General features: G+C 47.0%; 8 protein-coding genes across 21 annotated transcripts; 3 read left to right on the forward strand and 5 right to left on the reverse strand.

The window, feature by feature from the left end:
• Positions 1 to 22,919: 22,919 nt before the first annotated feature.
• Positions 22,920 to 31,778, reverse strand: Psmd4 (proteasome 26S subunit, non-ATPase 4). 2 transcript variants are annotated; one of them, XM_028857398.2, is made up of 10 exons: positions 31,678 to 31,778; positions 27,262 to 27,402; positions 25,752 to 25,866; positions 25,116 to 25,202; positions 24,831 to 24,899; positions 24,481 to 24,696; positions 24,147 to 24,255; positions 23,872 to 24,003; positions 23,721 to 23,788; positions 22,920 to 23,209 (listed from the first exon to the last, which is right to left on the reverse strand). In XM_028857398.2, the coding sequence occupies exons 1-10, from the start codon at positions 31,701 to 31,703 to the stop codon at positions 23,039 to 23,041; spliced, it is 1,134 nt and encodes a 377-aa protein (XP_028713231.1). In that variant the 5' UTR covers positions 31,704 to 31,778; the 3' UTR covers positions 22,920 to 23,038. The 2 variants fall into 2 exon arrangements, with proteins under 2 accessions (XP_028713231.1, XP_028713229.1); XM_028857396.2 differs by having other exon boundaries at positions 24,138 to 24,255.
• A 6,483-nt stretch (positions 31,779 to 38,261) lies between these two features.
• Positions 38,262 to 39,919, reverse strand: LOC114683198 (mRNA-decapping enzyme 1A-like). Its single transcript, XM_037206875.1, is given in 2 exon segments — positions 38,262 to 38,899; positions 38,902 to 39,919. Coding segments are annotated over 2 exon segments (1,632 nt in total). The 5' UTR covers positions 39,905 to 39,919; the 3' UTR covers positions 38,262 to 38,270.
• A 9,160-nt stretch (positions 39,920 to 49,079) lies between these two features.
• Positions 49,080 to 93,396, reverse strand: Pip5k1a (phosphatidylinositol-4-phosphate 5-kinase type 1 alpha). Of its 6 annotated transcripts, none has more exons than XM_028857391.2 (16): positions 92,864 to 93,360; positions 79,410 to 79,448; positions 72,887 to 72,924; positions 71,109 to 71,189; positions 67,892 to 68,022; positions 66,844 to 66,961; positions 66,516 to 66,668; positions 65,638 to 65,937; positions 61,663 to 61,868; positions 60,807 to 60,890; positions 59,023 to 59,071; positions 58,741 to 58,825; positions 57,696 to 57,842; positions 57,034 to 57,163; positions 51,276 to 51,321; positions 49,080 to 50,562 (listed from the first exon to the last, which is right to left on the reverse strand). In XM_028857391.2, exons 1-16 carry the CDS (start codon positions 92,937 to 92,939, stop codon positions 50,560 to 50,562), a joined length of 1,686 nt encoding a protein of 561 aa, XP_028713224.1. In that variant the 5' UTR covers positions 92,940 to 93,360; the 3' UTR covers positions 49,080 to 50,559. The 6 variants fall into 6 exon arrangements, with proteins under 6 accessions (XP_028713224.1, XP_028713226.1, XP_028713228.1 ...); XM_028857393.2 differs by having other exon boundaries at positions 72,887 to 72,921; positions 92,864 to 93,359; XM_028857395.1 differs by lacking the exon at positions 79,410 to 79,448 and having other exon boundaries at positions 72,887 to 72,921; positions 92,864 to 93,396.
• Positions 93,397 to 98,590: 5,194 nt separating this feature from the next.
• On the forward strand, positions 98,591 to 109,405 carry Vps72 (vacuolar protein sorting 72 homolog). Its single transcript, XM_028857434.2, has 6 exons — positions 98,591 to 98,793; positions 105,249 to 105,401; positions 105,680 to 105,794; positions 107,149 to 107,325; positions 108,063 to 108,207; positions 108,859 to 109,405. The coding sequence occupies exons 1-6, from the start codon at positions 98,677 to 98,679 to the stop codon at positions 109,244 to 109,246; spliced, it is 1,095 nt and encodes a 364-aa protein (XP_028713267.1). The 5' UTR covers positions 98,591 to 98,676; the 3' UTR covers positions 109,247 to 109,405.
• Positions 109,406 to 111,284: 1,879 nt separating this feature from the next.
• Tmod4 (tropomodulin 4) lies at positions 111,285 to 116,700 on the forward strand. 6 transcript variants are annotated; one of them, XM_037206876.1, is made up of 11 exons: positions 111,285 to 111,939; positions 112,046 to 112,105; positions 113,038 to 113,200; positions 113,603 to 113,759; positions 114,177 to 114,293; positions 114,783 to 114,872; positions 115,044 to 115,174; positions 115,256 to 115,363; positions 115,725 to 115,868; positions 116,070 to 116,214; positions 116,584 to 116,700. In XM_037206876.1, the coding sequence occupies exons 3-11, from the start codon at positions 113,078 to 113,080 to the stop codon at positions 116,604 to 116,606; spliced, it is 1,038 nt and encodes a 345-aa protein (XP_037062771.1). In that variant the 5' UTR covers positions 111,285 to 111,939; positions 112,046 to 112,105; positions 113,038 to 113,077; the 3' UTR covers positions 116,607 to 116,700. The 6 variants fall into 6 exon arrangements, with proteins under 6 accessions (XP_037062771.1, XP_028713244.1, XP_028713245.1 ...); XM_028857411.2 differs by having other exon boundaries at positions 111,288 to 111,939; positions 112,046 to 112,128; XM_028857412.2 differs by lacking the exon at positions 111,285 to 111,939 and having other exon boundaries at positions 111,959 to 112,105.
• Positions 116,701 to 117,200: 500 nt separating this feature from the next.
• On the reverse strand, positions 117,201 to 120,209 carry LOC114683206 (sodium channel modifier 1). 2 transcript variants are annotated; one of them, XM_028857415.1, is made up of 7 exons: positions 120,041 to 120,209; positions 119,598 to 119,668; positions 119,258 to 119,346; positions 119,059 to 119,153; positions 118,850 to 118,938; positions 117,648 to 117,842; positions 117,201 to 117,371 (listed from the first exon to the last, which is right to left on the reverse strand). In XM_028857415.1, exons 1-7 carry the CDS (start codon positions 120,089 to 120,091, stop codon positions 117,272 to 117,274), a joined length of 690 nt encoding a protein of 229 aa, XP_028713248.1. In that variant the 5' UTR covers positions 120,092 to 120,209; the 3' UTR covers positions 117,201 to 117,271. The 2 variants fall into 2 exon arrangements, with proteins under 2 accessions (XP_028713248.1, XP_028713249.1); XM_028857416.2 differs by having other exon boundaries at positions 118,850 to 118,902; positions 120,041 to 120,197.
• Positions 120,210 to 120,321: 112 nt separating this feature from the next.
• On the forward strand, positions 120,322 to 126,209 carry Lysmd1 (LysM domain containing 1). Its single transcript, XM_028857417.2, has 3 exons — positions 120,322 to 121,186; positions 124,304 to 124,668; positions 125,039 to 126,209. The coding sequence occupies exons 1-3, from the start codon at positions 121,007 to 121,009 to the stop codon at positions 125,175 to 125,177; spliced, it is 684 nt and encodes a 227-aa protein (XP_028713250.1). The 5' UTR covers positions 120,322 to 121,006; the 3' UTR covers positions 125,178 to 126,209.
• On the reverse strand, positions 126,208 to 129,218 carry Tnfaip8l2 (TNF alpha induced protein 8 like 2). 2 transcript variants are annotated; one of them, XM_028857427.2, is made up of 2 exons: positions 129,124 to 129,218; positions 126,208 to 127,274 (listed from the first exon to the last, which is right to left on the reverse strand). In XM_028857427.2, exon 2 carries the CDS (start codon positions 127,224 to 127,226, stop codon positions 126,672 to 126,674), a length of 555 nt encoding a protein of 184 aa, XP_028713260.1. In that variant the 5' UTR covers positions 127,227 to 127,274; positions 129,124 to 129,218; the 3' UTR covers positions 126,208 to 126,671. The 2 variants fall into 2 exon arrangements, with proteins under 2 accessions (XP_028713260.1, XP_037062773.1); XM_037206878.1 differs by lacking the exon at positions 129,124 to 129,218 and adding an exon at positions 128,333 to 129,112.
• Positions 129,219 to 139,654: the final 10,436 nt, after the last annotated feature.

The following is a 139,654-nucleotide window of genomic DNA, read 5'->3' on the forward strand; positions in this document are numbered from 1 at the left end:
GGGACGCCGCGAGGGGCGACTGGCCCCGAAGCGTGGCCGTCCCCCCGCTCTATTGGTCGCTCGGAGCTGGACGCCCGCTGCGCCTCATGCATGCAAACTTAGGAACTCCAGCCGCGTGCCAGCGCGCCGAAGGGAATCTCGTCGGCTTCGCGTGGAACCTGGGAGTTTTTAAGTGCTCGTGTCGCTTCCTCAGGCCGAGCCGCGAGCTCAGGGATGCGGTGCGGGGGGGGGGGGTCACAGAACGGGGCGCCACCCCCAAACATTACGTCATCGGGGGGACCGTCCCCCCTCGCCTTCCTCGCCGTGTCTCGGTGGCTTTAGAGTCCGGGTGGATGCGGTCCTCGCGTGGGCCAGCCTCTGGGCGCACGCGGCACGCGCAGCTCCTCCCTCTGCGCGGGAGAGCCGGACCGGCCGTGGGGTTCAGAAGGAGGAAGAAACCGGAACCCGGGACCCGGGACCTGGGACGCGCTGCCGACCGGAAGTGGGGGAGGTGACGTTGGGAGTGCTGGCGTGGCCTGGGCCACATCCAGGGAGCCTGAGGTAGTGTGCTGATAGGGCCTCCCCGCGAGAGGAGGAGGAGGGAGCCCACGTCCCTTCCCCGCCCCCGGCACGAGCTGGCGGGCCTGGTCAGCTTGAGCTTTCCCGCGCTTTGCGGCTCCGCCCCCTGGGGGCGGGGAAGGGGGTGGAGTCGCTGGGGAGATGAAGCGCCTTGACACTCGCCCATCTGCACGCTTTCGCGGGATCCATCTGCAAGCCCGGTGTGCCACCTGGCGCACACTCCGCAGCCTGGCTGCGCGCCGCCGCCGCCCACCGCGGACACAGCCGCTCCCAGCAAGGGTGGTGGTGGTTTTTTTAAGATTGTGTGTTATTTTCACTTTTTGCGGTGTTGGGAGTGGAACCCGGGGCTTCACTCGTTCCAAGCAAGCTGCCCACCCACTGAGCACCGTGTCGAGTTTTTTTGTTTGAGCGATACCGAGGAATGAACCTAGAGAGTCACACATGCCAGGCAAGTGCCCTAACGCTGAATCTGTACCCCGTCTCTCACTTTTTGAGTCAGGGTTTTCAGCAAGGTTGTCCTGCCCGCCTAGTAACTGGGGCTACATGGCGGCGCCACCAGGCCCAGAGTTTGGTAAAGCTTTTTAAAAGGAGACTGTTACCGGCCCTTGGGCACCATAGCATTAGTCCCAGAAACCTCAGGCGCCTCCTGGGAGCTATTTGTGATTATTAAAGCTGCAACGCCAAAGTGTGACTTCGAGCTTCTGGATGGGAATCTTGGAACCACCACATTCCACAGGATGGCATCAGGCAAGTCGTTCTACGTCCCTGAACCTATTGTCTCATGAATAAAATGGTAATTATGATATCCACCTGCCAAGATTATTTTTGCAAGAATGAAAATCTTAGAATGCAGAAGTACTATTTGTAAAATGATAACAAGCGGATGCACGCGGCCTCCACCTCCCGCCATCCTCCTCTGCGGGTGCCACAGCTCACAGCACTCTTCTCTCTAAATAACTAATTGAGAGTTCTCTACTGGAGAGCCAAAGATGTGGCTCAGTTGGTATTTTAGAAACCTGGGATGGTGGCTCATGCTTATAATCCCAGCACTCGGGCAGTGGAGGCAGGATTATCAAATTCAAAGGTAGGGAGTCTGATGCCAGCCTGGAATACATGAGACTCTTGAGTCCAACAGGAAAAAAAAACAGTCTCTGCTGGATGTAACCAACCTGCATTCTATTTCCACGTCCTCTTCTGGGTCTCTCTATAGGTTTAATAATTACTATTCACATACATATATTATAATTAGAATTTTGTGTCAACTCATTTAATCCTTACCACGACTCTAGAGGGAAGTATGATTATGTCCATTTTATTGAGAGGGAGCAAGCACGGGCAGGCTAGATTAACTGACTTACACAAAGTCAAAACAGTGGAATTAAAATTTTGAGAGTCCAGAAGGTAGATGCTGCACTGCAGATTCCTTTCACCAAGAGAGTTCTGGGTAGACGTTTGTTCTTCAATTAGGTGTACTAGTCATGTGTTTAGGGAATATTTTCCAAACTATGTGAATGGTAGAAATCTTGTAATCCCAACACCTGGGAGGTGAAGGCAGGAGGAGCAAGAGTTCAAGGCCAACCTCAGCTACCTAGCGAGTTCCAGAGTGTATTGGTTACTTTCCGTTGCTGTGGTGAAACCCCACGATCACCACAGAGTTAGCGTATGACAGCAGCGAGTGGCAGGCACAGTGCTGGAACAGGAACTGAGAGCTCACATCTTGAACTGCAGGCCGGAGGTAGAGAGGGAACTGGGAATGGTGTGAGTCTTTAAACCCTCAAAGCCTTCCCCCAGTGACATACTTTGTCCAGCAAGACCACACTTCCTAAACCTCTAAAACATCTCCACCAACTGGGGATCAACTATTGAAGTGCCTGAGACTTACATGAGACCCCATGACCAAATAAGAGAGAGGAGAAAAATGTCTTAATTCAGCTAATACTTCATACGCACCATCTGTGAGTTACACACTGTTTAGGGCACTAGAGATACAGCAGTGAACACGGTAGACAAGGGTCCCTGCTGTGTTGGGGCTAGAGAGATGACTCAGCCAGCAGTTGAGAGCACTGGCCACCTTTGCACAAGACCAAGTTCAGTTCCCAGCACCCACGTGGAGGCTCACAACTGTCTGCAAGTCCAATCCCAGAGGTTCTGACACCCTCTTCTGGCCTCCATAGGCACTGCACGTGTGGTACACAGATACACACGCAGAGAGAACATCCATAAACACAAAGTCAAAGAAAAAAATAGAGCCCTGGTGTGACCTGCACATTCTTACAAATCTGAGGTCCAAATACTGAGACAAGCAGGCTCACCTGAACCCAGTTGTCCTGTCCAGCCTGGTCAAGATAGTGAGATCCTGTCACTAAAATAATAGGTAAAATATATAGAAGCATATTAGAAATGATATTTGCTCCGGACAGTGGTGGTGCACGCCTTTAATCCCAGCCCTCAGGAGGCAGAGGCAGGCAGAGCTCTGTGAGTTCGAGGCCAGAGTGAGATCCAGGAAAGGCGCAAAGCTACACAGGGAAAAAAGAAAGAAATATTTGCCAGAAGAGAGAGGGGGTGGGTGACAAAGCAGGGACATTCATGAGTTTCTTTAAATGCCTATTATCATCCATAATTAAAAGAACATTCTGAGAAGTCTGCTGACTGTATAGTCCAGCTCTATGAGATTCTAGACAGGAAGGGACAATAGACCAGTGGTCCCCAAGGGCTCAGATGGAGGGAAAGATGATGAGGTCGTGCACAGAGGACTTGATGGCATTGAACTTCTGTAAGACACTGTACTAATAGACACATGACATTCTGCATTTGTCAAAATCCATAGATTGGACACAAAGGGTGAAGCTTAATGTAAATTCATTAGTTAATTCTAGTTAATAACAACGCATTGATATGTGGGGCAGGAGAAATGGTGCACTGGCTGCTCTTCCAGAGGACCCAGGTTCAATTCCCAGCACCCACATGACGGCTCACAACTGTCTAGTTGTGCCAGTTTAAGGGGATCTGACACCCTCACACAGACATTCATGCAGGTAAAACACCAATGCACATAATATAATAAATCATTATAATAATGCATCAATATGATTGATCAGTTGAAAGAAATGTACAATGATTCAAGATAAGGGAAATTGATGAGAGGGGATGTATGGATACTACCTGCACTTTTTTTTTTTTTTTTTTTTTTTTGGATTACCTGCATTTTTTGCCCATTTTTCTCTATAAACTTAAACATTGATAAAAAACAAAATTTCAGCCGGGCAGTGGTGGTGCACACCTTTGATCCCAGAAGCAGAGGCAGATGAAGGGTTCTCTGCGTTTGAAACCAGCTGGCCTATAGAGCAAGTTCCAGGGTGGCCAGGGCTATACAGAGAAACCCTGTCTCAATAAACCATTGGAAAAAAAAATTTCAAAAACCAAGAACGTCTTCAAATTCAAAAACAAAATTTCAGAGCATGAGAGGAAGGCAGGAAGTGTGCTGGGGATGCAGTTTTAGATGGGTTACATGAGTGCAGGCTTTTCTAATAAGACTGCAATTCAGTGGTCCCAGAGGAACCCACTGACTGTGCAGTATCTGGGTCAAGAACATTCTAGGAGGGAGGTATGAAAGGTTCTTAGGTGGGAGTATGAAACAGGGATCAGCAGATGGGAGGGGTGCGTCAGGTCAGGGGGTCACCTGAAGGCTATTTAAAACGTCTTTTTTCTGCTTGTCGCACTGGTGCCTGGGGTGGCTGCAACCACACCTTTAGATGCCTAGGCATCTTTTTTGGAAGAGGCTATTCTGACGAACAAGTGGTGCACATACGTTCACTCAGGCACATGCACACATACATAAAATAAATTTAATATGCCAGGCGGTGATGGTGAATGCCTTTAATCCCAGCACTTGGGAGGCAGAGGCAGGTGGAATTCTGTAAGTTCAAGGCCAGCCTGGTCTACAGAGCAAATTCCAGGACAGCCAAGGCTATACAGAGAAATCTATCTCAAAAAACCAAACGAAGAAAGATGACTGTGTGGTGGAACACACCTGTAAAGCTCCGCACTGGGAGGGCTGAGGCAGGAAGAGCACAAGTTTTATTCTAGCCTGAGCTATCTAGTGAGACCCTGTCTCTAAGTTTAAAAAAGATCTGGAGAGATAGCTCAGTGGTTAAGAGCACTTGCTGCTTTTGTAGAGGACACAGGTTGGCTTCCCAGCACCCACATGGTAGCTTACAACTGTCTGTAATTCCAGGTCCAAGGGATCCAGCACCCTCTTCTGGCCTCCTCATGTACCAGATGCACACAGTGCACATGCATACAGTCAGACAAAACACTCAAAAATAAGTTTTAAAAAGAGACAGACAGATTGACCTGGGAATGTGGCTCAGCAGTGGAGCTTTCCTGAGCATGTTTGAGGCCCTGGCCTCCATTCTCCTGCACAGCAAAAAGTGGGAACTGACTGCAGTAATAGATGTCTATTTTCCCAGTACATGGAAGGAGGCCGCAGGAGGATCAGAAGTGAGTTCAGGACAGCCTGGCTTACATGAGACCTTGTCTCAGCAGATGAGGACAATAATGAAGAGGATCTAGGGTGTGTGTGTGAGGACTGAAAGGAGGGAAAAGTCCATGCATCATCCAGGGGAACGCCAAGCTTTCAAGGAGACTGAAGCAAGAGAGCAACAAAAGCAAGGAGGAAACAAGAATTCTGAAACTTGAAAACCAGAGTCCTGGGGCTGCAGAGAGGACTCACTGGCTGCTCTTGCAGAGGGCCCAGGTTCTATTCCCAGCACCCACATGTGGTAGCTCATAACCCCTTGTAACTCCAGCCCCAGGGACTCTGACACCCTCTTCTGGCCTCTGTGGGTGCCTATATATAAGTAAGCATATGGCACCTGTATACATTCATAAATAAATCTCTGTGTGTGTGTGTGTGTGTGTGTGTATGTGTGTGTATGTGTGTGTGTGTGTATGAATGAAGTCCCTATTCGTAGGGAGGGGAGGAGAGAGGTACACTGACAGGTAGCACTCACATTAATAGGATGGGAATTGACCCTATGGATTAAAGCAAGATAGAGGTCATCAGTGATCTTGATGAGAACAGACATGGTACCTTAGCAGGGTATATATGAATTCATAAGAATGGAAGAGGGGCCAGGCGGTGAGGGCGCACACCTTTAATCCCAGCACTCTGGAGGCAGAGGCAGGTGGATCTCTGAGTTACAAGGCCAACCTAGTCTACAAAGGAGTTCCAGGATAGCCAGGGCTACACACACACACACACACACACACACACACACACACACACACACACACACGCGCACGCACGCACGCACGCACGACTCGGCCTCCTGAGTTCTGGGATTAAAGCATGTGCCTCTATGCCCAGCTTTTCCAGGACCTTTCTGCTGTAATCTCAGTTTTTCCTTTACAGGATCTTTGCCTGGAGTGTACTAATAACATACTTTATTGACATTCTACTATTATTTTATTTGTTTTGAGACAGGGTCTAAATAGCAGAGATGGATGAGTTTAACTTCTGCTCTTCTTGTCTCGACCTCTGAAGTACTGGGCTTACATACTTGAGCCTCCAAGCTTTTATAGTGTTCTGGGGCTTCATGCAAACATGAAGAAGAGGAGGGAAAAAAGAAACAAGATCATCCCCTAAGAGTGAGAATGAAGGAAAATCTAGGCACTAGAGGAGAGAAAACCTAGAAAAATTCAGGAGAGGAATGAACTAAGAGGAAACCAAAGGGCTGAGATACCAGCAGATAGGAATGGAATGCTCATTTGCAAGGACATTGGGATCATTGAGGATTATAAAGGCTGGGGATTCAGCTCAGCTAGTAGAGTGAGTACTTCTCTGGCATTCCCAAAGATGTGGGTTCAATCACCAGTGCCAGAATAAATCAATAAATATGCAACATAACCCCTGTATATAAGTATACTACATCTCCCCCTTTTGTCTAAACAAAGTTCTAACATAAAACAATACACAATAGGAATGATTATCTAGTATTGTCCAGGAGAGGGGAAAGGCAATAACCTAGACAAAATAGAAATACAACCAGCAAGAACAACATCAAACGAGACACTAAAATCCAGAGATGTCCAGACCAGAGGTAAATGGCATGTTACAGAGATTACTCCAATAGCTGTCCTATCCTAAAGAATCTAACTTTATTATTTGAAATGTTCTTAGCTAGGATATGAGAGGATTATAACTGTAACTATCTAGTCTTCAACCCCATCAAAGACCTGAGAAGGAAATAATATTACCTGAGAAAACAGGAAGTGCAAGCAATTTCTGAAAAATTGTGAGAATAGACAGAGACAGCTGGCAGCCTGGACAGTCACCTAAAGTTTTCAGCACCGTTGGGGCATCCATTTTTGTCTATAAGCCTAGAATATCTGACAGACCATTTTCAGAAGCAGGAATTTTGAAAGACCATCTTACCCTGTCTTGGCAAGGTTCAGTAGTCGCTTTTCCTTGTGTCCTGCTCGTCCAGAAAGGACAGCGTTCATACTGTCAGCAGTTGAAGCAAGGGCAGTTCTTTGCCTGGCAGGCCATTCTGTGCTGAGAAGAAGACAAACTTCCAGATGGAAATGTCTAGAAGCCCAACATTCTCTCGGGATCAGATTGGTGCTGCCAGGAGCAATCGTGTCTCATGTCAACAGAATTCTAAGTTATCAAAACATTTAAATGTCATATTCTCTAGGTCTGTGGAGTGTTTGAAGATTACCTATCCATCTGACATAAGTTTTTGTAAATCTGGAAAACCTAACATAACTATAGATATGACATGCATGGGTGACTATTAATCTGTAAGTCTTACCTACCTAAATAACCTAAGGATTAAGGCTTCACATTAACAAGGTAAACAATCTGTAAATAGATGCACAGTAAAAGGACAATGACCTCAAAATTGTGACAATACACAAAATAACTTAATCAGAGGTAGAAATGTATAGTGCAATATGACAACAATATCCTTAATATGTATCAATATACAAAACTATCCTAAACAGAGGTAGAACATACATACAGTATGACAAATATAATTTTACAATTGTATCAATATATAAAATATTTCAAATAGGAGTAGAAACATGTGTACAATATGACAATTATAATTTTGAGTTTGGGAGCTGGAGAGATGGCTCAGAGGTTAAGAGCACCGACTGCTCTTCCAGAGGTCCTGAGTTCAATTCCCAGCAACCACATGGTGGCTCACAACCATCTGTAATGAGATCTGGTGCCCTCTTCTGTATACATAATAAATAAATAAATCTTTTTAAAAAATAATAATTTCGAGTTTGTATCAATGTACAAATTATCTTAAATAGGAATAGAAAAAATAGTTTACATGTGTATCAATATACAAGAATCTATATAAATTGGTTTATTAGTTGATACAAAAACCTACCTTAATATCCTATACCTATCTATTCCCCTTTTTGGGGGTGCCAGGTATAGCAAGAAATCTCTGGAATCTGCTTAAAGGGTAAAGGAATTTATTAGGAAAGAAAACTCACTAAACAGGAAAATCGTCGCAGGGTCTTGGAAGGCTGAGGTACTGCCCTCTGCTGCTCTGGCCGCCTGAGTCAGTCCGTCTTGTATAATATTAGAGGGTCCAGCCTTAATATTATACATCCCAGGGGCTCAGGAGAGAGAACTACTAATAGCGAGGACTATTTTCAGGAAATAGAATCTCAGCACACCGAGCTCTATTATCCACTTGCTTTAATTCCTCTGGCATAACATCCTTTATACACAGCTTCAGTTCTGTTCTCATGCCTAGCTCCTTTCTTGCCTGATTTCTCTCTATATTTATCTACTGCTCCGTCTAAGTTCTATCTTAATTCTCTCGTCTTAATTCTGCCTCATCTAGATCCTTTTTATCTTGTTCTTAGCCAGCTAGGGCTTTCCCATCTGACTCTTTCTCATCTTCCATCTCATCCACATGGACTCTCTTCTAGTTCAATCTAGTTCTTCCCCGCTCATTTGTCCTCTCAGTTCTCCATCTGTTCTTCCATTCTCCTGGTTCTCTATATATACACTTACAAGTAGTAATCCCTTTGGTATATATACACTTACAAGTAGTAATCCCTTGGCAGTGCAAAGCCAGGCTTCCAGGGTCAAACGGAGGGGTGATAAGAATCACACAGAGGGGCAGTTAATTATCATTTGCAACCCAAAAGGGAAGTGACCAATGGGGAAATAAATTAACTAAAGGCTAAATTCGGGTAATATCTAAGAAGAGGGATCTTATGTGCTCAACTATAGTTTTAAACATGATTGGTAGAAAATGTTAAGAATCTATAAGTTGCTAGGTCAATGGGAGAAAATAAAACTGCCTTCTTTTTTCCTGTGGCTCCTATCTGTCCAAGCTATCTGCCATTTTTCTGCAGGGTGGGGGAAAGTGTGCTCGGTTGCTAGGCAACCTATGTACAGCTAGATACCTCTGGTGATAGTTAAAGGGAGATCTGGAACTAGAGGTAAGGATTGGGAAAGGAGGAAGTAAAGCTTAATTGGCACATCTGCCAGGCCTTCTCAAACAGGTAGCCTGGATGCTTAAGTCTGTTCTTAGAGAGTACAGAGGTATCTCTGATAAGGTACTTCCTCCGTCTGGGGATGCACCTGGCCGGATGCTACCAATAATGATAATTACAGGGAGACTTTAACTGGGGTTCTGGCTGAGCATAGCTGTCAGCGCAGAAGGTTATCTAAATATTCCTAGAAGTGGTTAGGTAAGGAGTTAGAGGTCTATAAATTTAGTAAGGCTGTAAGAAAGGAGAGTCCGAGCTAAACTGTGTAAAGATATTCCTTAACATCCACCTGACCTAGGCGGTGTCTCCTTGTGAATTTACCTTAAATCAGGAGACTTTCATGTGGACTGTTTTTACTGCTAGTCCTTGAAAGTGGCTAAGGGAGATATCTGATTCCAGAGAAAGCCTTTCCTGAGGCTGTTCTCCAAATACCTGGAATGTGTATGTCCAGAGAGTGATCAGTCCACACTGTTAGCCCTTCTTAGGGAAAAGTCAATTGGGAAAACTATGAAGGCACACATGATTTTCATAACAGAAGACAGCTGATATATAACAAGCCAAATAACACCAAAAGCTCCTTGGAATTTGGCTTCCTCTGGAGGAAATCCTTGATCCCTCCAGGTAGACTTTGCTATAACCAGCTGAGTTCTTATGATATATTCCTGTGGCCCGCAGCAAGTCCGCACCATCCAGGCCCACATAGAAGAGAAGAGAGGGCATACATGGGTCTCAGGTCTTAAGAGTAACCCCCAGGCCACACCCCAGGGGCAGGTACTTCAAGGTCATAGGTAGGTAGAACAGGTATCTACTACACACAAGCTCAAGGAGCATCTCAGAAGAGGGGCAGAAGGATTGGGAAAGCCAGGGGAAAGCAGGAAGATTGTCTTCTAGAAGCTGAGCAGTGGTGGCGTGCATGCCTTTAATCCCAGCACTCAGGAGGCAGAAGCAGGCAAATCTCTGTGAGTTCGAGGCCAGTGTGGTGCACTTCAGGAACAATCTCCAAAGCTACACAAAAATCTTGAAAAAACAAATTGTCTTCTAGATACAACAGGAAAGTTGCACCCATGAAATCTCAACAGTATGGCTGCTTAAACAAGACCTGAACAAACCACCTGTTGATAGACAACAGGCGTGGGGGAAATGACATTGGACCTTACCCTTGTGTGGAGAGTTACAAGCAATTAAATCATGCTGAGGAAGGGAGAATTAGACTTCCCCAGAGATGAGCCCCCTAAAAATAGTTACCCAATCCCAGTGTCCAGCCCTAAAAAGTATTCATACAAGCAACACTACCCAGACCCAACTGATTGTATTTATAAATTTATTTTCATATGTGTGTGTAACAATAACAAAGAATAAGAGGCCATGAATTTAAAAGAGGGTTATGGGAAGGGTTAGAGGAAGAAAGAGGAGGAAATAATATAATTAAATTTTAATTATTTTTTTATTTTTATTTTTTTGGGGGGCGTGTGGTTTTTGAGACAGGGTTTCTCTGTGTAGCTTTGGTGCCTTTCTTGGAACTCACTCTGTAGCCCAGGCTGGCCTCAAACTCACAGAGATCCGCCTACCTCCTCCCAAGTGCTGGGATTAAAGGCATATGCCACCACCAACTGGCTATTTTTTTTCACTTTAAGAAGGAAAGAAATCTGGGGCTGGAGAGATGGCTCAGCGGTCAAGAGCACTGACTGCTCTTCCAGAGGACCCTGGTTCAATTCCCAGCACCCACATGGTGGCTCACAATGGTCTGTAACTCCAGTTCCTGGAGACTCAACACCCGTGGCAAAACACCAATGTACATGAAATACAAATAAATAAATTAGGCCGGGCGTTGGTGGCGCATGCCTTTAATCCCAGCACTCGGGAGGCAGAGCCAGGCGGATCTCTGTGAGTTCGAGGCCAGCCTGGACTACCAAGTGAGCTCCAGGAAAGGCGCAAAGCTACACAGAGAAACCCTGTCTCAAAAAACCAAAAAAATAAATAAAAATTAAAAAAAAAAAAAAAAAAGAAGGAAAGAAATCATTGGGCATGGTGGCTTGTGCTGTAATTCCAGCACTTAAGAAACTGAGGCAGGAGGATCACTAAGAATTTCAGGCAAGACTGTGTCTCAAAAAAAAAAAAAAAAAAAAAAAAAAAAAAAAAAAAAAAAAAAAAACACAAAAAAGATGGTGATCTGGGACAGGCGAGAAGACAGGAACACTTTTCTACTCTTTGTTGTGAAGATGTTCGCACTCCATGTTGTAAAGGATCTGCTCCGTCACATTACTAACAGCTAAGCAGGAACACACTACTGAGGTTTGTGCTCTCGGTTAACCCCTCCCACCCCTGGAGGGGTGCCATGTTGATACCAGCAGAAACTAGTAAGACCTGGCACTTCACCTGAGCCCCGACAGCCGCAAGAGGAGAGGGCTGGGAATGGCGATCGTGAGCCAGATAGCACAAGCCTTGCGAATGTGCCCACACCTGACAGCGACAAGGCGGGACCCAGGATGACCCTGCCTCAGTCCCCATTTCTCCTCTCCGCTTATCTGCTGGCGGGAGCTGGGACAGAAGGCACGTCTTTAGGGTGTTAATCCACTGCCTTCTCGGATTGCCAGCTCTCAGAAGAAAGTGCTCCTGAAAAATTCTGTTCCTGCCTCGGCATGTGTGCGGCGGGCAGTATTCCAGTTACCACAGGACTCAGGTTGGAGAGAATGACAGGGTCGGCAGAGGCAAGTGAGCAACCACAGCAAGGAGAAGTGAGGGATGAGTCACACGTGTGTGTGTCTGTGTGTCTGTGTGTCTGTCTGTCCCTCTTCCTCCTCTCGGGCGGCAGCTGCCACTCTTCCCTCCCCACTGTTTACGTTGTCATTTTGAGCTTCCTATGAAGAATCTTACAGAGTAAGATTTCTGTGTCTCTAGCCTCTTTCACCGTTTTGTTTGTGAGAGCTAACAGTCCCTTGACAAGGACTTGTTGTTGCTGTGGGATGTCTAATTTTATGAGTAGGCAACAACAGACACCTATATGCTGATAGAAACACGCATTCATGGTGGCGCACGCCTTTAATCCCAGCACTCGGAGCAGAGCCAGCGATCTCTGTGAGTTCGAGGCAGCCTGGCTACAAGTGATCAGGAAGGCGCAAAGCTGCACAGAGAAACCCTGTCTCACAAAAAAAAAAGAAAAAGAAAGAAACACGCATTCACTGTATTGGGGTAGAGAGCGGAGGCATCGTGAGTGAAGAGCGTTAGCTTTAGCCCTCCGGTGAACACGTTAGCCCTCCGGTGCACACGTTAGCCCTCTGGTGGACACGTTAGCCCTCCGGTGGACACGTTAGCCTCCGGTGGACACGTTAGCCCTCTGGTGGACACACCACTGCTGTCCTGTATGCATTCCAGGACACACCAGCACTGGCGACTTTCACCTGCGACCTTAGCTTGAGATCTTCCAGTGGATATTTGGGGGACCTCGTTGTGGTTTTTTAGATTTCCTTGACTAGAAAATTAAGGGCCAGAGAGCTGGCTCAGCCAGTAAAGGGGCTTGCGGCCAAGCCTGACAGCCTGAGCTTGATCCCCAGAACCCACATAATGGAGAGAGAGAACTGACTCCAAGTTGGCCACTGACCTCCACATGTGCCACTAGAAAACACACACACACACACACACACACACACACACACACACACACACACACACACACACACCAATGAACCAATAAATGGAATTTTATTTTTGAGTCAGAGTTTCTCTGTCCTGGAACTCTCTCTGTAAACCAGGCTGGCCTCAAACTCAGAGATCCTCCTGCCTCTGCCTCCAGAGTGCTGGGATTAAAGCCCAGTGCCGCCACTGCCCAGCTATAAATGTAAATTTTAATGTTATGTGAATCTTCTTTTTTTTTTTTTTTTTAAGATTTATTTATTTATTATGTATACAGTGTTTTATCTATCTGCACATATCCCTGCAGGCCAGAAGAGGGCACCAGATCTCATTACGGATGGTTGTGAGCCACCATGTGGTTGCTGGGAATTGAACTCAGGACCCTTGGAAGAGCAAGCAGTGCTCTTAACCTCTCCAGCCCTGTGAATCATCTTTTCATTTTTCTTTTTTATTAATTAACTATGCCTGTCTTTCATTATACAGACTATTTGGATCTCCTCTTTTCCAAAGTGTTTATGAAGTCTTTTTCCCATGATTTTATTGTTCTTTTCTTACTGGTTTATGAGTGGTTTGGTTTGGATTTCATTTTCAGATAGGGTCTCATATACAGAAAAGATTAGCCTGAACTTCTGATGCTCTTGCCTCCCAAGATGTGCTTCCCAGCAGGGTTTAACAATGTATTCTGAATGAAAGTCCTTTGTAAAGTTTGTTAGTTACAGGCACTTTCTTCCAATCTGTGTGTATTGCCTTCCCACTCTTTTAGGGGAATATTTTTGGTCATTATTTGTCTGTACGTGTGTGTGTGTGTGTGTGTGTGTGTGTGTGTGTGTGATTATGGATGTGCAAGTGTATATGTGTGTGCATGCATGCCAGGGTCAGCGGAGGGTGTTGAGTCCTGCTCTCTCACTCTCTGCTCTGAGAGCCAGTGTGGTGGTACATGCCTGCACTTCCCGCAGTGAGAAGGGGGAGGCAGCATGATGTCCACAGCAAATCTGAGGCCATCCTGGGCTACGGAGACCCTCTCTAAGTAAGTAAATAAATGGATAAACAAATGAGCATGGTGGCTTACCCCTGCAATCCAGCACTTGGGAAGATAGGCGAGAGGATCAGAAATTCAGGTTAAAGCTCAACTACATAGCAAGTTCAAGGCCATCCTAGGCTAAATATAATCCTGACTCAAACAGTAAACATCTCCCTTTAAATAAGTAAATAATAAAGCGAACAACTGAGTGGTATTTAGTATATTCACAATGTGTGTAACTGCTACATCCAGTTTTCATCACCCCAAAAGGAAATCCTACATGCATGAGACTGTAAAGATGTGTCTCTGCCTAAGGGGCCTTCTGATTGGCTTAAAAAAGAGCTGAAGCTGGGCGTGGTGGCCAACACTTTAATCCCAGCTCTTGGGAAGCAGAGCCTGGTGGATCTCTGTGAGTTTGAGGCTAGCCTGGGCTACAGAGTGAGTTCCAGGACAGGCTCCAAAAGCTACAGAGAAACCCTGTCTCAAAAAACCAAAAACCAGGCCAGGTGGCGGCGGTGGCGCACGCCTTTAATCCTAGCACTCGGGAGGCAGAGGCAGGCGGATCTTTGTATCTTTGTTCGAGGCCAGCCTGGTCAACAGAGCAAAATCCAGGAAAGGCGCAAAGCTACACAGAGAAACCCTGTCTCAAAAAACAAAACAAAACAAACAAAAAACCAAAAGTAAATAAATAAATAAAGAGCTGAATGCAGCCGGGCTGTGGTGGTACACTCCTTCAAACCCAGCACTCAGGAGGCAGAGCCAGGAGGATCTCTGTGAGTTCAAGGCCAGCTTGGTCTACAGAGTGAGATCCAGGACAGGCACCAAAACTATACAGAGAAACCCTGTCTTGAAAAACCAAAAAAAAAAAAAAAAAAGAAAGAAATGGGATTGGTCATTGGTGATGTTTGATTTTTGTGGTGTCTATGGCAGTATCTCTAGGGTTGAGGGGTGTAATAAGAAAACAAGTTAAGTCAGGCCTGGTGGCACACACCTGTAACCCCCAGGGAACCATCAGAAGTTCAAGGCCAGCCTGAGCTACATAGTGAGACCCGTCTCTTTTTGTTTGCGACAAAGTTTCACTTTGTAATCCATGTTAGCTTCAAACTCACTGTGTGGGCTAGGCTGGTTTGGATATCCTCCTGCCTCACTCATCCTCTGAGGTACTAAGATTACAGATCTATGACACTATGACTAGCTAAGAAGTGATTGAAAACTTATAATTGATTACATCTGATTGGAATGTGGGTGTGGGTGTCGTGCTCATGTGGAGTTCAGAGGGCAAGTTTCTTTCTTGTACCCTGTCCTCCTGGGGCTTGAACTCAGGTCATCAGGCTTGGCTCCAGGTAGCTTTACCTGCTGAGCTGTCTCACTGATTTGTTACATATCACCAGCTTTCTTGGCCTCTGCCTCTAGGTGGGATCATGAACATTTGTCCACGGCACAATTCTGGCTACGACATAAAAGGTCCTCCACCAGATGCATCGGCCCACAGGTTTAATCCCAGCACTCCAGAGGCTGGGGCAGGTGGATCTCTCTTGAGTCTGAAGCCAGCCTGGCTTATGTAGGAAGGTCCAGGTCAACTAGTAATACACAGTTAGACCCTGTCTCAAAACATAAAAAACAAAGCAAAGGGGGTCCTTCTTTCAAGGGCTTTGGGAAAGCGAACACTGCAGTGTGTTCATGTTAGTGGCGTCCGTTTGCAGAGTTCAGCATCAGGAGCAGCTTGTTGGGATGCAGATGCCAGTGGCTCCGCCCCTTGCCATTCCTTTGCAGTATCGTGGCAAAGTGTTCATTTCACTTGCCTGGCTGGTTGGTTCTGCTTTTTGTTTGTTGAGACAGGGTTCCTCTAAGTAGTTCTGGCTGTCCTGGAACTCGCTTTGTAGACCAGGCTGGCCCGCACCACCACGCCCACAAATGTTCATTTTATGTAAGCTCAATCCCAGAGTTCCTCCCCCGATCCTGTGGGAGGGCACAGCTGTTGCTGACACTCACGGCCCTGCAGAGTCATCCTGCCAGGCCCCATTCCTTGCTGTCTCCTGTCAGGGAGTTTCCCTTGCATCCTCTCTGCTGCTGCTGTACATCTCGGCTTCTTTCTGTCTGGGCTTGTCTTTCATTTTTGTGTCTCCTCCATTGTGGTCCATTGCTCTCCTAAGATTTTATTATTTTTATTATTACTAACCACTAAGTCTAGGAAGGGGTCTTAACAAAGCAGCAATCTTATTTGTACTTTCTTCTCCCTGCAAGCTTAAGAAACTGCAAGCCAACACTTCCTGATCTCAGCCCAGGGGATCCTATCGATGCCTTCAGGCCTCTGCAGGCACCAGGCATGCACACTGCGCACAGACATACATGCAACCAAAACACCCATACACATAAATTTTTTAAAGACACCAACAGTAGATCCCAGAAATGATTCCACCCAAGTCTAGCTGAGAGCTAATGACTTCATTGGAGTTACTGACAGAGGCAGGGAAAGCTACCTCACAAAAGCTGCAGCCCTGGGCTAGCTCTCTACAGCCTGCACGCAGCTCCATAGGCCACAGTTCTCCTTATCCAACAACTGCTTATTGTTTGGAGAATCTTGGGGAGGATCTTGTGAATCTCTGATTTTCTTCAGTGATTTTTATTATCTCATGTGTCTGTTTAGTCTGCATGTATTTTTATATACCACATGCATGCCTGGGGCTGACAGAACGAAGCATCAGATCCCCTCACATTGGAGTTGCAGACATAAACTCCGGTCCTGTGAAAGAGCAGTCAATTCTCTTAACATCTGAGCAGTCCTGGTTCTTGCATACGTGTGGTACACAAAAACTCATTCAGGCACACATACTTAACTAAGCAAATCTAAAAAGAGAAAGAAATCTACACTAAACACATTTTATGAAAAGAACAAACTCAGAAAATAAACGCAAAAGAGATACACACACATACACACACACACACCCAGGCTAGGTGCCATGCAACTTTAATCCTAGCACTCAGGAGGTAGAGAGTAGTGGGTCTCTGAGTTCGAGGCCAGCCTGGTCTACAGAGTGAGTTCCAGGACAGCCAGGGCTATACCGAGAAACCCTGTCTCCAAACAACAAAAAACCATTCATATATATATGTTTTGCCCTATATGTACACCCCCTGTGTGCCTACGGATGGTTGTGAACTGCCATATGGGTGTTAGGAACTGAACTCAGGTCCCTGTAAGAATATCAAATGTTCCTATTGTAAAAGGGCCCCAGAACTCTACTGACTCCCTGGTAGAAATACCATTCAGGCTGTAAAAATCAGCATGCAGACAGCATCATCTTCCATCCATCAAGTCCATAGTTCTGGAAAATGTACTAACCTTGTTTTTTAGCTTCTGAGGTTGTACTTCTGGCTAACTGAAGTATGTCAACTCAGGATGTGGTTTTTGTGCTTAAAAGCTCACCCTGGGAAAGGCTTGAGGCTACACTGGGATCCCAAACATCTAGTGTATTTGCCAGCTGGCTAGTAATGACTTTCTATTGGCTTAAACCCATGTGCAAGCAGTGTTCTCTGGTACATACCCCACAACACTATTGCTGAGCCATCTCTCAAGCCAGATTGATTTTTTTTCTCAAAGATGGGGTCTCTAGCTAAATGTAGTAGCACGTTTTTAAACACAGCACTTGGGAGGCAGAGGCAGGCAGATTTCTGTAAGTTCAAGGCCTGTCTCACAAGAAAAAAGACAGGTTATCACTGTGTAGCCCTGACTGGCCTGGAACACAATTCACAGACCAGGCTAGCCTTGAGCTCAGAGATCTGCCTGCTTCTGGTTCTGTAGTACTGAGATGAAAGACTGTATCACCACTACCTACTCAAATGTAGTTTTGGTTGTTTTTGTTTTGTTTTTTCAAGGCGGTTTCTCTGTGTAGTCCTGGCTGTCCTGGAACTCTATCTGTAGACCAGGTTGGCCTTGAACTCAGAGATCACCTGCCTCTGCCTCGCAAATGCTGGGATTAAAGACCTATGCTACCACCGCCTGCCTTGAATGTAGTTCTTAAGAAGCCAGTTTTGGGGGCTGGAGAAATGGCTCAGCACTAAAAGCACCTGCTGCTCTCCCAACAGACCTGAGTTCAGTTCCCTCCCAGCTCACAACTGCCTGTGAATCCAGCTGCGAGGGATTCCATCCCTTCTTTGGAAGCCAGGCATCCATTTAAGTGGTGTACATGCATACATACACACAAGCAGAACACTTAAACCTGTACAATAAAAAAAATCTCAAAAAAAATTTGAAGAAAAAGTAAAGAGAGTGGGTGTGGAATGCTTAACCCGTAAGTAGCTAAGCCAGACTCCCACTGGGGGTGTCTGACTTCCCAGTAGTGACAGTGTGGCTGCTGATGCAGTGGAGACCCAGCTTGGTCTCTAAGACCAGACACAATCTGCATGGGGAAAAGGGACTTGGCCAGCAGGCCTTCCTCCTCCTCTGAGATGAAAGCGGAGTCTCAGCGCCACAGTCCCCATGAGCCACACTCACCAGGGGAATCACTTGTACCAGTACCAGGCGTGGACTAGAGTAGGCACGGATGGAGTGTGCTACGTACGGTATACACACCCATCTCCCTTCAGGAAAGCAGCGCTGCCAACCAGCCAGCCCTCTCCCACAGCACTGCCTCCGCTGGAGACCTCACCAGATCACACACCCTCCCTGAGCTGCAGCCAGCCACTGTCTGCCACTGTCCTATAAAAGGCCCACTCCCCTAGCCTCAACCCACAATATGGCCATTCAGATAGCAGACCCCAGGCCAGGAGTGCAGACAGGTGGTAGAGCATTTGCCAGGCACACACAAGGCCCTGGGCACCAGTCAGTCAATGGACGGCTTCATAACCATATCCCTGGTGTACCAAACTGGGATGTCACAAAGAAGTGATGGTATACTAAATTCTTAGCATATTAATGAAATACATTTGAAAATAAACCCTGGATTACTGTTTCCAATTACAATCATTTACTTATCCCACATTGACTTTGTTCTCTCGGATAGGAGGCTATGTCTCTCTCATCGCTCCTAGGTGCTAAAAAGGATTATTTCTAGGATTTCAAGAGTCAGATGGCTCACACTCATAATCCCAGCACTTGGAAGGCTAAAGCAGGGGTAATGAGTTCAAGGCCAGCCTGGGCCAGAGACCTAATCTCAAATGACTCAGCTATGGTGAGAAATTGAGGAGAATTCATCTTTGCAGGGCCAGGTGATGAAATGACTCACTAGTAAAGGTACCTGCTCCCAAGTCCAACAACCTGAGTTCATTTCCTGGGACCCACACAGTAGGAGAGCACCAATATTCACAAACTGTTCTCCGAGCTCCAGATCTGCGCCACTGCCATGAAAGTGTACACATTCACACACACATAATATGTAAGATCTTTTCCTTCCAGGTCATCTCCTGTAATTCTTCAGGAAGTTAACAACAGATAAGGATTCCAAAACTTGCAGTGAGCTTGAGGCTGGTTTTACAGCTTAGTCTGTATTTCCTTAGTGTAGACCATTCTATAGCCTTCCCTTAGTAAGCATTTCCTATCACATGGAAAGAAAATCATTAATCCCAGCAATTGTTAGAGGCACAGACAATAGTATCTCCTTAAAATTGGAGGCCAGCTCGTTCTGTACAACAACTCCCAGGTGTAAGGGTTGCAAAGGAAAAACCTGTCAAAAACTAACCAAGGGGGGCTGGAGACATGGCTCAGTAGTTAAGAGCACCGGCTGCTCTAGCAGAGGACTCAGGGTCAAGTGCTTGCCATGAAAGAAGAGTTTGGGCCCTAACACCCATGTAGAAGCAGGCTAGGACACTGCCTGTAATCCTAGCACCAGGGAGACAGAGGGTCTCTGGGGCTTGCTATGCAGCCAGTCTGTCTAAACTGGCAAGGTTCAGATTCTGTGAGATGTGCTCATCTCAAAAAATAAGGTGTTGGGTAGTGGTGGCGCACGCCTTTAATCCCAGCACTTGGGAGGCAGAGGCAGGCGGATCTCTGTGAGTTCCAGGGCAGCCTGATCTATAGAGCGAGATTAAGGACAGCCAAGACCACACAGAAAAACCCTGTCTTGAAAAACCAAAACCGCCGGGCAGTGGTGGCGCACGCCTTCAATCCCAGCACTCGGGAGGCAGAGCCAGGCGGATCTCTGTGAGTTTGAGGCCAGCCTGGGCTACCAAGTGAGTTCCAGGAAAGGCGCAAAGCTACACAGAGAAACCCTGTCTCTAACAAACCAAAAAAAAAAAAGAAAAGAAAAGAAAAACCAAAACCAAGGTGAAGAGGGACTGAGAAAGATACCCAGTGTTTTTTGTTTTTGTTTGTTTGTTTTTTTGTTGTTGTTGCCACATAAGCACACTTGGGTGTGTGAACCTGAACATGCACACACATGACCATCAAAGCAACTGAACGCATTCTGGAATATGAGATTCTAATAGTAGGTGTCTAGCTGCTATTAATATACATGTATAAAACTGTTCTGAAAAAGGGCTGGTAGGAGCTGGAAGAAGGCTCAACAGTTTAGAAGCACTTACTGCTTTTGCAGAGGCCCTGGGTTTGGCTCCCAACACCCATATGGACCATGTGTAATGCCAGATCTAGGATTCTGATCCCTTCTCTGGCCTCCCTGGGCACCAGGCAGGCAAATGGTACAGACTTACATGTAGGCAATACACTCATACACATACAACTTAAAAATAAAATAAAAATCTTTGGGCTGGAAAGATGGGTCAGTGGTTAACAGCACTGACTGCTCGCTCTTCCAGAGGACCCAGGTTCAGTTCCCAGCACCCACATGGTGGCCCACAACTGTCTGTAACTCCAGTCCCAGAGGATCTGGTGCCCTCTGCTGGCCTCCATAGGCACAAAGCACAGCACACAAGCAGTAGACACATGCAGCCAAACACCCATGCACATAAAAACAAACGATTAAAACAAAAACAAATACAAAGGGCTAGCAAGCCGGGTGGTGGTGGCGGCGCACGCCTTCAATCCCAGCACTTGGGAGGCAGAGCCAGGCGGATCTCTGAGTTCAAGGCCAGCCTGGTCTACAAAGCAAGTTCAAGGAAAGGCACAAAGCTACATAGAGAAACCCTGTCTCAAAAAAACAAAAAAAAAAAAAAAAAAAAAAAAAAAAAAACAAAAAAAAACCAAACAAACAAAAAACAACAAAGGGCTAGCAAGATCGATCGGGAGGCAAAGGGACTTGCTACTGTGACAACTTAAACACATCCCTAGAACTCACAAGGTAGAAAGGGGACAGACTCCTACAAACTGTCCCAACCTTCACATGTGGTTTGTTTGTACATCCACAAACTCCACAAACTCAAGTGCCAAAGCTGTTTCCTGGGTTGAGAAGGCACACATAATCACTGAGCATGGAAGCACGGCCTATAGTCCTTGCTCTTGGGAGGCTGATGATCTCTGTGAGTTGAAGTCAATTTAGTATACTTAATGAGTTACGGCTCAGCTTGGGCTAGACCATCTCAAGAGCCACAGAAACGCAAAAAGCAACTTGTCTATACACACAAGGAGTCAAGCATTCCAGCTCCCAATTGGTTTCCTGTGTTTGTCTTGTTGTATTTTATGACAAACATAGGTTCAGTATTGCCTATTTGTCAGGTAATAATCACACTTTCAATACACAGAGACAGTGCACTAGGGAGGCTGAGGCAGGAGAATCTTCACTAGTTTGAGACCAGCCTAGGGTACACAGACCATCTCTCAAAAATTCAAGGGAAGCCGGGAGATGGTGGCGCACGCCTTTAATCCCAGCACTCGGGAGGCAGAGCAGGCGGATCTCTGTGAGTTGGAGGCCAGTCTGGTCTACAGAGTGAGTTCCAGGACAGGCTCCAAAACTATACAGAGAAACCCTGTCTCGAATAAACAAAAAACAAAAAAATTCAAGGGAGTTACATGAGTTCTCTATTCTATACCATAACTTACCAGAAAAGCTACCTCAGAATTTGACACCCTATGAAGACACAGCATTTTTTGTGGCTTCATAGGAAGTCAGGCCTAAAGGACTCCTGATCCTTGATGTCCTGGGCCACTGCTCAGGTCTTCAAATGTGTCTCCACCTGCCTGAACTCACCCATCTCTTCCTTACTGGCTTTTTCAGAGAACTCATGGGTCCTTCAGGAGCCTGCTCTGAGGTCACCAGAGTCTAGATCTTTCTTCCAACTCTGCTGTAACACCTGGTATATAGTTCTCTTTTTTGGATAGTATCTGTTATTATTGGGGGGAGGCGGCACATATGTACACGGCATCTGAATGGAGAGGAGAGAACAACTCTGGCCTCAGCTCCTCCTCACAGCGCTCTGTGGACTCTGGGGATAAAATTCTTGTCATCAGAGGTTAGAGAAGGCTCAGCAGTTAAAAGCATTGGCTGCTCTTCCAGAGGACCTGGGTTTGAGTCTCAACACCAGCAACAGCTCACAACCATCTGTAACTCCAGTTTCTGGGGATCCAGTACCATCTTCTGGCCTCCATGGGTACCAGGCAGGAATGTGATGCAGACATACATGCAGGCAAATGCCCATATACAAAAACATTTTTTTTTTTTGAAGATAGGGTTTCTCTGTGTAGCCCTGGTTGTCTTGGAACTCTGTAGACCAAGCTGGCCTCGAACTCAGAGATCCACCCGCCAAGATTAAAGGTGTGATGTACCACCACCACCTGGCCCATATACAAAAACTCTTAAAAAATTATCAGGTTTTCATGGCAAGTGCCTTTTCTGCTGGACCATTTTGCCAGACCCCTTACAATTCTCTTTTGAGCCAAGCATGGTGGCCCACGCCTTTAATCCCAGCAATTGGGAGGCAGAGGCTGATGGATCTCTGAGTTTGAGGTCAATTTAGTATACTTAATGAATACAGACCAGCCAGGACTACACAGTGAGACCCTGTCTCAAAGATAAATAACTACGTAACTAATCATTCTTTGACCTCCCAGACATGGACTGTTCATTACCAATCAGCTCGTCCCTAGACTGTGACCATGGTGCTGTTCTCTACGCACCTCAGTGGCCCTGGGACCTAACAGTGGATCCACAGCAAAGCTTCTCTTAATGACAAAGGAAAGGAATCTGAGGACCTGTCAGGGATGGAAAGGAGAGGAAGGAGCCATCTGCAGAGAAGGAAATGGAGGACATTTCTTCAGGTCAACTCCTCACATGCGATGCTACCACTACTTGAAGCAAAAGGGAAAAATTTGCCAAGCTTTATTCAGGTTGCAAAGGCTGCAGCTAGCACTTCTAAGTCTAGATCCAACCCTGTCTGTACAGTCCCCGGGCAGACTCAGCCAGCCCCCCTCCAGTCTCACTTCTTGTCCTCCTCCTTCTTGTCCTTCTTGCCGTCCTTGGTGGCCTGGGAGGCCAGAGAACCCATTGCATTTCGAATGGCTTCGTTGTTGGGATCCACGCCTGGAAGGTTCTCCAGGACACTCTGAAGGAACTCTGGATCTTGCATCACATCGTAGTCATCCTCCTCCTGAAAAAGGACACCGTGAGCTGAGGGGGCGCTGGGTCAGGAGCACGATGCTGCCTACTCCTGACTGCAGGGGTGGGGTGTACCACCAAGGGAAGGGAAGGGACAAGTGAGCGAGATCCGTGCCCACACATGGTGTGAGCATTACCAGAAGCACAGAAGCCAGAGACCTCTGCTAACTGGGCTCAGAGGATAAACCCGACACCACCACGTGCAGCTTTCCTGCGGGGGACGCCCAACACTCCTTTCCCCAAGACCTCTTGGGAGGAATCCCATAGAACTATCCAGATCACTCCCACTAGAAAATTCCAGGACAACGGAACACTCCTCCAATTAACTGTTACCTTGGCAAGGTTTACAGATAAAAAAAAAAAAAAAAAAAAATCCCACATCTATGTCCCTCAGAGGCCTCCTTTATGAAATGCTAGGGAGGAATGGCCCAGGCCCTAAAAGGCTGAGGATCTAAATACGGGGATCTCAAACCCGACCAATCAGAGGTCGTTGCTGGCCTCACCTTAACTGGCTCCGATGTATCCATGGCTGAGCTGGCATCCATGTCAGCTGACTCTGCCTGACCAAACTCTAGGAAAGGAGAAACACATCTGCTCAGCGCCATCTCCTCACTATAACCTCTGCCAAGGCCCTGCCACGCAGCCCTGGCTCACCTGCCCCCTGCAGGGACATCTGCATGGCGTAGGCAATCTGCTCCTCTTCAGTCATGCTGCTTAGGTCAGGAAGGCCAGCGCGGCCAAACTCCTGCTGACTGATGGTCATCTTCAGAAGGGCATCGTCTGAGTCTGGGAAAGGACGGAGGGCAGGGAAGACCTAGTGGACATTCCACAGGGCTGGCCGTGCCCCTCCCCAAGCCGAGCCCAGGCTCCCCACTCCAGCTGCAAATGCCCCCCCTCAGGCCCGGGACTTGAGAATCCACCTCTTTCACCTTCAGTCCCAGATGCAGCAATTCCAGCCTCGGCTGCAGAGGCCGCAGCAGCCCGCCGGGCCTCCTCCTCCTGACGCTGCCGCTGCTCTTCCATAGAAACACGAAGGGCCTGGTGAAGAGCAAGACAAGCCAGTTACTGAGAGCCGCGGCTACACTGTGCCTCGAGGACACAGGAGGGCGCCTGCCAGTCTGTGCTAACGGGGAAGAAGAACCTCAGAGACGGGAGTGAAAGGGTCTACGAAAGCCATAGCAGGGAAGCGCTCAGGACTGTCTAGTCCCACCACCTGGCCATCTGTAGAGAACAGAACCCCAGCCAGGGTCAGTGGTTGCTTACTAGAGCCAACTCAGGATCAGCACTGGGATCTACTCCAAACTCAAAGTCACTGGCACCAAGACCCAGCATGGCACCTCCTTCACCAGCCAGAATAGGAGAACTGATGAGGGCGTCAGCCAAGCTGGGCCCGGGAGGCACTGTCACCAGATGTGATCCAGTTCCGTCCTTGCCATTCAGTGTGTTCACAAAGGCCGTCAGCTTCTCTGTGTTCACCTCCTGCAGAGCAGAGAGCACAAGACAGACAGACAGCTCCTTCACTCACTGCGCCTCACCATCTCCAGAGTTGGGGGGGAGGTTGCCCTGCTCATAACCAAGTGGATCAGATCCCACGTCCTGTAATCCTGACTTACCTCTTCCCCAAAATTGATGATGTCAACATTCACTTTTTCTTTCTTGAGGCGTTTGGCTAGTTTCACCAGCTACGAAGAAATGAAGAAATTGATTCTATGTAGAGAGGACTGAACTTGCCTCAGAGAGCACGCAGAAATCCAGCAGCCTACCAAAGATCTGACACCACATTGAAATCACACATCCACCACCCCCAGATGCCGCGCCCAACACCTCTGCCCAGTTCTAAGTCCTTCAGGACACTGCTGAATGTAACCGGCTCTGCCTGAGGGCTGCCGGGGACTCACGTCCTTCTCGTTGTCCTCCACAGGGCTACCCACGAAGGCGATGATGCGCATCTTGTGGTTCTTACCCTGCCGGTGCTTCAGAGCCAGCTTGGAAAGGAAAACAAGTTCCTCCTCGTCAGTGCAGGAAGCATGAGTTCCTCCCTGGGTCACCCTCTCCTCTTCTCCTTACATGATCTAAGAGCCTCAAGTCTACCATCTTTCCGCTGTGCCTCAGTAGATCAAAGTGTAAGACCACTTCTCAGTTCTCAGACTTTCCCTTTACATTCCTCACATTCGTCTGTCCCAACCTTTCTATACTGAGTAAGCTTCCTCCAGGTCAGTGGTTCTCAACCCGTGGGTCACGAAATGGGTTGGGGGTTGAATGACCCTTTCATGGGGGTCACCTAAGACTAGCAGAAAACAGACATTTACATTACAGTTCATAACAGTAGCAAAATTACAGTTATGAAGTAGCAACGAAATAATTTTATGGTTGGGGTCACCACAGCATGAGGAGCTGTATTAAAGGGTCACAGCCTTAGAAGTGTGAGAATCACTGCTCTCGGCCATCTCTCGTCTTGCTCCATCTAGCTCTAGATTACAGTTCTGAAGAAAAATGGTCACTGATCCTCCCAGCAGGGAGCCAGCAGGACTCACATGGGCCACTCGGATGCCAGTGCAGAAGGTGATCTTCCCCTTGGGTTGGACAGTATGGAGCTTGGAGAGGATGCGGCCAGTGTCAGGGGTGAGTGTGGTCAGCACTTCACAGTCACTAGGTGTGAGCAAAGCATGGCAGTGAGTTCAGACCTCACACCTGCCACCCAGCCACTCCCATTCTACTCCTCTTTAGTTTGGATTTTTCCAGACAGGGTTTCTCTGTGTAGCCCTGGCTGTCCTGAAACTCACTGTGTAGACCAGGCTGGCCTCGAACTCACAGAGATCCGCCTGGCTCTGCCTCCCAAGTGCTGGGATTAAAGGTGTGTGCCACCACCGCATGGCTATTCATGTTTTCTTTAGAGACCTTAAAAACGACTTTTATCTTTTTTTTTTTTTTTTTTTTTTTTTTTTTTGAGACATTTCTCTGTTTTTTGCGCTTTCTAGCTCATTGTAGCCAGCTGCTCCTCACACGATTGCTGCTCTCTCCAAGTGCTGGATTAAAGCATGCGCCACACGCCCGGCCAGACTTTTATCTTTTTAAGATAGGGTCTCCTGGGGGCTGGAGAGATGGCTCAGCAGTTAAGAGCATTAGCTGTTCTTCTAGAGAATCTGGGTTCAATTCCCAGCACCCATCCACATGGCAGCTCACAACTGCCTGTAACTCAAGCTCCAGTGGGTCGGACTCCCTCTCACAGACATACATGCACGTCAAACACCAATGCACATTAAAAAAAAAAAAAAAAAAAAAGAAAAAAAAGATAGGGTCTCCTGAAGGACAAGATGGTTCACGCTTTAATCTGCGTGGGGTCAGCAGAGGCAGCAGATCTCTAATTGATGCAGCAAGCTATATAATGAACTGTCTAAAAAAAAAAAAAAAAAAAAAAAGCTGAAGAGATGGTTCATTGGTTAAAAGCAGTAAAACAGTTACTGCTCTTGCAGAGGCCCCAGATTCATTTTCCAGCTGTAACTCCAGTACAAGGGGATGTGAACCCCTTTTCTGACCTCTGTGGGTACCATGCATGCATACATACAGAGATGCAGGAAAAATTCATATATATACATATAAAATACAAAATAAGTACATTTTAAGAAAGAAAGCAAGAAAACCCGAAAGGTTAGGGCTAGAGCTAAGTGGTAGAGCACTTGCCTAGCCCCCAGGAGGCCCTGGGGTCACCCTTACATAAAAATGACAAGAAAACGTCAACAGCTGAGCATGGTGGTGCAGGCCTGTCTCCCAGAACCCGGGAGACAGGGGTAGGAGAGCCTGTGTGAGTGTAAGACAGCCTGAGGTACATATCAAGTTTGCAGTTAGCCAGAGCAACACGAAAAACTGTGTGGAGAAAAAAAAGTCAACACGGCCTCCCCACCCAACAAGCTGCGCTGACTTCAGAAGGAGGTGGGAAGCACAGGAAGGGAGAAGCGGCCTGTGCTATCAACACAGGGCAGCCACCTACAAACCCTACACGGAGCACCACCCACCTTCAGAGCCCCACTCCTGGGTCCCACGTACTTGGCCAGTGTGATGAGGCCCACGTTATTCTCAGGGTTGCTCCGGGTCTTGGAGTGACATACGATGTTGACAGCATCCTGCTGGGCCTGCAGCCGGGTGGGAAGGAAGTCTCCGTTCCGCATGTACTCACTGTTGTCCACACTGTCGGGTTAGGGAAAAAAGACCAACTCTTTTTTTTTTTTGGTTTTCCGAGACAGGGTTTCTCTGTGTAGCTTTGCACCTACCTGTCCTGGATATCGCTCTGTAGACCATGCTGACCTCAAACTCACAGAAATCCACTTGGCTCTGCTAGGATTAAAGGTGTGCGCCACCACCGCCTGGCCTGGGACCTACTCTTGATGACCCTTGAGTTTGACCAGGAGTTTTTCTAGCCAGTGACACTGCTTGTGCTAAGGGAGGGAGCAATGCACAGAAGAAGATGCTTTGTCGAAAGTCAAACTCTTGCTCAGTGATAACTTTCTCCACCTTATAGAAATGTATCTGATAATAAAGAGAACCAAAAATAGCAAGGGGGTTGATTTATTGAAAAAAAGCAGAAACAGGAACATCAGGTAGTGCTGAGGCCCAGGTTCATGTTCTCATTTTGCCACCTCCTTTTTTAAAATTGTATTTATGTGTATGGCCGTTTTGTCTGCACGTATGTACTCATGTGCGTGCCTGGTGCCTATGGAGGCCAGAAGCGGGTGTTGGATCCCCTGGAACCGGAGTTCCAGACGGTCTGAAACATGTCGATGCTGGGAATTGTCCTGTGTAAGAGTAGCCAGTGCTCTTTTAGGTTAATTTCTTCTCTAAGAAAGTGCTTATTTCTCTAAGGCCCACTCTTTCATTGGGAATTGGGTCTCTCATACCAGGGATCCACGGATTGAACAGGTCAAATAAAGTGGCAAGTCCAAATATAAAAACAAGAGGCTTCAAGCAGGGCTTGGAGGAACAGCTACGAAGTGGGGGAAAGGTGAGAGGGTGAGAGGGGCTTTAGAGAGAGAGAGAAACTGACGGCAGTGACAACAAAGCGCTGTCCTCAGCCACTGGGGAAAACAGACACCTTGCCACCTACGCATGCACCCTTAAAAACCACATTGTTGAGCCGGGCGGTGGGGGCGCACGCCTTTAATCCCAGCACTCGAGAGGCAGAGGCAGGCAGATCTCTGTGAGTTCGAGGCCAGCCTGGTCTACAGAGTGAGTTCCAGGAAAGGCGAAAAACTACACAGAGAAACCCTGTCTCGAAAAACCACACTGTTAATGTTAATCCCAGGATTCCAGAGGCAGGAGGACTACAGGGAATTCCAGGTAGGGCTACGTAGCAAGATTCTGTCTCAAACAAAACACCACACTGCCGGCCCAGCTTTCCCTATCTCCAGCTTGATCTGAATGGGGTAATGTTATTTGTATTTCTTAGACCTGCCTTCCCTCAGCAGCATGCAATTCTCTCCTTCACACCCAAAATCATAACAAAACTGGACCTAGGGTATTACCCAAGCTTTCCATGACATCAGACTTTTAATACTGACTATAGCCAGGATGCAGTTCTGTGGTAGGTGCTTGCCCGGCATGAACAAGGCCCTGGCATCCATCAAGCAATCCATCTGTCAAATACAGGACAGGCCACAGAGCATGGCTGCAGGCTCAGCTACTTAGGAAGTCAGGGGAGAGGCGGTCTGGATTCCAGGATCCTAGGGAGCCAGCCTAGGCAACATACTGATTTCCCACCCCATCCCTCCACACCTCTCTCCCTCAACCTTAGTCTCCCGTGGAAACAGGACCCTTCTATGCAGAAGATGGCACTGAACTGACCTTCCTGACTCGGCCTCCTAAGTGCTGGGATTACAGGTATGTACCAGCATGTCTGGCTTGAGATAACACAACAAAAACCGAGCTCCAGTGAGCTCAAGGCTAGCCTACTACCCAAGTGTGATACAGTCATAAAAACTAACAAGAGTGGGGGGTTTACACACCTCTCATCTCAGAACTCAGGAGGCAGAGGCAGGTGGATCTCTGTGAGTTTGAGGCCACCCTGGTCTACAAAGTGAGTTCCAAGACAGCCATGGCTATTACAGAGAAACCCTGTCTCAAAAAAAAGCCGGGCAGTGGTGGCGCACGCCTTTAATCCCAGCACTTGGGAGGCAGAGGCAGGCGGATCTCTGTGAGTTCAAGGCCAGCCTGGGCTACAGAGTGAGATCCAGGAAAGGTGCAAAGCTATACAGAGAAATCATCTCGAAAAGCAAAAAAGAAAAAAAAACAGAAGGAAAGAGTCTGACTTAAGACTAACGTCAAAACACATGTATTTTAAAATAGCCCGCTACAGAAAACTGACGCCTAGAAATGAAGACCGCTGGAAACAGGCGGGCTCTCACTATCCCATGCCTGGGCAGTCACACTGATGGCTAAAGTCTCCGGTCCTCCTCTTTCCTTTTACAAATCAACCTAAACTTTTTGGGGGGACGGGGTGGAAACAGGACCTTGTTATCTACTCCAAGCTGGCCTCACCTCTTGACACTCCTGTCTCAGCCTCTCCTGTGCGTGATCACAGGTGTGGACCACAACACCTGGTCAGATCAGTGTTCTTAACCAGTGCCAGTCTGCACAAAGGTCTGCTCCATCACCCTCAGAATTTGTGTACCCACCGAGGTACACAAGAGAGTGCAAGCTCTTCAGTAGTGATTTCTTCCTACAGTGATCCATTCCACCTTAAACCAACCATCTCTGTTAAAAACCTGAGGACTCCCCAAACCCCATGGCACTAGAGCACTCTACTCTACAGAGCGCCACCACACATATCTTCCCTACGTGTACTATGAGATACGTAACCACAGTTCTCCCAGAATGTGCAAAAGGTTAAGTGCCAGAAAACAGACCTTGGATTCCAAGTCTGTCTTCCTTCTACTTTAACATGCTCTCTCCTAGAAGCCAACAACTTAGAAAACAGAGGACGTGAGATTACACTTTAATTTCCGATGAACAACAGTAACTTTTTTTGTTTGTTTGTTTTTGGTTTTTTTTGTTTTTCGAGACAGGGTTTCTTTGTGTAGCTTGGTAGCCCAGGCTGGCCTCAAACTCGCAGAGATCCGCCTGGCTCTGCCTCCCAAGTGCTGGGATTAAAGGCGTGCGCCACCAACGCCCGGCTCTAACAACAGTAACTTTTAAGATTTGTTTGTACTGTTTTTAATTGTATGTGTGCCTACAGAGGTCAAAGGCACTGGATCTTCTGGACCCGTCAAGAAGGCAGCTGTGTAGATACAATGTGGGTGTGGAAACTCAACTCAGGTCATCTGCAAGATCAGCAAGTGCTCTAAACCACCAGGCCGTCTCTCCAGCTGCACTGAGTAACTTTTAAGAGAAACATTTGGATTGTACTTAAAATCACTTTTTATACTAAAAACTACTCATCATTTGCCTGAAATTCAAAGTTAGCTGGGCATTCTGGTTGTGCTGTTTTGAGACAGTCTTGCTAGGTAGTCCTGACTCATGGAATCCCCTGCCTCACCTCCCAAGTGCTGGAAATACAAGCCTGAGCCATTGAGTCTGGCAACATGTGCTATTTCAGCTGGCAATGCTAGCCAATCTCCAAAGGTAAACATGAGCCTGGTGACTCAGGCTTATAAGCCCACATACTTGGGAGGTGGAAACAGAAGATTCCAAGTTCAAGGCCAGCCTATGTATCTTCTTGACCAACGCTTCAAAGCCAGCCTGAGCTATGGTGTCAAAACTCCATCTAAAAAATAATGATGACAAGTAATAAAAGAATAAAAAGGGGTGTGGCTGTGGCTTATTGATGGAGCACGTTCCCAGCATTCACAAGGCTCTGGATTCAATTCCCAATATCTACAAAAACAAAACCCTTTTGTAGCCCTGGGGGGAAAAAAAATGTCCTCAGCTTTATTTTTTTTTTAATTTCTTTTTCTTTTTCAACTCATAATAGGTACTCATCCCAAGTATGAAACTGATAGTTAATTCACTGGAGAACAGTACTGTCTTTTAATTTGACTCTTGCGTATCACGACCACTAAAATTTGCTGTGTGACTTGAGCAAATCACCCAGACTCCTTCCGACTCACTAAGAAATGAAGGGCTCTTTTCCCTAGATGCTGCTATAAGGTTTACGTGAGGAAAAGTACAGGGAAAGGCAATGAAGTTGGAGACGAGTGGATGGGGCGGTTGGCCTCTGCCCCTAGCTCCTCCACCGGAGGCCCGGAAGGCAGGGTCCGAGAACCAGGCTCAAGGCAGGCCGGTCTGGGAACCGGGGTTCCGGGGCCTGCGTTCCTGGGCCGGGATGACTCAGGGAGTCGCCGGCCTGTCTCCCGCGGGCCCCAAGGCTACACATCGCCCGGCGGCCCCGTCCCCACCCCAGGCCCTAGGGCCTCGGCGCCAAGCGCACCCGCGACCCGGACGCGCCCCCCGGCCAGGGCCGAAGTTCCTCACCAAACCATAGTGCTCTCCAACACCATCTTGCCACCTTCCCTCTGCGGACCGGCTCCGGGACTGGCTAACAACAGCGCCTCCGATTGGCCGAGCGCTCGTCGCCAATCACAAAACTCGGCCGCCCCGCCGCCCCGCCTCCGCGCCCCGCGATGCGTTCTGGGACTTGTAGGCGCCGCAGCCGTGGAAGGACAGGTAATCCGGCGGTGCCTGCTGCTGTGCTGTGGAGTTGGCTCCTAGTCCACAGCTGCTGACAGACGCCTGGAGACGCTGTGAGGGCTCTGCACAGCGGGGCCTGGTGCCAGGCGTTAGCCCTCTGCAGTCTGAGACAGGAGGGTTGTAATTTACTCCTTCCTCTGCTCTTCTCTGTTATGTGGGTTTTTGTGGTTGCCGTTTGAGAAAGAATGCCTGCAAAATTCGCTGTGGAGCTGAGGCTGAATTCCTGGTCCCCCTGCCTTCTCCTTCCAAGTGCTATTAAAAGGTACACCATCGTACCCAGATCTGAACTGCAGTTTCGAGGCCAACCTGGGCTACATAGAGCTACATACTGAGACTTTCTTAAACACACACAGACACCGCGCACGCACGCACGCACTACTGTGGATGGCAGTTCGAGCATGACCTTTTAAAAAGTGCCAGATCAGTCATCACATGCGAACTCCCTGTTTGCCATTGTCCTTTGTTCATCCAACTGCTACAAACACTTACACCCACCGGGCTGGGTGGCGCACGCCTTTAATCCCAGCACCCGGGAGGCAGAGGCAGGAGGATCTCTGTGAGCTTGAAACCAGGCCAATCTGGTCTACATAGCAAGCTCCAGCCAGTCAGTGCTACATAAAAAGGCCTTGTCTCAGGCCAGGTGAATCCCAGGGAGATCTCTGTATGTTAAGTTCTAGGACAGCCAGGACTATGTAGAGACCCTGTCTCAAAAAACTAAAACAAACAAACAAAAAGGAAAGACCGAAAAACTAAAACAAACAAAAAAGAAAGACCGTGTTTTGAAACAACCACCACAACAGAAAGTCCAAAGTGTCTTAACTCCAGCAGGAAAAAGCCAAATGCTGCCGCTCTGAGGCATCTGGAGCGTGCAATGTGATCAGCCGGACTCCAGAGGGCGCAGTAGCTCCACCACTCCAGCTCTGCTACCTGCAGCAACCCGGCTCCTCTCCTAGGCTGTTCCTCTCCGGAGCTGCTGCCCTCCCTGCCGACTTCTCACACTGCTGGCCATTTGCAGGATCCCGAGGTCTTCATTGCATCTTAAGTTTCGCCTTCACGGCGTCACACAATGACCTCTCAGGGCCTCTCCAAGGTGACTCCACCTCAGGTGCTCTCCACGGCTCCCTAAATCTCCCATAATCTCCCATCTTTCATTCCTCCAGAACCAGTACCAAGGTGTGCTGACCTTAGGGAAACACTTTTCCTATGCCTTTGCTTTCAAGGGACAGAGAAACCCTTGGGCTTTTTTAAAAAATTATTTTAATTTATGTGTGTACCACCTGTGTGCAGGTGCCTCAGGGGTCAGAAGAAGGCATTGGATCCCCTAGAGTTGGAGTTACGGGTGGTGATGGGTGCTGGGTTCTCTGGAAGAGCAGCAAATGCTCTTCTTACCACTAAGCAGCTCCAGGCTTCCTGCCTTTAAATAAATCTGGATCCTGAGGAGTCTCTGATGAATGGGGCTTTTGTCTTCAGGACATTTCCAGGGGTTCCAGGGCAGCATCTGAGGCTTCTTCCCAGCTCTATCAATCTCTTTAACAGTCACAGCCGCTTCATCAGCACCAGCTTGAACCCACTCCTGTCCCGAAACCTCCAATGCCAGGCAAGCCAGTCCATCATCTCCCCATTCAACTCGGGTTCTCCAAACACAGGCAGAATAAAGCCAGATTCCTGACCAAAACCCCACAGTAATGGCCCCTACCCCATTCACGACAGTCCTAAGTCTCCTCTGCGACTTCATGAACCCGGAATCCACTCTGCGTTCTTACCTTCCAATTCCCAAAAGAATGGTCCGTAATACTTTCCCTAAGCACTTAGCAGCTTTCCTAGCCCAAAGTTCCAGACTCTTCTACATCCCTCCAACATGATAATCCCAAAGGCCTAAAGGCCATGTGGTTGTGTTTGCCACAGAACTGGTTTTTGGAGAAAATGTAGAAGAATTTGGAACTTTGGGCTAGAAGAACTTTTGAATACTGTAAGCAGAGCTTACTGGGCCATTCTGACAGGAAAGTGAGACGCCAGAAGACTGGGAGAAGCGTGGATTGTGGAGAGCTGGCTCATGTGGATTCTGAAGAAAACAAGGCTGTTTAGATTGTGTTTCCATTATGGCTGTATTCTGCTGCATCCTGAGAACTTGAGTGAGACTGAATTTTAAGCTTAGGAGTCTGGCAGAGGAGCATTCATGGCAGATGTCTTAGTTTCTTTTCTTGTTGCTGTGATAAAATACAAAAGCAGCTTGAGGAAGGGCTCACTTTAGCTCATTTCTTCTTGTTCTTGTTTCTAGACAGGGATTCACTATACAGCCCTGGCTGTCCGGGAACTCACTCTGTAGACCAGGCTTGCCTCAAACTCACAGAGATCTGCCTGTCTCTGCCTCCTGAGTGCTGAGATCAAAGGTGTGCTGTAGTTGGTATTTTGGGGGGGCCGCCAACAAGCTCCCAAATAAAGACATGGAGACTTATTATTAATTATGGATGCTCAGCTTTGGTTTAGGCTTGTCCCACTAGCTCTTTTAACTAAATTTTTTTTTGTTTTGTTTTTGTTTTTGTTTTTGTTTTTCGAGACAGGGTTTCTCTGTGTAGCTTTGCGCCTTTCTGGACTCACTTGGTAGTCCAGGCTGCCTCGAACTCACAGAATCACCTGCTCTGCCTCCCGAGTGCTGGGATTAAAGGCGTGCGCCACCACCGCCCGGCTTAACTAAATTTTTTTAAGTAGGTGCTAAAACTTGGTTTTGAATTTTTATTAAAAAAATATATTTGCAAACATATAAAATTTAGGATGAAAAATGCTCATTTTAAAACATGTAATAACTTAATATTTGCAAACACACACAGATGGTATAAAATCCACACCACTACGAAGGTTAACGAGGCGGCCCTGCACTCATGGAACCAAAGCTTCACGGTGGTGCGGGCTTCTCGTCTCCACGGAAAAGCCGAGAAGCTGGTACAGCGAAGTCACGAGAGCCACATGGCCAAAGCAGGACGAGCAGAGACCACTCCCAGCACGGACACGCTTCTTTAGGGTTCACAGCTAAAGGGAAAACAACTTTGCATTTTCCCCACTTCAAAGTGATCGATGCTGCAACGCAGCATTTTAGAGAATGACGTCAGCTCTGAATCCACGTGAAACACTGCATTTCCCCTGCTGAAACTCGAAGAAAAAAAAACTAAACAACCCAAACCAAAAGCCCAGCAGGCTTGTTGAGGCCCTGGCTGCTCGTGGAAATGCTCTCAAGCGTGGCCTCTGAAGTCCACTGTAAGGTGCTCTGCTCAGACCCCAACACTGGATTCTTGAAAACAGGGCACTGTTAGTTCTAGCAGGGACTCTGAACACAACTGGAGAAAATCAAAGGCAGGCAGGAAGAAATACGGCCCACAGTGGATGTGCCGCAAGGACACAGGACTCAGGCCGTGACCCTGTCCTTGCCCCGCACAGGGTCCTGCTGTGCCCTCCTCTCCCTCCAAGTCAAGAGCGATGGCGAACTCTGCTTTGCAAACATTAGGCACCTTCAGTTTCACATTGCATTGTTAGTATTACAATGGCAGCTACAGCCTCCACTACTGAAAGGAGAACACTTCAAACATTCTTTGGGGGAAGAGAGCAATAAGCTGCATGGTTTCCAAAGACTACTTACTAGTGGAGTCAATAGCTTTATAATCCCCACAAGAAGATTCAGGCCACAGATACAACGAATGCTTGCACATGCAAACTCTGGTCACTGGTATCTACGCCAAGCCTGGGCCAAGGCCTTGAAAGAAATACCACTGTCCAGGGCCAACTGTGCACAGCTCATATGGAGACTGCAGGGGATGCCTCTCCCGATCCTGACGGGACTCAGGGTCCAGTAGATCAGTGGCAGCGTCCCGAGGCCCAGGAGAGGTGTACAACTGGGAAGAAGGCAGTGTGGGAGGGATGGGGGGTCGGCTGGGGTGTGCATCCACTCAAAGACGTAACATTAACCACAATGAAAAGAAGAGCAGTGTCACTCACTGGTGACGCCCCAGACACACGCTACTCCAAACTCTGGGCTGCTCGTCCCAGAGCCTTTGACCACAGGGGTGAGGGGATGGGACGTGTACACAGGTGGGCAGTGGCCTCACTCAATGCAGTCTCCTGGGCTCTGCCAACCTAGCAAGAAGCATCTCCAATGTCCCTTTCAGTTCAGCTAAGGTTCCAGCAAAGACACTGTAAACACGCAAGCTCCGTTAGCAGAGGGTCTCAGTCGTCGCCTGAATGAGGAATAAGGCAATGGGCCGACTGTGAGACCAGGCTCATCCAGCTGCAACTAGCCAAGCTTGGCCTGGCTCTCTGGGGACTCATTCTGGCCTGACTTCCTAGTAATCATGATCTGGAACTTCTGGCTTCTGAATCTGAAGTAAATGCTTGGAATATATAAATCTGGGAGCCGAAAGGGGTTTCCCCTGTCCAAGTCTCCATCACTTCGGCACTTAGAAGTCTGAGGAAGCCTTCCAGGAGACTCTACTGCACTTCCATCAGTCATTCCCAGGACTAGGGTGAGACGCGACACATCTGACTGCAGACACTCTTCAGGATACCCATCTTCCCCTCCCAGAATATCACACACTCAAAAGCATCAGCTAAGTTCAAACACCTACTGGAAAAAGAATGCTTTTTTTTCATCTGCTTCCTGATGTCCACTGAGACCACACGGGGGGGGGGGGGGGGACCAGACCTACAGGAGTGTTCACTTTAGGAGAACAGTCCGGTGGTTCCGTGACCACTTCCTACTGTCAGCAACAGATCCGCTCACTACAATTCTACCTTCCTTAGATGACGCATCAACAATTTTTGGTTACTAAATTTACACACTATCATGAAAACAAACTATCCCTAACTGAGTATGAGAAAGTCTAGGCTTCCCTGAATTCTGCACATTTCACATATAACTAGGTAGACATCAAGAGAAGACTCTGAACTGAGAAGCAGAAACATTGTCCAAGAAGCATGTGGAGATCAGCATGAGCCAATCCAAGTATTCTTTAGCCTAAAAAACTAAGACCAAACTAAAATAAGTAGTTAATAAGTAATTCTCTAAAATTTCAGCTAGAAAGAAATGGATGAGCCTTTGATTGAGTTCCCATTAAAGCTTAAGTGACTACTCCTGTGGTACTGCCGCATCCGTGAGCACAGTCCTGGCGAGTCCTTACACCAGCTGGCTGAGCCAGCGGGTTCCCACCCATCATTACATAGTGCTCAGAAAAGTAAGCAGTGCATCTTAATTGGTTAAAGACTACAAAACGACCTGCATCATAGAAACAAAGACTTTTCATTCAAAGAAGATCTCAAAATTACTATTGCTGAAATCATCAACTTCTACATTAAAATATTACTAAACACCATTACATGCCATAAAAGAATAAATAGAAACCATGGCAGATCAATAGCAGCATCACAAAGCATCTTTCCAGTTTCACACTGCGGCTCCAGAGCTCACAGCCCAGGGATACCCTGGTGAGGTTCTGCGTCTCCCACTTTCTTTGACTCCATCGTCTACCACGAAGGAAGAGCAGTGAGGACGGCCGGCCCTTTTCTGCATAGCTTGAAAACTGCTCTCAGCACATCCGAGGAATGGAACCAGAATGGCTTTGTCAGATTGGTCCACTGGTCCTTTTGTCAAAGTGTTAAGGAAAACAATCAACAAGAACTTGAACTGTTTAGACAGAAAAGGAAAATAAGGCTGTGTGTCACAGACAAACTTGACACTTCCAAAGCACTGGGGAGTTTATTAAGAGCAAAGCCTCCGGTAGGATGTGGATCTGGGCAGCCCAGCCTCTGCTTCCCAGGTTCCCAGCCTCCTCCACCAGAGCCCAGGCCGGCCTGAGTCTGCACAGGGCAGGACCGGGACACTTAACGAAACACAAAGAAATCCCACAAGTTTAAGGCCCAAGCGGGGTGCTCATAGAAAACATACTTCACTTGAACAAATACCTTCTAAAGAACCAACTGAACTCTGATCCTTAGAACTCGAAGCTACTTTGTGGAGCTGACATTCAGTTCAGCCCTTTAGGCCGGCAGTGGAGGAGGGCCTGGGCTCCCCTGGGCTCTGCTACAAGGCTGGGGGCCCCAGCCTGAGGCCTGGAAAGTGAGCTGACAAACAGGCTCCTCCTTCCACACCCCACGGAACTCAACACAATGGTCTTTTCTGCTGTCTTTGTCACACAAATGTCTGCTGGTGATGCTTCACAGAGAAACCTCCATCAGCACTGAGAATGTCTCTAGAAAACAGCCTTAAGGAACAAGGCTCTCTCAAAGGCTCAAACTCAGGCTTCTCAAAGCTCCATGTTCTACTGAGATGTTCCATTTGGAAGCCTGCTTGTTTTTGAGGTGCACCCTTGACCCTCACATTGACTGTACTCCAGTCATAGGTTGTGGCTGTCCTTCTTCTTGGTCAACACCTGCAGGTAGACTTCATGAAGTGTACTGAGGAAGCCAGAGTCATTCTTTATTAGATGTATCAGTGTGTCCTGGAGCTGAGACTTGCTGAGAATAATGGAAGGCTTTCTCTGATTTTCTGGCGTTCCAACAGTGAGAGGAGAGGGAGAGCTTGCTTTCCTCTCCAGGTCTGTGGACCTGGGGACTGTCTGCTGGGACACACTGGGGGACAGCAGGATAGAAGACACTGCTGTGGTTGCTGCAGTGACCAACGCAGGGCCTGCAATCTGAAGGGTTGGAGCAAGCACCATGTTGCTCAGGGAGGCTGAGGGCACTGCTCTGGCTGCTGCCGTCTTAGAGGGAGGCTCTAGGAAGCTCTCAGGGGTGGCCAGCCGGCCAGCTGCTGAGGAAAAGCCAGGTGCCACTGTACCTTTTCCAAGCGGCACCGGCGGCGGCGGCGGCGCGGCCTGTATTTGGTCATGCTGTGGGGTCAACCTGAGTTTCTGGAGCAGATCAACGCTGGGGAGGGATGTTCCAGCGGGGCTTGACAGACTCACTGGGGCTCTGAAGGGGCTTAGCTCAGGAACTGGCTGGCTCAGGAGTGGAGTCTTCTGTCTGGTGTGGTCTTCACTGCTTGCATCATGGTGCTATTCCGAGGTAAGTGAGGAACCTGTGTGGTGGGAGCTTCGGCTGGCAGAGCAGGACTGAGGACCGGGCTCAGCGGGACGGTGTAGCTTGGGGCATGCTTTTCCCCTGACTGGGCAATGGAGGCGGGAGTGATGAGCACGGGGGCGGTGACGTCAGGCTGGACTGTGTGGGGAGCAACAGAATGGACACCCAGGTTTTCAGACTGCGGCGCGCCCGCTGACTGCTCGTCATCTCCGGGCGGCTTCTCCACGTCTTCTGACTCGAGACCCACAGCTGATGGTTGCTCCTTTGGCAAAGAGGTTCCAAATAACTCTTCTTCTGTCAGATGTTTGTGACCCGATGGAGCAGACTTATCTTGTAACCCAGAGGGTGTCTCGTCTAGTGTCTCGGTGCTTCCCAGATTGGAGAGCTGAGTGCTTGGCTGTAACCCAGGGCTGGAGATATTTGAGCCGCCCATCTGATTCCTCTCATACTCATCCTTGGCCCTGCTGAGCATCTCCAGGATGTCGATGGGCCTCTGGTCGTTGCAGCCATTGGCCTGGCTGGGACTCTGTTTCTCTTGAGCAGCCTGCTGGGATCTCCGTGTCTCCTCTTTGACCACATCAGCCATGAGTTTTGCGATGCGGTGACAGTCATTCTTGTCATAAAACCAGATACTGTATATCGACAAGCTTGCATTTCTATACAGAAGAAATGGTTCGTGGAGCTGAAATTCCAAATCTTTATTCACTGGTTCGACCAGGTTGTGCATGTTCAGTCGGTTGAGAATGGTGAAACCATGGTGAGGTGAAGCGGACCTTCGATACACAAATAGCGGACCTTCTATATCAGCCTTCTCCCACTGGTTGGCTTTAGGGCAGAAAGTGTAGAGCGCGACGTGGCCCGAAAGGTCTGCGATGCTGGTGATATAGGGGTCGCGTCGCTTCAAGGCCGCCAGACTCATCTCACGCCCTGCTCGACTCACCGACTCCATCTTGGATCCCGGAGCCGAACCTAGCTCAAATAACCAACCAAACAAATAAATAAGTAAATTCTTAAAAAGAATAAAATGTTTCAGTCAGATGATGCCCACATGTCAAGTAAGATGACAACCTTTATTTAACAACGTAAGGGCATTAGCAACCCTTTTTTTTTTTTTTTTTTTTTTTTTTTTTTTTTTTTTTTTTTTTTTTTCGAGACAGGGTTTCTCTGTGTAGTTTTGGTGCCTTTCCTGGATCTCGCTCTGTAGACCAGGCTGGCCTCGAATTCACAGAGATCTGCCTGGCTCTGCCTCCCGAGTGCTGGGATTAAAGGCATGCGCCACCACTGCCGGGCAGGTATTAGTAACCTTGACAAAAGATACTTTTGAGTTTTGGGAACAAAAACTTTGTTTGGTTTTCGAGACAGGGTTTCTCTGTGTAGTTTTGGTGCCTGTCCTGGAACTACTCTGTAGCCCAGGCTGGCCTCGAACTCACAGAGATCCACCAGGCTCTACATCCTGAGTGCTGGGATTAAAGGTGTGCTCCACCACCTCCCGATGGAACAAAAGCTTTGGTTCACTAGACAATGGGGTAAAGGAATGTGGTGGTGCTTGCCTGTTGATCCTGGCACTTGGAAAGAGAAGGCAGGAGAATCAGGAGTTCGGCAGCCTCAGGCACAGAGGCAGTTCTAGGCTGCTCTGGGTTACACAAAACCCTATCACAAAACACAAACAATGGTCTCTTCAGATGCTTGCAGCCCACTTCTTCCTTGCAGGGTATATCCTCTGTATTTTCACCTTGCCTCTGAATAAGACTTTTCTATTGAAAAGAAAAAAGAGAGGGGCTGGAGCGATGGGACGGTGGTGTGAACGAGAACGGCCCCCATAGGCTCATGGGTTTAAACACGTGGTCACCAGGGAGTGGCACTTGTTTGAAAGGATTGGGAGGTGTGGCCCTGTTGGAGGAAGTGTGTGTCTGGGGGTGGACACTGAGGTTTCAAAAGCCCAAGCCAGGCCTAGTGGCTCTCTCTTCTTATGGAGCTGGATGTAGAACTCTCAGCTCCTTCTCCAGCATCCTGTCTGCCTGTGTGTGGTCATGCTTCCCACCGTGATGACAATGGACTAAGCTTCTGAAACTGTGATCAAGCTGCAATTAAATACTTTCTGTAGTTGGTTTTGTTTTGTTTTGTTTGTTTTGTTTTCTCTTTTAGGGACCCACCACCCAGCTCCCAGATAAATACACAGAAACTTATTCTGACTTATAACTTCCTGGCTTTATTTCTAGCCAGCTTTTCTTTAATTATCCCATCTACCTTTTGCCTCTGGGCTTTTATCTTTTTTTATTTTTATATCACTTTTCTTTCCTTCTTATTCCATGTCTGGCTGTGTGGCTGTGTGCCTGGCCCCTGGCATCCTCCTCTCCTCCTTTTCTCACTCCATCTCTTCTTGTTCTTTCCTTCTATTTATTCCCTCTGCCTGGCAGCCCCACCCATCCCTCTCCTGACTTGCTATTGGCCAGTTCTTTATTAGACCAATCAGGTGTTTTAGGCAGGCAAAGTAACACAGCTTCACAGAGTTAAATGAACACAACATAAAAGAATGCAACACATCTTTGCATCATTAAACAAATATTCCACAGCATAAATGAATGTAACGCAACTTTCTTTCATAAGAGTTTTAGTGGTCATGGCGTTGATTCACAGCAATAGAACAGAACAGTGACTAAATTGGATGGTTAGGAGTATTAACTGTTATTTCAAAGAACCTGAGCTCAGTTTCAAGCATCCATATCAAGTAGTTCAAAACCACTTGTAACTCTAGTTCTAGGGAGATCTGATGCCTCTGCATCAGGCAGGGACTCTGGCGGCGTGGAGACTCCGGCTTCTTGTAGCTACAGCCTGTGCTGGTGACTGCAAAGCCATAGGCAAGTGGCTTTTTTGTGAATTTGTGCCCCAAAAGTTGGACACCAGATGTTGCACAAATCCTAAGTGGTTTTATAAAAACCTGGAGCTGGAGCCAGACATTGGGGTAAATGGTGAAAGATCAGAGGAAACAAGCCACAGCCACTTCTCAAAGGGGCAATTGCTGCGGTGAGAGTTGGGGAGGAATAGAGAAGTGAATAGCAGGGTACATGAAAGTGATCTGATCGGGAAATGGGGAAGGGGTGGCGGCTTTAATTAGGGAGATGAATCCAGGAGCAAAGATAGAAACTGACAGTAGGGGTGTCTGGAAAGGTCACAAGGAGTCATGTTATCAACATTTACCTTTTAAAAACACAAAACTGGCCGGGCAGTGGTGGCGCACGCCTTTAATCCCAGCACTCAGGAGGCAGAGCCAGGCGGATCTCTGTGAGTTCGAGGCCAGCCTGGGCTACCAAGTGAGCTCCAAGAAAGGCGCAAAGCTACACAGAGAAACCCTGTCTCGAAAAACCAAAAAAAAAAAACACAAAACTATCCCAGACGGTGGTGGCGCACACCTGTAATCCCAGCACTCGGGAGGCAGAGGCAGGTGGGTCTCTGTGAGTTCAAGGCCAGCCTGGGGTACAGAGCGAGATCCAGGACAGCCAGGGCTATAGGGAAATTCTGTTGTGGAATATTATTTTAAGATTTGTTACATTTGTTTATGCCGTGGAACATTTGTTTAATAATGCAAAGACGTGTTGTTGGTTAAGCGGGTGGTGCTTGTGGCTGGTCGCTGCCTGTTGCAGCCAGGCCCACAGAAGGTTCCTGAGCTATGGTTACCTTTCTAGAGCTTTATTGGGGGGGCGGAGAGAGAGAGACAGAGAGAGAGAGACTGAGCGGAGTGGGGAGAACACAGAAGGAGAGAGTGCCAACGGAGAGGGCACAGAGAGGGCCCACCCGCTTTTTAGGCTGGGACTCCCTCGCAGGCTGATGACGTAATTAAGGACGCAATCCTTACATATGTTGCATTTGTTTAAGTCTGTGAAGCTGTTTACTTTGTCTGTCTGAAACACCTGATTGAGCTAATAGAGCTGAACGGCCAATAGCAAGGCAGGAGAAAGGATAGGTGGGGCTGGCAGGCAGAGAGAATAAATAGGAGGAGAAATCTGGGAGATGATTGGGGAGCAAGAAGAGGAGGGTGACGCCGGGGCCTGCCACTCACCTACCCAGCCAGACATGGAGTAAGAGGTAAAGCAAAGGTACACAGAAATAGAGAAAGGCAAAAGCCCAGAGACAAAAGACAGACAGGATAATTTAAGAAAAGCTGGCTATGAACAAGCCAAGCTAAGGTCAGGCATTCCTAAGTGAGAAGAAGACTCTGTGTGATATATTTGGGAGCTGGGTGGCAGGCCCCACAAAGAGTAAAAGTGTAAAAGGGCAAAAAACAAGACAAAAAACAACTACAAAATCCTGTCTCAAAAAAAGTTAACTAAATAAATAAATAGAAATAAAAAACCACAAACAAACAAACAAAACCCCAAAACTATAATACACATAAATCTGTCTATAAATACACATATAGTTTAAATGAAAGTTTCCCATCTGGTCTGGAAATGTTCTCTCCAAGAGCCAATGGCCATCTAACAAAAGAACATCTAACCTCACCACCAGGCATGAGAAGCCGTCATGTGCTGAACACATACACAGGAGTAGCATTATATATACACACATATGCACATAACAACCATTAACAAAAAAAAGAGGCTATGAATTTGAAAGAGAGCAAGGAGCAGTGTACAGAAGGGCTTGGAAGGAAGAAAGTAATTTTTTTTGCTTTATTAAGAAATTTTCGGGCGGTGGTGGTGCATGCCTTTAATCCCAACACTCCGGAGGCAGAGCCAGGCAGATCTTTGTGAGTTCGAGGCCAGCCTGGTCTACACGCTCCAAAACTATACAGAGAAAGCCTGTCTCGAAAAACCAAAAAAAAAAAAAAAAAAAAAAAAAAAGAAAGAAAAAAAAAAAAAAAAAAAGAAAAATTTTCTACTCACTCCTCATGCTATCCACAGACCCCCCTCCTCCCTCCTCCCACCCACAGCCCTCTTTCCCAAGCCGCCCCACATCCCCCAAATCGAGGTCGCCCATGGGGAATCAGCAGAGCCCAGCTCACTGAGCCTAGGCATGTCCAAGCCCCTTCCCACTGCCTTGGTGCACAGGCAGGCTTCTGGGAATCCGGTGCCTGTGGTGTGACACCTTGCACAGGAATTTTTTTTTTAAGTGTCAAAAAATAAATCTATTTTTAAATTTTATGTGTATGGGTGTTTGTGACCATGCAGTGCCTACAGAGGCCAGAAGGGGTGTCAGAGTCCCTGGAACTGGAGTTCCAGAACCCACATGGTGGATCACAACCATCTATAAATTGCTTCAGAGATAAGATGCAACACTTTCTTCTGACTCTGAGACCATCACACACACGGTGAATATACATACATGAAGGCAAAGCATTCATACATATAAAAGAATGCCGGGTGGTGGTGGCACACGCCTTTAATCCCAGAACTCGGGAGGCAGAGCCAGGCGGATCTTTGTGAGTTCGAGGCCAGCCTGGGCTACCAAGTGAGTTCCAGGAAAGGCGCAAAGCTACACAGAGAAGCCCTGTCTCGGGGGGGCGGGGGCAGAGTTCTTATTAATAAAATCAAACCTGAGGCCAGTTATTGGAGTGAACGCTGCTGGAAGATCAGAGAAGCAGAACAAGCCACAGCCACCTCACCTCGCCAATTCTTCAGCTGATCCTGTTTCCTCAGACTGGCAGCCTCTGTGTCCTCATGCAGAATGGGTCTCAGCTGAACTGCTGCACAAAAGCCTGAATGCTTAACTAGCTCAGTTCCTGGTTTTCATGCCTTATATACCTTTCTGCCCTCACTTCCTGGGATTAAAGGCGTGTGTCACCATGCCTAGCCGTTTCCAATGTGGCCTTGAACTCCCAGAGATCCAGAGGGATTTCTGCTTCTGGAATGCTAGGATTAAAGGTGTGAGTGCCACCATTTTCTAGCCTCTGTATCTAGTGGCTGTCCTGTCTCTGACTCCAGAGAAAGTTTATTAGGTTGCACAGTATTTGGCGTGCACAATACCACCATATGGTTCAGTTGTCTGTAGATTTCCCCATCATGATCTTGGCCCCCTTTGCTCATACAATCCCCCTTCCCTCTCTTGGACTGAACTCCCGGAGCTTGGCCAGGTGCTTGGCTGTGGATCTCTGCATCTGCTTCCATCAGTTGCTGGATGAACGTTCGGTGTCTTCACATGCTGCTTGTCATGGTGGCAGCTGGCAGTTTCTCCTGCCTCAGCCTTCTGCTTCCCAGAATTCTCCTCAAAAGTTTTTTAAATGAAAAAAAATTAAAACCAAAAAACTGATAAACTGTCCAAGTACTTGGGAAGGCAGAGGCAGGTTTGGAGTTCAAGGCCAGCCTCACAACCTAGTCAATTCAAGGTCAGCCTTGGCTGAGGCTCTGTTCCAAAAACAAAAGAAGACAACGGGCTGATAAGGGCTAAGGATTCAACCCCAGAGCCCACGTGGTAGGAGAGAACTGACGCCCTCATGTTGCCCCAACCTCCACACTTGAGCTGTGGGATGAGCAGGTCACAGTTCCCACACTAATAAAATAAATGTGTAAAAATAAAAACTCATACCCAAACGTTAGCAGGGCATAGTGGTGCAGACCTTTATTTAATTCTAGCACTCTGGAGGCAGGGGCAGGTGGATCTCTGAGTTGGAAGCCAGCCTGGTCTACACAGTGAGCTCCAGGTTAGCTGAGCTTACCCAGTGAGGCCTTATCTCAAAACACCAGCATCCCACACAGGTTCCTCAGGCTTTACAGTGTGGGCAGTGTCTACCTGGATCTAGTCCAGTGTCCTTATAACTAACTGCTTCAGAAAACATGCGGACCATTCTCATTCTCAGCAGCCTTTGTACTTGAGATCTTTGCCAACACTTCTGGCCCACACTATCTCCTCTGATTGAATTTGTTTGTTATTTGAGAGCTTGTCTGGAGTGTCTAGCAGGGGAGTGCAGCTACTCGTACCCCCTGACCAAAGACCGACCCTCCTCTATTGGGGTGGGGTGGGGGTCGTTCTCACTGCCTCATGGGCACCCATCCCCCAGCTGCACACTCTCGGGAAGGATGCACATGGAGTGGGGAGGGAGGAAGAGGACACCTGCTTAGCCCGCCAGATCAGCCAAGTCAACCCTGGAGATCAACTGGGGTAACGAGTGGCAGCCAGATTGCGCTCACATCCATTTTTGTTTGAGATAGGACCTCTTGTATACCTGGCTGTCCACAAACTTACTATACAGTCAGATGACCAAGAACTTCTGATCCTCCTCCTCCCACATTCCGAATGCTGGGATACAGGGTCTCACTGTGTAGCCCTGACTGTCCTGGAACTCTCTGTAGACGAGGGTGGCCTTGAACTCACAGAGATCTGCCTGCCTTTGCCTCCTGAGTGCTGGGATTAAAGGCTGCTGGGGGGTGGGGAGGCGTTTAGTACTGGAGAACTAAAGCAGGGCTTTGGGAATGCTAGACAGGCACTGTGCAGTGCTGTGTTTCCAACCCCTGGAACTCCCAAGGTTTGTTGTGTATCATTCACAGTACTTATGTTCCTCACTGTATCACAGCTAATGAGTTTGTGTGTTTTTACTCCTGAACACTGTAACTCTTCATGGCCAGTTTACTTCTTTTGATCCCCATGTGTGGTGGTAATCTAATTGTACTGAAATGTGATTTTGATTGTATGTTAATAAATAAAGTTGCCCGGGGGTCAGAGCTATTAGAGCCATAGCAAGAGTGTGGCAGTGGTGGCACACGCCTTTAATCCCATAGATCTCTGTGTGTTCAGGGATATAGCCAGCATTGGAGACATATGCCTTTAAGACCTAGGGGGCTGTACATTCAGACAGTGATGAGGCAGTCACGTGTTTGGGTTTACAACCAATGAGAAGGCAGAACAAAATACTTTAAATAGACGAACAGACAGGAAACAGAACTCTCATTCGGGAAGCTGGGACACCACAGGCGGAAGGGTGAGATTTTAGCTCTGAGCTCTGACCTCTCGGCTTTCTCTTTTGCATTGTTTCTGTGTTTCTTATTTAATAAGACGGTTGGTTACATCTATACCCATGTCTCATGCACTGCTCAGGAGCTGCTAAGTAAGTGTTTATAATAATCATTTTTGGATACTGGAGAGACAGCTCAGGTTAAGACTACTGGCTGCTCTTCCAGAGGTGCTGAGTTAAATCCCAGCAACCACATGGAGCCTTACAACCATCTGTAATAAGATCTGGTGTCCTCTTCTGGCCTGAAGGTGTACATGCATGCAGGCAGAACTTTGTATACATAATAAATAAATAAACAAACAAATAAATTCAATAAATAAATAAATAAATCTTTAAAAAAAATTCAGAGCCAGGCAGTAGTGGTGGCACACACCTTTAATCCCAGCACAGGAGGCAGAGCCAGGAGGATCTCCGTGAGTTCAAGGCCAGCCTGGGCTACAGAGCAAGATCCAGGACAAGCACCAAAACAACACAGAGAACCCTGTCTCTAAAAACCAAAAAATAAAAAAATCCAGGGAATACGGTGCTCTCTTTTGACTTCCACAAGCACCAGGCATATGTGTGGTCACATATATACCTGCAGGCCAACACTGGTACACATACAATAAAAATAAAGAAAATATTTAAAAAATATCACTTTTTTTGCCATTAGTTTAGATGTCATCCATTTATTACTACGGAAATTATTTACATGACGGTATAGCTCAGTGTCAGCAGAATGACCTGCTTCATGTGACACCATTTCCACAGCGATTTCTGTCCCCATCCTTGCCAAGAATGTCACCATCTCTAAAGAGGGGATAACCCCTGCCATCTAGAACCATCTGGGGCCCCCATCCTCTGGGAAAAGACCTTGGTCTCCAGCTTTCACACTGATGGTCATGGCTGAACCTCCCCGCCTTTCCTTTCCGGCCTGTCCTCACAGCTCCTGCGTGCGTTTTTCCTGGAGCATGCAGCTGCCACCTTTCAACCAGTTCTCAGGCAGAGGAAAAGAAACTTCCTCAAAGCTTGCCAGCCAGGACTCCTGCAGCGGCGGCGGGCTCTAACTCTTCTAATGATCTCCACAGGACAGGGAGTATTGGTGGGAAAAGAACAAGGTTTAGTTGACTGCTTCTCTCCAGCCTGGGACAACTCAGCCATGAACTACCTGCCGAGCAAGCGGGAGGACCGGACATACACAAGGCAGGCACAGTGGGACACACTTGTCAATGAGAGACTGGTCAATGAGTTTCTTACAAAACAAGGTGGGAAGGGGCACCAAGGCTGTCTTCTGGTTTCCACAAGTATGCATCCTATACCTATGTGCAAACACACACACACACACACACACACACACACACACACACACACACACACGAATACATGAAATCTGACTGTTAAAAGCTTCCCCATCTGCAGGCATTAAAATGAGCCCAGCTCACTTTCCTATTGAAGAGCCTAAATGCAAATGTACACCATTATCTTTTGGGATGCATTTTATGAGTGTTTGCCTGTATGTGCATCACATACATGCTTGGTATCTATAGAGCCAAAAAGAGGGTGTCAGACCCTTTGTGACTAGAGTTACAGAGGGTTGTGAGGCCCCTTGTCTGTGCTAGCAACTAACCAAACGGTGTTCTTAGCCGGACTCCTCTCTCCAGCCCAGAAAAAGAGCTTTCCTTAAGGGAGCCTCTGGGTTAGTCAGAAGGCCTTCTAGGGCCAACGGACATCTTACTCTCCTTCCTCTTCCTCTTCTCTTCAACCGGAGCTTTGGATTCTCAAACCTTTGAGTTAAACAGACCGAGTTATAATCTCCGCAAGAGTTCTTCGTGAAGTTTAAACTGTTCTGATGGGAACTGAAGCCCCTGCTCTCAGCCCGAGTTATACTTCAGCTGAAGGATGGGAAGGCTGCTAAAGATTTTGCTCATTCTAACCCAAACCGAGCCTGGGTGGAGGAGGGAGCTGGAGCAGAGGAGATGTGGAAAAGACCCAAGAAGGCTCAACAGTCAGGCCCAAGTTCTTTCTTCCTGGGTTTAAGCCCAGCACCAACAACTACCCCAACAAGGGACAGAAAGGTGACAAGGGAGGTGAGAATGACCGTGTACTTCATGTACATGTATGAAAATGTAATAAAACCATCACTATCAGGCTAATCAAAATATTTAAAAATGGGTCTAAATAACTGACACAATTTTAGTACATTAAAACCAGGTATTTATTTCTTTTATATTGCATTTGTCATTTTTCAACAATACAAAGTAGAGACAAATAGTAACACTCCATAAAAATGTTGACTCCCCAGGTCCACTCCCTAAGTCCCAGCCCACCCTCAGATATTCCCTCCCACCCCTTACAGAACTCTGTCCTGAATAAAACACTTAAATACATCATAAATAGTAAATTATGAAAAAAATAGCAAGAATTGTTTCTTTCCTTCTTGTAAAAAAGAACATGGCAGCAAAGACAGGCAGCCAGAACCTGGCTGGGGATGTCTAATATAGACAGTTACGGGGATAGGCTAACTTGCTATCAAGGTGGGATGGGTTGGAGAAGTAACAACATGAGATTTCAACAGCCTGCCTGAAACACCATGTACTGCCCCACGGGCCAGGACCAGATGGACCACAACCCTGAGAGGAGGAGAGGCCTTACGAGACCCCACTTCCAGCTTCTCTACACAGAGCAGGGGGCAGGCCAGGGGGCACGGCAATCACCCTACTGAGGGAAGTCTGCAGCTCCCCAGAAGTTTAAGAAAATATTCTCTAGCCTCATAGATACGACTGCCTGTTAAACAGACACAAATGTCTCCCTCCACCATAGCTCCACAAAGAGCAGAATACTGTTGGAAAATAAGGGAAGAACAAAGGAATCTCCTTTGGAGAATGGTCTAAAATCATTTGATAATTCTTTTATATTTAGAAAAACTATTAGAATACATTCCAAATTGCAAAATAGTTACTGTGTGACCTGGCAGTGAGTAGAATCCTGCTAAGAAGGTCTACTCTCCTGGCATGGCTGCCCTGTCTTCTCAAAGGGTACAGGTGGCCATGCCCTCTCCACTCCCTCAGCCCCGAGTAGGGAGAGAGCGGCTGCCGGCAGGAAAGTCACAGTCTTTCAGCTGCACAAACACTAGGGCGCTTCCTAACCCTCTAGAGCGTCTATGTCGTGTGCTGTTTGTTCTTTTCCTTTTGTAAGGAAGAAAGAAGGCTGGGAGTAGGATCATCCTTAATCTCCCCCAGAAAACCTTTATAATAAAAATCACTGGGGTCTTCTCAAAGACCAGAGGGAAGAGCGAATGTGGGAACGATGTCCAGCCAGTCTGTCCTGAGGAAGTTAAGAGTCCAGCTCCAGGTAAAAGGTGAAGAGAAGAAAATCACCTTGTCCAGCAGCCCACATCTGCACAAAGAATGGGGTTTGAAAATATTCAGTCACAGAAGCCATGACTGACCCAGGAAAGATTCATGCCATCCATCTGGAGTGGTGGGGACGCTGCTGTCCTCAACTGTCGAAGGCACTGGTGCCCAGCGAAGGGGAGGCGGCCTAGAGAGCTCTGCTAGCTCCACGCTTCTCTCCTCTTCTGATGACCAAGAAGAAGACTTAGCATTCCCGGGGCAAGGGGCTGACATCTTGGGATCAAAGCGACAGTAGAGTCTTGTCTCAGGTCTTCTGAGGCTCACTGTTCACTGAAAAGAGCAAGAATGTAAAGTCAACCATGAGACGAGGAGGCAGGAATGGAATTCAAGGTTCTCATCCTAGCTAGCAAAACTGATTTTTTCCCTTCTCTTTTTAGTTTCAACTTCCAAAATATGAAGTTGTTTTTGTTTTTTATGTTTGTTTTTTGAGACAGGGTTTCTCTGTGTAGATCTGGCTGTCCTGGATCTCGCTATGTAGTCCAGGCAGGCCTCGAACTCACAAAGATCAGCCTGCCTCTGCCTCCCGAGTGCTGGGATTAAAGGCGTGGGCCACCACGCCCAGCTCCAAGTATGTATGAAGTTTTAAAACCACAACCCTGGCCAGGGTTGGGGGGTGGGGGGCACACGCCTTCAACTCTGACTTCCAAGTACTGGAATTCAAGATGTGTGCCATCATGCCTGATCACAATTTTTTTTTTAAAGATTTATTCATTTATTATGTATACAGTGAGTGTTCTGTCTGCAGGCCAGAAGAGGGAGCCAGATCTCATTGTAGATGGTTGTGAGCCACCATGTGGTTGCTGGGAATTGAACTCAGGACCTCTGGAAGAACAGCCAGTGTTCTTAACCCCTGAGACATCTCTCCAGGCCCCTGATCACAATTTTTTAAAACCCAGGTTCAAGGGCACATGAATACTTCCCAATCAACTTTTTTGTTCCATCCCATCAGTGACCCACTTTACAACTTTCAGGCAGATACTCACATGGGTGAACTCGGACTCTGCAACTTCAAGCTTTTCCAAGGTAGAACTAACAGGAGGAGAAGAAAAAGAAAAAGGCAGAGAGAATTAGAAGATGAAAGGGGCTATGGGTGTAGCTCAAGTGGCAGAACAGACATACAGCATGTATAACCCTGGCTTCCACCCCCAGCACATCCTCCAAGGTCAATTATATTGCCTCTTCATGTTTCTTTTAAGATTCAGACAACACCACTAGGCTGAAGAGATGGCTCAGTGGGTAAGGGGCTTGCTGTACCAGCCTGGCAACCTGAGTTTGATTCCTGGAACCCACACCAAGGTTGAAGAACAGACTAACAACACAGAAGAGAAAACCTAAGAAGCTACTAAATTTAAGCCAGACACGGTGATGCATATGTCTATAATCCCAGCTACTTGGAGGCTGAGGCAGGAGGTTTGATAGTTCAAGGTCTGTCTAGCTACAGAGTGACCTCAAGGCTATTCTGGATATACTTATGAGACACTGTTTTCAAGACACAAAGTCAAAGGCCCAGGGTGATGGCATATACCTTTAACCCCAGCAGGCAAGGAGTCAGAGGCAAGTGAATCTTAGCATTCTAGCTCTTGTCTAACAAACAACCTGTGGTTGGTATATTGTGTACCCTAATAAAATTTGAAGATCAGAGGACAAAACAAGCCACTAGATTAAGCATAGAGGCTGGGCAGTGGTGGCACACGTTTAATCCTACTACTCAGGAGGCTGAGATCTGTCTGGATCTCTGTGAGTTTAAAGCCACCCTGGACTATATGAGATTGACTCAGTCTAGGAGAGAAACAGAGCCAGGCAGTTTTGGCACACACCTTTATTTTATTTTATTTTTTAAATATTTATTTAGTATACAGTATTCTGCCTGCAGGCCAGAAGAGGACACCAGATCTCATTACAGGTGGTTGTAAGCCACCATGTGGGTGCTGGGAATTGAACTCAGGACCTCTGAAAGAACAGCCAATGCTCTTACTGTTGAGCTATCTCTCCAGCCCGGTACATACTTTTAATCCCAGCATTAGTAAGGAAGTAATATCGCTGGGCAAAGAAAGGTATATAAGGCAGGGGGAGACAGGAATCAGAACCTTTTCGGCTAGAGGCCCCTTTCGGCTGAGAACTTAAAGAGACATTCAGTAGAGAATTCATGGAGTTGGTGAGGTGGCTTGCTTCCAGGCTAATATGGTTTTATCAGCCAAGACACCCTGAAAAGTCTCCAATGACACCATGGCCCAGATGATCCAATATCCAAAAACAGCTTCAAGGCAACTGGCTCAGACAATGCAGCCTTACAGACTATTCCAGTCAGGACTTAATCATAATTCTTTTTTTTTTTTTTTTTTTAAGATTTATTTATTTATTATGTATACAGTGTTCTGTCTGCACACACCCCTGCGGGCCAGAAGAGGGCACCAGATCTCACTACAGATGGTTGTGAGCCACCATGTGGGTGCTGGGAATTGAACTCAGGACCTTTGGAAGAACAAGCAGTGCTCTTAACCTTCTGAGCCATCTCTCCAGCCCCATAATTCTTATTGTCTCAGGATCCCCATAAGATTGCCAGTGCCCTCAGCCAACTGTTTGCATTTGGGATATGTGTGCACAGGCCACACAGCATGACTGCGGGGGTCAGGGGGCAGACCACAGAATCAGTTCTTTCTTTATACCATATGGGTTTTGAAGACCAAACTATATGGGTTCTGAAGATCAAACTCGCTCTGTAGCCTAGGATCTCGAACTCACAGAGATCCGCCTGCCTCTGCCTCCCGAGTGTTGAGATGGATCAAAGGCGTGCGCCACCACTGCCTGTTGTGGCTCCTTCTTGAACGAAGGTTTTCTTTGTTTGCTCTCAAGAACGCTAGCTATAGAAAGGAAATGACAAGTAACTATGGAGTATCGCTGGCCAACAGTAGTACTGTAGTAGTACTGGAGCCCAGAGGCAATGGTGCTCATCCATCTTGTCTACTCTGCCTAGGTCTTGACCTCAGACTTAAGTACCTCAGCCAGGGGCAGTGCCCACACTGTAATACTGGTACTGGGAAGGCTGATGTAGAGGATTGCTGTAAGCACTAGGCCAGCTTAGGTTACAGAGTCAGGCATCTCAAAAGCCAACAAAGAAGGCTGGTTAGACGGCTCGGCAGGCTACAGTGCTTGCCAGCAAGCGTGAGTCTGCCAGCAAGCTTGACCCCTGGAGCCTACATGGAAGGCTGTTCTCCGATATCCACAATGTGTAGCATATGTGTGCCGGCCCCCTCCAAATAAATCTGAAGAAAATTTAAAATTAAAAAATAAAGGCCCTGGGCTGGAGAGGTGGCTCAGAGGTTAAGAACATTGGCTGTTCTTCCAGAGGTCCTGAGTTCAATTCCCAGCAACCACATGGTGGCTCCCAACCATCTATAATGAGATCTGGTGCCCTCTTCTGGAATGTAGACAGAACACTGTATGTGTAATAAATAAATAAATCTAAAAAAAAATTATTTATAAAAAAAATAAAAATAAAAAAATAAAAATAAAAAAATAAAGGCCCGGGGGGTGGGAGAAGGGAGGAGAGGGGGATCTGTGATTGGTATGTAAAATGAATAGAAATTTTCTTAAAAAAAAAAAATAATAATGAAGGCCTAAGCCTGGCATGGTGGTACATGTCTTTAATCCCAACACTCAGGAGACAGAGGCAGGTGACTCTGAGTTCCAGGCCAGCCTGGTCTACATAGCAAATTCTAGGCTAGTCAAAGTTACCTAAGTGAGACCTTTTCTCAAACAACAACAAAGAGTGAGATACAGATGTAATGTATGAATGCCTGGGTTCTCTCCTCAAGTACCAATAAAAAGACCAAATAGAAGAAGCTGCACGTTTGTCTCACAGACACTCGTAACTCTAAAGCACAGGGAGTATGAGGAAGGCATCTGTGGGCTGGAGAGATGGCTCAGTCATTAAGAGCACTTACTGCTCTGGCAGAGGACCCGAGTTCAGTTCCCAGCACCTACCCAACTCACAACCACCTGGAACTCTAGTTCTTGGGGAGCCAATGCTCAGTACTGGTGGCACTTGACATGCACATGGTACACAGACATACATGGAGACAAAAATACTCATACACATAAAATAAAGGTAAAAACAATTAGAAAAAAAAAGATAGAAAAAAAAAGGTATCATTGAACAGGTATTTTATCTACTGGAGTAAAATCTAGTAAGAGTCACACAATGGAATGACCCTTTGCTAGAATTCTACCAGCAGCAGAAACAGTGCTAACTTAAACCAAAAGGGCATGAGATAAAACAACACCAAGAGATCACTAGAGGCTGTTAACAAGCTTTCATGCTTGCAAAGGCACTGCACACATGCACACATGTGCATGCACACACACACAGAGTTAAAATTTCTTATAAAAGTTGTAGGTTTTTTGGGGGGCAGAGTCTCACTGTATAGTGCTGGCTGGCCTTGAACTCAAGATCCTTCTGCCTCCTGAATGTCAGAATTAAAGGCATTACCATGCTAAGCTAAACTTTATAACTGTAAATAAAATTTGAAACAAGAGACCATTGGACACATCCTCCTTCAAATTCTACTAGAAGCTGAAAATAGGACCTGGAGAGATGGCTCAGCAGCTAAAAGCACTGGCTGCTCTTCCAGATGGATCTAGGTTCAATTCCCAGCACCCACATGGCAGTTCACAACTATTTGTAACTCCAGCTCCAGTGGACCTGGCATCCTCACACAGACATACATGCAGGAAAAAACCCAATGCACATAAAAATAAATTAAAAAATAAATAAACCTTTATTTAAAAGAAAAAAAGCTGAAAATATACTCTAGCTTTCCTGAAACAGGAAGACCAAAGGTAAAGTGAAACCAAGTACTCTGTAGAGTGATTTCTACACTCTGAGACCCAACTGAAGAAAGACCAACAGTCCCTGGACTGTAGGACAGCTAATGATTCTCTGTGCCTTTCTCGTTGTGTACAGCACTAAAGATAAAACCCAGGGCCCCAGCTATGCTAGGGAAATGCTGTACCACTGAACAATCCCTCCTGTCCCTGACTTCTCACAGTTGAAAGCAATGTATACAGCATTTGCAGTGCCCTCCCACCGTAGGATGGCTTAAGAGGAGACGATAACTCCTCCTTTTAGACCACAGGTCCATAGTGTAAGAGGAGGAGAACTTGAGGAGCAGTGCTTATGAAACTGCACCCAGGGAGCCATTCAAAACCAGGCTGGCTTCACACTCCTGTAACCGCTGTGCTTGAGCCCCAGAGTGCTTTGATTACAGGCAACTCCAAGTAAGGCACCGTGGCCAGTGGAAAGCAGAGTCTGAGACAGCCCCCAGGGATCCCTGCTGCCTCAGTCACAGCCTTGAGTCATCACGGGAAATGTAGCATGGGTGATAGCATCCTACCAATTCTAAGAATAGGTATCAAGAATTCTACAGTCAGCCAGGCAGTGGTGGCGCACACTTTTAACCTCAGCCCTTGGGAGCAGAGGCAGGCAGATCTCGGTGAGTTCGAGGCTAGTCTGGTCTACAAAGCAAGTTCAAGACAGCTAGAGCTACAAAGAGAAATCCTGTCTAGAAACAAAACAAAACAAAAATTCTATAGTATCACTGGGCAGTGGTGGTGCACGCCTTTAATCCTACTACGTGGGAGGCAGAGGCAGGTGGATCTCTGTCAGTTAGAGGCCAGCCTGGTCTACAGAGTAAATTTCAAGCCAGCCAGGACTGTTACACAGAGAAACCATGTCTCTTAAAACCAAAACAAATGTTTAAAAAAAAAAAAAAGAATTCTATATATGGTTTCTATGTAGATCCAGTTTCTATGTAGAGACACCTCTCTCACACACACTGACAGATAAGCTAGGAGCTATGTTCTGAGTTGCTCAGTGGAGAACCCATACGGCAAACAGAGGGCTGTCTTTAGTCTTGCCCCAGCAAGGAACCAAGTCACACCACTAACCATATCAATGAGCTTAGAAAGAAATTCTTCCACTTGAGGACAGGATCCTATTTCTGGCCAACAGTTTCATTACCATCTCCTGAGAAATCTTAGCTCAAAGACCTATATAAGCTAAATCTGGATTCCTAACCCAAGCAACTATGACATAGGTTTTTGTTTAGCTCTGTTTGTTTTGAGACCAGGTCTCATACAGGCCAAGCTGGCTCTGAATTCCCATCTTACATTGTCTAACTCTTTAGTGCTAGGATTTAAGGTATGTCCCACAACACCCAGTCAGGTTTCTTATTTTAAGCCATTAAGTATGGAAGTAATTTATTATGATGGAATAGATAACGTACTAGGTCACAAAATGAAGTCATGATTACTGTACTAGCCTCCTGAATGCTTGACTGCTGACAGGGTGGTAGCACCTGACTACAGGACACAGGAGACTGATACAGAAGGACTGCACATCTGAGGTCAGTGTGGGCTATTCAGTGAGACGGTCTCAAAACCACCAACCAAACAATAAATTCTCTTTTCCCCCCTTTCTCCTCTCTCTCTCTCTCTCTCTCTCTCTCTCTCTCTCTCTCTCTCTCTCTCTCTCTCTCTCTCTCTCTGGAGATAGGGCCTCTCTATAACCCTGGCTGTCCTGGAACTCACTAGGTAGCTCAGGCTGGCTTTGAACTCTGAGATCTACCTGTCACTGCCTCCCTAGCACACCACAACACCCAGCATAGGCTCTTGAAAATGTCAAAATGAAGATTTCTGAGGACCTCAAAGAGGTTATATGGAGTAACAGGCTAAGAAACCAACCTCAAATTTAGTATCTGCAAAGGTTCTCCAACTACAGTTGAGAAACTGGGGCCAGGAACAGGTGAGCCCTCACTGATCTCCTCCAAAGGTGGAGTCTGAGGTAAGACATCAGGACGCCCAAGGTGCACATCTGGAGAAAAAAGACAATTGATAAACAAGGAATGAATCAATAAATGGAGTATTGTCAGGTAAGTCAGGAAACACAGGAAAAATGTAGTGACTTAGAGGGGCATGGGGACTCACTTCTGTAATCCTAGTACTTAGGAGACTGAGAAACGAGGGTCATGAGGTTGAGGTCAGCTTGGCTACATACACAGTTAATTCCAGGAGAGCCTGGGCTACATAGTGTGACCCTGTCTCCAAACAAACAGCTGAGTATGGTGGCATATGCCTTTAGTCCCAGCACTCGGGATGCAGACTCAGGAGGATCTCTGAGTTCGAGACCAGCCTGGTCTATAGTGAATTCCAGGACAACCAGGGCTACACAGAGAACCCTGTTCTCAGAAGTAAAAAACAAAAACAAAAAACTCAAGACAAGTTAGCAAGTTAGTTTTTACTGCATAGAAACGGGGAGCAGAGGTCCTGGCCAGAGAACCTACGCGCTCCGAAGAAGGGAGGGAGAGGGTATCCAGACGCAAGGGGACCCCAGCCCTGGGGCTGACCTGGCTCCACTTCCGCCTTTGTTGTCACTTGTGCTCTGTGTTCCCCAGAGACCGATGGCTGGTAAGTAATGCACGAGTTGCCGCTGGGGCCTGATCGCCGAGAGAAAGACGAGCCAGGCCGAAACTTTTTGGAAGGAGAAGGCTTCACTTCAAAAGGGAGAGAGAGAGTCTACTTAGCACCCACCTCAGAAACCGTCACCAAGACAGACACCAGCTGCTAGTACCCCAACACACACAAAGTCGTTCTGAAGCAAAGGCAGAAAATGGGTTAATGTCAGCAACGGTGGCCTACAGAGGACTGCTCAGACAAGGGTCAAGTCACTCACTCTGGAAAGAAACGGAAAACTTAAGAAGTGACAAAAACATTGCCTTCTGCTCGGATTTCACCAATGGAGTGTACCTGTCCTTTATTAACGTGACCAGTAAAAGCTACAGACGACGTGTCCCCACCCTTCTTAGTGCACTGTAATCGACGCTGGTGCTTCCCTTTGAAAACAGAGACTGCTAGGCCTCACAGCCTGTCTATGATCTACGCCTTCTTCACCTCCCAAAGGGAAAGTGTCCAAATGCACCAAGTTTAAAAAGAACACAGGTACTTCTGTGTCTGGAACGCTGAGGGCCAAGACTGAAACCTCCTTCAACAGCCGTCAACACCACTCAACCACGTGACCTACCCGACAACTCCTGGCCCGACACGGAAGGTAAGAAGAGCGCAGGAACACCCTCGCCCCTCTCTACACACAAGTCTGCCTTTAGAGCCTGAGCCTGCATCAGTCTACAGCGACAGCTACACATTTTTTTCCAGTCCCACCATCTCCCCAGAAGTAGCCCTCACCTCGACGAGACATGGAAGGAGAGCCAGGGGGGAGCAGCGACTCGGACACGGGACAGACAGGGGCTGACACAAGGACGAGAAGCAGCGCTCACAGGATGGAGGCAGAGCAGGAGAGGCCGCTGGCCTTGGCAGCTCCCTGACAGAGGTGTCCTGCCCACCATCTCTTGGGGGAAGGGAGCCACTGGGGGTCATCTGGAAGAAGCCACTTACAGGGAATCTTCTTGAACACTGTGTTGCACATGAAGCGCTGGAACCGCTCAGCATAGAAGCCTGGCCGATGCACTGACACTGTGTCCTGGTGAAGAGAGGAGATGACTGCAGCGTTACACAGAGGCCAGGCAGGAGGCTGTGTCCTCCACGGGCCTGTCCTTACACTGAAACCCTCCAGAAATGAAACGGATACTCCGTAGACAGAATGCATGCACACATGTGAGGAGCAAATGGCAGGGAACGGAGAGGTGGGGGGAGGCCTGCAGCTGACTGCACACTCACCCCATCGTGTACCAGTGCTTTCCAAGAGTGCTCCAACTTCTTCACAAACCTGCCAAGAAAAATGTGCATCACACAATTTTTTAAATGAAAGACTATTATGATTACTTATTTTAGAGGGCTAAAAAGGGGCCACGATAACAGAAAACCTTAAACAGATAAACACTGGGCAAGCACACCCACTGTGTGTACTGTGGTACACTGGCTTTCCAAAGAACTACCATGGTAGTACTTATTCCACATGGAGATCAATGCTACTTCTAGCTAAGCCAATTAAATAAGCAGGACAGTTCAGTAATGAAACACTTGCCAACATGTATGAGGCCCTGGGTTCCACTGCTAGAAAAGCACAGCAAAGCAAAATGAAATCAATTAACTGTAAAGGAAAGGCAGGGTAAAGTAGTAGCACATGCCTGTAACCAAGCACTCGATAGACTGGGTCTGGGGGGTTGCCATGAGCTCCAGGTCTGCCTGGGCTACACTGTGAGACCTTGTCTGAAAAACAAAACCAAACCCAGAACAAACAACAAATCAGAAGAGAAAGAGAAAAGAAAGCTAAAGGAATAGGAGGGTAAGACTGAAAAGTACAGTTACACTTGGGTAAGAGGGCTGGCGGGGTGGCTCAGTGGGTATAGGTGCCTGCCTATCTGATGACCTGAGTTTAACCCCCAGAATCCACAAGATGGAGAGAACCGACTCCCACAAATTGTCCTCTGACCTCCACATGCCCACTGCAGCCTAGACATACACAAACACACACAACAAACAACTAAGTGTAAGAAAGTTTAGTGGTAGTAACCAGTAAATCAAATACTGACCAGTCAGTCAGCCCAAGGTAGGAGCTGCAGTGTGTCAGGAACGAAATGGAGCCTACCATTTGCGGCTCCTCCCCATCCCCACTTCCCTGCCAGAGGCCGGTCATTTTACATAATACAGAGCTCTGACTTCTCCTTCTTCGTGGGGTCAGAATGTGCTTCCAGCTGCCTCCCTCTACGGAAGATGACTCAACCTACAGGTTTCTCTGCAAGTCAAGGCAGATGGAGCGCTCCACCCTAGGCGTCTATCTGAGGACTGACTCAGTATTCCACAGAAAAGATGTATCGTGTTGAAGAGGCAGCAATCCAGAAAAACCAGGGAACAAAGCACCTAAAAGCTCGAGGTGACCAGACTGCGACTCACCGTTCTTGCATCCTGAAGAACTTTACAAAAAACACATCTAAGCCAGGCGGAAGTGGCTCACGCCTTTAATCCCATCTCTTGAGAGGCAGATCTCTGAGTTTGAGGCCAGCCTGGTCTATACAGGGAGTTCCAGGAAAGGAAAAGAACACATCTAAAAAGACGTATGTTGAGGACTGGCAAGACAGCTCAGCAGGTAAGAGCACTTGTTGCCCTTGCAGAAGGCCTGGGTTCAGTTCCCAAAATCTCCATGATGCCTTACAACCATCTTAACTCCAATCCTAGGGGATCCAACACCCTCCTCTGACCTCCATGGGCACCAGACATTCAAGTGGTGCACACATATAGACAATGGCAAAACACTCTAAAATGGGGGGCGGGGGGAGGATAAAAAAAGAAAGGAAGGCCAGGGCAGTGGTGGTGCACATCTTCAATCTCAGCACTCAAGAGGCAGAGGCCAGCCTGGTCTACAGAGGGAGTTCCAGGACAGCCAGGGCTACAAAGAGAAACCCTGTCTCAAAAAGCCAAAAGGAAGGAGGGGGGAAAAAAGAGCAACCACAGCTCAATGTACCCTGTCCCCAGTCTGTAATCCACATGTCCATCACCCTCACCTGTAAGACTGCAGAATATCAATGATGCCAATATAAAGGAGGAGCCTTTCCCCTTTGTTATTCCGGGCAGGGATGCCACCCATGCTGAGGAAAACAAGAGGAAAAGAGTTAGGAAAATCTGCTCACTAGCAGGTGGAGACTTCTAACCTCCAGTCAAACCTGGACATGGAACTAATAGCTAAATATAACTGACACATCCTCCAGACAGACAAAGAACCCCTCTGGATCATGTATGATAATCGCCTGTACTTGTCTCACATAGCTCCATCAAAGAGATTGAAATCATGACTACTCAGTAATTTTGGGACCAGTCCCCAAATAAAAATGAACATGCTGGTACTTTTGTATCTTTATTTGTTCCCACTAAGATAACTTCCTTGGCAGTCATGTTATAAGACACCTAAAAAATGAAACATCTGAAACTTAGTAACCACAGTCATTGGATAAACCCAAGGCAGTAACAGGCCTTCAGCAAAGAGGCCTACAGTAAGCTGTGATAAACGTTCTAATGTGAGCTGGATGGTGGTGGCCCAGACCAGGCAGGGGGATCACTGAGTTTGAGGCCAGCGTGGTCTACAGAGGGAGTTTCAGGACAGCCAGAGCTATACAGAAACCCTGTCTCAAAAAAACAAAAAACAAAAAAACAAAAACCTAACGTGATTTACAGTTTTGAAGTGTTAACATTTCATCTTAGATATTTTGCTTTCTTTTATAAAAGACCAGTCAATGGCCCCATGAGCACTAATGCTGCCGGCCTCACTGCGAAATCAAAGCGACTCTTTTCCAGAAGCCAGGTGCCTTCGAGAGAAGCACTGTGAGAACATGTGTGACAGCTGTGGCCCCCAAGCCCACTCACTGGTCCTCAGTCTCCACAGTGCCACCCCGCCGAGCCTCGCCCTGAATGGATTCCATAGCTGTGGAATAGAGCGCCTTCTGGGGGGCTGGTCTGCGGGTGTCAACTGAGTACTGTGCTTCATTGTTCACGGGCTCTCGCTGTGCATGATCCATATTGTGGATTGACATCAGGAGGCTATAGTCCATTATCTTGAAGCTCTGTAGCACCTAACGGGGAGAGAGGACAAGACAATCAAACTCTGAGAGGTATCAGGACTCCAAGTTTTCAAGTTCTCACCACTTTCATAACCTAACTAGACAGTGAAGCTCCAGACAACCATAGGCTGTATTTGCTCTTAAAGAACACATCACTCGCCGGGCAGTGGTGGCGTACACCTTTAATCCCAGCACGTGGGAGGCTTGGAAAGCAGATCTCTGTGAGTTCGTGGCCAGCCTGGTCTACAAAGCAGTTCGAGGATAGCCAGGACTGCTATACTGAGAAACCCTGTCTCGAAAATCGCCCCCTTTCCAAAAAAAAAAAACCCAAAACAAAAAAACACATCACTCTGGTAGGTCTTTAGTTACACTCCTTTTGTCTGCCATTTGAATAATATTAACTACTGAATAATAAATATTTTTTGCAGTACTGGAGATTGAATACAGGTCTCTGGCATATATCACTAAGGTATAACCCCAGCCTTTGTCCTTTTTTTTTGTGTGTGGGGGGGGAGTTTTGAGACAGGGTTTCTCTGTATGGTTTTGATGACTGTCCTGGATCTTGCTCTGTAGACCAGGTTAGCTTCAAACTCAGAGATCCACCTGGCTCTGCCTCCCAAATGCTGGGATTAAAGGTATGTGCCACTGATGCCTGGCCCTCCCTTTACTCTTTAAATTTTGAGATATGGTCTCACCAAGTTCCCCACAAAAGGAATTAGAGGTCCAAGCCACCAGAGTACCTACCCATTGCAACTTATTTTTTTGAGTTCATTTTGTCGCTTATGAAAAGCTCACTGTCTTTTTCTATGAAAAAGGACTATGTATCTGTCCTGTAAAGAATCTGTACCAACAGGCTAGGATCTTTTATCTAAGCCCCATTCCTAGCACTGCATAAACTGAGCATGGTAGCGAAAGCCTGCAACCTCAGAACTTGGAAGATGATGAAGACAGCATCAGGAATTCAAGGTCACCCATAGCTACATAAGGAAGACAAGGATAGATTGGGCTACCTGAGACCCAATCTCAAAAAAACAAACCAAAAACAAAAACAACAAGGGGAAAAAAGTACACTGTGACAGATGTGGGCCAGAGCAGATTTGTGGCAGAACTTTACACAGTCAGCCTCAGTTTCGTTCAACCTTTACTGAATAAAAATATAGAAACAAGTGCAATACAACACTACAGTACAAATGTTTACACGATAAAGACCACAGAAAACGATAAAAAAGAAGATCACTGAGTTGGGCAGTGACGGTGCACACCTTTAATCCTAGCACTTGGGAGGCAGAGGCAATTGGATTCTGAGGCCAGCCTGGTCTACAGAGAGAGTTCCAGGGCAGCCAGGGCTACAGAGAAACCCTGTCTCAAAAAAAAAAAAAAAAAAAAAAAAAAAAAAAAAAAAAACAAGTAAGACCAAGTAAATAAAGTGAAAAAAGACCATTATAAAAGCCTAGAGCGCCGGGCGGTGGTGGCGAACGTCTTTAATCCCAGCACTCGGGAGGCAGAGCCAGGCGGATCTCTGTGAGTTTGAGGCCAGCCTGGTCTACACGCTCCAAAACTATACAGAGAAACCCTGTCTCGAAAAAACAAAAACAAAAAAAAGTCTAGAGCAAGAAGCACATTCAACCTGTTAACCTGTTTTGTTCCCTAGAACAAGGTGAAAGCGTCTACTCACATCAGCTCCCACAGCTCATTCTGACAATGCTGTTCAACCAAGGGTGCCATAATTAGTGTGTAGAAAAAAGGATGAGGAGTGGCTGGCTACAACTGCCTGAGTCAAACTGGAAACAACTATTGGCTCATTTAGTTGACAGGACTCATTTAGTTGAAGGAGACAGACTAAAATGGGCATCGTTGAGGAAGCAACCCAGAGTGAGCAGATAAGGGCGAGCACACGGCAACACAAGGGCAGAACAGGATGGGGTGCTCCAGTCACTGCTGAGAAACAGGCTGCAGAGAGGCGGGCTGAGAGTCTGGTTTAGGGACAGGCAGGGGTGGCGCACACCTTTAGTCACAGCACTCAGGAGGCAGAGCCAGTGGATCTCTGAGTTCTAGGCTACCCTGGTCTACAGAGTGAATTCCAAGAGAACCAGGGCTACACAGAGAAACCCTGTCTCAAAAAACCAAGAGACTGGATTAGGGGAAGAGAAAGCGAGGTTTAGAAAACTGGGCATAATGGCTTTTACTTGTAATCCCCAAACTAGGGAAACAGAGTCAAGAAGAACTGGTGGAGGTTAGAGGCAATGAAATGCTTACTGGGAAAAAGAAGAAATGGAATGAGTACAACTGATGATCTAGTCAAGTGGTTCTCGACCTGTGGGCCATGACCACTTCAGGAGGTTGAATGGCCCTTTGACAGGGGTCGTCTAAGACCATGGGAAAACACAGATATTTACAGTAAGATTCACAACAGTAGCAAAATTATAGTTATGAAGCAGCAACAAAAATAGTTTATGGTTGGGGGTCACCACACATGAGTGTATTAAAGGGTCAAAGCATTAGGAAGGTTGAGAACCACTGGTCTAGAAATATATTACAAATCAGCAGATCCAGTGTACAGTTGTGTAGTGTTCAACAGCATTTAAATTTTCAAGATATAAATTTGGATTGGGCAGGCAAGACCAAAATCTAAGGAATAAGGGCTGTGTAGTACAATTAAGTTGAAGTTCTCCTATGAGTGCTAGGCTTGCTTCACAAGGACTACAGCCCAGGAGCGGAGGGTAAATGACAAGAGCAAAGATGTAAAGTGTAGCAGGAATCTTAAAAGTCCTTATTAATAAAATCAAACCTGAGGCCAGTTATCGGGGTGAACACTGGAAAACCAAAGAGCCAGAACAAGCCACAGCTACCTCACCTCACCGAATCCTCAGCTGGTCTTGTTTCCTCAGACTGGAGGCTTCTGAGTCCTCATCCAGAATGGGTCTCAGCTGAACTGCTGCTCAAAAGTCTAAATGCTTAAACAGGCCAAATGCTTAACCAGCCAAATGCTTCTAGTTTCTGGTCCTCACGCCTTATAGATCTTTTTGCTTTCTGCCATCACTCCCTGGGATTAAAGGCTCACTTTCTGGGATTAAAGGCATGAATCACTATGCGTGGCTGTATCCTTGAACACATGGATTTCTGCCTCTGGAATGCTAGGATTAAAGGCGTGTGCTACCACTGCCTATCCTCTATGTTTAATATTGTGGCTGTTCTGTCTCTGACCCCAAATAAAGTTTATTAGGGTGCACAATATTTTGGGGAACACAATACCACCACAGTAAAGGACCAGCAATGAGCAAATGTAAAAGTCATCTAAAATGCAATCTGGGGGTGGAGAAGAAACTCAGTGGGAAAAGTGCTTGCTGCACAAACATGTGGAGTGGAGTTTGGGTCCCCAGCACCCACATAAAAGCAGGGCATGACAGTGCACATTTGTAACCCCAGCACTGTGGGGGAAGGCACAGGCAGATCTCATGGGTTAGTCAGCCAGTTTAGCTGAAATGGTGAGCTCTAGGTTCAGTGAGAGACTTTGTCTCAGAAAATAAGGTGGAGTGCCATCAAGAAGACACCCAGTGCTGACCTCTGGCCTCTACATGTCCACACACAGGAAGCACACACTCATACCTAAGCGACAGCACCCCTGCTCAACTGTGCTGTACATGGCAAAGTGCAACTGTACCCCTCACACACATATACATACTCTCCAAAATAAACAAACAAATAAATAAAAGCAGGACATAGGGAGTCTTTTCAATGAAAATGATTTCTGTGTCTACAACAGAGAAAAACAGCAACTCACCAGACAGTCACGCTGCAGAGTCTTACACAGAGCACTGTACATGTCAGCATCTAAAAACAGACCGTCCGGGATATCTTGCAGGAAGTCCAGGTCTTTAAAGGTGGGGAGCGGCTTCTCTCGTTCCTTCTGAGAAGCTCGCCGTTTGTAAGTTGAGCCCTTCAGGTCATATTTCATGTGCATTTTGACTGACCGAGGCAAGAGGTTGTTCATCACCACAATTCGTATGTTCTTGCCGCCTGCTTGCACACAGTACAGTCCATAGAATTTAGGCAGCAAAGTTCGAGGGTTTTGGTTAAGATTCTAAGGCATAAAAGTAAGAAGCAGTAGAGCAAGTTAGCTGATTCTCAATGAAACTCAAGGCAAAAGTTGCTACCCACTGTTCCTCTGCTTTACAAGGGGTTTAGGTAAAATGTGTTGAACTACATATTTGTATGTACAAAATTTCTCCTGGCAACTAAGAGAGTTTAAAGAGAAAACAGTATTAGCCCAGGCATGGTGATGGCCACTGATAATCCCGATACCACAGAGTCAGAGGCAGGAGATTCAGGAATGGCTTTGGGCTACACAGGAAGATCCAGTCTCAAAACAAACAAACACATCAGAAAGAGTGCTAGTTCAGCATTCACAAAGCCTAGGGTTCAATGCTCAGCACCACTTAAACCCAGTGCGGTGGCAGCACACATGTAATTCCAGTACTTGGGAGGCAGAAGCTGGATGATCAGTAGTTCAAGGGCAGCAGGGAAGATACTGTCTCAAAACCCAAAGCACCAAAAAAATCATCTGTCTTGACTTTGACCTCTAAGTAAACTCAAACCCCAACATGAAGACCCAAAGACTGGTACAGCTGAGGATAGCCTCTGCCAGCGCTCCTCACTCACCATGTAGTATCCCGGAAGTAACTTCTGCAGAAATTCTGCTTCTTTATGCTGGACTGTCTTAATGATGAACTCATCATCACTGGACACATAGAAGAGGGAACCACTAGCTCCAGAGTTGGAGAGTTCAATCAATGGTTCACTGCAAAGGGAGTACTGAAAATAAGAGAGGACATTAAGAGTCAGTTATGCCAGGGCCGCCTATCACAGAAATCAGGCACAGACAAACATCCATTCTAAACAACACTAAAGCAAGATGGTGGAAGAGAGAAATACTTTGTGGAATATTCCTCTGACCTTATAATCACAGGTTCTGCGACAAGAAACTTACCAAGTAATCATCAGGCCGGATGCCAAATAGCTCTCTAAAGTAGCGGAAGGCAACAGGTGCATAAGTCTTGAAACGAAAGTCATTGTAATGATGCGCTGGTGTCAGGTTGCTCCCTTCACTGTGGGATTGAATATAAAGAAACCTTAACTTGGTAGACCCCATTACCCATGGAATCCACCCTGGGCAGATGCTAAAAGGGATGCCCAACCATACTTCTGAGAGACACAACAGGGATGAAGATAAATCAGTTTGTGGGACAAAGGCACAACATTGCCTCCTAGCCAAGGCATTAAGACATTTAAAAGCGTTTGTTTGTTTGAGATAGGGTCTCACCATGTAGCCAGGACTGGCTTCAAACTAATAGAGATCAATTTGTTTCTGCTTACAAATGCTGGGATTACAGGCACTACCAAGCATAGCTAATTCTGTATGTATGAATGTTTTGCCTACATGCATGTCTATGAACCATATATATGCCTGGTGGTTTTGGAGGCCAAGAAAGTGTCAGATCCTTTGGAACTAGAGTTACAAATGGTTGTGAGCCAAAATGTGGGTGCCAGGAAATGAACCTAGGTCTTTTGAAAAAGCAGCAGGTGCTCTAAACCACTGAGCCATCTTATCCAGCTCTGAAACTTTTTAGATTACATTTATTCTGAGAGAGAGAGAGAGAGAGAGAGAGAGAGAGAGAGAGAGAGAGAGAGAGAGAATGCATGAGTGTGCACCCAAGCATACATGCTTTGGTACATGTGTTAAGTCAGAGGAAAACCTGCAGGATTCAATTATCCCCATTATGGGGATCAAACTCAGGTTGTTAGGCTTTATCTTTATCTGCTAAGCCATCTCACTAGCCTAAATAAGTTGTTTGTTTGTTTTTATATATGGCGTTCCATTGGCCAGAGGCATATGGCAAAGCCTGCTCTCTAATCTCACTTACCCTATTTACAAGAAGGTTCAAGACTGACAAGAAATTAGACCAGAGCCCCAAGATTGATGTAAAGAAAGTCCGACTGTCTAGGACACTCTCTTAAATATGAATTGACCTCTGTACCTGGGAAAGAAGATACTCTCCACCACGTAGAAGTCTTGCATGAGGACATCTCGCTCGGGCTTGGTACTCAGGCTGCCCACAGTGTGGGTAATGCCTAACTGGATGGCACCTTTCAAGGCTGATGAAGTTGTCTAAAAAACAGTAAAGAAATGACAGAAACGTTCTGGTATCAAGTCTAAACAAAGTCTGAGGATGGTGGCACATGCCTATAATCACAGAACACAAGAATAGGAGGACTGCCTTAAGTTCAAGGCCAAACAAAGACTCTGTCTGTATTTCAACTCTGAAACCCCTCAAAGAAAACAAACAAAAGTCTGACCATACCAATAATAACCAAGGAGAAATTTGGGCATAGAGGCACACACCTGGAATCCCAGCACTTAAATGGTTAAGACAAGAAATTTACAAATTAGGTCAGCTTGGTCTACACTTGGACTTAAGAAACCAAACCAATGAATCAAACCCACTAAACCCATGATGGAAATGTAAGAAGAAACACTTGAAAGCAAATGCCCTTCCAATAGTTTAGACAGAATTTAGGCTAACCCAGTCCTCGACACTGCAATTAACCCTAGAAACGATTGAAAAAACAGTGAACATTCAGAATAGCAAAGAGGACAATCTGTGCTGGCCTCAGTTAGGGAAGAGCTCCATATCACTACTACTACTTGCCCTGGGGGTGGCTGAGCCCCTCCAAACATTTGATTCATCTGATAAAGAATATAATGAACATTAACAGAGATTCTGATTTGACTGTATAGTTCTGACTGTATAGCTTTTGTCCTCTGAAAGAAGAACAAGTATTCCAAGAACATTAAAGTAGTAAAAAACAAACAAAAAGCTTCTTAATTAAAAAAGGAAAACATGGCCAGGAATGGTCATGCATTCCAACACTTCAGAGGCAGAAGCAGGTGGATCTCTGTGCATTTGGAGGCCAGGCTGGTCTACACAGAGTTCCAGGCCAGCCAGGACTACACAGATACTGTTTCAAACACACACACACACACACACACACACACACACACACACACACACACACACACCAAAAAAGAAAAGGAAAACCACTACACATGAAAAATTCAACTTGTGTATGGGTATTTTGCCTGCATGTATGTATGTCTAAGTGCAGCATCCTGATCAGAAGAAGGAATCAGATCCCGTGGGTCTGAAGACACATGGTTGTGTTTGTGGAAGAAAAGATACTGGAAGGCTGGTTTCTAGTCACTTTGCAAATCACCACTGTTAAAAAGTACAAATTTACTTGGTAATACTGAGCAACTTGAGACTTAGCAACTTAAAAAAAGAATCAGAAAATGTAAAAAGAAAAAAAAAAGAGAGAGAGTGTTAAGAGCACTGGCTGCACTTCCAGAGGGCACAACCACCCACATGGTGACTCACAATTATCTGTAACTCCAGTTTGAGGGGATCCAACACCTTCTCTGGCCTCTTTGGGCACCAGGCATGTAGGTGGTGCACAGACATACATAAAAGGCAAAACACCATAAAACAAAAAATAATACTAAATTTAGTTATGTGGTGGTAGTGTACTCCTTAAGTCCCAGCACTCAGGAGGCAGAATCTCTTGAGTTCCAGGACAGCCTGGCCTATACAGAGAAACCCTGTCTCAAAAAAAAGAAAGAAAGAAGAAAAAAGATGGAAAAAAAATGTCAAGATAACTCTGAGAAATGTGAAAACAGTAAAATTTCAGAGGGAAAATGTATTAGAGGTGATAATTGGGTCTGGAGTGGGTTGCTGTTCTTCCAGAGGATCTGAGTTCAGTCCCTAGCATCCACAACAGGGGATCACAGCAGCCTGTAACTCTAGCTGCAAGGTATCCAACAGTATATAGCAAGTTCAAGGACAGTCTGGACTATATTATGAGACCCTGTCTTAAAAAAAAAGAAAGAAAGAAAAGAAAAAGAAAAAGCCGGGTGGTGGTGGTGGTTGTGGCGGCGGCGGCGGCAGCGGCACATGCCTTTAATCCCAGCATTCAGGAGGCAGAGCCGGTGGATCTCTGTGAGTTCAAGGCCAGCCTGGGCTACAGAGTGAGTTCCAGGACAGGCTCCAAAGCTACACAGAGAAACCCTATCCCAAAAAAAACAAAACAAAACAAAAAGGAGGAGGCGGAGAGAAGGAAAAGGAGGAGGAGGAAGAGGAGGAGGAGGAAGAAGAAGAGTAGGAGGAGGAGAGAAGGAGAAAAAAGAAGAGGAAGAGGAAGGAGAAGGAGAAGAAGAGAAGAGACACAGGACTCCAGGTAGGTGTGGTACATGCTTATAAATCTCAGAGAACTCAGGAGATGGAAGGAAGAAGGGTCAGGAATTCAAAGTCATCCTCTGTTACAGTGAGTCTGAGATCAGCCTGGGGTATGGAAAAGACCCCATTTTCAAAAAGGAGGAAAACAAAACAAAACAAAAACTCAGGTTTCCTGTGGCAAGGGAAAAAGTGGCCTTTTAGGACTCAGCAATATTTCTATCTAATAATGAAATCTAATTTCTTCCACTCAATGAAAGTATCAACCATGGCTGGGCATGGTAGTGCATACCTTTAATCGCAGCACTTGGGAGGCAAAGACAGGTGGATCTCTGTGAGTTTGAGCTGTCCTGGCCTACATAGTGAGTTTGGGGGCTATGTAGAGAGACCCCATTTTTTAAATTTTTTTTAAAAAGATAGTATCAACCAACACTAGATTTTTCATTAGCAACAGTCTCCTTTAATCACATATATAAAAAGAAAATAATTCATTCTTTGTGAATTAATTTCAAAACACAAGTTACATTATATTCATTGTCTATCAACAAATGGGCTGGGTGTAGTGGTGCACACCTTCAATTCCTACACTCAGGAAGCAAAGACAGGCAGATCTCTGTGGGTCTGAGACAGCATGGTCTACAGTGAATTCCAGGCCCGTCAAGACTAAATAGAGAGACCCTGTCTCAAATGAAACAAAACCACAAACCAACAAACAAAATAAGAAAAAGTTTGTGGAGAGCAGTACCAAGAACAGTACTGGCCAGACATGGTGGCTCATACCTATAATCTAAGCCCTTGGGAGGCTGAGGAAGAAAGACTACAGGAAGTTCAAAGCTAGCCTCAACTACATAGTGAATTCCAGATCACCCTATTTTAGAATGAGACACAATCTCAAGAAAAGAAAACAACAGTATTGCCCTTGGTGTGTTACCAAGTAAGATGTCCCAGCCAGTCTGTCCAGACTTACCTTTTTATATGTAGTCTCTCCAGAGGAATCAACACCTCGGTGGCCTATTTTTTTGACAGGCATGACAGAGGCAAATGGTACCTAAAAAAAAAAAACAGAAGAATTAGATTAATATATGGCCAGGTAATGGTACATACTTATAACTGCAGCATTTGGGAGGATGAGTTAAAGGATCGTTAGTTCCAGAAATATAAAAGGAATAAAACCATCAGAGCAGACTCTAACTAGCTATTCCCAGGAGTCAATATGCCAGTGCAACCAACACCAAGTTACTCTCCATGTCATTAATATCCATCAAGTTAGAATCCAGAGGACAAGACTAGTGAAAACAGTACTCCACAATCTTAAGACCCTTAATAAAAGGGCGTGGTAGTGATCACCTATAAGCCCTGTTACTACTTGGGACGGGGGAGGGGAATGACTAGCAGTTCAAGTCCAATAGTGAATTTGAGCTGTATCAGGTCAAAAATAATAACAACTAAAATAGTAAAAATATATTACCTCAAAGACCTTGAAAGATATTGTAAGAGAAAAACCTGAAATCTCAGAAAAAAGTGCAAGTTTAGCATTCTGAACCCTGACACAAGTATGGAAGTGAAACAATGGGGCTAGAACATCTCTATGTGGGGAAAAATAGAAAATCGAAGATATTCTGCACAGGAAAGTGCTATGGATATCACTCTGTATAAATAAAACACTGATTGGCCAGTGGCCAGGCAGGAAGTATGGGTAGGACAAGGAGAGAAGAGAATTCTGGGAAGTGGAAGGCTGAGTGGGGGAGACACTGCCAGCCACCACCATGACAAGCAGCATGTGAAGACGCCGGTAAGCCATCGTGGCAAGGTATAGATTTATAGAAATGGGTTAATTTAAGTTATAAGAACAGTTAGCGAGGCCCTGACAACAAAAGTAGCTACCACAGTTAGTTTATCTTTCATTCTATTGGGCATGATAAATTTAATTCAGTAGTTATATACATCTCGATTGGCTTTGAAAATTATAAATTATAAATTTATAAACTCAAGTTCCAGTTGCTTTTGGGACACTATCTTACAAGGACTCCAACGTACAGTATGGCTCATTAAGGAAGGGAATGGCTCCGTTGCCTTTAACCTACTGGCTATGGGTGAGATAGGACCTCTGTTGGTCTTTTCTGTATCGAACACAGAGATTGCAAGCCCAGTGCCATTTTGAGATCTTTGGCAGCAATTAACCATGCAGCTCACACGCGATTGAGCCGGTATGATAATGAGTATTCAGAGACAGGTAATTCCTGGGGGGCACTCACCAACCTAAGACAGAGCGACCAACCTAAGACAGAGTGCCTGTGTGGCCTGGGCAGGTGTCTCCATGATGGGTAAGGTGACCTGTTGATGTCCCATGCAACCCAAGTCAGAAGCTCATTTTTTAATAAAAGGGGGACCTGCAGGGTCCTGGGCCCCGTTTTGGGTAACTGTACACCTTTATATATGCCTGAAGAGGACATCAGACCGCACTATAGATGGTTGTGAGCCACCATGTGGTTGCTGGGAATTGAATTCAGGACCTCTGAAGGAACAGCCAGTGCTCTTAGCCACTGAGCCATCTCTCTAGTCCTTCTTTTTCTTTTTCTTTTCTTTCTTCTTTTTTTTTTTTTGTAACTCAATTACATGGCTCTCAAGTATGAACTCTGTGCATGACAGCAGTGTGTTGTGATGTCAGAAGTTTGGACATACCTGGATAGAGTCTCCTATGCCAGAATTATACTTTTAGCAACAATGAATCAATATTAAACTCACCTCAGATCCTGTGGGTCTCCTGATTCCAGATGCTGCTGCTTAAAAAAAGAAAAAAATCTTAAGTATATATAAACACAGTCACAAAACCTCTACCAAACTCACTATGAGGGTCAAGGTTTAAGTCAAACTAAACATGGTGATGAACTACTTATTGCCTCTCGCACTAATACCAAATCCATTTAAAATAAAATTTACTGACTTACTTATTGTGTGTATATGTGTATGCACCTTGATCATTTATTTAGCTATCAGAGGACAACTCTGAAAAACTATTCACTTCTTTCTTTGTTCACTCACTCACTCATTTACTGGCCTCTACGCTGCTTATTTCCTGATTCCTGGCTCATGACCTTCCCTGATTCTATCTCCACCCACTTCTTACTAGAATTAAAAAAGTGAGGCACTGCCGGGCGGTACGGTTGTGGTACACATCCTTTAATCCCAGCACTAGGGAGGCAGAGGCAGGCAGATCTCTGTGAGTTCGAGGCCAGCCAGGTCTACAGAGTGAGATCCAGGAAAGGAGCAAAACTACACAGAGAAACCCTGTCTGGGAGGTGGGGTGGGGGGAGTGTGGCACCACATCCAGATATAAACTTGACTGCTTTTGGCTTACATGGCTAGTAATTTCACCTCTTTCATACTTACAAGAGCCTTATGCATACACACACACACACACACACACACACACACACACACACACACATATTTTTGCTTTTTGAGACAGGGTTTCTCTGTGTAGCCTTGGCCCTAAAACTCACTTTGTAGACCAGGCTGGCCTTGAACTCAAGAGATCTGCCTACCTCTGCCTCTGAGTGTTGAGATTAAAGGCACAATACCAGGCCACATACTCCATCCTTATTCTACCCCCTTTCTAACTCATACGGTCAAATTCTCCTTTCATAATTTATCATTATGTGTCTGGTATGTGTGTCATGTGAACCATGACATACGTGTGGCAGCCAGAGGGCAACTTTGTGGAATGAGTTCTCCCCCACCTTTATGTGGGTGCTGTGGATCAAGCTCAGGTTATCAAACTTTACCCACTGACCCACCTCACCAGCCCAGTGTTACTATTTTCAATGGGAAGCATAATTGTCCCTTTTTTTCTTTCTTTTTTTGGGGAGCGGGGTTAGAGACAGGGTTTCTGTGTAGCCCTGGCTGTCCTGGAACTCACTCTGTAGACCAGGGTGGCTTCCAACTCAGATATCCAAGTTTCTGCCTCCCAAGTGCTGAAATTAAAGGTGTGTACCACCAAGACTAGCAACTGTTCTTAATACATTTAACCATCAAAGAAAACGTCAGTGACACATGGCAGAAGGAGAAAGGGCCCATGAGACAGACAGATACCCAAGGAGCTCGGTCTAGTAGCATATGCCTATAGTTCCAGCACTTCAGAGGCTGAAGCAGGATTATCAAAGCAGGAAGCTTGCTAGTTCATCAAGGCTAGAGTATGCTACACAGTAAACTTCAGGCCCAAACAAAACAATAAAAAGCTATACCTCCACAGATGAGACCAGAACATCGGGCTAGGATAGAACACTTGCTTAGAACATATAGATCTGAATCTATTTCCCATTTGGTGGTGGTGGTGGTGGTGGGTTAAAGCCTGGAAGATCTAGCTGGCAGTACTCTCCTTAACTCTAGGATTTGGAAAATGGAAGCAAGGTCATACTATTTACACAGTGAATTCAAGGAAAGCCTGAACCACGTGATACTGTCTCATACAAACAATAGACTATTGTTCATCAGAAAGTTTTCCTAGCATTTGTTTAAAATATCTTCAATAGCCAGGCAGTGGTGGCATAGCCTTTAATTCCAGCACTGGGGAGGCAGAACATGTGGATCTCTAAGAGTTCAAGGCCAACCTGGTCTACAGAGTGAGTTCCAGGACAGCCAGGGCTACACAGAGAAACCCTGACTTGGAAAAACAAACAAATGAACAAAAAAGACAAGATCTCACATAGCCCAGGCTGGCCTCTAACTCCTGATCAAACATACAGCAAAGCTGGTCTTAAACACCTGATCATCTTGCCTCCACTTCCTGAGACTGGGACTACAAGTCCATACCATCACCCTACCTATTAGTATAAAATTTTATTTTTTTTGTTTTTTCGAGACAGGGTTTTTCTGTGTAACAGCCCTGGTTGTCCTGAAACTCCCTCTGTAGACCAGGCTGGCCTCTAACTCACAGAGATCCACCTGCCTCTGTCTCCCAAGTGCTGGAAGTAAAGGCATGCACCACCGCCGCCCAGCTAGTATAAAACTTTTAAAAGCTTACATCTCAGCTGGGCAAAACAAAACAAAAACCAAATACATCTATCTCATCTGTCTTCCAGGAGTATGGGCTATTTAAATTAAGATTTAAGAGACGTTTACCTAACTTGTTTAGATGCTGACTGGAAAAGCAAGATGGGTCAGTGGGTGAAGGTGCCGCCACCTAAGTCTGGTCCCAGGACACATGGTGGAGGCAGAGAACAGACACCTGACCTCCCTAAGTATGCCACAGCACACAACATCCTCCCCACACACAAACAATTTTAAAATGTAGACAGAAGCCTTAAGAGAGAAAATTTAAATAATAATTCTTTTTCCCCCTAAGACAAGGTTTCTATATGTAGCCTTGGCTGTCCTGGAACTCCCTCTGTAGACCAGGCTGGCTTCGAGATCTGTCTGCCTGTCTCCCAAGTGCTGGGATTAAAGGCGAGCGCCATCACCACCTGGCAAATAATAATTTTTATTAAGTGTTTATTTACTTGTTTGTTCTTTTGCAGCACCAGGGAACAAATCCAAGGCTTCAGGGCTAGGAAGACCACTGAGAGGGAAGGGCAATTGCCAAAGCCTAATGACCTGAATTCTATCTCTGAAACCCCATATGGCAAGAAGGAACCGACTCCCACAAGAGGCCCTTTGGCCGCCCATACATGTGCTGTGGCACGCACACCCTCGCACACATGCAGACACAACAAATAAATGTCCTACCACTGAACTGCATTTCTAGCCACAATTATTCTTGAGTTTGTAGATACAACAATAATACTGTGATTGTTGTAACATTCTACCTCCCCAAAAAGACTACTTATCTATAGACCTATTTTCTCCCCTTTTCTTGGTTTTTGAGGCAGTGTCTTCTGCAGTTATGGACTAGCCTCCAATTTGGTATGTAGGTGATGATGACCTTGAGCTCCTAATCCTCTTGTATTCACCTCCCACAGGATAGAACTGCAGGCTTGCACCATGCCCAGATCTGCAGAAACATTGTTCTGAAGTGTCTGTCGGTGAAACTGTAAGAGAACTGAACTTTTTAAGACATTCCAAGATACGGAGGAGGGAGATTTAGGGAGAGGGCAATGGATAAAAAGCAGCTAGTGGGGAGGATGTGATAGCGGAGGTAAAAAGAGAAAGGAGGGAGGGAAGAAAGCTGTGATACCACATATTTCTGTTTCCACCATCCTGAGAGGCACAGGCAGAAGGATCTAATCTGTGCTACCTTGCTACATGAGTTTGAAGTGAGCTAGAGGTCTCACTTCAAAAAAAAAAAAAAAAAATCACAAAAGACTTTGCTTCACAAACGACAAAGCTGGGCTTAGCCAGACTCAGTGGCCCATGCCTTTATTCTACCACTTAGGAGGGAGAGGCAGGGGTGTTTCTGTGAGTTCAAGGCCAGCCTGGTCTACAGAGCAAGTTCTAAGACAGCCAGTGCTACACAGAGAAACCCTGTCTCAAAAACAAAACAAAATAATAACAGCATTTTTATTCTGAGATGGGGTCTTGCTATACTGCCCAAATGATCCTCTTACCTTAGCCTCCTAAGTTGCTTCCAGCATACACACCTGGCTCAGAAAGCCCAGCAAGTACAGGTATTCTTTATGGTTTTGTTTTTTTTGAGACAGGGTCTCTACCCAGGCTAGCCTAGCATGAGATATATAGCCCAGGCTGCCCTTACAAATTTAAAGCAATCTTCCTACACTAGCTAGGATTACAGGAATAGACTAATAAACACATTTCAGAAAGTACCTTTTTGTCTTTGCTTAATATGTTAGCTGGGAGCCAGGCGGTGGTGGCACATGCCTTTAATTCCAGCACTCAGGAGGCAGAGCCAGACGGATCTCTGTGAGTTCGAGGCCAGCCTGGGCCACCAAGTGAGTTCCAGAAAAGGTGCAAAGCTACACAGAGAAACCCTATCTAGAAAAACCAAAAAAAATAAAATAAAATAAAGATGTTAGCTGGGCCAGCATGGTGGCACAAGCCAGCATTTGCGAGGCAGAGACAGGTGGATGTAAACAGAGTTACATGACAGTCAGGACTACATAAAGAGATCCTGTCTTGGGCTGGAGAGATGGCTCAGCGGTTAAGAACACTGGCTGTTCTTCCAGAGGTCCTGAGTTCAATTCCCAGCAACCACATGGTGGCTCACAACCATCTGTAATGAGATCTGGTGCCCTCTTCTGGCCTGAAGGGACACATGCAGGCAGAACACTGTATACGAAATAAATAAATAAATCTTTAAAAAGAGAGAGAGAGAGAGAGAGAGAGAGAGAGAGAGAGAGAGAGATCCTGTCTCAAAAAGAAAAACAAAAAAAAAACCTCCAGAAGTCAGCCAGGAGCATTCCTTTAATCCCAGCACTTGGAAGGCAGAGGCAGTCAGATCTCTCTGAGTATAAGGCCAGCCTCAGTTACATGAGACCTTTCTCAAAAACAAAACAAAACGAAAGCAAAGCTGGCAAGATGGTACTTGTGACACAAATCTACTAATTTTAGTTTATCTTCTGAACCCTTGTAAAGGTGAGAGGAGAGAACTGAGTCCACAGGTGCCCTCTGCCCTCCACATATACATGTCCCGACACAAATCTCTCTCTCTCTCTCTCTCTCTCTCTCTCTCTCTCTCTCTCTCTCTCTCTCTCTCATACACACTCAGTAAATTAAAAAAAAAATAAATAAAAATTTAAAACAAAACAGCATGACTTTTCACTGCTATGTTTATATTAGACCAAAAGAAGACTTCCAATAGAATAAACTCAAGAGTTTCTTTTAGATATCTTGTACTTGTCTACAAGATTAGTTACTAATTCTTGGTAAAAAAAAAACATTTGTTAACAGAGCTAGAGAGATTAAGCATTGACTGCTTTTCCAGAGGACCTGATTCAATTCCCAACACCCACATGGCAGCTCACAACCATCTGTAACCATAGCTCCAAGGGTTTCTATACCATCTTTTGGCCTCTACAGGCATCAGACACAGGGGGTACACACACAAAAAAAAACATGCAAGAAAACACCCATACACTGCCGGGCGTTGGTGGCGCACGCCTTTAATCCCAGCACTCGGGAGGCAGAGCCAGGCGAATCTCTGTGAGTTCGAGGCCAGCCTGGGCTACCAAGTGAGCTCCAGGAGAGGCGCAAAGCTACACAGAGAAACCCTGTCTCGAAAAACCAAAAAAAAAAAAAAGAAAACACCCATACACATAAAATAATAAAATCAAAATAAATAAATCATTTTAAAATTACACGTTTACTTTCAAAATAGTTTCTGAAAGAATGACTAATAATTCATATACTGTGCTTGCAAGAGCTCAGAATTTCTATGCTTTTGAAGATCAGAAAGATTAAGTTCTGTTCTATGCTACTCTCTCCTTCTTGAAGGACTTCTGGCTCAGCAGAATCCATTCAGAAAGAAATAGCTAGTTTACAGCCAAGTTAGTTCACACAGGTTAGCAAGGGGAGAACAGGGAATCTAGCAGAGTGCTGCTCCTCTTCCATGTTCAAAGCACTGGGTTTATCCACAGCACCAGAGAAACAGACTAGGAGGGGCAACAACACAGTGGGTAGGAATATGGGCTCCAGGAAAAAAAAGAAGAAAAGTAAAAGAGAGAAAAGAACAAATCTATAAGGTCTTGGACCAATCTCCTGCAACCCCACCCCACCCCTACCAAAAAAAAAAAAGAAAAGAAAAGAAAAGGAAAGAAAGAAAGAAAGAGAACATAGGAACAGATGTACCTCCACGGAGTTGTTAAGAGAATCAAGTCACATAAGGACTTGTAGTAATTGTTCTAGAAACGCTATCAAGTATCACTGTGAATGATTATTTTTTTTCCAAGACAAGGTCTTACTCTGTAACCCAGCTCCACCTATAATTCACGTATGCAGCTCAGGTTGGTCTTAAACTTATGGCAGTTCTCCTGCCTCCCCATTCTGAGCACTGGGATTAAAGACATAGGACACCGTGCTCAGGAATAAGCATACATTTTAAACCCCCATCTACAGGATGGGAAAACTCAAGAGGAATAAGTGTAACATAAATTGAAAAGAAAAAAAAAGAGCTGAACTAACAAAAGGAAAAAAAACAAAAAGGAAAAAGCTGGGGTTAATTTACTGTAACAAAACTGAGAAGGGGTACACATCCATGTTAAGATAGCATTGACCTGGGAGAGGAACATCGCGTGTTATAACTGTAATGGGGAAGAGCTGGCTGCTAGTTACTGCAAGAAGCTCATGCTTCTTTAGCACAGACACACATCGGATCTACCTCTCTTACGGTGGACACCACAGCACAGAAAGTTGAAACCTAATAAGGGAAAACAGAAAGTTATCACTTACTTTTGGGGTACTATTTGTTATGGTAGACTAAATATATTCACATTATTCAATAAAAATCTATACGCACACCATGGTGCTCAGTGTCCAGCACCACACCGTTGACTGACTACTTTAGTCCTTCTAGGCAAACTGCTCCTATCCAACAGATGTAGTTCTGGCACAAAAATTCAGTAGTTGCCAGGCAGTGGTAGCACACACCTTTGATCCCAGCACTCAGGAAGCAGAGGTAGGCTGATCTCTGAGTTCAAAGACAGCCTGGTCTACAAAGTGAGTTCCAGGACAGCCTGAGCTACATAGAGAAAACCTGTTTGAAAAGGAGCAAATAAGCCGGGCGGTGGTGGCGCATGCCTTTAATCCCAGCACTCGGGAGGCAGAGGCAGGCGGATCTCTGTGAGTTCGAGGCCAGCCTGGGCTACCAAGTGAGTCCCAGGAAAGGCGCAAAACTACACAGAGAAACCCTGTCTCGAAAATCAAAAAAAAAAAAAAAAAAAAAAAAAGGAGCAAATAAAAAATTCCAATAGTCGCAAAATTTTACTCCAAATAATTTACCTATCCAGTGGATTCCAAATGGACGAATTTTTCAGATCTAAAGCTATTCCATACACAGGCTTCTATATAAGGTACATATATAATAATATTTGCCAGGGTGGTGGTGGTGGTGGTGGTGGTGGTGGTGGTGGTGGTGGTGATGCACGCCTTTAATCCCAGCACTAGGGAGGCAGAGGCAGGCGGATCTCTGTGAGTTCTGGGCCAGCCTGGGCTACAGAGTGAGTTCCAGGAAAGGCACAAAGCTATATATACACACACACACACACACACACACATACATACACACACATATATAATTATATAATAAAATAAAAAATTTATATATATATATATAAAAGAATATTCACTGTAGTAGTGTACATAATAAGTATAAATATACAAGTACTGTATTGGAAAGAAATAAGTAAACAAGGATAAATAAATCAAATAAATCAGGGTGTAGTTTAAAGTGGAATACTATATAACCATTATTTTATATAAAATAATCATTATTTTTAAATACATGTTTATAGATAGCTTAGATGGCATGTCATAATAAAATTAAAAAAATTTCAGTCAAGGTCTTACTATGCAGTTCAGCCTGACCTTGAACTCCTAACGTTCTGCCGTAGCTTTCCAAACTCTGAGATTACAGGTGTGAACCACTACACCCAGCTCCACAGTAAATTAATGAAAAGAAAAAAAGTTGTTTTAAAAGAAAGTTTAAGGGCTGAAGAGATGAAGCCTTTTCCCAACACCCACAGCTCACAAGTATCTGTAACTCTGTAACTCTAGTTCCAGGGGTCTGATGGCCTCATTTGGCTTCTGTAGGCATTGCACACATGTGGTACACAGACATATACGCAGGTAAAACACCCATATACAGAAAAATAAAATGGGGAAAAAAGAATACAATATACTTGAAAACAATTATACATGTACTTATTCATATATAAAAGGTCCTCAAATATGAAACTGTATATATGCTGGTATCAGCTTGATTTGATTAGCTTCTATTTTTCTTGAACCATAGATAAACCTTTTATTTATTTATTTGTCTATTTCTTGTTTATTTATTTGTTTATTTTTTGGTTTTTTGAGACAGGGTTTCTCTGTTTAACAGCCTTGGATAAACCTTTTATTTATTTATTCATTGGTTTTTCGAGACAGGGTTTCTCTGTGTAACAATCAGCCTTGGCTGCCCTGAAACTCAGAGATCTGCCTGCCTCTGCCTCCCGAGTGCTGGGATTAAAAGTGTGCACCACCACCACCCAGCTTAAGACTGATTCGTTCTTATTTTATATGTATGGATATTTTGCCTTTGTGCACCATGTGCATGCCCATATGCCCATGGAGGCCAGAAGAGGGTGTCCAGATCCCCTAGAACCAGAGTTAAAGACAGTTGTGAGCTGACATGTGGGTGCTGGGAATTGAGCCATGAGGATGCTGGGAATTAAACCCGGGTTCTCTGGAAAAGCAGTCAATGCCCTTAACCACTGAGCTATCTCTCCAGCCCAAGAAGTATGTTAATCTGTATACTACAAACTAAAGAGACACACAGAGAAAGCTTTAGTGTCATTCTCTCTGTTTTAAAACCTTTAGCTCCCAATACTCCAGTGCTCAACAGGCACCCAACAAACCATTACCACCACCACCCCAATTAAAGTTCATAACAAAATCACTGTCCTATGCCACAAAAATAAGTTAGAAGGAAAAAGGAAAAAAAAAATCAAAAAGAAATGCCTAAAGGGCCATTTAGTAAAGGTGCTTACCATGGTACCTGACAACCTGAGTTCTATCCCTGAGACCCACATGGGAGGAAAGAAGAGAACTGATTCCTACACATCGTTCTTGGACATCCTCCCACACAAATGTATGCACAGACATACATATATACACATAGAGGAAAGTATAAGAAATTAGTAATAAACAGAGGAGGCTGGGCAGATGGCCAGTCCAGTTCCAGGAGCTCTGATGCCTCTGGCATCTGAACTCACATGAACATCCCCCCCCCAACCCCACATGTATACACATAACATCAAATCATTTTTCTGAATGACATATTACACTGGGATACCCTATAATCTTAAACAAACCTCTATAAAATATATAAGAGACTTCTCTGAGAGAGGGAAGCATGGGGTTTGGGAGATAACTCCGCGGGTAAAAGCTCCTGCTACACAGGCCTAATAACCTGAGTTCAACCCCTAGGACCCACATAAGAAGTCAGATAGGTAAGAAGGCTAGAAGCTATTCCCAAAGTTGTTCTCTGACCTCCACATGCACCCCATGGCACACACACACACACACACACACACACACTCATGCAAAATAAATAAAAACTTTAAAAAAAAAAAGATGTTATAACTTGAAAATATTCTTAAAAACCAAACAAAACAGGTTTTGGCAAAGTGTGGTGTCACAATCCAATAATCCTAAAACATAAAATAGAAGCAGAGCTGGGCAGTGGCGGCACACATCTTTAATCCCAGCACTCGGGAGGCAGAGCCAGTCTGGTCTACAGAGTGAGATCCAGGACAGGCACCAAAACTACACAGAGAAACCCTATCTTGAGAAAAAAAAAAGCAGAAGTATCAGGAATTAAAGGCCAGCTTTGGCTATACAGCAAATTCAAGGCCAGGACTATTTTCCATCCCAAAAAACCAAAACCAGATATGCTTCAAGTTATAAAAATAAGGTGAGAAAGTTGGGTGTGGTGATGCATGCCTTTAATACTGGCACTCAGGAGACAGAGGCAGATAGGTAGACAGAGACAGGTAGGTCTCTGTGAGTTCGAGGCCAGCCTGGTCTATAAAGCAAGTTCCAAGACAGGACTGTAACACAGAGAAACCCTGTCTCAAAAAAGAAAAACAAAAAACAACAACAAAAGTAAGGTGAGAAATCACTGTGACTAAAATAACTTCTGAACAACTGAAGCAGTCACATCAGATACCAAAGTATAGACTGCAACTCTAGCACCAAGGGATCCAAATGTCTTTTCTGGCCTCCTTGGACACTGGCATACAGATGGCATTCATTCATACATAACACACACAGATACACATAATTTTAATAAAAATGAAATCTCTAAAAATAAAGAGGTGACAATTTAAACAAAGATATCTTCATACAGCAAGTAGCTCTGAAGTGAGTTGGGCTCCACCTTACTATGTGGAACAAAACAGAATTGGCCTCAATAGCAAAGCCTCTCCCAGCACTTTCAGAGGAGAAGCATTTCCTTTGAGATGAGATGACATCATCCAGCAGTCGAGAAACTAAAAGACACTGTGTGACTGACTTCAGTGTTTGAAGTACACATATAATTTGCAGATGCTTGAGGCTAGCCGGACATGCATTCCTCAGACAACTAGTTTTGCCTGAACAGGTCATAGACAAGGTATTTCAGAGACTCAATCCACTGCTTACCAATAACACAACTTAAATGTTTCACAAAGTAAAAATGCTAACTCTTAGGAACTAGTTTGATAAAATCAAAAGTCAAGGATTAAAAAACAAACAAAAACCCAGCAAAATAAAAAACTAAAAACTTTCTACAACAACAACAAAAAAAAACCACAAAAAAACAAAGCTAATTTGTTTGCTGAACCATCCAGAATACCTCTTTGCTCCCCTAATTTGAAATACTGAAAATCATTCTACCTATACCCTTCAGGTGGGAGGCACAATATGTTTTCCAAATAAAAATATTCAGAAATACCAGCATGCGTCAGGGATGTACTGCAGATCACACAGTTAGTTCTGAGACCAAAAAAAAAGATACTGCCTAGGCCTGGTGGCACATGCCAGTAATCGGAGTACTCAGAAAATTAAGACAAGAGGATCTCAAGATCAAGGCCAGCAGAGGCCACACAGGAAGACTGTGCTTCAAGAGGTTAAACAGGAACTCAAGCTTACAACTGGCCAGGGATGGTGGGGCACACCTTTAGTCCCAGCCTTGGAAGACAGAAACGGGTGATCTCTGAGTTGGAGACCAGCCTGGTCTATAGAGCCAGTTCCAGGACAGCCAGGGCTACACAGAGAAACTGTCTTGAAACACCACCACTACACTATCCACCACCCTCCACTCCCTGAAACAAACAAAAACACCTGAATAGTGCACTTTTAACTCTCGAACCGGGAAGTAGCCAGAGGACCAGGAGTTCAAGATCTGCCTTAGCACAAAGTAAATTTGAGGCCAGCTTGGGCAGATTAGACACTGTCTCAAAAGTAAGTGGGGAGGACAGGGACTGACCACAACTACCTCCATAACAGTAACTGAATCAAAGCAATTAAAACCAAGCCACATTGTAAAGAAAAGCTCAATTTTGTTTCTCAGCAGGTTATCAATTTTCCTTTCTCAGGGAAAGTCAAAAAAGTCAAGGAAGGGCCTCAAAATAAAAGCTCAAAAGTAGTTTGAGACAGGTGGCGGCTCACGCCTTTAATCCCAGCACTCGAAGGCAGACGCAGGTGGATCTCTCTGAGTTGGAGCCCAGCCTAGTCTACAGAGCAAGTTTCCCAGACAGTCAGAACTGTTACACAGAGAAACTCTGTTTCAAGCACATGCACACACGTGCACCACGTGCAAAAATAGTTTGAACTGGGACAGCAAGATGGTGCATCAGGTAAAGGCACTTACCAGCCAGTCCAATGACTTGAATTCAATCCACAGAATTCCCACGGTGGAAGGAGAGGACCAACTTCCTCTGCCTCTCACAGCTGTTTTCTGACCATACATGCACACCCTGGCAAGCCCCACCACCATGTATACACCATATAAATGTAAAAAAACATGTTTTAGTTTAATCTACCAGTCCTGTCACCTAATAGCCAACATATTACCAGAAGTACCAAGGAATGAGCCATAAGTCTACTAAGATCCTTTTTAATAGCATTCAATCTCTACTGAGCACCCTTGTCTCTAGTAAAACTCTCTAAACCTCAGCTGCCTAATTTAGGAAATGAGGTGAAATTAAAATAACTATTTCCTTCTAACGAACTTTTACTTCCAGTACCACAAGAGAAAATTTCACCATATCACTTAGCACCAATATTTTGCTCAAAATTATGAAAAAAAAAAAAAAAAAGATCTGTCTTTTCTTTCTTCCCAAGACAGAGTCTCACTATGTAGCTCTGGCTGTCCTGGAACTCACTCTGTAGATCAGGCTAGTCTTGAATTCACAGATTCACCACTGCTGGCTGCCAAGTCTTTTCTTTCTTTCTTTTTCTTTTTTTTTTTTTTTAAGATTTATTTATTTATTATATATACAGCATGTATGACTGCAGGCCAGAAGAGGGTACCAGATCTCATTTCAGATGGTTGTGAGCCACCATGTGGTTGCTGGGAATTGAACTCAGGACCTCTGGAAGAGCAGCAGTCAGTGCTCTTAACCTCTGAGCCATCTCTCCAGCCCCCCAAGTCTTTTCTTAAAAGACCTGAGACTTTTGAATTAACCAGCCAGTCAAGAGGCATTTAAGATTTTTGACAGACTGAGCTGTGGTGGTGCATGCTTTTAATCCCAGCACTTGGGAAGCAGGGGCAGGTGGATCTCTGTGAGTTCCAGGCCAGCCTGGTCTACAGGGTGAGATCCAGAATAGCCAAAGCTACATAGCTCTATAGCCCTAGCTGGCATGGAACTATGTAGACCAGACTGGCCTCAAACTTGTGGCAATTCTCCTGCTTCTGCCCGAGTCCTGGGAATCCTGCAACTCAGGCATATGTCATGACACCCTACTCTGGTTCTAACCATCTGGAGTTTTGCAGGATTAATATACACATATTCTAGGGTTAACAATAGCACTCCATGGTAGAGCTTGACTAGCTTATGCTTGCATTCAATCCCAGTACTGGGGGGAGGAGGTTTACGGGAACAAAGCGCATGCATAGTTCAGTAGAAAAAGTTAGTTTTTATAATTTCAAAACAAGCATTAATTGCCCCAACAGCACTTCCCTCAACCAGAAAAATAAAAAATATACACTTCCGCTAATGAAGTTTCCTCCAGGAAGCCTGCCTGAGACAGAAAAATAAAAAAATATAGGCTACTGCTAATGAAGTTTCCTCCAGGAAGCCTGCTGAGACAGAATTTTTTAAAAAAAAAATGTAACTCTGCCTTTTCTTTTCTTTTCTTTCTTTTTTCAGATGCTGGCCCAAAGCTGAGTTATGTTTTCTCTGAAACGCTGGACTTTCTCAGTTTTTCTGACCTCCATGTCTAAGTTCAAAGGCATGACTTTGGGGGCACAACAGGAACTGACTGTTGTCCCAGGAAAGGGAACTCAGTTTCCAGCACTGCGCTGATTGTTCATAACCACCTGTAACTTCTGCTCCAAGATCTTATCCTGTCTTCTGACCTCTGCAGGCACCTGCACACACGTGGCATACACTGACACAGTCGACACACACACAAACACACAAATAAAAATTTGACTTTCTCAGCCCTGGCTGTGTTGGCGCACACCTTTAATCCCAACACTCGGGAGGCAGAGCCAGGCAGATCTCTGTGAGTTCGAGGCCAGCCTGGTCTACAGAGCGAGATCCAAGACAGGCACCAAAACTACACAGAGAAACTCTGTCTCAAAAAAACTCTAGTTAATCATATACATCATATATTTTAAGAAAGACCTCTTCCCCTTCCCTCATAATTCCCCTTGGTTACTTCATCTATCCTAATACAATCTCTGGAACAGGAATGTTGGGCTTAGTTTGGAATATAGAAAGAGAGATTCCCTCCACCTGGGTGACTACAGAGAAAACAGTGTACTTCAATGTGTTTTTATCTTTGGTCAAAAAAAATCTTATAATTTTAATTTTCTTCCTTCCTTCTTTCTTTTTCTTTCTTCCTTCCTTCTTTTCTTTCTTAAAGACAGGTCTCATATTACCCAGGCTGGCCTTGAACTCCTCCTGGATCCTCCTGCTTTCTGTTGGGGGTAGTGGTGCAGGTCTTTAATTCCAGCACTCAGGAGGCAGAAGCAGATGGATCTCTATGAGTTCAAGGCCAGCCTAATATACAGAATGAGTTTCAGGACAGCCAGGGCTACACAGTGAGGGGGGGAGGGGGGGAGAATAAGGTTGAACTTAAAAGAATAAAATAACACTAGGCACAGTGTCATCCACCTGTATTCTCAGCTCAGGAGGCTGAAGCTGGAAGATTATAAATTAAGACACTAACCTGGGTGACACAGAAAGACTCTATCTAAGAAAAGAAAAGAAAAGAAAAGAAAAGAAAAGAAAAGAAAAGAAAAGAAAAGAAAAGAAAAGAAAAGAAGAAGAAAAGAAGAAAAGGCTAAGGCTAGAGTTAGTGGTTCATTTCTGTATATCTCAAGACTAATGCAGGAGGATCACATCAAGTACAGAAGACCTTAATGAAATCTTGGCTCATAAAAAAGCCAGCAAGCAAAATCAAAACCAAAACCAAAACCAAACAAACAAAAAAACAACCACAAAACCCACCAAAAAACAAAAACAAAACCCTTCTCCCCCTTATCCAGCTCTGATTCTTTTTTTTTTTTTTAATTTATTTTTATTTTATGTATGTTGGTGTTTTGCCATGGATATCGGGTCCCCTGGAACTGGAATTACAGACAGTTGTGAGCTGCCATGTGAGTGCTGGGACTTGAACTCGGGTCCTCTGGAAGAGCAGTCAGTGCTCTTAACCACTGAGCCATCTCTCCAAGCCCCCCAGCTCTGATTCTTGTTATCTCTGTTCATACCACAGGCAGTAGTTTCCATTATATGATCAAAGAAAAAACAAGGTAATAAAATATTTTATAGTTTTCAGGGAGCATATATTTCAGCAAAGGTATTAATCAGAAGAGTTAGTATCAACTCAGGAGTCCACAGACAGCAACAAGTAAAACATACCATTTTGACACTCAAAGCTAACTTTAAAGTATACATATCAACTAATCTCAGATACTAGACAACTACAAAACAAACTATAATTACACCTGACACTGAGCTTAAACATATAATAAAATATAATAAATTTATTTATTATAAATAAATATATTTAAACAAAAAACAATGATACTCTGAAAAGCCAAGTGTGGTTGAATTGAATGTACCTGTATATCAGCTAGTAACTAAAGCAGTCTAAGGCAGAAGGATTGATTGAAGTCCCTGGAGTCCAGGGCCAGTCCAGTAAGACCTGATGTTCTTTGTTGTGGTTTAAAAAGTAGTAGGGAGATTAGGCTGGCAGGATGGCTCAGTGGGTAAGAGCATTTGTCACCAAGTACACAGGAAGTCTGAGGACCCACATGACCGAAGGAGAAAAAACAATACCTGTAAGTTGTTCTCTAGCTTCCACTTAGCATATACATGCGTACATACATTCACTCTCAAAACAAAAAACATATATATTAAATTTTTAAAAGCAGAAGAAAGTAGGCCTGATGAAACACATATGATAGCTCATGCGGATTAGAACAAAAACAAAGCAAAAAGCAAACAAGAAATCTGAAGAACCGCAGGTGTGGGGCTATAACCCTGCTGTATAACTCTGTAAGCCAGAGCTATACAGCAAACCTTGCCTCAAAAAACAGCTAGCTGGGGCTGGAGAGGTGGTTCAGTGGTTAAGAGCACTGACTACTCTTCTAGAGGACCCAGGTTCAATTCTCAGCACCCACATGATGGCTCAGAACTGTCTGTGGCTCCAGTTCTAGGGGACCTGACACCCTCACACAGACATACATGCAGGAAAAACACCAATGAAAATTGAAAGGAAAGAAAGGAAAAACAACAACAACAACAACAACTAGCTTGCCGAGTGTAGTGATACACAACTTTAATCCCAGCACTTGGAAGGCAGAGGCAGGCAGATTTCCGAGTTTAAGGCCAGCCTGGTCTACAAAAGAAAACAAAACAAAACAAAAAGCTAGGTAGGTAGGGTGAGTATAGGAGCTGTGGGGTTATTCCCAAATCATTTATGGCTCTGATAAAACCCAACAGATGAGCAAGAGGTGACTATTTCAAAACTGTTCTTGTGTGAAGCAGAAGGAACTACAGCTGAAGATCATCTAAGGTTTCAAAGGCCTTTCCTTTGGGGAGGCAAATGTGATTTTTGTTTTGTTTTGTTTTGTTTTGTTTTTCAAGACAGGGTTTCTCTGTGTCGTTTTGGTGCCTGTCCTGGATCTCCCTCTGTAGACCAGGCTGGCCTCGAACTCACAGAGATCCGCCTGGCTCTGCCTCCCGAGTGCTGGGATTAAAGGCGTGCGCCACTACCGCCTGGCGCAAATGTGATTTTGATCAGTTTTTATTTCAGTGGAGCAATGTACATCTTAACATTTAACTGCCCTTGTAACTTCTACTCTGATTTCAAATCAAGACTCCAAATAGCTGGGTGTGATGTCGTACACCTTTAGTCCTCTGAGTTCCAGAATAGCATGGTCTACACAGAGAATTCTAGACCAACCAAGACAGCACCGCCAGACCCTGTCTCAAAATAACAACAAACGCACACTCCAAACAGAAACTCTTGGCTCTCATTTCTAGTAAAAGCTGAACTTGACGACTTGAATTTTGTTATTAACTGACAGAAGAGAACAGAAAACCAGGATCTCAGAATCCTGAATAGATGGTCGTCAACAATACGTCACCAGGGCTGATTTTATTAAGTGGGTGCCATTGTCCAAATAATGAAGATGGGAAAAACAAAGGGAACGTATACGTTTTTTTATGCACTAAACAGCAGAACCCAAGTGGCAAACTACATCATCATTTATTACCAATCAAAGCATAAGGAAAAGCACATGATGGTTACTTTACGATGACTGTTTGTTTATTTTAGGTTTTTTGAGACAAGGTTTCTCTGTGTAGCTTTGCGCCTTTCCTACAGCTCTCACTCTGTAGACCAGGCTGGCCTCGAACTCAGAGAGATCTGCCTGCCTCTGTCTCCCAAGTGCTGGGATTAAAGGCATGCACCACCACCACCCAGCAACAATTCGTTTATAATTGACTCCTCCTCCAGATTCAAACATGGTAACAACTCCAATGGAAAAGATGGTTAATATCATTTCAGAGCTTATGGTTTGCCCAATGTGGTGAGGCACACCTGTAATCCCAGCACTTGAGAGGCAGAAGCAGGAGGATCTCATGAGTTTGAGGCCATCCTCCTCTATATGTTGAGTAGCCAGGAAAGACTACATTGAGAGATCTTGCCTCAAAAATAAAACAAAACAAAACAAAAAAAAAAAAATGTTAAAGGTAATTAATATAAGTTAGGTGTGGTGGAATAGGCCTATAATTCTAGCACCTACAAGGTAGAGAGGGAAAGCTAGAGAGTTCAAGCTCATCTGCTATATGATGAGTTTGAGGCACACCTTTGATATCAGCATCAGGAAGCAGAAGCAGATGGATCTCTGTGAGTTCAAGGCCAGCCTGGTCTACACATCAAGTTCTAGTCCCTGTCTCAAAACAAAGAGTATTTGCTCTTCTTTTCCAAAGGATCCAAGTTCAGTCACCAACATCCTTGTCAAGTGCTCACAACTGTATGAACTTCAGCTCCAGGGGATGCAGGCCTCTCTTTGTTCTCTAAGGGCACTCACACACAAAGTGACACACACACATACATTTTTTTTTTCTTTTAGTTTTTTTGAGACAAGATCTATGTACTCCTGGTTATCTTAGAACTTGCTATATAGACCAGACTGGCTTCAAACTCAAGAGATCCTCCTACCTCTGCCTCCCCTATGCTGGGATTAAAAGCATGTGCCGCCATGCCAGACACTAAAAAAAATTTTTTAAAGAGAAGTGAGGGGGGAAAGATTAACTTGTTTTTTAGCAGAGATACTACCTAACTTGATAGGTGGGACGCTTGCTTAAATATCACTCACAAGAATGCCTGGAAGCCAGGCAGGCAGGCTGATCTAAAGTTTGAGGCCAGCCAGAGCTACAGAGAGGAACACTGCCTTGAGGGAAAAAAGAAAAGAAAAAAGAAGAATGCTTGGCTAGGAAATACTTAAGAATTTCAAATAAGAAGCCACTGCATTAAAAAGAAAGTCACCTGAGTAGGAGTGATGGTCCAGCTGGCAATGGTGCTTGCTGTAGACAGGCCTGATGACCTGATTCAATAACCAGAACTCTCATAAAGGTGGAGGGAGGAAACCAGCCTCTGACACACATATTATGCACATTCATACAATAGAAAATAATCAACTAAGCCAAGTGATGATGGCGCACACCTTTAACCCCAGAGCTCAGGAGGCAGAGCCAGGTGGATCTCTGTGAGTTCGAGGCCCGCCTGGGCTACAGAGTGAGTTCCAGGAAAGATGCAAAGCTACAAAAAAAAAAAAAAAGGAAAGAAAGAAAGAAAAAGAAAATGAAAATCAAAAAAGTAAATTAAAAGGAAAACTGTCACTTTAATAAACATTATCCTTTTTCATGTTTATAAAGCAACAAGAATTGTTATGGCTCTCTAATGCTTTTAGAGGAAAGCCAAAAGCCACCTCTCCAAGAAACTAAAAATAGAGGCACATAAATAAAATTGCAGGTTATGAAGAAGGTATCTATGACTATGTTTCCTGTCTAAGCTGGAATGTTTAAGGTGGAACTCAAGCCCATTCAAAATGGTAAGGGCAAAATCCCAGGCCTAAGAAAAAAATCACCTCTCAAGAAAAGCATCTAATACCCAGCTTCTCAGGCAACAGTTACTGAGGAACACTGGCACTCCTGACAGAGCCTCTAGAACAGCTTCTGATTCACCTCCCATACACAGCTTCCCTCCTACACACAATCTGTGGCTTTTCTTTGTGGGCCTTTTCAGCCCCCAATCTCCATCAATCTCTAACGACCCTGACCTCTCTACACTGCCCAGTTCCCTTGCAATTTCTTCATACATCATCGTAAGCATTCTTCCTCCAGTCCATATCCGATTATGCAATATTCCTTCACAGCACAAGGAGTCACACACACACGCCCCTCCCCATCTTTCTTCCTGAGGCCTAACTACAGGCCTAACTAGGGCTCTTCTACAATGCAAGCCTCCATTTCATTTCTCCTCCCCCTTTAGGGTCTTCTGACCTTTACCACCACCCCCACCCCCACCCCCCATCTTTTAGACACTTGGAAGTTTTTCTTCTGTGCTGGCTGTGGTCCACTCCTGTAATCCCAGCATTAGGGATCTCAAGCCGGTCAGGAAGACAGAGGGAGTGCCTGCCTCAAGATACAAAACAACAAAACTCCCCGTTCTTTTCCAAGGCTAGGAATCACCAAAAGAGTTCATCTGAGAAAATATGCGTGTCTGCGCTGCGGCGGACAAGACCTGAGGGGAGGAGGAATGACGCATTAGGGGTGGTCTGAGGGGAAAGGCCACTCCAGTAACTCTTACTCCCAATAAAACACAATCCCCTAATTCCTCAGCAGTCAAAAGCACCCCGTGACTCTTCAACACTTTTAGGTCCCATAACCTCCTCAACGTTTTGATCCATTAATTCCACGATCCATCTAGCCTCCACCTACCAATACTCCACTTACGTTAGTATTTCTGAATGAGGATCCTGGGGGTTGAAGCCTGGGCCTGATGCACGCTGGCCAAGCCCTCCACCGCTAAGCTGGGCCCCCAGCCTCAGGGGCTCAGCTTCCCCGCTCCTGTCCTCATCGTCCCCCTCTTTACCTCCAACCTCCACGCTCCATCCCTCCCCCTCAAAGTTCTCAAGGGCCTCTAGGACACAGTGTGAGTGTGTCTGTCGGCTTCTCTCCTCCCGGTGACGCCCACCCTCTCCCCCCAACTCCTCTAGATCTCTCAAAACTGTCCCCTCCTTCAGGGTCCGCTCTGTCAGGGGCGACCACTCGGGCACCCCCGGCGACGGGTCCCTCCCAGGACTCGCTCCTGCTCCCATCTCCCAGTCTCCCCCACCCGGCTCACCTGAGGTACCGGCAGGGACCCCGGGATCCAGGGGTGAAAACCCGGCCGCCGCCGGCCCAGAGGAGGCGGACGCCATCTTGGCAGCCCCCTCCCCGACAGCGGCCTCGCTCCCTTCCAAGTCGGCTCTTCCTTTTCTCGGAATCGAATCCTCCCCACGTCTCTCCACAGAACCCGCGTTCCGCGCGGGCTTCTCACGGGCGTCGTTCAGGCTCCGGGCCGCCCCACCGGCCCGGCATGGGGGAGAGCTCCCGTCGTCCACCCTATCCTAGCAACCTAACTGCTCCCCGCCCAAGCTCCCTTCTCTCCCGAGGCAGCGACGCTCCGGCGGTCCCGCGGCCCCGCTCAAACACCCGCAAAGGGGAAAAGCAGGCGGCAGGAGCCCTCCTGGAAGCCGGCGCCCCCCTCCCCCGCCTCCCCGGCCACAGCCTGTTTATCGCCAACTCCACCGCTCCGCTCAGGGTGGGCGGCCAAGGAAACCCCGGGACTGCGCCTGCGCCCCACCTTCTCACGGCTGCGTCCCATCGAGCCGGAGAGACTCAGAGCCAATCCCGAGGCGGCGGCGGGGTCACGTGTCGGGCGCGCGTCACCCCCCCCCAGGAATCCACAGGCGGAAGGCCGTGTGCCCTACGGTGGCTCGGTAGGCCAATGTGGTGGGTTCGTATCTTGGACCGTGTGGCGTTTCAGCTTGCTGTGCATCTTGGTTGAGATTCAGCTGGACCCGGGAGGACCGGGCGCTTCAGATGACAGCCCTGGAAAGAACCCAGGACGCAGCTCTGGTGTCAAGTCCGAGATGCTAAGCACTTGTGTACTACAAAACATCACAACCACCAAGAATTCTTCCAGCCTTTACTGTTTACGGTGCGGGCGTGTGGGACCTTCCTTCTCAAGACATGAGACGAGATCTGTTTGGTTTGCTTCAAACAATGCTAGACACAGTGACAGAGTTCAGTAAATGTAAATGTTAGATAAATAAGTCAATGGGGATTTGTCAACAATATAATAACAAGAAAAGTAAGAAAAATACATAAAAAAAAAAAACAAAGTTTAAAAGACCAGTGAAAACGACTACAGACTGCATCACACAGTCTTCCTCCGATCCAAAGTCCTCCTTAGTGTTCAGCTGCTAATTATTTATACTCCAAAGGGCACGGGAAACAGAGGAATTCCACTCTAGCTTAATCTTCGTATGAACTCTGCCCAGGTTTAGCAAAGAACTGTGGTGTCTGTGAACATTGTGGGGGCCCTAGTGAAGACCTTTCAAACAAACCGAGCTTCCGAAGAGCAAAGACTGCTTCGTTCTTGTATGTCCATCTCCTGTCACGTCTTTGTACAAGGAAGGCACTCAATAACTATTTGAGACATGAATTTTAAAAAGGCATGGAAAAACAACCCTCAGATTATTGGCCCTAGGGTGGCCTGGATACCTACCTAGATGTTTATCCGAGGGGAAACCAGGAACAGAATCAAACATCTCCCATTCATTAACCTCAGATTTCTTCCTCTTCCTTCAAGACCTAAAATATTTGTTTCCTTACTGCCATCTGCTGGATTCTTGGTGCTCCCTTGGGTACTGAAAGCAGACAAACAGCGCTGTGAGTAGGTAGCACCGAAGTATTGTATGTTATGCTATACCTAAAACCTTCACCCAGCTGAATAGCACAGTGCTAAATTCTGAATTAGACAGTGTAAGGCATAGGGTCTGTCTCACAGGTATTCGGTAAATACTGTTGAATAAACTGTCCATATTTTCAAAAAAGGCTTTCAGGTGCCTGGGGACTGTCAAGATGTCTCATCAGATAAAAGTACCAAGCCTGATGACCCAAGTTCTATCCCTGAGTCACTAAGGTGGGATAAGGGAATTGATCCAGCAGGGCAGTGGTGGTGCAAACCTTTTAATCCCAGCAATAGGAGGCAAAGGCAGGCTAATCTCTGTGAGTTGAAGGCCAGCCTGGTCTACAAAGCCAGTTCCAGGACAGCCAGAGTTACATGGTGAGACCTTGTCTTAAAATAGTAATAACAATAATATAATTATTGTTTAAAAATTTGGGTGTGGTGGTACATGACTGAGGTCCTAGCTACTCAGAAAGTAGCTAGAGAGAAACTCAGAAAGTTAAGGGAGAAAAATCTTGATTTCCAGAACAGCCTAGGCAATAGGCAAAAAAGCATGTCTTTATCTTACAAAAAGGAGAGCTAGGAATGTTTAAGAAGCACGTTTATCCCTAAATCTCTCTGTCCAAGCTCCTACTCAATCCCTGAGGTGTCCTCTGAATCATGGCGATACTCTTCCCTAGTAACATTCCTGGCATAGCAGAACTGGGGTGATGTGGCAAGGTGTGGAAGCAAGGCAGAGCAGAATGCGTGGGCTCAGTGCTCCTGAGGAAATGGAAAAGGGAGTTCACCAATACATACTTTCAGGAGGCAGGCAATCCGGTGACCTCAAAGCAGGTCCACCCATTCAGTCTTGAGTGCATGTGAACGTGCTTTATCAAAGCACCTTTGGGGGCTAGGGATGTAATTCAGTGGCAGAGAGCTTGCCTATCTTGTACAAGACCCTGAATTTAATCACTGGCACTAGGAAAAAAAAAAAACAGTAAAAGAACGAGTACCTTATTTATTTAGTTAGCCTTTCATTAATTAGCCCCAGCTTTACCCCAGGCACACAGAATTCCTAGTATAGAACAGATACACCCCTGATCCTCACTTGGAATGTACCTCAGTAGGTGAGTGCTTCCTCAGTATTCCTGAGGCCTTGGGTTCAATTCCCAGCAATGAAGAGGGGGAAAAACAGCAGAAAGGGAAAAAATCTCCCTTCAACATAGCATGAAACAATCAGAAGACCAAGGCAGACCAGTTCAAGACTGACTGGGTTACTACTGAGTTCTAAGCTAGCTTGGATTACATAATGAGACCCTATCTCAAAAAACAAAACTCAGTGGCTAGAGATGCTTGCCATCAAGCCTAATGACCTGACTTTGAGCCCCAGGTTCCACATAGTAAAAAGGGAGAGCCAATCCCTGCAAATTGTCTTCTGACCACCACACCAGTACAATGTCACGTGCTCACACACATGAATACAAACACACAGTTTTTAAAATGTAATAAAAAATTTAAATGTATTCTTTAAAAAAAAAAAGTCAAGAATGGGCCAGACGGTGGTACATGACTTTAATTTCAGTACTCCTGAGGCAGAGGCAGATGTTGTATCTTTGAGTTCGAGGCCAGCCTGGTCTACAGAGCAAGTTCCAGGACAGCCAGGGCTACACAGAGAAACCCTGTCTTGAAAAACAAAACAAAACAAAAATCAAGAATGGTATCACACACCCACAATCCCAGCAGTTAGGAGATGGAAGCCAAATGATCAGGCGTTTAAGGCCTGCCTCAGCTGTAAGGGGATTTGGAGGGCAGCTGGAGTTACATGAGACCATGTATTAAGAAAACCAAACAATTCAGGTGTAGTTGTACACACCTCTAACTCCAGCACAGAGGCAGGCAGACCTCTGTCAGTTTGAAGCCAGCAGAGAGAGTTCTAGGACATCCAGAACTACACAGTGATACCCCGTTTCAAAAAACAACAACAAAACAAACAAAGAAGGGGCTGGAGAGATGGCTCAGAGGTTAAGAGCACCGACTGCTCTTCCAGAGGTCCTGAGTTCAATTCCCAGCAACCACATGGTGGCTCACAACCATCTGTAAGGAGATCTGGCGCCCTCTTCTGTATACATAATAAATAAATAAATCTAAAAACAAACAAACAAAGAAATCAAAAGATCACAAACAAATGGGGACAGAACCATAAGTCACTGGAATAAAATTAACAAGTATTAGCATAGAATTGTAAGAGTGCTATATTTCAGAACTGCTTTTTCAGAACAAACAATGAGAACAAAAGTTGACCCAGTCTTGACAACACAGACTATTTGAATTTGGAACTATTTCAGAGGCTCTAGGAGACATCCTTTCCATGATTACGGAAGCTGTGTCTAGAAAGAGAAGAACGGGTGTTTGGGAACACTTCATTGTCCTATACGATTTTAAATTTGCCAGTAGAGAGGAAAGGAATGATAAAGCAAAGGAAAAACCTAGAAATGTGACGGAATTGAGGGACGGAAGAGTGACCCCAAAATAGGACGATGTAGAAGGGGCGAATCTGCAGACAGGGAGATGAAGGACCTTGGTACAGTTTCTCGTGTGGTGACCACCCACCATGGACTTCTTTCCATTGCTACTCCATAACTGTCATGAATAGTAATGTAAATATCTGTTTTCCAATGGTCTTTGGCAACCCCTGTGAAAGGTCCTTTGACCTCCTAAAGGGATTACGACCCACAGATTGAGAACCATTGACCTAGAAGCTCATGTTAATGACAGTTTCCTACTAATGTTTACTATGAACTTACTAAACACTGCTAAGCAGTTTACAAGGGTTGTATCCCTTCGCCTCAACAATCATGTCTCACTTTACAGGTGAAAAATGTGAGATTCGGAAATGGAAAGCTACTTGTCATGGGTCACACAGCCACAACTTTCAAGGTAAGTCTATGGATTTATTTTGTTTTGTCCAGATCTTCCAGTTCAGTCTCCCTCCCACGAGCTGAGATTACAAGTCTAAAATATCACACTGGGCTTTTGTTGCTGCTGTTTGTTTTTGTTATTGTTGTTTTGAGTCAGAGTCACATTCTGTAGCCCTGGCTGGCCTAGAACTTGCTATGTAGAACAAGCATAGATCTTTAACTCATAGAGATCCCTGGCCTCTGCCTCCTGAGTGTTGGAATTCAAAAGGTGTGGAACACCAGGCCAGGTACTTAGCTGCTTGTAGGTTGTTTTTCTTTCTTTAGACAAAAGCTTTCTTTGTGGCTGAGGCTGGCCTGGAACTTCCTATGGTAACCCAAGCTGGCCACCAACTGTGATCCTCCTGCCTCAGCCACCCAAGTGCTGGAGGTTACAGATCTCTGCCACCACCTCTGCTTTTAAGGTTCTGTTCTCTGTTTGTTGTCTTTGAGATAAGGGTTTCTCTGTGTAACCCTGGTTGTCAGGGGAACTTCCTTCTGTAGCCCTGACTGGCCTCAAACTAAGAGATCGGCCTGCCTCTGCCTCCCTAGTGCTGGGATTAAAGGCGTGGGTGACCACCAGTGGGTTTCAGGTTCAGTTCTTAATTACAATAATGTTTTTGAGTATGATAGGGATAGAATCTAGAGAGCATGCAGACTAAACATGCACGCCTCCACTGTGCTATATTCCCAGGCTTCTTTTCATTTTTAAATTCTACTACACTAGTTAGGCATGAGTTTGTTATTCTCCTGTCCTATAGTTGCTGAGAATATAGAACTGACTGCCTTTGGAGTTTTCGAGGTGGGAAGTGAAAAAGCTAAAACTTTTAGAAAGGCTCCTACTAGCAGAATTAAAATCAAAGTGTGGGGGGGGGAGTGAGCTTGCCTCGTGGGTCTAATGCCTCATGCCTTTAGTTCCAGCACTCAGGTAGACAGGCAGGAGGAGCTCTATGAGTTCGAAGCCAGCCTGCTCCAGCTAGGACTGTACAGTGAGACCCTGTCTGAAAACAACAACAACAAAGGTGGGAAGGGTGGAGGGGGAATCCTGGTACTGTTCCTAGTCTGACTAAGAGTGGCCAAGACAGCTTGGTGGAGGAGGCGACTTAGAGGCTGGCTCTAGAATCGCTCTACGCTCGGCTGCTTTTGCCTGCAGACGCCGGACTTCCGCCATTGGCGGCCGCCCACAGGAAATCGTGTGGAGCGCCGATCCCTGAGAACCGGAGCCGGGCCAGGGCTGCGGGCGGCGGCGCAGACTCCGCCGGCGCTATGAGCTTGGCCGGGGGCCGGGCCCCTCGGAAGACCGCGGGGAACCGGCTCTCGGGGCTCCTGGAAGCAGAGGAGGAAGATGAATTCTACCAGACGACTTACGGGGGCTTCACAGAGGCAAGAGCCGGGCCCAGGAAGAGGGAAGGGAGGAAGCGGAGTCCTGTAGGGAAACCCTGGACAAAGAGGAAGGGGGCGGGGAGAGCGGTGTAGGGAGAGCTAAGGCTCCTGACTGAATGCGGAGGCGGGAGGGACGCGGTGTGTCTGTGTGTCGGCTTTGCAGTTGTCTTGTCCTGCTGTCGGGTTTCTACAGAAAGGGACCCCTTCAGAAACAGGAAATTAGCACCTCGGTTTTCAGCTTTCAAATCACTGTGTACGATTTTCTTAGATGGCTCTCTATTGGCTGTTCTAAGAGAATCCCCATTTATTTCCACCGTAGAAACAAAATTGCAGTTTCTAATTAAATTTAGCTTCTTTTCAATCTCTGATTTGTAAGGTCTGTAACATTAGAATTCAGTTTTTGTTTTTGTTTTTGTTTTTACGTTCAGGGCTCACTCTTGGCTGAAATTTTATTAATAGAAACTATTCATTGAGTGACTCTGTTGAGCACCCAGGTCTACCATATGTGATAGGTTGTGGTGGGCTCCGAGGAAACATATTAAAAACTGCCCTGGGGTTAGGACTATAGTTTGTGGCTTAGTGGTAGACCACTTGCCTAGTAAGCCCTGGATCCTGGGTTACCAGCCCCTGGAAAAAAATAAAAAAAGGAAACCCCATCCTGCAGGGGAACTGTCTGGGTTCACAGTCAACTAAGATACTTTCTGATAAAGTCTTAAAATTAAGGAAATATGGGATGCTCTGGTAACAGGTGAGAGATTTGTGGGGTTTTTTTGTTGGTTTGTTTTGTTTGTTTGTTTTTTGAGACAGAGTTTCTCTGTGTACCTTTTTGCGCCTTTCCTGGAACTCACAGAGATCCTCCTGCCTCTGCCTCCCGAGTGCTGGGATTAAAGGCATGCGCCACCACTGCCCAGCGTGTCTTGTTTTTTTTTTTTAAGTACTATTTGTGTGCCCACATATGAAGATCAGAGTTCACTCTCCATCCATCCTAGGAGCCACAGGAATGAACTCAGATGGCCAGGGTTGGACAACAAGCTGCTTTACCCACTGAGCCCTCTTGAAGGCCCCAGAGTGGTTGAGAATAGGCACTCATGGGAAAATAACATTTAAACTGAGGACATTATAAAAAGTAGGCCTTGGTTGGATAAAGAATGAGGGAAGAGATGAAATAGAGTATATAGAGACACTCAAGTCCTGGTGTGAGACCTCCAAGTCTGCTTTTGTTCTCTAGGAGAATAAAGATTGAGGGTGTAGAATAAAGAATCAAGGCTAGAGGGTATAGGACTGAGCTGGCTTTTTTTTTGGGAGGGGGTTGTGTTGTTTTGTTTTGGTTTTGGTTTTTAGATTTTTAGAAACAGGGTTTCTCTTTGTAACAGCCCTGACTGTCCTGGAACTCACTTTATAGATCAGGCTGAACTCAGAGAGCCGCCTGCCTCTGCCTAAGTGCTGCGATTAAAGGCCAAGCACTTGTTTTTGTTTTTTTGAGGCAGGGTCTCTCTACATAGTCCTGGCTGTCTTGGAACTCTCTATGTAGACCAGTCTGGCTTCACAGAGATCCACCTGCCTCTGCCTCCCATACCCAGCTTAGGTCCCCCCCCCACGCCCCTCCCCCCAGTACCTCTTCCCGTGTAGCCCTAGAACTTGCTTTGTAGACCAGGCTATCCTAGAACTCAGAGATTCACCTGCCTTTGCCTCCTGAGTGCTGGGATTAAAGGTATGTGCCATGTGCCTGGCCTTATATAGCTTTTTAAAAATGGGGTTACTTAGCCAGCCTCAAAGTTGAGGCAGCCCTCTGCCTCAGACTCCTGAGTCCTGGAACTGTGGGTACTTGTCACTACCCTTGGATTCTCCCTCCCAACTCCCCAGTCAGATTTTGCTGTTTCCAGTTGCATCCTGACTCAGCCATCTATATAAAACTAGTGGGATAAGCCTAAAAGGACAGTGGCAGAAAGAAACCTGGACAAAGGCTGTCTGGGGATGTCACTGTTGTTCAGGGCTAACTTGCTTAGCATGCCTGAAGACCTGGGCTCCATCTCCCAGCACTATGGGATAGAGGTGGATATGGGACACTGTTGAGTAGAGTAGAAGGGAAATTTTTGAAAAACAGAGTAGATAAGACTTTATGACTGTCTAGGAGCCTTTACTACGTATACAGCTTTAATAAACTAGTTTAAAATAGAGCTCTCTCATTCTTCCTCTAAGGTTCATTTTCCTATTTCTGTCATTTTATGAGATGTTATTTAATAGGTGCATCTCATGCTTCCAAAAAAGATTTAAGAAAGGTTACAATAGAAACAAAAATTACGAGCAGTAAAAATAGAAAATGAGCAAAACAAAATGTATTAATATATGAAACTTTCAGACTAAAAATATTAATTAGAAAAATCAGAAGTAATTGTGCCAAGAATCTGTGCTAAAATGGAAATGGCATTGATAGCTGTGAGCTTGCCGGCAGCCAGACTGAAGTGTATGGTATATTCAAGAAAGACCAACTTAGTTAGCATTAAATTCTAGGGAGAGGCTGGGCATGGTGGTGCAAACCTTTAATCCCAGCACTGGGGAGGCAAAGGCAGTCGGATCTCTGTGAGTACGAGGCCAGCCTGGTCTACTGAGCGAGATCCAGAACAGGCACCAAAAAAAAAAAACACAGAGAAACTCGGTCTTGAGAAACAAAAACAAAAACGGAACATTCGTTAGGAAGAATGGTGGTCATTTGTGCTGGATTAAGCTCTGGCTGGCTCAGGGTTTCATCCGTTTGTTACTTGCTTGCTTTGGCAACCTGTGCACCACAGTTAATCCATTAGTTGAGTCACTGACTGAAGAGAGAGAAAGGCGTGAGGTGCTGCTATGCAGGCCAGCTGACTTCCCCTCATCAGTGATCCCCCCTTTCCAGCGCAGCTGCCATTTGTGTCTTAACCTGTATTACCTCAGGCTGCACTTGAGGTTCCGTGCTCTAGCCCTTCTCGCTCTCATAGCTTTCCGAAACATTCCATGTACATACCCCAAATCCATAGCGGCTCCCATTATCCACAGTAGTATTCAAATATTTTTCTGTCCCAACACACATGAGGAACACATTGCTCTAGGTAACCGTACTTCAACAGTGATGATCAACAGTGGGAGAGGTCAGGAGATGAGAGGGGGTGAAACCCCCTGGCTTACAGATTAAGTCCTAAATGTCCTTGACATTTACGTTTTTCCATAGAGGGGCTGGAGTCAGGATAAGAGTACTGGCTGCTTTTGCAGAGGACCTGGGTTTGGTTCCCAGCACCCACATGATGGTTCAAAACCATTCATAACTCTTTATTCCAAAGGGTCTGATTCCTCTTCTGGCCACCTTGAGCACTAGACACACACCCACACATGCACATACACACATGCAAGCAAAATCCGTATCCACATGCAATCAATGTGTTTCTCCACTGGGAAGAAGGTAGCTTCTTTTGAACCTCGGGAGAATTCACTGTTGGAAGGAGGCTGTGCCAGAGTTAGAGCAGTCAGCTAACACGCTCGTTTCTTCCTTTCAACGTTTGCTGGTTACTTGTGGGGGAGGCTCATGTGCCACATCTCTTCGTGAGAGTCAAAGGACAACTTGAAGGAGTTGCCGTCTGCCAGGTGGTCCTGGGATCAGGTCTTCGGGCTTGGTGGAAAGCTTTCCTGCTGAGCCACCTCACTGGCCTAATACAGCTTCGTGGCAGGGAAAAACTCTGTGCGTGGGTCTAAATCCTCATTCCATAAATATGCTGTGTGCGTGTCTGCTTTTCCACCTACCTGTGATTCATTCTTCCCTCTCGGCTGTTTAAACGCTACCATGTATTACATCAAAGCCCATGTCCTTTCTGTCCTTCAGAGTCATACAGGTCCAGCAAACTTCAGTTAGCTCAAATCTGGCTCACTACCATGAGACTGTCCTTATAAAAACCAACAAAGTGATTAAGCAAGTACTGCTGCTCTTCCAGAGGACCTGAGTTCAGTTCCCAGCATGCTGTCTTCTGAACTCCATAGGGACCTTCACTCACTTAGCGTGCGCGCGCGCGCGTACACACACACACACACACACAGAGAGACTGAGGAAAGGAGAAGGAAAATTTCCCAGACTGGCTTTTTTAAAGGAGTAAAGTCCAAAGTTTAGACCTCTTGGAATGCCAGGCTGTTCTAATTTGCAGCTTTTTTTTTTTTTTTTTAACTTACGCAGTCTTCAATGAAAGTTGTGTAGAGATGCCCCCACTCCTGCATCTTCTCAATTGTTTCTCCCTTGTGTTTGCCCTTCTTTCCTACTCGAGACTCGGCTTTCCTTTCCAGGACCTTCTGGTGGTCTCTGTCCAGCTTTAGCCTGGTGATAACCACCTTGCCGGGGTGGGTGCCAGCATGGAGAGTTGTACCATTCGCCTTTTCTCGCTGCACTTGTTCAGTGTAGATGACGTATTTCTTCCCGGACACTTGGACCACTTGGCCAGTCTGCTGGCCTTTGCAGTGTCCTGGGACAGCCTGAACCAGTGTAGACCAAACATTGTACTTCTGTCTCGGCTCTTTGGAAGGGGGAAGACAAAGCCAGGCTGTGGTGGCACACACCTTTAACCCCAGCACTCGGGAGACAGAGGCAGGCGAATCTCTGATGCCAGCCTGCTCTATAGAGTGAGCTCCAGGACAGCTAGGACTACACAGAGAAACCCTGTCTTAAAAACCAAAAGGAAGGCTGTGAGAAGGTGAACTGAAATGCTGTGGGAGGTTCTCACTTTGTCAGAAGTCACAAAGGGATTGAACTTCATTTTGGTGGCAGTGATCAGCGATGGCCACAAAAGGCTGCCTTGAGTTTTGAGACGGGCTTTCTCTACATAGGCCTGGCTGTCCTATAACTCACTTTAGACCAGGCTGGCTTCACAGAGATCCACATGCCTCTGCCGCCCAAGTGCTGGGATTAAAGGTGTGCGCCACTAATGCCCTGCTTGCAACTTTTTTTTTTTTTTTTAAACACTAGTAGGGATTGAACCCAGAGTCTATCACATGCTAAGCAAGCACTCTACCCCTGAGCTATAGTTCCAGCCAGAAGTGTTTTTATTATTTATTAATTTTTGTTTTATTTTATTTATTTATGGTTTTTGAAACAGGGTTTCTCTATATAACAGCTCTGGCTGTGCTGGAACTCACTTTGTAGATCAGGCTGGCCTCAAACTCACAGAGATTCTCTTGCCTCTGCCTCTAGAGTGCTGGGATTAAAGGCGAGTGCCACCACTGCCTGGCTAATTTATTTTTATTTTATGTCTATGGATGTTTTGCTTTTTTAATTGTTTGTACACCAAATGTCTGCACTGCTCATGGATATCAGAAGAGGGTAGGATCCCCGGGAACTGAAGGTATAGGTGGTGGTCAGCTGCTATGTGGGTACCTACACCTGGACCCTGGTCTTCCAGAATTGCAGTAAGTGCCGTCTCTCTAGCCCCAGTCCCAGTTTCTATGTTTTTGAGACAAGGTTGTGTGTTCCTCAGGCTAGCCTCAAACTGGCAACATGGCCAAAGATGACTTTGAATTTGTTTTTTGTTATTGTTGTTTTTAAATTATTGTTTATCTTTATTTTTATGTGCATTGGTGTTTTGCCTGAATTTGTGCCTGTATGAGGTTGTCAGATCCCCTGGATCTGGAGCTACAGACAGTCGTGAGCTGCCATGTGGGTGCTGGGAATTGAACTTTGATCCTCTGGAAGAGCAGCCAGTGCTCTTAACCTCTGAGCCATCTCTCCAGCCCACAGTGACTTTGAACTTGTGACCCTCCTGCTTCCACCTCCTTAGCACTGGGATTGCAGTTATGCAGCACTACACCTGGATAATGGAGTGTTGGGGATTGAATCCAAGGCCTCATTCATACTAGATAATAAGCATTCTACCAACTGAGATATGACCTCTTCCCTTATTTAGTTTTTTTGGGAACAGCGTCTCTTATAACCCATATAACCCAGGCTTGACTTGGACCTCTAATTAGCCAAGGAATTTTATATCTATGTTTCTTTGTGTTAGAACTTATTTATTTATTTATTCGTGTTTTTGTTTCAAGTAGAGACTCACTCTGTAGCTTACACTGTCCCAGACCTCACTGTGTAACCCAGGCCCACCTCAAACTCACAGCAGTCTTCTTGCCTAGGCTTCCTGAATGTGGGATTATAGGCATGAACCATCACGACTCATGGCTCAGCTCCAACTTCTCTTCATAACTATGTCCTGTCCTTCAGTGAATGAGGCCAAACCACATCCTTTAGATCCCCAGTTATGAGCATGGTGTTTCAGATGCCATAGGCTAGTTGTCTGTGACACTGGAAGGCAGCGGTACTCAGCTAAGGACCGTGGGCTGGAAAGGCTTCGTCTGTGGGGAGTGAAAAGCTAAATAGGAAAGAATCCGAGATCCCTATCGGGAGTGAATTAGTCCACCTCCTCCTCCAGCCAGTTCTCATCTTCCTTTGTCCTCAGGAGTCTGGAGACGATGAGTACCAGGGAGACCAGTCTGACACGGAGGATGAGGTAGACTCCGACTTCGACATTGATGAAGGGGATGAGCCATCCAGTGACGGGGAAGCAGAGGAGCCAAGAAGGAAGCGCAGAGTCGTCACCAAAGCCTATAAGGTACAAAGGAACCTTGATTTCCTTGGACACCAAGGAAACCTTTGTGTGTGTGGAATGGGGGATTTTGTTTGTTTGTTTGTTTCCTGCTTTGTTGCCCAGGCTGGCCTCAAACTCAAGATCTGCCTGCCTCTGCTGCCATGCGCTGGGATTAAAGGCGTGCGCCACCATCCCCAGCTCCTTGGACTGTTCTTAACTGTGCTCTCCTCCTGCTGGGTGCTAGTTTTCTCTGATAAAATCCTCACCTTTACCCTATCTCTTCTGTTTTCTGGTGTCCCCAGGAGCCTCTAAAGAGCTTGAGGCCTCGAAAGGTCAGCACCCCAGCAAGCAGCTCCCAGAAGGCCCGGGAGGGGAAGGCGCTGCTGCCCCCGGAGCTCCATGATGATGGCTCTGACAGTGAGTTTAACTCTGTCTGTCCGTCCGTCCGTCCGCACTGAGTTTCCCAAGGTTGAGAACTACGTTGTCATGTGAGGAGAGTCCTTCTGTCTAGTGTGTGTCTGCCTACTGGAGTGTGTGTGTGCGCACTTGTATGTGCAATGCAGGCAGAGGCCAGGAGAGCTGGAGTTAGTTACTGGGGGCTTGTTACACTGTGCCCGTGTCTGAGCCCTTTCACCCCTGCGCCAGCTCTTCAGCTCGGGAACATCCTTATCCTTAGAAATACACCCGGGTCTGCTGGTGCAGGCCTGTGTCACAACCAGTCAAGAGGCTGCAGCAGGAGAATCACAAGTTGAAGGCCAACTTCTGTGCTACAGAGCAAGTTCAAGCCCACCCAACAATTTAGTAAGAATATCTCAAATTAAAAACTGTGAGGGCTGACAAGATGTCTTGGTAGGTAAAGGTGTTTGTTGCCAAGCCTGACGACCTGAGTTCTGTCCCTAAGACCCACATGGTGGAAAGAGAGAAGAGAACCAACTCCTGAAAATTCTGATTTGCACATGTGTCGTTCCTCCCCGCCCCCGCCCCATAGATGAATGTAATAAAAAAGTTTAAGGTACTAATAAAACATAACTTAGAAAAATGGGAAAATGTCTGGAGATGTAACTTAGTGGTAGAATACTTAATCCTCAATACCACACACACACAAAAAAAACTAAAATATTTAAGAGAAAGCTGTGTACAACTTAACCCTTAAATCATAAAAAAAATAATAGTAAGCCGGGGGGCGGCGGCGGCAGCGGCGGCGCGGCGCGGCGGCGGCGGCGGCGGACGCCTTTAATCCCAGCACTTGGGAGGCAGAGGCAGGTGAATCTCTGTGAGTTCGAGGCCAGCCTGGGCTACAGAGTGAGATCCAGGACAGGCACCAAAACTACACAGAGAAACGCTGCCTTGAAAAACCAAAACCAAAAACAATAATAATAATAATAATAATAATAATAATAGTAATATACAGACTGAAATAGGGTGCGATGTTTACAATAGATGATGTGATTAAAGGCTGTAGGCATTATTTGTATTACTTGTGTGTGTGTGTGTGTGTGTGTGTGTGTGTGTGTGTGTGTGTGTGTAAGCTTAAGTTGTTGTTGCTGTTGTATTTAACTTTTAGCTGGGTGTGATGTTGCCTGCCTTTAATCCCATGGCTCCAGAAGTAGAGGCAGGAGGATGCTCTGAGTGAGGTTAGGCTGGTCTACATAGTGAGTTCTAGGACAGCCAGGGCTCCATTGTTGGAATCCTGTCTTTAAAAAAAAAGAAGAAGGAGAATAGAGAAAGTAGAAATGAATTCAGAGATTTCTTCCCATCCCACTTTCTATAGGTCGGAAGTCCATGCGTCAATCTACAGCTGAGCATACTCGACAAACTTTCCTTCGGGTTCAAGAGAGGCAAGGACAGTCCCGGAGGCGAAAGGGTCCCCACTGTGATCGACCCCTGACCCAGGAAGAGCTGCTCAGGGAGGCCAAGATCACAGAAGAGCTCAACTTACGTTCACTGGGTCAGTCTGTGCTTTGGGAAAAGTAGGTGGAGACACTGAGGTTGCATGAGAAAAACTGAAACCTGAGATTTGGAGATTCGAGGCAAAAGAATTAGAAAGTTCACACTTAACAGTCCCAGCTGGCCAGGGGGTGGTGGTGCATGCCTTTAGCCCCCGCACTTACTGGCAGGTGGAGCTCTGTGAAGTCAAGGCCAGCCAGAGCTACATAATGAGACCATGTCTCCCCCGCAAGCAAACTGTCATCAGGAATTGTATTTCAGCTGAAAACTGGACAAATGCTGAGTGATCTGATTCATGTCTGGATCAGGAGCAGGCTGATGGGCTATTTGGGGTTGGGAGGAATATGCTGGGAAATGAACTTTTCCTACTTGAGATTCTTCCTGTCCTGAGTAAGGATGGACTTCTCTGCTGGCCAGAGTGGAGAGTGGCAGTGATTAGATTGATGATTAAGATCATAGGACAGGGCCCAGTGAGACCCGAGATGGCTCAGCAGGCTAAGGCACTTGCCACCAAGCCCTGTGACCTGAGTTTGATCTTTAGAATCCACATGATATAAACGGGGAACTGACTCCAGCAAGTTGTCCTCTGACCTCTACACGTGTGGACGTGTGTACATGCACACATACACACACCTACACTCATACATACATAAATGTAACTTTATAGATCACGGGCCAGAGCTAGAGTGTGGGGAAGGGAAACTGACCATTTGCTCCTTTCTCCTTCTGATCCTGAAGAGACCTATGAAAGGCTTGAAGCAGACAAAAAGAAGCAGGTTCACAAGAAGCGGAAGTGTCCTGGGCCTATAATCACCTACCATTCTGTGACAGTGCCGCTTGTTGGGGAGCCCGGTCCCAAGGAGGAGAACGTGGACGTGGAAGGGTGAGTGCCTCCCGTGTGCCTGGCTTCTCTAGACACTTCCCCCAGTGCACACTTCAGATCTTATCCTGCACCCGGCTCATTCCTTCCTCTTGTTTTGTTTTCTTGAGCCATCTCACTCACTCTGTAGTTCTGGCTGGCCTGAACTCACTATGTAGCCCAGGCTAGTCCCAAACTCATGACCTGCCCCCATCTATCTCCTTAGTACTTGCTCTGTAAATCAGGCTGACCTCGAACTCACAGAGATCCACCTGCCTCTGCCTCCTGAGTGCTGGGATTAAAGGCATGGCCACCACTACCCAATATTTTTATTTATTTGTTTATTTTTAAGTGTGTATCAGTGTTTTGCTTGCATGTATGTCTGGCCTGGTGCCCATTGAGGCCAGAAGGAGACAAATTCTGTGCAACTGGAGTGAGAGATGGTGTGAGCCAGTGTTTGGGTGCTGGGACTCAAACCCATGTGCTCTTAACTGCTGAGTTGTCTTTCCAGCCCTGTGCCCAGCTCTTTTTTGTTGACACAGGTACTCGCTCTGTCTCTCCAGTGGCTTGAAACTCAGGGGATTCATCTTCTCTCAGTCTCTTAAATACTGACGTTACAGGCATGAATTTCTTGACTTCTCAGCATCTGGTGATTCTTCTGTCTTTCGCCCTCAGACTTGATCCTGCTCCTACAGCTGCTGCCTTGACTCCACATGCCGGGACTGGACCTGCCGGCCCTCCTGCTCACTGCTCACGTACCTTCATCACATTTAGTGATGATGCAACATTTGAAGAGTGGTTCCCCCAAGGGCGACCCCCCAAGGTCCCTGTTCGGGAGGTCTGCCCAGTGACCCATCGCCCAGCTTTGTACCGGGACCCTGTTACAGACATACCCTATGCCACTGCTCGGGCCTTCAAAATCATCCGTGAGGCCTACAAGAAGTACATCACCGCCCACGGACTGCCGCCCACTGCCTCAGCCCTAGGCCCTGGCCCCCCAGCCCCTGAGCCACTCCCTGGCTCTGGGCCCCGAGCCTTGCGGCAGAAGATTGTCATCAAATAGATACTTGCTCTTTAGAAATGTCTTTCCTCTGCTGACCCGGGCTCGGTTCTGCTCTTCCCTTTGTCTTGGGTGTGTTTTTTCTTTCCAACTTTCCTCCCCTGTTCATGGTTTGGTTTTGTTGTCATTTTTTTATGCTAATAAAATGGTAAAATCCTTATATGTGGTGTGTAGGATTGGGCAAGATATATTTGTGAGTGTGTGAGTGTGTTTGTATATTTGGGTTGTTTTAGTTTTGTTTGTGCTAGGATTAACACACGGCCTTGTGTGTGCTGGAGAAGTGGTCCACCACTGAGACACCTCATTTGTTTTCTCCTCTCCTTCCCTCTTCTTTTTCTCTCTTTTGAGACAGGGGTCCCTGCATAGCCCAGGCTGGCCCCACATCAGATCTCCCTGCCTTTGCCTTCCAAGTGCTGAAGTTAGTTTTGGCTGTCACACCCTGTCCCTAGGCCTTTGTGTTGTTTGGTCGCTCTCGTTAGGAGCTATCGTTTTTTTTTGTTTTTTTTTTTCTTTTATGTGTGTGGGTGTTTGTCTGCATGTATATGAACACAGTATACATACATGGTGTACACAGAGGCCAGAAGTTGCTGGATCCCCTAGAACTGGAGTTATAGATGATTGTGAGCCACCATGTGGGTGCTAGGAATTGAACCCGGGTCCTCTGGAAGAGCAGCCAGTGATCCTCTTAACTTCTTCTGGGCCATCTCTCCAGCCCCCCCCCCTTTTGTTGTTGGGGTTTTTTTTGTTTTTTTTTTGAAACAGTTTCTCTGTGTAGCCCTGGCTGTCTTAGAACTCACTCTGTAGACCAGGCTGGCCTCAAACTCAGGAAGACCCACTGCTTCTGCCTCTTAAGTGCTGGCATTAAATACATGCGCCATGGCTACCCAACCTTTCCCCCACCCCTTTTTTTTGAGACAGTGTCGTAGGGTTTCTATTGCTGTGAAGAGACACCATGACCATGATAACTCTTATAAAGGAAAACATTTAATTGGGGTGGCTCACTTATAGTTCAGAGGATTTAATCCATTATCATCATGGTGGGACATGCTCTGTGCAGGCAGACATGGTGCTGGAGAGGTAGCTGAGAGTCCTACATCTTGCAGGGATCAGAAAGTGGTCTGAGTATCACTGAGCAAAGCTTGAACATATGAGATCTCAAAGGCACCTCCGCAGTGACACACTTCCTCCAACAAGACCATACCTACTCTAACAAAGCCATATCCCCTAAGAGTGCCACTCTCTTTGGGGGCCATTTTCTCTCATGCAGTGGTGACACACACGCCTTAAATACCAGCACACAGGAAGAAGATCTGGGCAGATCTCTGTGAATTCGAGGCCAGCCTGGTCTACAGAGCAAGATCTAGGACAGGCACCAAAACTACACAGAGAAACCCTGTCTCGGAAAAAAAAAAAAAAAAAAAAAGTGTGTGCCACCACTGCCTGGCCTTTTTTTTTTTTTTTTTTTTCTGTTTTTTATTTGTTTGTTTGTTTTTCAAGACAAGGTTTCTCTGAAATAGTCCTGGCTGTCATGGAACTCACTCTGTAGACCAGGTTGGCCTTGAACTCACAGAAATCCTCCTCCCAGTTCTGGGATTAAAGGCATTGCACCACTACTGCTCGCTTTTTGTCTTATTTTTAAAACACAAGTTCTAACTAAATTGTCCAGGCTAATTTCAGACTCCTGGGCTCAAGCATTCCTTCAGCCTCAGCCCTCCAAGTGCTAGGCCTAGAGGAGCAAATCACTGTTCCTGCTTTGTCCTTTTTATTTATCTTTTAAGACTTATTTGTTACTTAATGTGAGTGCTCTGTCTTCTGGTACGTCTGCAGGACAGACGAGGTCACCAGATCTCATTATAGATGGTTCTGAGCCACCGTGTGGTTGCTGGGAATTGAACTCAGAACCTCTATTTAGAGCAACCAGTGCTCTTAACAAAAGCCATCTCTGGCCCATTTTTTTTTAATTGGCATGTATTTATTACACAAAGTAATAGGCTTCATAAAGATGCCTTTATTCAAGCCTATCATACTTTTATTATACTTACCTAAGTTGTCCATATTTAATCCTAAAGTATTTGTTCATTGAACTAAAGTTAAATACCAAATTAAAATCCTTATATTGAGTGTGTGTGTATGTATGTGTGTACATACGTGTGTCAGAGTGGTGTGCATATGTAGAGGCCAACCGTGTCTTCTGTAATTCCTCCTATTCCTTTGAGGCAGGGTCTCTTCCTGAACCGCGGGTCCTGATTTCTAGGCTATTAGAAGCCAGCAAGCCCCCAGTGACCCTTCTGTCTTTGCCGCCCACCGGAGCTGGGGTTACAGGTGTGTGTGAGATGACAGCTTGTTTTGTGGGTGCAGGGGTGTTAACTCCAGTCCTCACAGTTGTGCAGCTCCCCTGCCCCCCTTTAAAAAAACAACCTTCTGCTCTGCAGCCCGTGTTGACTATGAACTCATGTATAGTTCATGCTGCTCTCCATCTTGTAGCAGCCCTGCCTCAGCCTCCCCTGTGTGGGAAGGCAGGTGGGAGGCACTATGCCTGGCTGACTACACCGACGTACCACCTTCATTCGGTGCTTTTAAAGGGAACAGGTACCACACAGTAGGAGTCATCGGATTCTCCCCTGGAGGACTCTGCTTGTAGGAAAAGAGGTGTCATGGCTGACACTGGCCACTAGAGGCTCTCAGGGCTGGGCAAGGTATGGGGTCTGTGTATATGTGATCTCCCACCACTCCCCACCTGGCCAGAGCTAAAATAATAAAATGCTGAGCTCACTGTTCCCCCACTCTCTCCCCCGGCACCAGACTCCTCCCGCTGACCGGACAGTGCCCCAGTGGAACAGACGGACCAACTGACAAGGGGAGGTGAGAGGTGCCAATCAGGACTGGTAGGTGGGAAAAGCGGGGTCTTATGGGTGAGGGCCTGGTGGGAGATGGGAAGAGTGGCTAAGGAAAGCGAGCTGGTGTGTGTCTGCCCCTGTCACTGTCTGTCTCTGCCACTTCCCGCCTTGACTCTGTAAAGCGCATGTTGTCAATGTCTCCCTTCAGGATCATCTCCCGGGTTAAGCGTCATGTGTAGGCAGAGTGCATTGTTCACACTGTGAAAGATTGCCAGTTTAACCATCCCACCACCCCTGGAGAAGGCAGTCCTTGCCCAGTGCTCCAGTGTCACCTTTCTGGTGACAGAGTATGGGAACTGAATGCCTTCTGAGGCCATATTGCCCTGCCCCCAGGCTGGAAGTGCCCCAGCCTCTAAGCCGTACTTTCCCTTACGATTTAGAACTTTAGCAAACGTGAAAAGCGAGACCTTGGTCCTTTATGATAAAGGAGGAGGTGAGGGTGGCATAAGAGGCCACCACTCCAACTCAGTCATGCTTCCTTGCTTACCCAGTTTTGAAAAAGGCCCGGGGAATGGGAAAGAGAGGAGGACTTTCCCTGGAGCTCTCTGCCACCCCCTCCCACCTTTCAATAGGAACTGGGCATGGAGCCAGCTGTGCTGGCAGGGCCTCCAGCAGCTGTGTCAGGGCAAGAGACGCTGTCGGGTAAAGTTGTAGGGGAGGGCGCTGCCGGGTTTTCTCCATCACACAGTGGGCGGACAGCCCCCGCCAGGAGCCTAGACTCCCCATCCAGAAGGGCTGGAAAGTGCAGCAACTGGCAGGGAAATTGTAACAACGAACAATCTCATCTTTCCATCCCAGGTAGACCCTGGCCTCCAAGGTACTTAGTTCTGTGACTAACCATGGCTGGACCTCTGTGTCCTCAGTGTCCATGTTTAACGACTTTTCCCATATCCCCAGGCTGTGAGTGTCACCCAGTGGGGAAGTGGTAAGGGCCACCATGTCATCATACCAGAAGGAGCTGGAGAAATACAGAGACATAGATGAAGATGAGATCCTAAGGACCTTGAGCCCTGAAGAGCTAGAACAGCTGGACTGTGAGCTACAAGAAATGGACCCCGAGGTAGGGTACCAGTGCAGGGACTGGGGATCCCCGTATCGGTGGGAAGTGTAAACACTGGGTGGCTGAGACCAGGGCCTGAGCTAGACAGGGTACCCGCACAGGGGTCAGGGCATCCCCATGTCGGTGGGAAGTGTAAACACTGGGTGGATGAGACCAGGGCCTGAGCTCGACAGGGTACCCGCACAGGGGTCAGGGCATCCCCGTGTCAGTGGGAAGTGTAAACACTGGGTGGCTGAGACCAGGGCACCCGCACAGGGGTCAGGGCATCCCTGCACATGTGGGAAGGACAGTGGATGCTGGGTGGCTGAGACCAGGGCTACCAACAGGACCTGGAATCCCAGGAGGGCCAGGAAAAAGATGTCTGGAGAGTGCCTGACTTGTTCCCCAAAACTCATCCCTAAGAATATGCTCCTGCCAGCTGGACTGAGACAACGTGACCAGACAAAGAAGAGTCCAACCGGGCCACTAGACCGAGATGCCCTGTTGCAGTACCTGGAGCAACAGGCGCTAGAAGTCAAGGAGCGTGATGACTTGGTGCCCTTCACCGGCGAGAAGAAGGGTATGGGCACCCTAACATCCATGCCCTCCAGAAACCAAATGGCTGTTTCTTGCACCTCCCCGTCAGCTTCCCTCCCCGATTCTGGCATCTCTCTGTCAGGGACTCAGGTCCTGGACAGCTACATGCTAGTCTGTTCTCCAGTTTTGTTTTATTTTTATTTTTGAGATCTCAGTGTGTAGCCCAGGTTAGCCCTGAGCTAGCCGACCTACTAGCTCAGCTTGCCAAATGCTGAGATTCCAGACACCTCACCTGTACTCTTCAGTTTTTCTGAGAAAGGAGAGGACAGGACTGAAGAATCCTGTTCTTATAGAGAATTCAGGCTTCGGTCTGAACCCACATGGAGAAGGAAAGGAAGGTGGAGGCTGCCACTTTGGAAGAAATTACCTCTACCTGAACTGTGCTTCATCTCTCTATCAGGGAAACCCTATATTCAGCCCAAGAGAGAAATCCCAGCAGAGGAACAGATTACACTGGAGCCCGAGCTGGAGGAGGCACTGTCCCATGCTACAGATGCTGAAATGTGCGACATCGCAGGTGGGCGGCTGCAGGAAGCTGAGGAGCGGGGGAGGATGGGGCTTGTAGCATCTTTATCTTGACTCAGAACTAGAAGGAAAGATCGGAGCCAGGACAGGACATCCAAGAAAGCCTCAGGCAGTGGGTTTTAACTTGTCTTATTTGTTTGCTTGTACACTGGCTCATTCTTTTTTTTTTTAATTTAATAAGTTAATATCTCAAGAGCAGCTTTCCAGGGATCGTGAAGGCAGATGAGTGTAGAGCTGTTCTGGCTGAAGGCGGCAGACAGAGGACCTCTGCAGATGGTCCTGACCCTCCAAGTGGCTGCTCCAGGGCCTTCCCTGAGCCCTCTCCTGTTTAGAAATCCCTCCATGGCAGGTCTATGGAGGGGACCCCTGCAGCTGAGGGAGGGTGAGAAAGTCTGCAGGGGTGGAAGGTCAGGAGAGAGAGGCAGGAGGCAGGCTTGGGGCAGGCACCTTAACCCCGTGCCCCTCTGCTTACCCTCGCCAGCGATCCTGGGCATGTACACGCTGATGAGCAACAAGCAGTACTACGACGCCATCTGCAGTGGGGAAATCTGCAACACTGAAGGCATCAGCAGTGAGTGTGCCCGGGAAGCATGCCCCCAGCCCCCAGAGCACTGCGCAGGCAGCCAGCAGCTAGGAGGAGGCTGCAAGAGTGAGACATGGTGCATGAAGGCCTAGAGGGCCGACGGGAGAGATGATGAAGGGGGATACGCTGGGGTTTCCTTTCTGCTCTTGTCCCCACCAGGTGTGGTGCAGCCTGACAAGTACAAGCCGGTACCAGATGAACCCCCAAATCCCACAAACATCGAAGAGATGCTAAAGCGAGTTCGAAGCAATGACAAAGAGCTGGAGGAAGTGAACCTCAATAACATACAGGTATTTGGCTCCCACCCCAAACAGTAACAGGAGAAACTGCTGAGGCATGAGTCTTTAGTCCACTGTCCTGTGCCCCTTTAGGACATCCCCATACCTGTGCTAAGCGACTTATGCGACGCAATGAAGACGAATACCTACGTCCGGAGCTTCAGTCTGGTGGCCACCAAGAGTGGTGACCCCATCGCCAATGTAAGGCTGGCTGACATCCCCAGTGCTCTTCCCTGTCATGCACCCCCGGCAGGGGCTCTCTTTATGGGTCACACTAGGGGGTGCTGTTCCCATCATGCTTTCTATGGCAGCCCTCAGAGATCCGGACCCTTACTCCTCTGGCTCACAATTCCGAAGTCCTGAAGGCGCCCCCCCCCCAAAACAACCTCCCCGACACCCTCAATCCCACCAGTGACCCTAATCTTCATGTTTCCCCCAGCTCCCCAATCTTGGCTCCTCCTGCCTCACAGGAGCTCACAGGAGCTCGCAGAACTGTTTCCCTCCTTCCCCCATCCTGCCTGTCCTATGAAACTGTCCCCTAACCCAAGTCTCCACCATGCAGGCGGTGGCTGACATGTTGCGTGAGAACCGGAGTCTCCAGAGCCTGAACATCGAATCCAACTTCATCAGCAGCACAGGACTCATGGCTGTGCTGAAGGCCGTCCGGGAAAACGCCACTCTCACCGAGCTCCGTGTAGACAACCAGGTCAGCATCCCGTTCCCCAGGGCTTCCTTCAGCTAATGCCCATTGAGCTCCTCCCTGGGCGGCTCATGGTCTCAGCAGCAAGGGGAGCCAGCACTGTCTTCACCTACTCTAGAGAAACAAGCCTCTCGACTTCCCAGAGGTCCATGGGCTGGGATGGTGAAGGACCGCCGTATCTGACAGCCTTTACCTTCCCATCCTCAGCGCCAGTGGCCTGGTGATGCAGTGGAGATGGAAATGGCCACCGTGCTAGAGCAGTGTCCCTCGATTGTCCGCTTCGGGTACCACTTTACACAACAAGGACCGCGAGCTCGGGCAGCCCAGGCCATGACCCGGAACAACGAACTGCGTACGTGAGCGCAGACCCTGTGCAGAGGAGGGCACGTGCTGAAATGGGCAGATAGTCCTGAAGACAGACTCAGTGATAAATGCTTGGGGGGCAGGGGGGAGGCTGGCAAACACACGTGGAGATGAGGGAGCTGGGAAAGAGAGGCGAAAGTCCTTCTTCCCCCAGCAGAGAAGCAGGACGGAAGCTCGGCATGACGGCACCTGCAGAGACATGGTCCTTTTCTTTTCCAGTGTGTATTTTGGATTTTGTTGTTTTAACATGGGACAGGCTCATCTGGCGGCATGAGGCAGCCACTCCTTAGGGGCGAGGAAGAGAAATACGCCTTTGCCAACAAGAGATAGAGCTGTGTTCACTGTTATCCCTTTACAGGTCGCCAGCAAAAGAAGAGATAGCGTCACCTTCCTTTTACCAACAAGAGATGAGAGCCCTGGACACATAAATCCTCATCTCTCTCCCCTTTCCTGTAAATAAAATCCCTTTTGTTCACGCCGCCTCTCTCCTTCCTTGGGCTGGGGTGGGAATCTTGGCGCTACCCCTCGAGGGTTACTGCCAGTTCATCAAAGGATTATTTATACTCTAGGGATCAGCAGGCAGGGAGGTTCAGGTTACTAGGAGGAGGGGGGCTCTGTCCCTCGTGTTCCCCGTAAATCTGCCAAAGGCTTTAGTCTCTTCACAGGGTACTTGTCCTCAGTCCTCTTTGCAGACAGAGGTGGCCAGAGCCCCTTAGTGCCCAATCGCAGTCCACATGTGATCTGAAGAAAAAAAGATAGCGTGGAGGCGGGGAAGGAGTCGGACTACATGAAGGGCAGAGACCTCTTTCTGACAGACTTATTAATAGGGCACCGGGCTGAACACAGCTGACGCTTGGCAAGGCTTTGGTAGAAAGTGGGGGAGGGGTCAGAAGTACGGGAGCCATGCACATTGCAGGGAAGGAGTGGCCAGGCTGAAGATGAACAGATTTGAAATCCTAAGGCTGGACAAGGAACCCGAGTCGAGGGTCATTAGGATCCCAGGCCCCACTGTAGTTTATTTGTGGAACAAATGGGGAGAGGGGGCATTAGTCCAAGGGGAGGTCAGGGGGTTCTTCCTCATCAGAGTCAAACTCAACATTTTCATCCTTGACCCATCGGCCTTGTCCATCTGGGACCCATCCAGAGCTGGAAGCATCAGAGAAAAGACAATTGGTCAGAGGAGAGTTTTATGAAAAAGGTTCAGGGTGCTGAGTTCCCTCCCCGGGACCCACAGGGTAGAAACAAAGGACCAACCCCTATAAGTTACCCTCTGACCATCTCTGTAGTGCGTCCTTACATAAATAAACAAATAATGTAACAATAAAACTTCCTGGTTATAAGAGAAAAGCAACTGGATTGGTTTGAAAAAAGGAAAGCCAGGGAAAAATGAATCAACCAGAGGACCGCAATCAGCAGACTGACCTTCGGAGGGTAAGGTAATGGTTCAGGACTCGTCGTTTTGTGGGGCTCATGGGTGCAGAGGCCAGGGGAGCTGACGACTCTTTGGCATGCGATCCTGCCCTAGGCTCAGGTTCCCGACTGATCTTTGCGCTCTGGAGTCCAACCTCTGGGGCTAGCGACGGAGAACTGGAGACGGAGGGGGCGGGGGCTTCTGGTCTGGGCAGAAAAGAACCCAAGCCTGTGAAATGCAGTGAAGGAGAGCAGCAGCTACCCAGTGCCTCCCAAGCCCCAAGAGCAGTGTTTCCTAGACTGAGTTCCTGAAGAAAAAAAATTCTTTTTTCTTTTTCTTTTTTTTTTGAGATAGGGTACAGGGTCTTACTATGTACTCATGACTGACCTCTGTAGAAAAGGCTGTCCTCGAACTTACAGAGATTCACCTGCCTCCGCCTCCTGAGTTCTACACCCAGCTTGAGTTCCATAAGGTCTTAAATATTCTACATATGAAAGATTTTGAAATGAGGAATTCAAATTCCTGAGTTTTTGTCTCAAGATTGTCCATAGCCAGGTATGGCAGTACACACCTTTAATATCACCACTTGAGAGGCAGAGGCAGGCAGATATCTGTGAGTTCGAGGCCACCCTGGTCTCAATAGCAGGGTTCCAGGACAGCCAGGGCTACAAAGTGATCCCCTCTCAATAAGAAACAAACAAAAAAGTGTATCACCATGCCCTGCTAATGTTTTGTTCTGTTTTTTCCTCTGTAGCCTAGCCGGCCTGGAACTCGTTCTGTAGACCAGGCTGGCCTTGAACTCAGAGATCTATCTGCCTCTGCCTCCTGAGTACTGGGATTAAAGGTGTGCATCATTGCCATAGCCATCGCCGCCGCCGCCACCCCCCCTCACCCCCCCACCCCCGGCCCAGAGTTACTAGTCTCCGCTTCCTAAAATTTATTTTTTATTTATTTATTTTATTTTATGGTTTTTCGAGACAGGGTTTCTCTGTGGAGCTTTGCACTTTTCCTGGATCTTTCTCTGTAGACCAGGCTAGCCTCGAACTCACCACCGCCCGGCCCTAAAATTTATTTTAAAATCACAAACTATCATTTCTTTAGACGACGTCTCCACAAGACTGATATTTCTCAGAACGCAACTGGAGAGCACTAACTTTAGAACCATCTATTCCCTTCTACCCTTTCCCGCTTCTGGCTTTCCTACCCCACAGACCTGTGCTTCCTCCGGCAGCAACTGTTATAGTGGGGAGCTCTGTGCAGGGCACTCTGTGTGATTAATCGAGTCTGGGTTAGCAAAGGAGCCTGAGAATGGAGAGGAGACACAGTCAGGGCTGTCAGGAGCAAAGTCCCTTCCACACTGTTGCATGCAGCCCCGCCTGCACAACAGCTGGCCGCCTGCACAACAGCTGGCTGCCCTCTCACCTCCGCTTCGCTTGCTGTCTTCAACTCACTCTGCTGTCTTGGGCTGTGCGCTGTTTCCTTGCCCGACTGCTTTTTGCCATAGAAAAGCTTCAGACCTGAGAAGAAAAGCAAAGGGAATGCAAAGCACAACCCCAGGTGGCTTGCCAAGATGTTGGGAGTTTATTCTCTATCATCCTTCCCCCGCTTCTCCTCTACTTACTGGACAGATGCTTCTTCCCTGCACGGTGGGCGGTCAGCATGGCCAGGGTGTCCAGGACTGGTCGATGGGGGCAGATGGCACAGGCAAAGCTAGGGGAGAGAGAAGAGAAGGGAATGATAAACCCGTGTGTGCTGGAGAGCGGGCGGTCCAGGCGTTCCTGCTGGAGCAGGGGCCATCCCTGTCAAAGCACTCCGCCAAGTCCCAGGTCTTCCGATCTCCACCTCTCCCAATCTCCACTTCCCACCAAAGAATCCTATTGTGCTCCAGCTCTCCGCAGCAACAAAAGTTGGTTGAGCCTCTGATCGCAAATCCCCAGGCTCGATCCCCTCTTCGCGCTCACCGTCCATCCCGCAGCATCAGCGCCTCATCTTCTGGGATGTAACTAGCCAGCAAGTCTCCGACTCTTCGTTTCTGCAGCGAGCAGGATAGGAGAAACGAGTAAGTGGGACGGATGAAAGGAAAATAAGAGGGACGAATAGTCAAATGGAACGGGGCCATGAAGATCACAGGGTAGAAGAAGGAGGCACCACTCGGTTGTGGTACCCTAAACCCCATTCCCCAGATGTCGCAACAGGCCCAGTCTCTCTCTCTCTCTCTCCGCCCCCCCTCTTGTCTTTCGACACAGGGTCTCTTTGTGTAGCCTTGGCTGTCATAACTCGCTGTATAGACCAGGCTGGCCTCGAGCATCGAACTCGCAGAGATCCGCCTGCCTCTGCCTCCCCAGTGCCGGGATCACAGGCGTGCGCCGCCGCCGCCCGTGGGCAGATTCTCACGAGGGCTTACTTTGAGCACATTGAGCTGACTCCAGTCGTCCCCTTCCCTCTTGAAAGACATCGCGACTGTGACTCCCAGAAAAGATAAATTCTCCTACGCCGACTTCGCCTCTCCCTCAGGCCACCGTAGGAAGAGTAGGCGATCGCCTTCCCTGCTTCCGGTCTTTTTCCCGGTTGAGCCTGTACTTCCGGGGACGCGCTTCCACGCATGCGCCGCGGGGGCCGGAAGACCCGCCTCCAGCGCCCTGAGGGGGCCTGCATTTCCTATGACGCCCGAGGACGCTGTGCCTCTTGGGAAATGAAGTCTTTTAGTTATTTTTGTATTTTTCCAAAGCGCTGACCGCTCACCTGAAGACAGGCCCTCTAATCTCGAAGAATTCGGGTGTCTGGAGACCAGGAACCTGTATGTGGAGCCGGAGTCTCAGGGCGGGACCCTTCGGAGGGCAGCGAGGCATCGGGGACCGCAGGGGACCGAATACTGCAAACTCTCGGCGTCCACAGCCCCCATCTACCTAGGGTGGGCCTGATTTGGAGCAGAGAGGCTGGGGGGCTCCTGGCGCCCCGGCTGCTGGCGGTGGGGACAGAGTGAGGGAAGAGCGTTGATGAGGGTGTCTAGGGTTCAAAGGTCAGAGATCAGGCCTGCGAGGAGGAGGAGTTGGGGAGGGGGCGCCGAAAGTCGAAGAGGTCAGCGACTGACGACTCAGGGAAGATGTTTATGGGTAAGGGGCTCGAGGGAGGAGAAATGTAACCGGCTTGGCAGCCGTCTTAGGGTACGGACTGTGGCCCCCAAGCTCGGTACACAGCAGCGAGAGGAGGAGGAGGAGGCTGATGTAGTCTCTCGAGAGCGGGAAGACCGGAGAGAGACGTGAAAAGGAATTCCCTGGGTATCTGTTCCTTGGGTTCGGCCCTCGCTGTTGGGCACTTAGCCGGGCTTTCCGCAGTCGTGACCCTCGATCTTGGCATCCTGAGGAGATAGATGGCTTCTCCCTCCAGACAGCCTCCGCTCGGGGGCTCAGGGCTGCTGCACGGGAGCCGTACTCGTTCTTATGGAAGCCTGGTACAGGCATCCTGCTCCCCAGTGAGGGAAAGACGCCTGGAGCATCAGCTGGAGCCGGGAGACACCCTGGCTGGACTAGCACTCAGATACGGGGTGACGGTGAGTCTTCCAAGGAGTGGGGTGTGATGACCATTAGGAGAGATCTAGTCCCCAGGAGAAAGTGGGTGGCCCGCTAAGCAGCCTCCCCTGACATTATACAAATTTACTGTGGTCTGCTTCTTTCTCTTTCTTACGTTGTTTTCACGTAGCATGTTTTCAGTGTAGCACTATCGAATTGGGACACATCTGCCCCACTCTCCCAGTGGGAGGAGCAGCTCCTGTGGGTTGGGTTGGATGAGGGGGAGGGCTTACAGCCATTAACCTATTTGGACCTTGTGTCCCTATCAGTGTGAGACTTAAGACTGATAACCAGTTTGATCAAGGTCAAATAACTTGAGTATCAGAGTGCGGCTTCAGATAGGCCTGTCTGACTCCAAAGCCCCTGCTGTTGGCCACACAGAAAAAAACTGAGAGAGACTAAACATTTACAGCAAGTCAGGAAGAGTTGAGTTAGTAGAGTTCCTAAAGTGTCTGTTTCTAGTTCTTATTCTGCTCTAGGACTGGGCTGTCTCTCCAAAGGCACAAAACAAGTACCCTCTACGTCCACCAAGTCTTTCTGGCCACACCTAGGAGAAGTTTGATAGGCATAAAAATTAAAGTCGTAGCCTTCCCCTCTAAACCCTCTTTTACCACAAACAAACAGATGTTGACTCTAGACAAATTTCCATGCTTGCTGTACTTAAAGCATTACAGAAACCCTTCCTGGAGCTAAAGCGTAAGTGTCGATTGGTGTGCTCATGTGATTGAGGTTGTCCTGAGAAATGGAGAGGAAACAGTGGCTATGTGAAGGATATCCATCCACAAGGGGTAGGAAATCAGGAACTATTCATTTCTGTGTGGAAGCAGAGTGGGGTAGCTGATGGCTTTTTGAGGCGAGGGTGAGGGTGGATTTTCTGGTCAGCACGTCACTGTGTAGCCTAAGCTGGTCTGGAACTTCCAGTGTTCTTGTATTGTGAGAGCTGAGTTGAGGAGTGTGATCACAGCACCATCACTGTGGGCCTCCAAGACTTAGGAACTATTCTCTGTGTTCCCTTCTACAAAGCTGTTCTTTCTTTTCTTTTAAAGATTTATTTATTTATTATGTATACAGTGTTCTTCCTGCATACCAGAAGAGGGCAGATGGTTGTGAGCCACCCTGTGGTTGCTGGGAATTGAACTCAGGACCTCTGGAAGAACAGCCAGTGCTCTTAACCACTGAGCCATCTCTCCAGCCCCTACAAAGCTGTTTAACCCAGATGTTTATCTCCTTGTCTTCCAGCAGTCCACAAGCTCTTTAAGAGCAGAAATAGTTTCCTTTCAACTTTCTGTCTCTAAATTCCGGCATAGTTTGAATTACATGGAAGTTTAAAAGATGTCTGAAAGCTGCCTGGCATGGTGGCGCACGCCTTTAATCCCAGCACTCGGGAGGCAGAGGCAGGTGGATCTCTGTGAGTTTGAGGCCAGCCTGGTCTACAGAGTGCCGTTTCTGGACATACAGAAACTGTCTCAAAGGGAAAAAACAAAAATGTCTGAAAGCCAAGCTTGGTGACATCAGGATGCCTGGGCAGAGCGGTTCAGAGTTTCAGACCAGGTTCAATACAACAAGACTGAGGAGGCTGGTGAGTGGAAGGGTAGTTCAGTGGTAGAATGCAGAAGGGAGACAAGGCTAGACACTTCCTGTCCATTTGGATTTTATTGCTTAGCTAATGAGGAGCCATAGGAAGTTGCTAAGCCAGCTAGAGGGTTAATCAGATTTATTTTTCTAGATTTCAAGAGAAAGATATGTGGGCATCAAGGAGGAAGAGCAGTTAAACGGAATGATTAACCCAGATGAGAAATAGTGAGTGTGGTGTTAGTGGGCAAGAATGTGAGGTCACATGTGAGATTTTCATTTATTTATTAATTAATTGTTGGAGATGTGCTGGGGAGCCAACCTCGGGCTTTGTACACTCTGGGCAAGCACTGTACCATGGAGCTGCAACTATAACCCACCCAGATTTATTTATTTTATTATTAACCGGGGTTTCACAATGGAGCTTGCTTGGCTTCACACTCAGAAATCTACCTGACTCTTCTTTCCAAGTGCTGAGATTAAAGATGTGCACTGTCACTGGGTGGTGTGGTGGTGGTGGTGGTGGTGGTGGTGATGGTGGTAGTAGTAGTAGTAGTAGTGGTGCACACCTTTGATCCCAGCACTCAGTAGGCAGAGGCAGGGGGATCTCTGAGTTCAAGGCCAGCCTGGTCTATACAGCAAGTTCTAGGATAGCTAGGGCTACACAGAGAAACCCTGTCCCAAACAACCGGGAGGTGGGGGTGTGTACACTACTATACCTAGCTCAGCCTTATTGTTTTATTTTAAAATTATTTTTTATGTCTTGCTTGCATATCTGTGTGCCATGGGGGTGCCTAATGCCCATGGAAGTCAGGAACCAAGAATAGAATTACAGATGGTTGTGAACCATTATGTGGGTGCTGGGAATTGAACCCTCTTCTGCAAGAGCACCAGGTGCTCTTAACCATCTCTCCAGGCCCTCAGCTTTCATTATTAAGACTTTAAATACTACTAACTAACCTGTTTTGTTTTGTTTGAGACCAAGTCTCAGGGAGCCCAAGCTAGCCTCAAACTCATGTAACCAAAAATGACCTTGAACTCAAGGTCTTCCTGCCTCTCCAGAGAGCTGGGATTATATGCTTATGCTTAGTAGCTTTTAAATAAATGAAAGTGTTGTAGGTTGTTTTTCTTTTTGTTTTTTTGCCTCAATAATTTTTTTAAATGTGAAGGTGTCCTAAAACTAGAAAATATGAAAAATTGTAAAACTATAAAACGAGATTAACATCATCCCTGTATAGTTTAGCTAGTTTGTTATGAAGTCAAATAAAATTGTACAATTACTTACAAAGTTTGAGTTGGTGGCCTAGGAAGGCGCTCAGCTGGTAACCAGCTGCCTCTGGGCTCCACTCAAGTGCACGTGTCCCACCACACACACCAGGAAGAAAAGTCTGAGATACTAAGCCAGGCTTGTTGTCAAAAAAGCCTGCCCTACATAGTAAAAAAGGAAGACAAAAAGCTTTCGATGCTATATAAGATTGGTAGATTTTACTGTCGGTCATTAATTTGGGGTGATTTTTCTTTTAAAGATGGAACAGATTAAGCGTACAAACCGCCTTTATACTAACGACTCCATCTTCCTGAAGAAAACTCTCTACATCCCCATCCTGACAGAGCCCAGAGACCTATTTAATGGTTTGGATTCTGAGGAGGAAAATGACCGAGAGGAAGAGGGACGACCTAGTAAGGATGATGTTGGCTCACATTCAGTGAGGAGGAAGAGGAATCAAGAGTCAGGTTCAGGCCGGGCCAAGGGCGAAACCCTGCCGTCTCACCAGGAGACCTCCACACCCATCCATGACCTTTCTGCCTCGGATTTCCTTAAGAAGCTCGACTCACAGATCAGCCTGTCCAAGAAGGCGGCTGCCCAGAAGCTGAGGAAGGGGGGAAGTGGGTGAGTCTGCAGCTGTTCCCCCTGGGTCCTTGCATGGACCCTTTTCTCCCAGCGAATCACAAACTAATAAGTAACCAACGTGCCCGAAAAGCCAGACCATAGCCTTCCCCCCAAATGGCTCCCAAGACCGTGAGCAGAGCTGGAATGGGGTGAGGCGGTGGGAAAATAGGTTCTGTGGGTTCTGTGTTCTCACAGTTGTCTCTAATGTAAGAACTACGCAGCAGTGTTAAGGCAAGTAGTTTTCCAGAAGATATTGAGACTCCATCCACCTCAGGAAACAAAGGGAGGCAGCCGCCCTCCACCTTTTCTTTTGTCCTTTCTCAGGCGCTTGCCTCAGTCTATTGCTCTTTCTTCCTTCCCTCACCTGCAGGGTGCCTGAGGAGGGTGTGGGCCTCCACCTCAGCTCCCCCAGGATGCAGCAGCAAGCGGTCCTTGGTCCTGTGCCACTGACCCGGACCTCTCGGACCCAGACATTGCGGGACCAGGAAGATGAAATCTTCAAACTCTGATGTCTCCAGAACTGACGAGAGAACATGATGTTGAAGGGACAGCTGGGTGGGAGAGGAGTCTGAGGTGAGGCTCAAAAGCAGAGCTTCCCAGCCTGCCTCACTCCTCTCCGGCCATCTTGCCCAGGCTCTTTGTCAAGATTCCCTCAGCTGGGGACACTTTTGGCAAGAGTAGGGGACGGGGACATAACTTTTCCCAGTTCTTGGGCTGAATCTAGAGTTCTCCTTGAGATTCAAAGCTCTTTTGTGTCCTGGCTGCCCCTTTCACCATTCCCTGGGTTAGGGCAGGGAGGCAGAGGACTCCCACCCCCATCTCTAAGGATGTTCCCTAATTTATTTGGTGCTATATTGAAGTAATATTTATTTGCTATATCTAACTCCTTCCTCCTCTTAACTGAAACAGTGTGATTTCTGTATCACTGAAGAGAGGGAAGCCCAGAGCAGTGACGTGGGGGTGGCTGGCTGCTCACCTTCCCCAGCTCCCTTGGGGAGCATGTTACTGAGGCCGAGAGAGCCAGGGAAAGTCACCACGGAGAGTCGTGGGCAGCGCTGAGTCCTTTCCCCGCTCACGGTGAAGGAAGGGAGCTGGGTCATACCTGCGCAGTTCCTCGTGACTCCATCCAGCTCCCGGCTCTGAGGAGGGCGGTGGGGTAGGGTACTGACTGAGCTAGGGCGGTGGGGTAGGGTACTGACTGAGCTCTCCAGTCCACCACTTCCCTCTTCTTCCCGTTCCTCTGCTTGGCGGTGGGGCTAAGGGGTGGAAGAGGATGCCTCGGGGTTCAGAGGAGGCAGGTACGGAGCACAGCCCCGGCCCGCCCCTGCCTTGTCCTCCCTTCGTGTTTCCCTGCGACCTCCAGCCCTGATCTGCAGTACAGTTTGTCTTCTGTTCCTTACGCTGAGGAAGCAGGCATGGCAGCCCAGCGGTCCTGGAGTCTGCCTGGCTCCCGCTCAGGAATAGATGAGTGTTGTTTCCCGACCTCTCCTCTATGTCAGACCTGAGTACGGAGCTGGCGAGATTAAACAGAGCCCTGTACATGTTTGAGTGGTTTTATTTCCCGTGTCTCCCCTCCCCCGGCCCCTCTAGGAACTCTGGAGCACGGCCTCCGGGATGTGTCCAGCTCTAGATCTCGGGGGCTTCCGACGGCCAGCTTCCTGCCCCTGGCCCCCAGTGCCCCTTCCTTGGGTTTGTGGAGGAGGAGGAGGAGGATCCCGTTCCGGGCAGTCCTCCCGGGAGCAGCAGACCCGAGTTTCACTTCATCTTCCTCAATCAGCTGTTTCCTTTGCTGACCCTGGATGGGAGAGGCGCCTCGCTCAGCTCCGCAGGCTCCTTCTCCGCAGGCTCACTTCTCCGCCAGCTGTTTGGGGGTGGGGGTGACCTCGTGTCAGCGTCCCTCGCGGGAGAGAACGAAGCCAGGGGATCGAGAAGCACTTGCGCAGGGTTAGAAAGCCCGGTCCGTCACTTTGCCGAAGTCCGGTGTGCCGGCCGGGCCGGGGCCCTCAGAGCTTGCCCTCGTCCAGCAGCCTGCGGAGCCCGTCGCAGATCTTGCCGAGGTGCTGAGCGAAGTCGGGCCCGTAGAGGGCAGCCAGCAGGTCCGGGTCGGCGTAGTGGTCGAACACGTGCCGGATGCGGTCGTGGGACTTGGGGGTGAGGTGGCGCTCCACCAGCTCCAAGAGAATGTCCCGGCACTCGGTGAGCAGGCCCGCCAGCACGGCGGCCTCGAAGGTGAAGTCCACCTCGCCGAAGCTGAGGGCCGTCATGGCGCCCTGCCGCAGCTTCTGGCGGAAGCGCGTGGCCAGAGCCAGCTCCCCGGGACTGAAGCAGCCGCTGCGGTGCAGCACGGCCACCTTGACGGCCACCTTGATCAAGTCTTTGATGACCCGCTGTGCCGTGGGCCGGCTGTGCGTGTAGTCTTTGGACACACGGTACAGCTCGTCCAGCACCTCGCTGCTGGTCTCGTCGATGAAGAGGTGAGCCACGGACCGGCCGGCCATCTTACTCAGCAGCTTCTTCTCGGCCTGCAGTGCCAGGCTCTTGGAGCTGAAGGACTCCATGGCACTGGGGTGGGTGTGTGGTCAGTGACCAGAAGAGGCCACAGCTTCCTGGGAGACAGAGAGAGAAATGGCTTTTCCCTCCCGTTTTCATGTTTTCATCGCCGGGCCGCTTTGTCCTCCCTCAGCCCTGGGCCCCTCCATCCTGTAAGCCCCGCTTCTGCTTTTTCCTTCACTGCTGTAAACTAAGACATGTGCGTCTCCAAAACAGCACAGAGGAGCAGGGAGCGCCCTGGCTGGAGGAGTGGGTATAACTGGAGTCTCAGAGCAGGAAACTGCTGCCACCGATGGAGAGCCTAGTGCCCATTGGGCAGGGAATGGGAACGCATGCCAGTTTTGGACACTAACTGTATGTCCTGCGTCCATAGAAACATAGGCATTACCCTCGCGTTTCCAGGCTTGAGATCAAAAGCCCATGTCAGCTGGGGTACCACAGAGCCTGAAGAGAAGTGGGACATATATGGGTCTCCAGATTCCTAATGAGAAGAACACTTGGTGCCGGGCGGTGGTGGCTTTAGTCCCAGCACCTGGGAGGCAGAGGCAGGTGGATCTCTGAGTTCAAGGCCAGCAAGAGTTGTTAAAACAGTGACACCCTGACTCAAAAAACCAAAGAAAAAGCACTTGGCATTTCCAGAGACTTACTGTGTGCAAGGGCTTGATATGAACTGCCTCAGTTTTCCAACTCCGTAAGGGCAATAGTCCTGTTTTACAATGAGAAATCTCCAGGCTAAGAGAACTTTTCATTTTTTGAGATGGGATTTCTCCGTGCAGTCCTGGCTGTCCTGGAACTCACGCTGTACAGCAGGCCTGCCTCTGCCTCCCTAGTGCTGGGATTACAGGCGTGTACCACCACCGCCCAGCAAGGCGAAGAGAACTTCAGCTTCTTGTCCTAGTAAATGGTGAAAACAGGTTTCCAGGAGCCGGAGAGGTGGCTTGACTCACACTCACAGACGACTCACCGTCGCCTATAACCCCAGCCCCCAGGGGACCCGGCACCTCTGGCCTCCACGGCCACACACGCACATGTACATAATTTAAAACAATCAAAAGAAATTACAGAACAATGTTAGGCTGCCAGTTAAATCATCCCTCCCCAAACCCCTTCTAACCAGGAGTGGTGCCGATGAGGTCGCGGCCCGCTGGGGAAGGCTGGGCAGCCGCAGTGGGGTCTGAGCCGAGGGCCTCCTGGCGGCGTAGCCTGGGCTAAGTCCAGGGCCCTCTCACCATGGTCCTCCCCAGTGCTTCTGCTTGTTTGCGTCTTACTTCCCCCTCCCCTGCTCTGCAGGATGTGGCTGTGACCGCAATGGGGAGCTGCCTCACCCTCTCCCCCAAATGAAAACGGGAGTCTGAAGAGGCACAGGGGGAGAGCCGGGGGGCTTTCTCCCCCAGCTGGATCGCTCCACTAGGAACCTGCAGCCCTGATTTGTTCCTGGCCTGCCCCGGGCTTGGCCGGGCTGACCTCCCCAGTGGGTCTGATTGCTCCCGATGAGCCGTCCTACCTTCCTGGCTCCCCATGGCCTCTGTTGCCATCTCCAGTTAGGTCCTCAGCCCCCTCAAGGTCCCTCTGTCAGTTGCCTTCTGTCTCTAGCCTCTGCGTCATCCCCGTGAACCTCTAGCCTGGCTAAGCTTTCACTTTGCAGCCCTGAACTTCCATGTCCGAAGATACCTCTGACACACCCCGTTGCCTACCTCCATCCCTCAGCTACACTCAGCCGTCACCCCAAGCCAGGCCTCTCTTTCAGATATGCCTTGCCCCAGCCACTGAAATGGTTGGTTCTTGTGAGGCCCCAAGATTTCTACAAGTGAAAGTTTCACAGTGCAGAAAGGTAAGGGTAAATGGGTAGGAATACCTGTCACTGTCACCCCAAAACCTGACCTTCTGTCACAGCCAGTCTCTCACCTGCTGGGTGCTGGGCGCTGGGTGCCGGGTGTCAGTCTTGCCTTGGATGTTCCTGAGAGCTAACAGAATGGAGAAGCTCCTAAGTGAGAGGCCCTTTGGTCTAGCCCCACCCCAAGCCCCGCCCACCTACTCTAACCTCCGGTTCATCACCACTGTCACCAAGAAGGCCTGTGTCCCAAGAGCCACCTAGAAATAAGACAAAGGTCAAAAGGAATGGGATTCCGTAGGAAGCTCCAGCTTGAGGCGGGAAGGACCGACTGCGCACCCTCCACCCGAATGGCCGCTTCTTTCTTGCTGCCTAATATTCTCGCGGTCCTGAGAACAATGCAGAGTCCAGGTTTTAAGGTGGGAATCGGTGAAGAGAGCACCGAAGACCGTCGAGGGCTGCAGTAGGACAGCGTCCTCACCGGCATCTTCAGGCCTGGGCAGGTAAGACTGGCCCGGACTGCCCTGGCCTTCAGGACCGGCAGGAGGCAGGTGCCAATGTTAAGGCGGCTGAGCCATATGTGACCAGCAGGTGTCAGCATCGAACTGAAACACTAGAGGACCAAGTCCAGAGCGTAGGAGTTGTTAGACGGCCTGAAAAAAGAGCCCTTTCCAGCCAGGCAGAAGTATTTGCTATTAAGGTTCTAGCAGTGGCGGTGGTGGCGCACGCCTTTAATCCCAGCACTCGGGAGGCAGAGGCAGGCGGATCTCTGTGAGTTCGAGGCCAGCCTGGTCTACAGAGGGACTTCTAGGACAGCCAAAGTTACACAAAGAAACTCTGTCTTATTCAAAAAAAAAAAAAAAAAATTCTAGCAGTGGATGCACATGTCTTTAATCCCAGCAGCACTCAGGAGGCAAAGGCAGGGGGATCTCTGAGTTCCAGGTTAGCCTGGTCTACTGTAGAAACATCTGCCTGCTGAGTGCTGGGATTAAAGACATGCGCCATCACTGCCCAACCAGCCACCAGCCCAGGTGCTCACAGTGAGCTGGGCCCTCCCATATCAACCATCAACCAAAAATTGCACCACATCTGGGTGTGGTGGCACACACTTTAGGGCCCAGCACTAGGGAGTCAAAGGAAGACAGATCTCTGTGAGTTCAAGGCCAGCCTGGTCTACATAGTAAGGTCTAGGCCAGCCTGGTCTACATAGTAAGGTCTAGGCCAGCCAGGGCTACATAATGATAGTGAGAATCTATCTCAATTTTTTTTTTTTTTTTTTTTTTTTTTTTTTTTTTTTTTTTTTTAAAGATAGGGTTTCTCTGTGTAGCCCTAGCTGCCCTGGAACTCACTCTGTAGACCAGCCTGGGCTCAAACTCAGAGATCTGCCTGCCTCTGCGCCCGAGTACTGGGACTAAAGGTGTGCACCACCACCCCTGGCCAAAACTTTTTATTCTTTTTTTAAAAAATAATTTATTTAATTTTATTTTATGTGCATTGGTATGAATGTATCGGATCTCCTGGAACTGAAGTTACAGACAGTTGTGAGCTGCCATGTGGGTGCTGGGAATTGAACCTAGGTCCTCTGGAAGAGCAGCTAGTGCTCTTAACCACTGAGCCATCTCTCCAGCCCAACTTTTTATTCTTAATTAACTAAAAGTTACAGAAATGGAGACTTAGCCTATAAGATGTTTGCCATTCATGTGAACACCTGAGTTTGATCCATAGCACTTAGCTAAAAACACCAGGCAAGGCAGAGCACACCAGTAAGACCAGTGCAGGAGGCAAGACAGGGGTGGGAGAGTGAGGGGTGGGGGCAGTGAGTGGTGTCTCCCACATGCTGGGCAGCCAGTCCACAAAGTTGACAAGCTTCAGATTCAGTGAGAAAGCTGTCTCCAAAACATAAGGTGGAGGTGACAGAGGAAGACATCCAACATTAACCTCTAACACACACACACACACACACACACACACACACACACACACACGAATTTGGAGGAAAGGCTGAGGAGATGACGGCACAGTGATTGAAGAACCTGCTGTTCTTCCAGAGGACTCAAGTTTGGTTACAACTGCCTGTAACTCCAGAGGATCCGACACCCTCCTCCTGCCTCCAGGGGCACCCACAAGCATGTGCACCGATAAACAGACACAGAAATAATAAATCTTAGACTGGGTGTGGTCACCCATGCTTTTAATCCCAGCCCTAGGGAAGCAGAGGCAGGCAGATCTCTGAATTTCAGGCCAGCCTGGGCTACACAGTGAGACCCCATCTCAAAGAACAACGGGGAACTGGAAGGATGCCTCAGCACTCAAGAGCACTTGTTGCTCTTGCAGAGGAGCCAGGCTTGAATCTAGGCCCCCATGTGGTGGCTCACAGCCACCTGTAACTCCAGTTCCAGAGGGGCCTGCGCCCTCTTCTGACCTCTTCAGACACTGCACACACAGACACGCATGCAGACAAAACAACCATACACATGAAATTAAAAAAATAAATTATATAATATTATATATACCATAACAATATCTTACACATGTAAATATATATTATATATTCACACACACAAATGAATTCATGAGCATGAAGTGAGAAGCGAGAAAGTAGACAGCATTTGTAGACTGTGCTTTGGTAGATGTTAGTAAAGACCTTAGTTAAGCCTCAGAATTCCTTTTCAAGGGTAAGACAAACCCTTGTTTGTTGTTTAGACCAGTTTGTTGCTTATCATAAATGTAGATTAGGATGGCCTTGAACTCCTAATTGTATTGACTCTGCCTTCTAATTCATCACTATACCCCTGTGTGTTTTTGTTTTTGTTTGTTTTCTGATATGTAACCATGACTAGCCTGGAATGCAATATGTAGACCAGGCTGGTCTTGAACCTACAATGGATCCTCCCATCTCTGCCTGTGTAGTGCCCGGATTATAGGCATTGGCCACCATACCTGGCTTTGTGTATGTATGTGTGGGCGAGTGTGTGTGTGCACACACGAGTGTGCGTGTGTGCATGCATGTGTGTGTGCGCGTGTGTATGCACATATGTACACGTGGAGGCCAGAGGACAATGCCAGTTGTCTTCTTCAGTTACTCTTTGCCTTTTTTTTTTTTTTAAAGATTTATTTATTTATTATGTATACAGCATGTATGACTGCAGGCCCCGAAGAGGGCACCAGATCTCATTCCAGATGGTTGTGAGCCACCATGTGGTTGCTGGGAATTGAACTCAGGACCTCTGGAAGAGCAGTCAGTGCTCTTAACCTCTGAGCCATCTCTCCAGCCCCTCTTTGCCTTTTTTATTTCAGCAGATTGAGTGTGGATTTACCACGAGAAAATGAAGGGAGCTACTGAGAGGAGCCCCCCGCCCAGTTGTTTGTTTGTTTGTTGTCTAAATTTTAATTATAATTTGGGTGTATGCGCCTGGGTGTGTGCATTTGGCACTCACAAGAGGAGTTGGATTCCCCGTAACAGCCCATGGAAGTCAAAAGAAACGTAAGATCCCTGGAGCAGGAGTTATGAGTCACCGTCTCACGGGTGCTGGGAACCAAGCCAGGGCCTCCGGAAGAGCAGTTAGTGTTCTGAGGAGCTGAGCATCTCTCCAGGTCCAGTTTATTTATTTTACTTATTTATTTATTTTGGTTTTTTGAGACAGGGTTTCTTTGGGTAGCCCTGGCTGGTCTTGAACTCACAGAGATCCACCTGCCTCTGCCTCCATAGTGCTGGGATTAAAGTCATGTGCTACCACCACTGCCTGGCTTAGAGGAAGGTTTTTTTTTTGTTTTTTTTTTAAGATTTATTTATTATTTTTTACAGTGTTCTGCCTGTATGTGTCCCTGCAGGCCAGAAGAGGGCGCCAGATCTCATTACAGGTGGTTATGAGCCACCATGTGGTTGCTGGGAATTGAACTCATGTCCTCTGGAAGAACAGTCAGTGCTCTTAACCGCTGAGCCATCTCTCCAGCCCCTAGAGGAAGGTTTTTTGTTTTTTGTTTTTTTTTAAATATGCATTGGTATTTTGCCTGCATGTATGTGTGTGTGAGGGTGTCAGATCTTGGATTCTCAGACAGTTGTACCTGCCACGTGGTTGCTGGAATTTGAACCTGGGTGCTCTGGAAGAGTAGTCAGTATTCTTTTTGTTTTGTTTTTTGAGACAGGGTTTCTCTGTGTAGTTTTGGTGCCTGTCCTGGATCTCACTCTGTAGACCAGGCTGGCCCCGAACTCACAGAGATCTGCCTGGCTCTGCCTCCGGAGTGCTGGGATTAAAGGTGTGCGCCACAGCTGCTCAGTCGACCCGTAGTCAGTATTCTTAACGGATGAGCCATCTCTCCAGCCCAGAGGAAGTGTTCTTAATGTTTGAGCCATCTCCAGCTCCTCCCTCCACCTTAGTTTTGGAAAGGAGGTGTCTCTCTGAACATAGAGCTTACTGAGTATCCAGACTGGCTGGTCAACAAATTCCAGAACCTTCCTGTCTCTGCCTCTCCATCACTGACATTAAGGTTGCAGCCAGCATCCCTGGCTTTCGTGTGGGGATCCACACTCAGGTCTTTGTGGTTCAGTGGCAAGCGCTTCACTGACTGTCCATCTCCTTCAGCTTTGGAGGCAGCTCTCAAAAGCCGTAACCAGTCAGGCTTCAAATCCACTCTCCTGCCCAGTGCTTCAAAATTGTCCCAGTTGTTGGCATTACATGTATATATTGTTATTTTCATGAGGAATGTACAATCTTAGGTAGAAAATAAGAATAAGTTGAATACATTGGACTGGGGGGGGGCACAGGCCTGGAATCCCCGCTCTCAGAAATGGGAGGCGAGAGGATGGCAAGTTCAAGGCCTGCCTGAAGTGCATCATGAATTAAATGCTGTGGGGGCAATTTAGTGATTCTTCAAGTAAAAAACAAAGCCTAGGATATAACTCAGTATATAACTCAGTAGCTGCTGCCTGGTGATTTCCAAGCCTTAGGAATATTCACTCCCAGTATTGACGGAGGGAAAAAAAAAGGAGAATGAAAATACAGTAAAAAGTTATTTTTTTATATTTTATTTTATTTTTTTAAAAGATTTATTTATTTATTATCTATACACAGTGTTCTGCTTGCTTGCATGTACCTGAACACCAGAAGAGGGCACCAGACCTCATTACAGATGGTTGTGAGCCACCATGTGGTTGCTGGGAATTGAACTCATGACCTCTGGAAGAACAGCCAGTGCTCTTAACCTCTGAGCCACCTCTCCAGCCCTATATTTTATTTTTAATGATGTGTCTGTGTGTATCTATGTATAGCTCTGTACACATAAGTGTAGTGCTGTGTGGAGGTCAGAAGAAGATATCATATCCCCTGGAGATGGTGTTACAGGGAGTTGTGAGCTGTCTGACTTGAGTGCCGGGACCCAAACTCAGGTCCTCTGCAAAAGCAACAAGTGTTCCTAACCACTGAGCCATCTTTCCTGCCCCCCCCAGGATAAAGTTCTTAACTTATGATTCAGCTGCCAACTCTCTTCACCTCTGTGGCCTCAACTTATCTGTTCTTTTTAAAATTAATAATAATAATAATAATAATTGCAATTATTATTATTATTTGGTTGTCTGAGACAGGGTTTCTCTGTGTAGCTTTGCGCCTTTCCTGGAACTCACTCGGTAGCCCATGTTGGCCTCGAACTCACAGAGATCCGCCAGCCTCTGCCTCCCAAGTGCTGGGATTAAAGGCGTGCGCCACCACCGCCCGGCTCTGCTTTTGTTTTTGATTCCTGGAGACTGGCCTCTCTTTACGGCCCAGCTTGGCCGTGAACTTTGGCCGTGAACTTTGGCCGTGAACTCAGTCCCTCGGCCTGGCCACCTGTGGTGCCGTAGTCCCCTCTGAGGACTGAAACCTTCCATCCTGCACGAAGCACCTTGAGCAGCACTCAAAGCAGCTTCAGGAAGTCCCTGAAACGGACCAGGTTCTCTAGGCCCTACCAGAGAAGCCATAAAAGGGTTCCTCTCCGACAAAAGGAAGCTGAGCTGCAAAGCAGACTCAGAAGAGCCCGCCTCTGAGCTGCCCGGACGAGGTTCAGATCACCTGAGGACCTGGAAAGGACTCTCCAACCTGCTGAGCGGCCCCCAGGCTGTGCAGTGTGCTCCAGGTTCCCAGCTTTGGGAGCTGTCAGCCATGCTGGGGTGGGCTTTGGTGATGCAGCTGTCTTTGGGTCATTTCTGCTCCTGTAAGTGACCCCTCACCCATATTCCTGTAAATAACTCCAATAAAACTCATGGTTCACCAAGTTGAACGTTGGTGGACTTCCTATCTGAGGTGAGTAGACGATTGAATTGAGTCTCCCCAGGAAAGTTTGATCACACACCACCACATACAGTTTGTCCTTTCTCTCTTTAGAAATTGTCAGCTGTCATGCTGGGCGGTGGTGGCGCACACCTTTAATCCCAGCACTCAGGAGGCAGAGGTAGATCTCTGTGAGTTCGAGGCCAGCCTGGGCTACCAAGTGAGTTCTAGGAAAGGCTGTCTACACAGAGAAACCCTGTCTTGAAAAAAAAAAAAAAAAAAAAAAGAAAAAAAAAAAAAAAAAAAAAAAAAAAGAAAGAAACAAAGAAAGAAAAATTGTCAGCTGTATTTTTTTTAATATTTATTTATTATGTAGACAGTGTTTTGTTTGCATGTATGTCTGCAGGCCAGAAGAAGGCACCAGATCTCACTATAGATGGTTGTGAGCCACCATGTGGTTGCTGGGAATTGAACTCAGGACCTCTGGAGGAGCAGCCATCTCTTAGCCATCTCTTAGCCATCTCTCCAGCCCCCAGTTCATCCTTTCGACCTGCCCTAGCCATGTTGGTATACTGGGGCGGGGGTCTTCCTGCTGCCTCCTCTTCTGTGCTAAGTCTTCACACTTACTCTTCTGCCTAGAACTCTCTTTCCAACTTCCAGCTTGTACTCCTTCCCTGCTCCATACATTCCTACTCGTCCTTTGGGTGTCTGCTCAAAAATCTACTGTTGTTTCTGAGACAAGCTCTGGGTAGCCCTGGGTACCTGAACCCTGCACTCTGTGTAGACCCTCATGCCTCTGCCTTCTGAGTGGGTTCTGGGCTTACAGGTATGTACCACAGCAGGCCACATTTCTTTTCTTTTCTTTTTTTTTTTTTTAAGATTTTTATTATTTATTTATGTATATGAGTGCTTTATCTGCATGTACAACTTTATGCCAGAAGAGGGCATCAGATCCCACTAGAGATGATCGTGATCCACCATGTGGTTGCTGGGAATTGAACTCAGGACCTCTGGAAGAACAGGCAGTGCTCTTAACCACTGAGCCATCATCTCTCCAGCCCCCAATTCTTATCCTTGTGTGGCTATCCTTTGATCTCTAAGCTGCTTTAGACTGTTATATAGCTGTCCAGCAGCACAGAGCGCCCCATTGGAGTGTGTGTGCCAGTCAGTGCGGAGGCCAGAGGCTGACGTGAGTGTCTTCCTTCCTCGCTCTCTGCCTTGTTTTTGGGACTGGATCTTCTACTGAAGCTGGGGGCCATCTTCTTGGCTAGAATTGTTAGCCAGCGAGCTCCTAGGATTCTCCTGACACTCCCCACCCCTGCCTCAGCACACAGACCACCATGACAGGTGGCTTTTGGTAGGTTTGAGGGATCCAAATTCAAACACGTCTCCCGTCTGTGCAGCGAGCTCTTTATCTACGGAGCCGCCTCCCCGGCCCCGTGCCTCCCTGATTGTAATGTGTGACTTCATTAACTACTGGACTGTGAATCCGTGCGGACATCTATGCTTTATGCTACTCATAAATACCTCCCGAAAGAGTAAGCTCAGATGGCAGGAATTAGGAGATAAGGGTCTGTTGGTAAACTTGCTTGGTAAGCTGCTGGACAGGTAAACTGGGTTTAATCCCTGGAACCCATATTTTTAAAAAAAAAATGGCCAGCTGGTGTGCACTTCAATCCCACGGCACTGGGGTGGCAGAGACAGGAGATCTCTGTGGCTCACTGGCCAGACAGCCTTGCTCACTTGGCTAGCTCCAGGACACTGAGAGACCCTGTCTTAGAAAATGAGAGTGATCTAGGCATGGTGGCGGTGGTGGCGGTGGCGGCGGCAGCGGCGGCGGCGCGGCGAGCGCACACCCTTGATCCCAGCACTAGGCAGCAGAGGCAAGTGGATCTTTGAGTTTGAGTCTAGTCTGGTCTATGTCTCAAGTTCAACATCGTAAGACCCTATGTCAAAAAATGGGGGGGGGGGGGGCGTGCTGACACTTGAAGATGACACCCCAGGTTGACCTTTGACCTCTATATATGCATGCATGCACTTGTACACAGATGAACACACACACACACACACACACACACACACAGAATCAAGATGATAAGGAAGAAATGGTAGCAAGATGACAGTTATATCATGTGATAATGTTCTTATGGGAAAGGTCTGATTTTTGTTTTTGTTTTTGCTTTTCAAGACAAGATTTCTCTGTGTAATAGCCCCTGGCTGTCATGGAACTCACTCTGTAGACCAGGATGGCCTTGAACTCACAGAGATCCTCCTGCCTCTGCCTCCAGAGTGCTGGGATTAAAGGCATGAACCACCATGCCTGGCTTTTTTTTTTTTTTTTTTTAGACAATGTCTCACTGTGTAGATTAGCTCTGAACTTACAGTGATCTCTGTCTCTGCCTCCTGAGTGCTGAGGTTTTTGGTGTGATCCACCACCACTCTGCCCCAGACCGCCCCCCCCCTTTTTTTTAACCTTGCTGGAAATTTACCCAGGGCCTGTGTGTGCTAGGCAAATGTTCTTCTGTATCTGAGCTCCTTTTTAATGTATACTCAGTCCTAGTAATAGTTGACCTAGCACATAATTAGCAGTAAACTTAAAAAGTAATGAGGAGCTTTCAGAAACAGAACAGACTGGAGAGACAGGTCAGCGGTCCTCCCATGGGGTTCGGTTCCCAGCACTGCAGCCCACAATCCTCTGTAACTCCAGTCCCAGGGGAGCCGGCTACACCCTCTTCTGGCCTCTGAGGGCACCAGGAATGTACATGGTACACAGATATGCATGCACTCAAAACACCTCAATTCATAGAATAAACAAATAAATGAAACTAATTAGAAACAAACAAAAAACTAAAAACAATAAGGGTTAACATGAAAAGACTAGGAGAATTAAAATGGAAACAATTGAAAACTAACATTTTTAGAGGGGCGGCGGCGGTGGCGAATCCCAGCACTCCGGAGGCAGCAGAGGCAGGTGGATCTCTGTGAGTTCAAGGCCAGCCTGGTCTACAGAGTGAATTCCAGGACCATAGAGAAACCGTCTTGAAAAAGAAAAGGAGAGAAAACCAATGTTTTTGGCTGTGTACAAGAGGAGCAAATGGTATTAATTAGAGATATTCTAGGCTTTGGGGTCCTTCCTGTGTTCCTGGGTGATTTTATGGTACCTTGAGTAAATTAAACAAGCATGGTGATGCATGCCTCTACAGCCAGCGCTTTGGAGCGGAGAGAGGAAGATTAACTGTCCTAGCTACACAGTGTGTTTCAGGCAGCCTGGACTACACCACCCCCTGTTTCAAAGAAGAACAACAACAAAAGTCTAAGTATGTGGTTCCATTTTCTATAACCCCTAACATCTCGATATTCACGGTGACTCATGCCTGTAACGCCAGCACTCAGGAGACTGAGGCAGGAGAATTACTGGAGGGATCTACCTGGGCTATGGCGTGAAACCCTCTCAAAAACTAAATTAGTTCACACACATACATGCATACAAAGAAGTTTTAAAAGGTTAAATGATAGCATGGTGTGGCTAATCCTAGCCCTCCAGAGACAGAGACAGGTTGGTTTCTGTGAGTTTAAGGCCAGCCTGGTCTACTTGGAGAGTTCAAGGCCAGCTGGGGCTTCATAGTGAGATCCTGTCTCAAAAACAAAACAAAATTAAACGATATCTTTAAGTTTTTGTTTTCATTTATTTATTTGTTTGTTTTTCAAGACTGGGTTTCACCATGTAGCACTGGCTGTCCTGGAATCTCACTCTGTAGACCAGGCTGGCCTAGAACTCGCAGAGATCCGCCTGCCTCTGCCTCCGAGTGCTGGGATTCAAGGCGTGCGCCACCGCCTGTGTTATTGTTATTAAACACCACCGCCTGTGTTATTGTTATTAAACACCACTGGCGTGTTATTAAAATGTTAAAGAGTTTATTGAATTCGCTGCAGGAAGACAGCAGGGGAACAGTAGGTAGAGTCCATCCTTTGACTTTGGTTGGTTTGAATGTAGCTCAGGCTGGCTTTGAACTCATGGCTCGAGACTGAACTCAGGCCTTCCCAGATGCTGAGCATGACAGCCGTCCCTGGCGTGTCCCTAGTCCAGCTGAGGCTCAGTGTGGTGAGGATCGGTCTCTCTCATCAGTCAGGCGGGAACTCAGCCTGACAAAGCTGCAGCCAGTGAGCGGCGGCTTGTAATCCACCCCGCCCCGCCTCGTTCCTTTTCGTCTTTCATGCGTTTATTCATTCCTCTTCTTATTGCTTGCCAGACATCATAGCTAAATGCTAGGGGTAGGAAGACAAAGGACACCGTTCCCTCGGGGTGTGGTGGCTCACAGATGTGAGCTCTCTGGGGGCCGAGGGAGGTTGCTGTGACCAGAAG

The sequence above is a fragment of the Peromyscus leucopus genome, chromosome 6 (assembly GCF_004664715.2).
Source record: "Peromyscus leucopus breed LL Stock chromosome 6, UCI_PerLeu_2.1, whole genome shotgun sequence".
In the NCBI taxonomy this organism is placed as follows: domain Eukaryota; kingdom Metazoa; phylum Chordata; class Mammalia; order Rodentia; family Cricetidae; genus Peromyscus; species Peromyscus leucopus.

Excerpts from the sequence above, each read along its gene's own strand:
- Psmd4 (XM_028857396.2), bottom strand. The coding sequence starts at position 31,703 with ATGGTGTTGGAGAGCACTATGGTTTG. Across the intron at positions 24,900-25,115 it reads TGGAGGACAACGAGAAGGAC|CTGGTGAAACTAGCCAAACG; the intron begins GTGAGTCCCCGG and ends ATTTCTTCGTAG. Across the intron at positions 24,697-24,830 it reads TCATCAATTTTGGGGAAGAG|GAGGTGAACACAGAGAAGCT; the intron begins GTAAGTCAGGAT and ends TCTGCTCTGCAG.
- Pip5k1a (XM_028857391.2), bottom strand. The coding sequence starts at position 92,939 with ATGGCGTCCGCCTCCTCTGGGCCGGCGGCGGCCGGGTTTTCACCCCTG. Across the intron at positions 72,925-79,409 it reads TGGTGTCCACCGTAAGAGAG|CAGCAGCATCTGGAATCAGG; the intron begins GTAGATCCGATG and ends TCTTTTTTTAAG. Across the intron at positions 61,869-65,637 it reads CTCTGCAGCGTGACTGTCTG|GTGCTACAGAGCTTCAAGAT; the intron begins GTGAGTTGCTGT and ends TCTCCCCGTTAG.
- Vps72 (XM_028857434.2), top strand. The coding sequence starts at position 98,677 with ATGAGCTTGGCCGGGGGCCGGGCCCCTCGGAAGACCGCGGGGAACCGG. Across the intron at positions 105,795-107,148 it reads CCATGATGATGGCTCTGACA|GTCGGAAGTCCATGCGTCAA; the intron begins GTGAGTTTAACT and ends CACTTTCTATAG. Across the intron at positions 108,208-108,858 it reads GAGAACGTGGACGTGGAAGG|ACTTGATCCTGCTCCTACAG; the intron begins GTGAGTGCCTCC and ends TTTCGCCCTCAG.
- Tmod4 (XM_037206876.1), top strand. The coding sequence starts at position 113,078 with ATGTCATCATACCAGAAGGAGCTGGAGAAATACAGAGACATAGATGAA. Across the intron at positions 113,760-114,176 it reads CTTCACCGGCGAGAAGAAGG|GGAAACCCTATATTCAGCCC; the intron begins GTATGGGCACCC and ends TCTCTCTATCAG. Across the intron at positions 115,869-116,069 it reads AGCTCCGTGTAGACAACCAG|CGCCAGTGGCCTGGTGATGC; the intron begins GTCAGCATCCCG and ends TCCCATCCTCAG.
- LOC114683206 (XM_028857415.1), bottom strand. The coding sequence starts at position 120,091 with ATGTCTTTCAAGAGGGAAGGGGACGACTGGAGTCAGCTCAATGTGCTC. Across the intron at positions 119,347-119,597 it reads CTGATGCTGCGGGATGGACG|CTTTGCCTGTGCCATCTGCC; the intron begins GTGAGCGCGAAG and ends TCTCTCCCCTAG. Across the intron at positions 118,939-119,058 it reads AGACAGCAAGCGAAGCGGAG|GCTCCTTTGCTAACCCAGAC; the intron begins GTGAGAGGGCAG and ends CTCCATTCTCAG.
- Lysmd1 (XM_028857417.2), top strand. The coding sequence starts at position 121,007 with ATGGCTTCTCCCTCCAGACAGCCTCCGCTCGGGGGCTCAGGGCTGCTG. Across the intron at positions 121,187-124,303 it reads CACTCAGATACGGGGTGACG|ATGGAACAGATTAAGCGTAC; the intron begins GTGAGTCTTCCA and ends TTTCTTTTAAAG. Across the intron at positions 124,669-125,038 it reads CTGAGGAAGGGGGGAAGTGG|GGTGCCTGAGGAGGGTGTGG; the intron begins GTGAGTCTGCAG and ends CCTCACCTGCAG.
- Tnfaip8l2 (XM_028857427.2), bottom strand. The coding sequence starts at position 127,226 with ATGGAGTCCTTCAGCTCCAAGAGCCTGGCACTGCAGGCCGAGAAGAAG.